Here is a 141,582-nt window from a genome sequence, read left to right on the forward strand (position 1 = left end):
GAGTGCCTTCGTGGTAGGTCCAAGGGATAAAAGGAACAAAATAGAGATTGACCCACCTGAGGAAACCTTCAATGGCCCTGGGACTCTTCGTAGAAATTAAGGGCACACCGGCTCTGGAGTTGTGATCTTGACTGCCATGTACAAGCTGAGGACCTGGAGCCAGCGTTACATCTTTCTGAGCCTGTTTTCTCTTCTGTAAAATGGTAGAGGATATAATATGATGCAAGATGGTAGATGGCGTACTTAGGCTTGCTTAGGTTGGTGTGCTTAGGACATGTTGGTAATTTTTACTCGTTTTCTCTGCATTTTTCTTTCTCCTCCTTGTGATGAAAAAATCCAAGAGGTACTTGTGTACAAAGCTCTGGACTTGGAATATTCCCTCCCGTGGTTGTTATGAATTAAACATATGTATGTGAAGCCAGTGGGTTTTTTAGGAATGGGGAGTGTGACTTAATGGTCTCTACATCCCCAATGACATGTGGAGTCTTTATGCCTGATATATAGCATGTACTCAGGAAAGAAACTGGAGCCTGGGATTTTAGGATAACAGAAATCCAAGGCCGGGATAGGGAGCCTGATAGAGTACAAGGTCTGCTGGGAAGCAGAGTGAGGGAACCAAAGGGAAAAGATAGTGCTTTGGGCCTGGGCCTTGAAACTATAGTATACTTATGTTATAGCCCAGAGCCAAAAATACAGTACAAAGAAGCTTAGCTTTTCTGTCACAATGCTTATGGTTTACCAGACTTCATGAAGCTGCAGTTACTTTGATCATGAGGGACTAATGCTAGTGGATTTGCAGCACCAAATGCATCTCACCATGTGGCTTTTGTAGAAGGGAGCTTTGCAGACGGCTGTGGAGTGATTAAGAGTGCAGGCTCTGATCAAGTGAACAGAATGAGAATTGTCAGGAAGGGGACCAAGTAAAGACATATGCACCTTGATACGATGCCCTGAGATCACTGCATTTCTCCTGTGATATTCCTGCCAAAAGGTGCATAAGCTGAATCTAATCAGGAGAATATATCAAATAAAACTGAACAAAGGGTAAGGACCTGAGTTCAATACCTGGTACCAAAAAACAAAACAAAACAAAACAAAAAAAACTAAATAAAGGCATATTCTACAGCACAACTGGCTTGTAACCTTAGAAAATATCAAGGTTATGAACATCAAAGAAAGAGCTAGAAGTATTAATGCCTGAAGAAGACTACAGAGACAACAACTAAGTGGCAATGCATGGTTCTGCCGTGGATCTTTTTGCAATAAAGGAAATTTTTGGAGCCAGGCACAGTGATGCAAGCCTATGATCTCAACTACTCAGGAGGCTGAGCCAGGAGGATTATAAATTCAAAGTCATCCTTAGGCAACTTAGCAAGACCCTGTCTCAAAATAAAACTAAAGGGATGGAGATGTGGCTCAGTGCTAGGGGACTTGCTTAACATGCACAAGTCCTTCGGTTCAATCCCCAGTACCACAAAAATAAAAAATAAACAGAAATTATCAAAACAGCTGGAAAAATTATCAGGGAACCCACAATAATGATGTGTCTGTGCTACATTCTTGATTTTAATGGTTACCTGTTGGTTATATATACTGTGCTTGTTTATTAGAAATACCAAGGCATTTGGGGGTAGTCGGGCTTCAAACGAGCAGCTTAATCTCACATGATTAAAGAAAACATGTTTCCCCATATATTTATAATGTGTGTGTGTGTGTGTGTGTGTGTTTGGTACCTGGGATCGAACTCGGGTCCTTGTGCTTGCGCAGCAGGCGGTGAGTGTGTGTGTGTTTTAAAATGAATGCTCTGGAATGAAAATTTCAAGGATATATGTCTTATTTTGCTGCTTCCTAGATGCAGGACCTGGGTCAGCTTGCTTCACCTTACTGCATCTCAGTTTTCCCATTTTACAGATGGGAATAATGACAGTACTACTCTAAGACAGTTGTTTTCAAAACACCCCCCAGTACACACACAAAATAATGATAGTTAATGCATGGAAAGCATGATATGGTAAGAACTTAGTAAAAGGTTTCGGTAATTTTCATTTGAAAACCCAGTGTCATACTGTTGTGTGAGAATCTGTCAGGCTAAGAGATCAATGGGTTTTCTGGGTTTGTTTGCCCAACCTGTGGTAAAACAAGGAGCAAAAGAAATCAAAGGTTTAGATTCAGGGTCTCATATCCATCCTGATCTTCCATCACTCAGAAAAACTGTTGCCTTGGGGACATCCAGGCCCATGGGTAGATTCCCAATGAGGTACTTAGACATGTGGCCTTCCCACAAGGGGTTGCCAAACAAGGAGACTCTGACAGGAATCTGGTGGGACCCTAATTGGTCCTTATCTGTCCTTTCAGAGAGGAGCAAAGGGGGAGGTCCAGGCAAAGGGGAAAGGCCAGGTCCATATAGTGAGTTTAAGGACAGAGCCAAGCCTGGAACCCAGGATTTAGACTTTAGGCTGTTGTTCTCTTTGCAATAGCATCCATAGGTTGCCAGATCATGGCTGTTTAACTGGTTGAGCTAATAGTTACAGAGTCATGTTTCTGGGGTCACACAGACCCCTCTGCATGCATCATCTGTTTAATTCTACAACCTTCTAAGATGGTTTTCATTACCAGCCCACTGTCCACATTCCTAACCACTGCCTTATAAAACCTATGGCATGCATTTCCTCTAAAGATTTGGAGGAGAGAAGGGGGACTCTTGTTCTGTTTCAACTTTAAATAGGTTGGTGCCATAGAAACAATCCTTAAGTGGCATTTCAAAGTCGATATATTTAACGTCTAGCGCATGTACTTTTTCTAGGACAGTGACATTATGCAGTTGCACATGGCTCATTCTTATTTTGAAGTTTGTTACAAAAATATATATGGTGTCCTAAACTTGGCAGAATTAAAAATTCAGATCAGCTGGGATTAGCAAATTTGATTCCCCTCTAAATGTTTCTTACAGATAGTTTCTACTTTATCTTTTAAGAACTTGTAAAGCCTCTGTCCTTATATAGAAAGCTAGGATGTGAGCTTCCACAGACATTGGTGTTGTCTGTAAAGCAGCACACAGGTATGATTAGGAGCTACAGCTGCATTCATTCATTCACTTGCTAACAAATATTTAATAAGTACTTATATATTATCTATAATAGTATATAAATTAGGCCCAAACTTAGCATCTTAAAACAGCAATAAATATCTTGCATAACTTCTTTGGATAGCAGTTGGAGAGAGGCTTTGCTAGGTAGTTCTAACTCAGGGTTTACATGGTGCTGCAGTCATCTGGAGACTTGACCAGGGCTGGATGATCCACTTCCAAGGTGTTTCAGTACCAAGAGGGTGCTGGTCACTGGCAGGCCTTGGTTTCCTGCCATGTGAACCTCCTGTGAACATAGGTCTGCTGAGCGTCCTAATGATGTACTGGCTGGCTTCCTTTAGAATGAGTGACCCAAGAGCAAGAAGGAAGAAATCACCAGGTCTTTTACTACCAAGAATCACACACTGCCATTTCTGCAATATATTATTGATTACAATCTGCCTGCCCGATTTAGTAAATAAAAATATAGAATGCCCAATTAAATGGGGATTTCAGGTAAAATGAACAATACTAAGAATTATTTGTTCTCTTACATGACATTCAAATGTAAACATATCCTGTATTTAATTTGGCACTCGTGTCCTGTTGAGTGTGGGAAGGAACAGTGATCCTGTAGAGGTTATGGGTACCAGAAGACAAGACTCACTGGGACCACCTTGAAAGCTCACACCAGGAGCCCATGCACTTCCTTCTACATGCAGACATTTCTGCCTATAAGAAATCTTTCTAGCTTCTCACTGACATGTCTTGCAATTTTTTCTGTGAGAGAAACCAGTGAACCCACAACCTTCGCTGTGAATGGGATGAGTTGAGGTTCCATCTCCTCTTTGGGGGAACCCTGCAGGCCCTGTTCAGTGATGTGCTCAACCCAGCCACTAGAGGTGAATGAAGAAGCCTCTGGATGATAGAAGTCCTGGCCACCATCTATATAGAGAACCACGTAGCTCATTCTAGTTCACCTATAGAACTTGGAGATTTGACAATAAAAGGTTCTCAGTCACTCAACTATGGGCTGGTTGGTTATGCAGAAAGGAATGGAACACAGGTCTGAGACTGGATATCCTTTGCTAACCAATCAGTGGTGACCATGAGCTTCCTGTGTTCATAATTTTCTCAAATGTCCATCCATCCCTTACCTTGGAGGAGCAGTAATTTACTCTTTGAGTGAACTCTCTTAAAGAAGAGACTTAAAATGGAAGATTGCTATGACCTTCGGAGGAATTCATGGCTCAGGCAGGCTGGCAGCTAGTAACGAGACTGGAGATCTATATGTTTGGCAGCAGAGGTCTGTGGCCACCAACCATGACTCTAGCTAGCTAGCCACTGGCAGGATAAAGGTACATCCTGATGAGACAACATGGATGGTCTGGTGCAACCCATCCCTTCCTTCACAATAGTAAAGTAATTATCCTAGTCACCATTTATCAATGCTCCAGTGTGGGGGCTCTAAGCCTTCAATACTTAGTTTTACTCAACTGGATCATATGTTTGCATATCTCGCTGGCTTCCAAACCATTTCATGAGATCAGTAAAGTTCTTATCCATTTATCCCTGTTTTACAAAAAGGAAAGCTGAAGTTTAAAAAAGTGGATTCGTTTGCCCATGGTTGTGCAGTTAGTAACTAGTTTAGCTAGGTTGTGACCCTTGTTTTTTCTGACTCCCAAGCTGATTATGTATAACAGCACCCAAGTGAAGAACAAAACAATGTTTTCATATATGGCTATTTAAAGAGACAGAAGAGGTGATTCATGGTGCCCAAGCTGGACTATGGATGGGCCAGGGGACAAGTGATGGTTAACTTGCTGCCCTAAGGCATCCCCAAGGAAGGCTCTAGAAGATTCTGGTTTCAGTGTGGTCAAGTTGATATGTATGGTTGACTCCTCACCAACACCACTTCCCACTGTACAGAGACACACTCAAGAGTGTTGCCCAGAGGGACATGTGCAGTAATATCCACCATAGCTTTGCTGGTGTGGGGAAATGATAAATGAACAAATGGTGCAGCAAAACGATGGTTTGATGTAGAATACAGGGTGGTGTTTGTTTAGGTGGCATGTGTTCACAAGGAAACCTCTATAGTGCAATTTGTTAAACTACATTTTAGGATAACCTATCAGAGTGATGCATTTTATGAATCTTTAAGACTATATATATATTTCCCCTACACTGGGGATCAAACCTGGGGTCTCAGATATTATAGGGGAGAACTCTACCACTGAGCTATGTCCCCAGAATAAGATCAGATTTAAATATAAAGTCATCTCATAGTGTTGATGGGGGAATTGGTTCCAGGACCGCCCTGGATACCATAATCAGCAGATGTTCAAGTCCCTTACAGAAAATGGTGTAGTATTTGCATAGAACCTACACACATCCTCCTGAATATTTTGAATAATCTCTAGATGACTTATAATACCTAATATAATGGAAAGTCTATGTAAATAGTAAATAGTTATACTGTATTATTTAGGGATTATTGACAAGGGAAAAATCCACATGTTCAATAAAGATGCAATTTTTTTCCAGTTTTTAAAAAATCTCAGTTGAATCTGCAGATGCAGGAGCCATAGAAATGGAGGGCTCCATGCAGGGTATTTTTATGTATGGACATTTTAGGAAAGTCTGGAAGTCTGGAAGCACTAGGGGAGGAAGGAAATGCTAAGAGGATGAACAAAAGGAACCTCCTGCACTCCTACTATAAATTCTTCGGAGTGCTTAATATTTGATAATGTATTCATGTAGTGCTCTTAATCAAAACTCTCTGCAGATGGAATCAGGGAAGAGGAAATGAGGGTGGATTTTGAGTTTCTTTTTTTTCAGAAGACAAGACCCAATTCCACTGCATGGGGGCTAGAAAGAGAGTCTATTCCTTTCTCCCCTCAGACTTCTTGTTTTTGTTTTTAATATTCTCCCAGGAAGTTCTATGAATATTCAGTGTCTTCATGCAAAGGCTTCTCGCAAAAGCAGTGAACTCCTGGAACCAGTCATAAATCTGGAGGGCAGGGTAGTGAGATGCACAACTGTCACTAGATTCTCAAAGGGGGCAAGTGCCACACTTGGTAAACAGAGCAGGAGATCAACAAATAATTGCAGAGTGAGTGAACAAAAAGGGTCTCACATCCTCAAAAGTCTGATTGCCATCCCACTGCAGTCTCACAAGGGGTGAGAAGAGCTGCCCTGCCTGGGGCTCATCACCTCCCAGGCACCTCTGCCAGTGTTGCCTGTTAGCGTTCCCATTAAATCCAGGACGTTTTAGCATTCTGTTTTTTTGGTTTTTTTGGTACCGGGGATCGAACTCGGGTTCTTGCACTTGTGAGGCAGGTGGCGGAACCACTGAGCTAAATCCCCAGCCCCTTAGCATTCTGTTTTACAGATGAAGACAGAGGCTCTGACCACTCAGGTGATAGGTCAGCCTGGCTCCAAAACTCCTGTGCTGAGCCACAGTAAGTCACCACCTTCCCAAAGCCTCTTGTATTATCATGAGGTGTAAGGCAAGACTGCATGGATAAACACCTTAACTCTTAGAAATACAAAGCTCTCTTGGGCCCAGTTGATTCCTTAGCAGGTGGGGCCTATACAGTAAAGAGTTAATGCAGCAAGACTGGACATTTCAAAGAAAGAACTAGCCCTGGACAGGTTCCTGGGAGATAACCTCTAAACCCTCAGAGATCCTCTCTGACAGCAGTGTTTGGATAGCTTAGGGCCCAGGGCCTCAATGGGCCAGACAGTTTGCACTAATTAATGTGATCACGGTGGGAGTCTTGGGCCACATTACAGCACACTGGGCCCTGGAGGGACTGGTGACTACATGTCAGTCATGACTAACCTCTAATAAAAATCATAAACATCAAGGCTTAGTTGAGCTCCTGGCTGGCAATTCTACATTAGTGTTATCACACATTCTTGCAAGGAGGACTAAGCAGGTGGCCTGAGGAACTCCACTGGAAGATAAACCAGGTCTGCCGGACTTTGCTTCATGTGCCTTTTTCCTTTGCCAATTTTGATTTGTATCCCTTCACAGTATATGCCATAACCATAAACCTAATAGCTCCTCTTGAGATGGTTCAGAGGCAACCAGGAAGACAAAAGTCAGGTGCATTCCTGAGCCTTAACTCGGGACCTGTTTCTAATGAATAACACAATGTGTTCTTCCCTGGCCACACCCTCACTCTTTCAAACACTGTAATTGAGCTCAAAAAGCAAGCGCCTCAGCTGGGCATGGTGGTGCAAGCATAATCCCAGCACTCTGGGAGGCTGAGGCAAGAGTACTACAAATTCAAGCCTAGGCTGGGCAACTCAGTAACTGAGACCCTGTCTCAAAAAAGTAAAAAAGGGCTGAGGATGTAGCTGAGTTGGGTTCAGTCCCCAGTACCACAAAACAAAGCAAAAAAAAACACAGGTACATAATGAAAGCAAGGATGCCCTGGCCATCTAGGGCCCTGAATAAACTAGATGAAAAAAATAAAATTCTTGGGATCATTAAAGAGGGACAGAAAACAAACAAACTCCCAGGTCCTTAATCTGTTACTAAAAGCAGGATTTGTGTTAACCTCAGAGGCTGTCTGGGAATTAAGAGCTTGTTATGGTTTAGATCTAGCAAGTCTCCCAAAGGCTCATGTGTTCAGACACTGGGCTTTTGGAAGGTGACTGGATCGTGGGGGGACTCATCAGTGGATCAGTTGGTGGCTTCATAGCTGAATGTGTCTGTTTGGAAGGGGTGGTCACTGGGGGTGGGGGTGTGTGCCCTGGAAGGGCCTATCTCCCTCCCTGGCTCCTCCCTTCTCTTTCTGCTTCCCGGCCAGGACTTGAGCAGCTTTCCTCTGACAGCTTTCCTCTTCCATCATCCCCTTCCTGCCTTGCAGCCAGCTGACTGGATTGAATTCTCTAAAAACCGAGAGTCAAAAGAAACCTCTCCTCCTTTATAGGTTTCAAGTATTTTGTCCCAGCAACAGAGCTGCTTTTGAAAAAAAAAATCTGTAACTCTTCACTTGGCTCTGCAGGTGTTTAAAGGGTAATTAAAACTGGATAGAGCCTGACATCACTGCCTTCATTTTTATTCTTAAAGCTTTGGGTAAGATCCCTGCTCAGCCATGTTACCTAAGGAACATCTGCCTAAAAACAGATAATATAAGGATTATTAGTCCTAAATTTACATACCCTATCTCATCCTACTTCAAGACTGAGGACACCAAGATAAAAAGCTTATAAACTTCCAACTAGAGGTTTTACCCCTTGGAATAGGTACCTAGAAGCCTCTAGTCATCTTCCCTAAAACTGCAGGCACCTGGAATTCCCGCAGAGCCTCTGAAACACTAAGACTCCCCTCTTCCAAAGCAGGAGCAATGGCCTCTTGGGAACCAGATGGCCCTTGAAGCTGTTAAGGTTACTGCAAAACTGGAATTGAGATAATGATCAATCAGACTCTAGGCCACCTCAGTGCCCCATAAAACTGGTCTCTCTCTTTTGTTAATGGACCAGCCTGACCTCATCAGAGCTGTGCCACCTTCAGCACCTCAAGCTGAAGTCCCTTCCCATTTTTTCTTACTTTGCAATTAAAGCTTTGCCTGTGTGTGCTGCTGCTTCAGTTCTAATTTCTGTTATCACTGAAGCAAGGACCCACACTAGCCGGTGACACTCTTGCGTTCTGGGTCCTAGCAAATCACCAAACCTGAGCGTGGCCATGGGGACCCAGACATGAGAGTTCAGCTGTTCTACAGAGAGCTGTTCTCTAGCTTCTACTTGTCACCAATCCACATGAAAAATTCCAAAATAAAACAAAAACAACCCAACTCATGAAAGAAAGGTACAGACAAATGAGCCTCTGTTCAGTTTATTCAAATAATTTCTTTATCTCTGTTAAGCTGAGTAGAATGAGGAGAAATCAAAGAAAGTCTCATATATTAGATTCTTAAATAGATTCTTTGAATTCAAAGTAAGGGTTAACAGGCGAGGCACAGGTTGTGGGCCTTGTCTCAGCAAACAAAGCCACCAAGGCAGTCCTGAAAATTAAGGAGGATGGCAAATCCATTTCTTTAAAAAAGTTCTTGAGGGGAAAAATATGAAATACCTAAGTTTCAAAAACCAGACTACTTTTCACACTCTTCGCTCTCTAGCTGGGAATGTCCAAAGAGAGTTTCAAGGAACATTTTCAATGATTCAGCTTTTGCACACATATGCAAATACATTCCTCATTAGCAGTCCTGTTTTGGCAATTAATAGCAAGCAATATGCTTGGATTAGAGGCCTGATTTCCACTGGAATGTGGCTTCTTCTCTTCTTGGCAAGAAAGCCATTTGCAGAGATCTGAAAGAGGGGATACTGCATTAGGCATGGATTAACAGTTCTGAAATAGAGCTTTCATATTTATGTGTGCTTGTGGAACAGATCGTCTTCATCCATCCCCATAAGCATGCAAGGTTTTATATCTGCATCCCAGATGGACAAATTTAAAAATATTCCTGGGGTTCTTACCCACATCTCAACCTGCATCCATCTGACCTTCAAAGAGCCACTTTAGTTATTTATATGGAGCAAATGGCAGTGGTTATGGGATCAACACCAATAAATTTTTGGAGGAAAGAGAATGATTAGCATTTATTCAAGGCCCACTCTGTGTCAGGGGTTTGCTCATTCACCATGTAGATGGCATCTTACTAAAACAGTAAATCAAGGATAAACCTGGGTTTACAAATGAGAAGGCCCAAGAGTCTAGTAATGCATTTGTAGAAAGTGAGTGAGAGGAATAAGGTTAGGGAGAAACACGGAGAACACTTGTTTTCAAAGAGGGGTCATTTTGGGATTAAACAGAACTTCAGGATCTCAGGATCTTCAGGAACTCACCATGGGAACCCTGAGAATGACAGTAAAAGTAAGATGAGGATACTAAAATCAGGCCAGGCTAGAAGCTCTGCTTCATTTAAAAATTATAGGCAGGACTGAGGGGTAGCTCAGTGGTAGAGCACTGGCATACCATGCACACAAGGCCCTGGATTTCATCCTTAGCACTGAAGAAAAAAAAAAAAAGGAAAGTACAAATCGTTCCTGACCCGTGACTCTCTGAGGGGTTCCCTCAGTTTCCCTAAGCCTGATTCAAGAGGTTGGGGATATGAGCTCACTCACTGGACCCTTAACTCCAGTGCCCAAGTCCACAGCAAGCGGCCAGCACTTTACAGTTTCTGGGTGGTCCCACCTGGGCCAGCTCCCTGTGTCCCGTGAGCAACTTTGGAGGGAGGCACTGAGGAAAACAGAGCCTGAGAGGCATTAAACCTCCAGCTCTTCTATCTTAAAATTCCCAAGTTCAAAATCCCTTTTCTTACCTCTTTTAAAACAGAAGGATAAACATGCACTTAAAAGCAAACTCTGGGGGAGATGACTTCTAGAGCAATTCTGCCATTTGGTGCCTGTCTAGTCTTGGAGAAGTCAAAGGCCTTCTGTGTACTTTGGTTTGCTCCTCTGTAAAATGGCAGGACTGTGTCCCCTGGCTCCCAGGGACACTGAGAATTAAGTGAGGGACACAGGGGAGTACCTGGCCTGGTGCCTTAGGTATTATTCTTAGAACAGGTCTGCCTACAGCTATTATTGGAACATTAATTGCTTTGGGCCAGACCTGATGCTCATTATAGAAGCCGGATTGGCAGGCAGCATTCTGTGCGGTACTGGTACAGAATCCCCTCCAGTGGCCCTTCTGGCCCCCTCCCCCTGTCTGGACAAACCTTCTTATTGGCTCAGCATCAATCCCTGCCCCCATCCTGGATCCAGAGCTAGGAGACTAAGCCTCCATTCTATAAATAGATCCCTCAGCTGTCACCATGGAAACCTCTGATGGGGCTGGGTCAGCCCACCTTGGTGGACACTTCTCCCCAGGCAGGCTTCTGAAGGACAGGCATTCGGAAAGGTGGTGTGCAGGATCAGAAACACCAAGAGCCTCCAGTGAGGTGAGCAGGCCTACCTGGAAATCACGAGCTTCCTACGTGGGAGGTGCTGTTCTGGTTCACCTGGGGAAAGACAAGAGGCGGAGGAAGGGGTTATGGCCAGGTGGTGGATGCAGGGTGCAGCCCTCTGCATTGCATTCATGCCCCACTCATCAAAAGCTGACTGCTCGCAGGCTGGGCACCAGGTGTTTATGTTGAGCACAACGTACCTGCCCTATTCTCCTGGAGCTTACCTTCTAGCTGGGGACAGAGTCTATGAGACTTACACACATGCAAGGTAATGTCAAATCTGGGTGACACAACGGGGTCTCCGTGATCAGGACAGGAGTCTACAAAATGACACGTAAAGTGTAGTGAACTAAATATTTGGTCTTTGTCCTGGATCCTATAACTCCTAAAATCTTTGGGATCTGTGTGATACGAGTATCTTTGTATGCTAAGGAGATGACTAGAGACAGCTTCAGAATGAAAGTGGTCATCAGACGATCAAGGCAGGATTAGGGAGCTGGAACTTTCAGCTACATCCCAAGTTCTTGGGAAGGTAGAGGGGCTGGAGACTGAGTTCATCACTAGTGGCAAGTGATTTCATTACTCATGCATGGGTAAGGGAATCACCATGACAACCCTGAAGTTACAGTCTGGAGGGTTTCCTCATTGGTGAACACAATGAGATGTTGGGGGGTGGGGTCAGAAAGGGTATAGAAGCTCAGTGGTTCCCCCGCCTTGCTCTGTGCACCTCTTCCACCTGACTGTCCCTGAGTTGTATCCTTTATGATAGACAAGTTGTTCTTGAAAATTATCAGACCAGAGGGGGTTATGTGGGCATCCCCTGGACCTGGCATTTGAGTCATAAGGGCCTGAACCTTTAATCTATAGGACTGGACACTGAAGTAACTAGTGGTCAGGACTAAATTGAATTGTGGGACCCCAGGTTGGTGTCTGCTTCATTAAAGAACTGTTTGTTGACGTTGTAATACCCCACGGGCCAAGATCTGGGAGAAGCAACCAGGTCAGTGTTATGGCTTAGATGTAGAATGTCCCCCGAAAGTCTCTTATGTTCAGAGGTTGGGCTTTTGGAAGGTGACTGGATCATGGGGCTGTTGCACTGATGAATTCATAGCTGAATGTGCTGTAAGGGGGAAGGTTCTGGTCAGAAAAGGGAGGTCCCTGAGGGTGTGACCTAGAAGTATGTATCTCCCTCCCTGGCTGCTATGGGTGAGCAGCTGTCCTCAGCTCATGGCCTTCTGCCATGCCGTTTACACCTTGGAGCTAGCTGACTATAGACTAAACTGTGAACCAAAATAAACCTCTCTCTCTTTAAGCTGTGGGCCTGGGTATTGTGTCTAACAACAGGAAGTGACTAAGACAGTAAGCCATGTGAAGATCTGGGTGGAAAAGCCTCCCAGTAAAGGGGACAGCAATGACTTGGGAGGGGGAGGTGGCTTTTTGCATTTGTTGCATTTCTAATGTGTAAGCTGCTGTTTTGCTTGGTTAGCATTTTTCTGACTTTTAGATTTCACGATTACCCCTTTGAATGGCTACATGTCCTGTGGAATGCATGTGCCAGCATTAATTGAAGGCTTCCCTAAGACAGTTTGCAGTTGTCAAGTCCTGAATGCTGTCATGTGCACAGGGAGGACAGTGGAGGAGGGGAGGGTGGAGAGCAGGGCTGTGAGACCATTTCCAGGGCAGTTGTCCTGAGGGGAGCATGTGTGTGATGGGAGGACACGACTATCCTTTCATATTACTCCTTGTAGCAGTAAAGCCAGTCCTAGGTCAGTTCGATGTCTCATATGTGCCAGTGCTGGAGTGGAATGTAAGCTGGTCCAATCCTCTTGTAAGATTTTAGCCTTGTTGTTTTGAGTCTGCAAAATAGTTACACCCTTCCCCTTGCTGACTCCACTCCATAGAAATGCCTTCTAAGGGAACAATTTAACAGAGCCCCGTTAGCTCACAGCAGAGGCAAAATCACAATGGTGCGCATCATTCAGTAGGATGCAAAAACTGGAAATGATTCTAAGGAAGCACTTAACCAATTGTGTCGGGTGCATGGTAGAGAATATTATGTGACCATCTAAAACAGAAATAGCTGGGCTGGGATTTAGCTCAGTGGTTCCGCCACCTTCCTTGCAAGCGGGAAGTCCCGAGTTCGATCCCCGGCACCAAAAAAGATAAAATAAAAAAATAAAACAGAAATAGTAAAACCCAATAGATGGGAAGATATTAAGACAGTAAGACACATCAGCTCACAAAGTGGGGCTGCAATGAATGCAAAAATGCATATGTAGTTTGGGTGTTATGCCTGTAATCCCAGCTTCTTCAGAGGCTGAGACAGGAGGATTGTAAGTTCAAAGCCAGCCTGGCAATTTATGAGAATCTACCTCAAAATAAAAATTTTAAAAAGGGCTGGGGGTATGGCTCAGCGGTAGAACACTTGGCTAGCATGTATAAGGCCCTAGTCCAATCCCCCGTACCACACACACACACACACAAAAGCATATGCAGATAAGACAAAAGAGGCAACATGCAAAAATGAAAACAATTTCAGATTATAAATAACACCCTCATCCCCAACTCCATCTTTTGCTCTTGTTATATCTTTTAGGCTACAGTAAATATTTTAGGGCTCACTAAAGTAGCAAAGATGGATATCATGATAGCAAAAATGGATCTCTGATTCTCACAAAGGGATCATGGACCAATCTCAAAGCAACTGGGAAGTGCTTAAAAGCTGTGCCTCTACCTCACACCCTGGGCTCTTAGACCTCATTAACTTGCTAAATAACGTGGGGACTGACAGAGAGTGTGCCACTCTTTATTTTGCCAAATAAAACAGATGCACAAACTGAAACTACTAATTTTAGCACCACTCCTCCATTTAAAAGGGGGCATTTTTACCAATAAATTATAAACCTATTGATTCTGCAGAAAGATACTATTAGTGACTAATAGGATCCCTTTGTTTTATGGATGACTGAAAACTTTGTTTTGCATTTCTTTTATCCAAAATATTTAGGCATCTAACATTTTCAACCAAAATTCCAAACCTATACTGTGATTTGTACTTGTAATTTGTTAAAATTTCAGAGGTACCTTGTGGCTCAAAAGCCAGGATTTCCTAGGATTTCTGAGTCAGTATGTGCATTCCATGTAATAAAGCGGGTGACAGTGAGAAAAGGATTATATACTAACTAGATGTTTTCACATCTGTATACATTATTTTGTGGTACTGATATTACAGAAAGTTTGGAGTGTCAAACATGTTTCATGCATATTTTTAGACAAATACAAGTCAACTGAAATATGTAGAGACAAAGTATCACATTTTAGCTTGTAAAGAGCTTCTCAACTGTGTTGTGTCATTAAGGTGTATATTCTAATGCCAAACTATAGCTGGAGAAACTAAATTTAATGATTATCAAATAGAAAATAAGTAAATAATTGGGGGCCATTTAGCACCCACAGGAGTTATAATGTGGGAAAAGGAGCAGGGTGTGCTGTGTGTCAAGAAGGCCTGGCCCTACTGATGGTGACGTGACAGTGACATGATGACGTGGACATCCTGGGATCTGCGGGGCCCGGACATATAGATGCATTTGGGAATGCAGAAGCATACTCACATCTATAACCAACATTCGTGTACAACACATTACCCTCATGTTTCTGTTTCTTTAGAGACAAGGATGGAATTATTGCATTTGTTTGTACTTGAGAACAACTGTCTTAAATAAGACTGAATTTGAGGCTAGAGATAGAAAGCGTCACAGAGTGTCCACACAAAGTCCCTGCAACTGCACTCCAGCCCAGGGACGAGGTGAAGGATGGCTAGGACAGAAGGCTGCGGAGACTGGGCCCTAGCTAGCTAGACAGCTGCGTAGAGACCCTCTGGCCCGAGCCCCACCCCCAACCCCACCCAAGTTTTTGATGAAGAAATTGTCAGAATGGAGAAATGAACGCAAGGGCATACATCAAACTAGTGACACAGCCAGGAAGAACAGAATGCAGAATTCTCCTCAGGGTTTCTTACCTGAAAATATCCTTTCAGATTGGCTGGTGTTTTATAGTCCCCTTTCAAGACCTAGGAAACAGAAAAGAAATCTCACTCTGGTGGAAATGACTGAAAAATGAATTTTAGTCCACCTTGACACATCTATCCACCCACTTTTATTCCCCCATTCACATTTATTCATCCATCTATCCATTCACCCCTCAACCCTTAATTCTTCTCCATCATCCACCCATCCACTCATTCATTCATGTAACCACTCACTCAGCAATATATCCTTCTCTCCATCCATCCATCCATCCATCCATCCACCACCCCCACCCTTTTATCCACCCAACATTTAATGAGCTCCTTTTATTCCAAGCATTAGGGGTACTAACAATAACCAGACAATTGAAATTCTTATTCTTGAGCTTCCATTTCAGAGGGTGTGTATGCCAGATGACCTACAAGTAACGGTAAACAAATAAACAAGGGCACATGAAGCCATGGGAAGTGCCATGAAGAAACAAAACAAAGACCGTGGTTAGGCATGACCAAGGGTCTCTTTTGGGTGGTGGTCAGGAAGAGCTTCTTGGAACAGGTAAGCTTAGAACTGAGACTTCAGTGATACCGGAAGCCAACCAGGCTAAGCTCAGAAGGAAAAGCATCCCAGGCAGAGAAGACAGTGTGGGCAAAGGCTCTGAGGTTAGAATCAAAATGCTCCGGGCTTTCCCATGATGTCTTGGCATGGAAGGTATCCTACTGTCTGGTGCTGTCCAAAAGAAATATAATGTGAACCAACTATGTAATCTTAAACAGGTAAAATTAATGCTGATAATGTCTTTTGTTTAATCTGATATACAGAAAAGATGACCATTTCAACTTGTACCCTACATAAAAGTGACCGATGAGAAAACATCATATCCTTTTTTCTGTCCTAAGAGTTCAAAACCTAGCGTGTATTTTATATCTACAGCACCTCTCCAACGGGACTAGTCTCATATGATAGGGTCAACAGCTGTAGACATCTGGTGACTACAGTGATGGCTAGTGTGGTATAGACAAGCTCAGCAACATGACAGCTTCCATCCCTGTGTTTGCTGCAGCCCAGGATCCGTTTCAGGATCACAGTGTCTGCTGTATGTATCCAAATATGCACTTTTCCTAAGGTTACTTTGAATAACAGTAAAACAACTATAAATATGAGGAGTGATCTCAAAATACAGTGAATGTTTACATTTTAAAAATTATTATAGTAAAAGACATATTATTATTAATCTCCCCTCAAAATATTCCCCCTCACTTCCAACACACTTATCCAACCATTTTGAAGCAGTTCTGAAGTTCTTTTTTGTGTGTATCTTCAGTTGTTCTGTTGTGGTTGAACTGATTAAAAACACTTACTTTTCATGGTCTTCTGGATTAGGGGAAGAGCCAGAGGTCATATGGTGCCATATCCAGCAAATAAGGTGAACAAGCACACACTGTAATGTTTTTACGAGCTGGCTTTCCACTGGATGGCACTTGGCAGCAGCACTCATCATGTTTTGATCACACCTCATAAAGACACTCAGGAAAGAGGACTTCCAGAGCTGCCTCAGAAAGTGGCAAGAACAAAGCGCTAAGTGTGTTCAAAGGGAGTGGGAGTATTCTGAGGGAGATTAATGGCAATGTGTCCTTTACTGTAATAAATTTTTATTTAAACATGTACTGCATTTTTAACCAGCCATTGTATCAAGCAGGGTGTCTGGCACCTGCCCAGGTTATCAAACCCACAGGGAAGAAACCTCTTTGGAAAAAAAACCAGGGACATCTTCTATTTTAAACAAACAGAAAAAGTTTCAAAGAGTTGATCTTAACCAGCAGTGCTCATTGGAATTATTTACATTTCATAAAATACACAAAGTCTGGCCTTACTCTAGGAGCTTCTGACCCTCATTCTGGGACACCCCAGGGGCCCTCACCTTTTAAAGGGACCCCTGAGGAGCTGCTGCTGGCGTCAGCCTGCCCCAGCCACCACTGCTGTAAAACACGGGGGGACTGGACTTCAAGATTGTCACCAGACTCTTCTTTTCATCTAGTCTATTATTATTTGGGCAAGTGGTGCCTCATTTGTTTTTCTTTTTTGTGGTGCTAGAAAAGAAAATCTTAAATGGGACTTGTTATTGACAAATGGAGACTCTCTCCTTGAGCCAAGTGGAAGAATTTAAAGGAGAATTGAGGGAGGGATGACTTTCTCCTTCTGTGATTCAATACAAGAACTCTTTACTTTCTAACATCAGCACATGTTCAGAAATGCTGAGCTGAGCCTCAAATCAAGACTCTGGGCCTTAATGACTCACAAGCAAGAAGGGCTCTTCCTCAGGTTAGCTTCCAGGCTCAAGTGCAGTCATGCGTTGCTTAATGACGGATGGGGACACCTCCTGGAAAATGCAACCTCCGGTGACTGCATCATCATTCGGACATCCCAGAGCGTGTCCGAACACCAGAGATGGGACAGCCCACTGCACACCTGTGCACTAATTGTGCCTGCTCTGCTTGGGTGCAACTGGCAGCACAGACAGTCACACCAGCACTGCCACATACACATGTAATGGGCAATGACAGCTTCACCAGTCATTATGACCTGATGGGGACACCATGCCATATGTGGCCCATCACTGACTGCAATGTCAGCAAGCTGAAAGTGTGTGTATTTTAACTAACTTAGGGCCTCTGAGGGAGTCAGAACACAGCATCCAAAGTAAACCACAAGCTGGGACAGAAATATGTAAATAAGGCTGGGACCTTGTCATTTGTTCCTTTACTGAGTGAACTGATCACCATTAACAGTTCAAAACATCTTGTCTAAGTCATTTCCCCTGCAGTCCCAGCGCTTGGGAGACTGAGGCAGGAGGCCTCATGGCCAGCATGGGCTACATAGTGAGACTCTGTCTCAAAAAACAAACAAAAAAAGTTAAAAAGATACTTCCCTTGGCTACCTTAACTAAGGAAAACTTAAAATGTAATTGAAGCTGCTACAGTGCAGAATAGCTGCGACTATAGGCATATCCTATAATTCTAGCTACTCTGGAGGCTGAGGCAGGAGGACTACTTGAGCCCAAGTATTCAAGTCCAGCCCCGGGTAGCACAATGACACTTCCATCTCAAAAGCTCTAAACTCACACTTGTTTGTGAAATCAACATTAAATCTTATGGAGCAAAAAACAAACAAACAAAGGGACCCACAGTTTGTTTATGCTCACTATCAACAGGCTTGAAACAAATCAACAAAGAGCCAGAAAAACAGGAGAAAAGGTAAATAAAGAGAAATAAGATTAAACAAATGCACAAACGGGTCTGCTGTGCCCTGTTACTGAGTGTAAATACAGGCTATCCGTTGCTTTGAGCTTCCTAGCAACCCAAGCCAAAATGGGAACACCAGCAGGCACACAATTCACCATGTCCACGAGATGCTCAGGAGACCGGAGACTAGAGGTTTTCTCAGGGACTCGGAACTCTCGGTCCTAGCAAAGCCCGTGAACATGGCTCTGTGCACGCACTCACCCGGCGTGTGTTGTTGATGACAAAGGGGTCGGGGTTGCCATAATTGGGTGGGTTTGCATACGGGTCATAGCCTAGGCGAGCCAGCATGGGGGCGATCTGGGCCATGTCCCTCACCACATCCCCGGGGATGTGGCCAGTCCACTTGGAGAGTGCTTCCAGGTTCACAGGCTTGATGACCTGGTCTGTGGACCTCTCGATCCTGGGGAGAGAAGAACGGTCTGGTCAGGGCAGGGGCAGAAAAGGCAGGGAGACCCCGTCCCTGACCAGATCCACCACATAGACTGGGAAAGAGCAAGGTGCTTGCCTCACTACCTCCTCTGTACATTGGGGAAAGAGCATGTGGAGAGAGCAGAAGAAAAGTGCTAGCAGCTGGTGCAGAAATCCTGCTTCCTTGACTGCTCTGACCCTTTCCAAACAACTTTCTATGTCTCTGACTACCATGAATATTTTGTCTTTGAAAAAATGATGAAATACAACCAGGTATGGTGGCACATGCCTATAATGCCAGCATTCTGGGAGGCTGAGGCAGGAGGATCGCAAGTTAGAGCCCAGCCTGAGCAACGTAGCAAGACCCTGTTTCAAAATTAAAAATAATAATAATTTTTAAAAAGGGGCTAGGGATGTAGCTCTGTTCAAAGGCCCTGAGTTCAAACCTCAGTACCCCCGACACACCTCAAATCCATAAAGTAATGGTGAGGCTGGAAGTCCCTGCCATCACCAGGTTCCTACAGGTGCTTGGTCTTCATGGTCGGTGGATGCCCTTTCAGTGTTTCCAACAGAAGAGTGGTTCAAGGCCGACTAAGGAGCCAGACTCCCAGGCTCTAAAGCCAGCTTTGCGAGTACAGGCTGTGTGGCCTTGGCAGAGTCACCTTACCTCTCTGAGCCTTGATTTCCTCACACATAAATGGGGACAATGTACTCACCTCACTGGGCTGTTCTGGAAAATAAATAATACAAAGAAAATCCTGAGAAGAGTACATGAATCTCAAGAAGGGATACACTGACTCACACACGAGGAAAAAAAAATCTATGGTTTTGTTTGCTGCTTTCATTTTTATTGATTTTGTGGTACTGAGAGTTGAACTCAGGGCCTTCAACTGAGCTAGATCCCAGCCCTTTTTCATTTGCTTATTTTTTAAAATTTTGAGACAGGTTCACTAAGTCACTAAGCTGGGCTTGAATTTGGATCCTCCTGCTTCAGTCTCCCAGAGTGATAGGATTATAGGCATGTGCCACCATGCCTGGCTACGTTTGCTGCTTTTAAAATAGAAATTATGTGCTATATGTCTTGGTCTACAACTTTTTACACTCCATAGTTCACCCTTTTTCAGTGGTGTTGTACTCCACCATGGTATAAAGGTGCCATAGTGTATTTCCCACTCCCCTGGGGATGGGTGTGAGGCTCGTTCCAATCTTATGCTGTGAAAACAGCACAACATCCTCCTCTATGTGCCTTATGACTCCCGGCAGCAGGCCTGCCCAGCCATCAGAACCTCGAGGATCTTATCAGTTATAACCAAAGGGCCTCATAGGGTGAGGGGTGGGGAACCCACAGAATCAGGCCTACTTCTGGACGCTTCTATCCCACCTAAGAGATCATTTAGGGAAGATCAGAAGCAGAAAGATGTAGCAAAAGGAAGACAGGACTAGGAGTGACAAATAGTAAAGGTGCAAGGGTATGAACTGGTGGGAAGGTAATTCATCTGGTGTCTGTGGACCCCAAATTTAAATGTCAAATCTATCCAATGTGTCAAAAATCTCAAATATGAGCATGGCTTTTGCCACCTTTAACTCTGTAGGACTTTACTGTACAGGATCAACAAGGATGCACCTAGAATACCAAAGGCAGCAATATTCTACACACACCAAAAAACTAGAAATAACCAAAGTGTCCAGTGACAGGGGATGTTTAGTAGAATGCAGAGTTCTGGGTGTCCTGGGCAAGTGGTCCCGTACACAAAGTGAAAAACAGCCACAGTGAACGTGTTCAAGAGGACTGCACTCTGCCCAGATCAGGACCAGTGAGCACTGTAAGAAAACATGAGTGGTGGGACAGAGGTTTTTCAGTCCTGCGTTGCTTCCCAACTCTCTGCAATGAAGATGTAACCATTCGGTAACCTGACTTTCTGTCGTGACCATGCTGTGGCAGACTGGCTGGAGCACCTGTGACCACTCCACTGCCCTGGCACAGCGGCTGCAAGTTCCAGCTCTGCTCAAGGTTGGAGCCTGGCAGGGACCACCCATCATGGGGAAAGGGCCATACCCTGTCCCGGGGAGGTCCACCTTTCTGCTGGGAACTCATGGACACCTAAGTCTGCTCAGGATGGGAACATGGGGCCTGCACAGTCTGTTCCTGTGTTATTCCAGGACTCAGAAGACAGAGGGACATGGCCTCTGCAAGGACAGAGGGCAGAAGTCAGAAGGAGGGGCAGGGGACAGCTGTGTACCATGCCAAGTCACACATTACCATCTTGCTTTTAACATCCCCAATCACTGGACGCTTTGGTTGGACATTGGAGCTTAAGAGCACATACTCTGGAGTCCAGTGGTTCTGGGTGCAAATCTCAGCACCACCGTTTGTTAGCTGTGTGGCCCTGGACCTGTAATTTCTCTCTGGGATTCAGTTTCTTCATCTCTAAAATGGGATCAGAGCCAGGTATGGTGGTACATGTCTATCATCTCAGCTACTAGGGAGACTGAGGCAGGAGGAGTACAAGCTGCAGTCCAGCCTGGGCAACTTAGTGAGATCCTATCTCAAAATAAAATTAAAAAGGGTGGGTATGTAGCTCAGCACTCCCTGAGTCCAATCTCTCCAGTACCACAAATAAAACAAAAACTAAAAGGACATGGGGAACGAAACTAAACATAAGGTGCTATGGGGATTCAAGGCAATAGTTTTGTTGGGGGCATAACCCAGGGCTTGCTGTGTAGCAGGCACTTAATAAATGGTTACAATGGTGAGGTTGACATGTAGTCCAATAAATGCAGCATCAACACTCAAATAAGAACACACAGCACTCACAGCACTGATGATGGCAGTAATGGCATCATGCATTGATCTGTTTGATGCTCACAAGTGTCTATGAGGTAGACAGGGTAGGGTCCCTGTCACAGGTGAGCAATGAAAGCACAGGCAGCTCAGGTAACTTGCCTAAAGTCACATAGCTGGGAGTTGACAGAGTGGGGCTTTGAGCCCAGAGAGCTTGGTCCTAGGGTTTGTGCTCTCTCCTTAACCTTCACCCTCTATGGCTTTACTCCAAAGCACGGTCAGGCCTCACTGATTCTGAGAAGAGGGATTGCTCTCATTGTTCCTGGATACTGACTCTGGGGATCAGAGAGGAAGAGCAGCTTACTCAGTGCCGTGGAGCTAGGGCAGGGGGACCTGGTACCAGGCTGGGGTTCAGAGAGGGGCAGAGACCTTCCCAAGGCCGCCATACTGCTCCCCCGGCAGAGCCAGTTGTCACTCACTTGGACAGAGAGACGCCACCAGGCTTGCCAATGAGGTCTTCGTGGTGCAGGACAGCATCGCTCCAGGCGATGCCCAGGAAGTCCAGGATGACCTGCAGAGAGCGCCGGGGATGCAGCACCAGCTGCTCATAGTACACAGGTAGGCACTTGTCCTTGCCCACCTCCACGCACTGTGCGTACATCACCTCGATGGCCTTGTTCCACTTGGTGAGGCAGTCACGATAGCTGTTGAGATCGAAGCCGGCGATGGTGACCTTGCGTGTGATCATGGAGTGCACAGAGGCCCGGCCGTCTCGCACCATCAGCAGGAACTTGGAGTTGGGGAACAGGCGTGACAGGTAGACGGAGGACTTGAGTGTGAAGGGGTCCTTGTTGCACAGTACACGTGCCGGCTCACCATGCTTGGCAATCACTTCCAGGATGAAGGCCTGCATGGCAGAGTCCATTACCTCGTCTGTCACACCTGCCTCATCCAACCGTAGCTTCTCTTTGCCAGACTTGGACCAGGCCTGGCGCATGGCCAGCACTCGAGGGATGATTCGGGTCTCCTCGCCACAGCGCACCTCAGGGTGTGCATCCAGCATGGCACGCATCAGTGTGGTGCCACTGCGAGGAACGCCACCCACGAAGATGAGTGGCATGGCCTTGCCATAGCGGTACTCCACGTGATTCGTGCCCAGCATCACCAGCTCCTCCTTCTCTGGCTTCATGGCCCACCGGGGGCTCTGTGGCCCCGCCAGCACCGCACGACAATCCAGCACCTCTTGTCCGAACTGCACGGCCAGCACCAGGGCCAGTGCACAGCTGGCTGCCAGCAGCGCCCTGCGCACAGAGAGGCGCATGCCGGGCCAGGGCAGGTCCAGCCTGGGGGCCCACTTCAGCGACAGGTTAGCCTGCAGCCTGCCAGGCTTGCATCTGGGGAGAGAGGAGGACACTTGTGGTCAGGGAGGCCTGTGGCCAGAGAGCCCTTTTAGGACAAGCTGGTAGAGACCACAGTGAGCTGCTAAGTCAAAGGCACAGCATGTTTCATGGGCACTGCTGTGTACACCGTGCTGGGCACTCTGCCTACCTAATTCATGGAACAGCTGTCACCCTGAAGGCTATTACACCCACATGGGACTCTGGGTAAAAAGCTGAGGCTCAAACCCTCTCGTACTTCTCTTGGCTGGAGGCCCCTGGCTGTTTCCTTCACTTGTCCATGCTGGAGCTGTCTCATCAGTGGAAATGTGTGTCATTTTGATAGTAAATGACTGTAACATTTACTATCAACATGAATGTGAGATCATAGCAGTGCATCCACTGGGGCGGAGGGCTTCTCCACTGGGGGGTGGAGGCCAGCAGGTCTTCAGGACAGAGTAAGAGCTGGACTGATTCTAGGGCAGCCCCAGGGGGCCTGCAGGGTATGGAGGGAGGTCAGGCTGGGGTCAGGCCTCTAGGAATCCAGAGCTGTGCAGCAATGGGAAATGCAGGGAGGGGATCACATAGGATGTGCCCGGGGACCCCAAGTCTGCGCTCTTTACCCCTCCCAAGGGCTGCTCATGAAGACCAGACTGCCATGGCAATTCAGACAGGGGCTTGCTTACAAAAGCAAGGGCATATCCAGCCCATCACTCCCTTCCCTGACCTTCCAAGTGGCAGGCCTGCCCCCCTCCCCGGTTCCCCCCAAGGACCCTGACTTTGCAACCTCAGCCCAATGAAGCAGGTGCAGACTTGGGCGCTGGACAGATACTCGCCAACATCAAACCACTCCAGGCCTTCTCTGCCTCACCCCTGCAGGGTCTCTGAGCCTTAGTTTCCCCATCTGCCCTTCCCTCCGTCTTTCAGAATCAAAGACCAGGTAGGCCTGGATTCCAATTCCAGCTCTGCTACTTCCCAGATGCGGGCAAGAATTAACTTCTCTGTACCTCATCTGTAACAGGGAGGGAATTAACTTCTCTGTACCTCATCTGTAACAGGGAGGGTCAACTTCAAAAGGCTGTTGTGAACATCAACAACCCTCTCCACAGAAAACACTGAAACAACGTAATAGGCAATTTGGGGAATCATCTGAACCTTATCCTACTTCTTATTTATCTCCCTTCTATTTTGTTCTTTATTTGTACATATTGATTTTGAGTTTCTCATATAAGAGAAACCATGCAATATTTAATCTTGTGTGTCTTAGTTCACTTAATATTATGTTCTCAAGTTGCATCCATTTACCTACAAATGCCTCAAGTGTATTTTAATATATATGCTAATGTTTCATTTATACTACTAGATTTTCTCAATTGAAAAGAAAGTTTTGCCAGGTATGGTGGTGCACACCTGTAATCCCAGCACTCAGGAGGCTGAGGCAGGAGGATTACTTTGAGTTTGACACCAGTCTGGGCTATGTGTTGAGTTCAAGGTCGGCCTGAACTACATAGTGAGACCTTGTCTCAAAAAAATAAAAAATTTTGTGCTATTATCTGCTTCTTCTTTATAAGAAAGAATCTTTTTTTGTCTATGTCTTGTATTTTGACTAACTACTTTGAAGATAATAATATATAATGTATGGACCAGTGTTGTCTCATTATTCTGTTATGAAATTTTTATTTTTTGATAAAATAAAAAAACATTAGAAAAAAGAAAGAAAATACTGAAGAAGGTGCCCAGCATATAGGCAACATTGGCAAGAATATTAGTAATTTCTACCTTGATCACTGCTCATTCATTTATTCTAACACCAAATAAGTGTCAGGGTTGGGTAGTGGAGCTGAGGGGGCCCACCCTCAGGCTCCTGAGTCTGCTCACACTGTGGACCTGCCCAGGAAGGTGACAGGTTCCCAGGCCTTCTGCAGGAGGCCGAGAGCAGCAGAGGGAGCCGACCATGCCAAGGCCAAGAAGAGAGAACCCAGCATGATCGGGGGGCTGCAAGTGGCTCAGTGAACACAGGAGGCACTGGAGGAGGCCACTGTGGGGGGTTGCTCCTTCCTGGGATGTGAGGTTCAACTGAAACCTTCCCAGGACCTAGTCTGCAGCTGGGACAATGCACCCACCAGGGCAGGGCTGCCTGTGCCCGCTCAGGCTGCAGCAAGTAGAAAATGAACATCAAAGCCGAGGAGCACTGTCTCAGGTCAAAATCCTGAGGGCTCGAGTACTTCCTGGCGGTAGGCTTGGGGAGTCATATCCCCCACCTGAGATACAGCTCCTACAGCTGCAAAATACTGGAGGACCCACTGTCCTCGGCAAGGAAGGAGTGGCTGGCAAAGCAACAGTGATTGTCAGATAAGAGGCAGAAGCCCTCCCCTGTGCACAACAGTCCCATTCAGAGCTGCTGACAGTGCTAGGGGTCACTGATACCCTCGATCCCAGGACTGTGACACAGAAAGGTAATTCTAGGCTATTTTCAGGGGGAGACCAGCTGGATGGGATGTGAAGCCACTCAGAAATCCCTCCAAGGACCCTCAGCTTCTTCAAGTGCTGAAGGAAATTCCAAGACCAAGAGGAAAGTTCTGCCAGTTATTGAGATCACTCCCAATACCTCCCAGGAGCTGTCAATCACACTTTGGCTCAATTGTGAACAATCACCTTTGGGTGAGGAGATAGAGAAGGAGAATTATATAGAATCTAAAAATGCCTTCCCGAAAGGGTAGGTATAGTATGGATGCCTCTGTGTGTGTGTGTGTGTGTGTGCGCGCGTGCGTGCGTGTGTATTCATGAGCCTCTGGGTTGGTGAATTAGAAACTAAACACCAAAAAAAGCCCATAAGAAGGATACATAGAAACAGGAAAATGTTATCCACTTGCCTGTTTTGCAACAGGAAGCAGCTTTCCAAGTCTGCACATCCAGCACCGTAGGCCTGTGTACGCCAAGGCCATGGGCATGCTGTTCAGAGGAAAACAGCTTCACACGGCCCAGTGCAGAAAGACCTGGGTGATGGCTTGCAAAGCCATGGGGATCCTGGCATGAGGATGGTGGGGAGGCCTTGGACTTGGGGTCCTATAGCCTGAGGTTCAAATCCCACCTCTGCCAATTGTCAGCTGGTGACCTGGACAAGAGGCCTCATGCCTCTAAGCTTCCATTGTCCCCACCATAAAAAGGGACAACAAGAACCTGTTCTCTGGGCAGCTGATGTGAGGGTCATGGGCTCTAGGAGGAGGCACTGAGTGGGCAGGGGTGGGCACAGGATGGTTGGGTTCTGGTTGTGCCAGAACCTGCTCTGGGATGCTGGACAAGTCCCCACAGCCTTGGGACGGAGCGTGCTCCCTCTCATCTTCTGAAGAGACAAGTGGAGGCACCTGCTTATCCAGAGCTGCTGGCACTGCCTCTCCTGGCACAGGATTTTTCAGCAGTGGCAGAAGAGGGAGCGCTGGCCAAGAGATGCAATGACCCTGGGCCAGCTGTGCCAAGGGATCTCGGGGCAGCTGGGCTCTACGGCTTCTGTGTGTACTCACCTTCCCTGGGCACTCTCATCTCTAGGCTCCAGCCCACGAGTCTGGTCACCACGGCCTTCCACCAGCAACACCCTGCACAGCAAAGGAGAGATTTTGTCAGCCATGGCGTGAGGCATAGGCCCTTGCAGGACAAAGGCGGGGCTGGCAGGCTCCTGACACTGACAGTCGGGACAGGGGCTCTGGGGAAAGTTGTCCCCTTTTCCTGTAGGAAATGTACTGGCTCAATCTACAAGCAGAGACATATGAGTCAAGAGACAGAGCTGGCCTGGGTCTCAGCCAATCAGGCTTCTCCCCTCCTCTTGGGACCCTGGACTTCAAGAAAAGTAAATACAACAATAAGCATCAACAAATAGGTACTATACCCCTGTCACCACCTGGGATGCTGGATATGGCTGATCAGGTTATACACAGTATAACCCCAGCCTCTGATGAATAAGGTGCTCCTTGGAGTTGGACAATGCCTTGCGATTGGCCTACAGACCACAGTGCCTTGTGTTATTCATATTTCAAAAGAGGAAAGTATGATGATCCCAAATTTACAGATGAGAAAATCCAATACCAAGAGGAAGAACATGGACCCAAAGAAATAATAGAACCAGTTTCCCCATGTGGTTCTGGGAGACTCCAATGCCCAGCTCTTTTTTTTTTTTTTTTTTGGTACTGGGGATCGAACTCGGGTCCTTGCGCTTGTGCAGCAGGCAGCAAAACCACTGAGCTAAATCCCTGGCCCCAGTGCCTAGCTCTTAACCATCATGTTTCAGGACCGAGACTGTTGGGATGGGGGCTGCCACACAGCCAGGACTGGGTGAGGGTGAACACAGGGGTGCCCGTGGGCTTGAGATGGGGGGACATATAGCACTCAATGGTGTGCCTTTCCCATTTAGTGTGGGGAGACCTTTAGTCCACCTTCCCTTAACAGACGGTACAACTGAGGCCTAGGCGCAGCAACCACTGAGTCCCAGGCTCTGCTTCCCTGCCCCCAGTCCAGTCTCCCTGACTATACAGATGGTAACTCCTTGGTGCCTCAGTTTACCTAGTCTGTAAAAAGGGGTCTTGGGAGGCTCAAGCAAGATAACAACAAGCACTTAAAACTATCAGCAATGATTATTATTTGTGACATGATGGAAATAAACTGGTTGTACACTGCATTTCTCTGTCCTCTCTACTTCCTACTCATCACTCCCTGTCTCTATAATTGTTCCTCTTCCTGAAAGCCTAGCCTGATTTGTACATGTAGGACCAGCTGCAGAAGGGGCCTCAGTTATAACCTCAGCAGCCAGCCCCCATCCTGACCCCAGACAACAGAATTCTCAGGCCAGGCTCTCCTGGAGCACAGGCAGCCTCGAGTCCAGGCTGCCCTCTGGGAACCAAGACAAAGAATCTGGGCCACGACCCTTGAAGCTGTGCCTGAGGCAGGCTGGCTCAGGCCCAGGCTGCCAGCCTGCAGCTCCTACACCCATGCCCAGCTTTCCCTCTGGGACCACAGGTCCTCTCAGACTCACAGGACAGGGCTGCTGGGGCCCCTGGACACTCAGAACAATGTGTTCAATATGTAGCCACTAGAAATGTGAAGTTATTTAAATTCAAATTCAGCCAAATTGGATACAATTTCAAATACAGCTTCTGGTTCCCACTGGCCACACTTTGAGCAACCAAAAGCCACATGTGGCCAGGACCTATTTTTCAGGGCAGCAGAGATCTGGAAAGGAGGCTGCCAAACCACGGCTCTCAAACCACATCCAGATCAGGGTCTGTTCCCGTCCAGCCCTAGAGCTGAGGATAGATGGTCCAGCCAGGCCATTCCCAGCCTCGGGTGAAAAATACTTGGAAAAAGAACTGCACCTATAGGGACTATGTACAGACTTTCTTTTTGTGTCATTACTCCCTAAACAACATGGTTTAACAACTATCCACATGGTATTAATATTGTATCAGCTATTAGAAATAATCCAGAGATGATCTAAAGGATACAAGAGGATGCGTGAATACCAAGCCATTTCATAGAAAGGATCTGACCATCCACGGATCTTGGCATCTCTAGGGGGAGGGTCCTGGGGCCCACTTCCCAGATACGGAGGGATGACTGTACATTTTGTCTAGGGAGGCTTGGAGGAAAGGAGGAAGAGGAGAGTCTGATGCAATAACAGCAGCATGAATCATACGTGCACCACAAACCCTGAAATATTTACTGAGTGGACATTTCTAGAAGTTTGCCAACCTCAGTGCCAGAACATTCCCATCGCTACAGAGTTCTCTGGAACAGCACTGCCTTGGAGGGCATGGTCAGGCAGGTGTGGGTCCTCGAGCTCCCTTATGGTGGGAAGAACATCAGTAATAGCGGGGAGCATCTAGTTAGTACCACTGTGTACTTCACGCCAAGCTAAGGGCTGTCCATGCCCAGCCCTGCCTCATTTACCCATACATCAGCCCCATGGACAGGGAGGGTGTTGTGTTCTGCTTTGTGGACCAGAAACGCCCTGGGTGGTGGGCACATGGAACCATGCCACAAAGCAAAATCACCAAATCGGCTGAGCTAGTCAACACACAGAAACCACAGAGAGGAAAAGAGATAAGAGGGAAATAGACTCAAAATGCTATTCGTAGTGTCTAGGGTGGAAGGTGACATTTTTTCTTAGAAACACACTTTCATAATCCCAGCACTCTGGGAGGCTAACCCAGAAGGATCTCAAGTTCAAGCCAAGCCTGAGAAACTTGGGATCCTGTCTCAAAATTTACAAACAAAAAGGGGGCAGGGATTTAGCTCAGTGGTTCTGCTGCCTGCCTCACAAGTGCAAGGTCCTGAGTTCGATCCCTGGTACCAAAAAAAAAATTTTTTTAAAAAAATAGACCAGAGATGTAGCTCAGTGTGAAGGCCCGGAGTTCAATCCCCAGTGCCACAAAAAAGCAAAGACAAAGGACCGCCACCCCACCAACACTTCCATGGGGCTGTCACAGTGTCTTCCCGTATGACAAAATCACAAAGTGTTGGTTTTTCAACTGCATCCCAGCTCCCCCTGCCACTTGCTGTGTGACCTCAGCACATCACACAACCTCTCTGTGAAATGGGGATAATACCCTGAAAGAGGCTCACATGTGGCTACTGAGTATTTTGAAATGGCCAGTTTGAACACTGAACTAGTTCAAGGGAGTGCTGGGAGGGGGAGAACTTAGGACAAACCGGAGCCACCCGGCCCACAGCAAGCACTATCTGGGGGCAGAAGCTCTCAAGGCAGGGATTTTTATCACCTATTGAGAACAAGGAAGTCCCAGCCCGAGACATGATGTGATCAGCAGAAGCCACACTACTAACAGAAGAAAGGCAGTTTCTACTGTGGCTGTCCCCAAGATGCCATCCCTGGTGTGGGGTCAGGTCGCTCCTAAGATGGGGGGAAGAGAGAATAGGAGGCCACTTTGCTAGCTCTTTCAGCTGACTCATGGCTACCCAGAGGGCTCAGGGATGGGAGGGGAGGGAGAGGGCCTAAGAGGTCTCCTCATGCACATCCATTTAGCGCACAATACACCAGGCCTGGTGAGAGCCAGTGGGACACATAAAGGTCAACAAAGGTCATGGCTCTTGCAGAGCTGACATCCTAATGGGGGACACAGAAACCAGCACATGTGCCAACAACATGAGGCATAGATGCTTAGCAGGAAACAACCCCCAGTGAGAAGCAGAGACACCTAGAGGGGATGAAGATGGAGGCAGCGGCACCACAGCACCATTCTGGCTGGAACCCAACACAGCTTTGTAAATCTGCATTCCTCCAAGCTCAGCAGGTCAAGTGCTTCCCAAGAAAAGACCGGAGGGGCTGGGGTGGGGGGCGGACGGACACACAGTCAGCTGAGGAAGTGGGTCACTGCACTTACAAAGTGGCCTTGGAAGGGGGCCCAGGGCCCATGGGCCTCAGCTCAGCCCCACCCAGCAATCAACTCTCCGAGGGAACCAACATTCCGTCACTATGGCCACCACACACCCTCTCAGGCCAGGTTGACACCAGCTCCCACCACAGCAAACCCTCCCTGAGCCTCGGTGCTCTGGTCTCGCAGGGGGAACAATGCCCAAAGCAAAGCACATTGCGAGGAGCTACACAGCTTCCACCCAGACTCATATGGCCAGTGTGAAAAATACTGGGTCACTGTCACAAGCTCACACAGGCACAGGCCAGCAGAGTCTAAGGAGCATGTGGTGCCGGGAGGTGGGGTCAGGATGACGTCTTTCCCCTGTACCTGTTTCCCAAACTTCCTGTGACCTTCATTGTCCCTGTCAGGGGTCAGCAGGCTGCTTTAGCGAGTGGCTCAGAAAGTCACCGTCCATCTCTGCCCCAGCTACTTGATGCAGGCTCAGTAGCACAGGAGACACAGATGATGCACACATGAATGCATGTGGCTGTGTTCTAGCAGGACCGTTTACGGTTTAGGCGGCGAAATGGACTGGTCCTGCAGGTCACAGTTCACCACCTCCCTCATCTACACCAAGAGACGTGAGCATTACATGACCCCAGTGTGACCTGGGTAAGCCCACAAATCCCAACTGCGGTTGGCTGGGGTGGAGGTCAATGTTTTCTAATTTTTTAAAAAAAGTATCACACGCATGTATAGAAAACCACCCAGCACCTTATCTGACACCAGGAACTACCTGAGGGGGAGAGATGTGTGGGTACCTGTAAGTTTTACATAACCCAACCCCAAAGGGCAGGAGCTGTTAGTAGCCCCATTTTACAGAAGGAGAAGCTAAGACTCAGAGAGCCGGACCTCTACGGGAAGTCACACAACTAGTAAGTGGCTGAGCCTGAGCTGGACCCCAGGTCTGTCTAAGGGTAGTGCTCCAGCACCAAACCCCTTTTCCAAATCTCTGCCCCACCCAGTACACAGATGGGGACGCTCTTGGCCCCGCCAGGCAGCTGCTCAGGGCAGTGCCAGCCTCAGAACCCTATCCTTGCCCCCAGGCCCTGGCACAGCCCCTGGCACAGCCCCTGTTCTGGGCCACCTGCACAGAACCACACAGGCCATTGCCTGGCGGACAATGCAAACCGGAAGCAGCCAAGGCAACGTTGCAGGAGGCAGAGCTTCCCGTACCCATATCCCTTTCCGCCACAGGATCCTGTCTCCACTCCTCAGCCAGGAAGTATCTAAGGTGGAGACTGCACATGGAGAAGGAGGATGCACACCCAGCCCGCAGCCACAGGCTCAGCTCTGCTGTTACTACTGATAAAGCCACTGCAGGGGCTACGAGGATTAAATAAACGAACCGATGTAAAGTGCTCAGAACAGCGCTTCTCTGTGTATCATCATTATTCCTCCCCTGTCAGGAGAGCCTTAAAATTCAATGTGCTTCATAACAGCCTGAAATGTAAAAAGGCAGATTCTTGGCACCTGCCCCAGATGCATAAGGTTTCCATCAACGCAGAGCACATACGCTTGTAACAGAGCTGAGAAGTTCCTATAGGCCATTGTAAGAACGTAGTACAACACATTCCTCACATGTGTGTGATGCTGATGGTACTGACAAACCTTCTGGCTCCCAGTTATACAAAAGTGTCACACACATCGCTGTGTACAATACAAAAAGCCTGATAATGACACTAAAGCACTATGCTACTTGTTTATGGAATTACTATGCTATTCATTTTACCATTATTGTAAAGTGAATAATTTCCTTGTAAAACAAAGTTTACTAACGGAGCACGACGGTGCATGTCTATTAATCCCAACACCCTGGGAGGCTGAGGCAGGAGGATCACAAGATGGAGCCTAGCTTGGGTAACTGAGTGACTTAATGAGATCCTGCCTCAAAATTTAAAAAGTACAAAGGACTGGGACTATAGCTCAGTGTAAAGGCTCTGGGTTCAATCCCCAGTACTGTGATGATAATAATAATAATAATAATATAAATAATAAAAATAAAATGATCTGGGGATATAGGTCAGTGGAAAGGCCCTGGGTTCAATCTTCAGTACTGCAAAACAAAAACCAAAAAACCCAAGCTTACTATAAGACAATCTGTTACACTGGCAGCAGCCTCGGCCATCTCGTGTGTGGCTCCTCTCTTGATTGCACCAAAATATGTCCAGTGACTGACCTGCACCGTCTGAGTGCAGGACACTGTAGGATGTTTACACACTGGCAAACTGCACAATGGCACACTTAACAAAACGTGTCCCATCACTAATCAACACGTGACTGTATTCTGATTCAAAAGACACAAGACACGGGTGGGACCTGGGGGTCTGCATTTCAGTCAGTGCTGCCTCCCCTCTGTCCTCTCTGTGAAATACCACCTAGAACACAGAACCTGGCACCCAGGCCTCTTTATTGGGTACCCACCTGAGCTGGGCATAGGGAACACAGTGGGCACATCTGAGGAGGGTCCAGAGTCCACGTCCCAAAGTTGGACAGACCTAGGGTGTAGTTATGGCTCAACCACTTCCCAGCTGTGTGGCCTTGAACCGGTGGCTTCTCCTCTCTGAGCCTCAGTCGCCTCCCCTCCAAAATAAGTGTGAAAACAGCACCTGTCTCTCTGAGCTGCCACAAGGCTAGCACAGAGTGTGAGCTCAGCAGCATGAGCTGCCATTGGCTGCTCTCGTTCATTGGCACAGACACAGCCCAGCCCAAGGGAGTGCACGGGCCATGGGGAGGGCAGCTCAGCAGAAGAGGGAGGGATGGAGGGATGGAGGGAGGGGAAGATGGGTGTGCAGGCGGCTGTGGGAGCGGGGTGCCAAGTCCTGTCCAGAGAACAAGTGACGCCCCACGGACACACACAGACTGATGCACCCCAAGCCCCATCCAGCCCCATCGCTGGCTCCAACAGCAACCTAAGGGGAGAGGACACCTTCTGGCCAGACTGCAGACCAGAACCCCAGAGCTCCCTCGGCTGAATGACATCCAGGTCTAATAGGTTCTCTGGCCTTCTGTGCCATGGGGCCCATTGGCTGTCTATAGACGCCTTCCAACATAACATTTTTAAGTGAAATAAAATAAAATATGGAGGATTAAAAGGAAGCCAATGTAGCAATGTAGCCAATCTGGCAAAGAACACCATATAAAACACGCTGTGATACAGTAACCCATATGGTCCTTTATTAAAGCGATAACTAACACAATCCAGAGGCAGCCAAAGTAACTACTGTAATTTTTTTTTTTTTTTGGTACCGGGGATCGAACTCAGGACCTTGAGCTTGCGAGGCAGGCTGTGGAACCACTGAGCTAAATCCTCGGCCCTAACTACTGTAATTTGCACGCCGGGATGAACAGACTTATCCGCGGCAACTGAGATGTGATGGAAAACTATGTGTGAATTTTATTGGAGACCCAGGTGTGGCTTTTGCTACTGCCTTTTCCCCTTACATCAATACCTGGAAGGAATGGTAAAGGAGGGCCAATAAGGATGTAATATCTTCTCCATCCAAATTCCTGAACTCCCAAAGGCTGCTGGGCCCCAGATTAAGAAGCCCTGCTGAGACCTGGCTCTACTGTGGATGCAAAGACTATGATTGCTGGGCCTGGGAGCTGGGCTCAGCCTCAGAAAGGCAGGGGCTCAGTTTTCTCCCACTCCTGCCCATTTCCAGAGTCAAGAGTGACAGGACTTCCTCCCGGCAAAGCTCAGGGGGAGATTCCGGAGTAGGGTTCAGATGCTCTGGTTTTATTTTAAGAAATAAAAGTAGACTCAAAGGACTACTATCTAGAATATATAAGGAACTGAAAAAAATCAGACCCCCCCAAATTCAAAGACCCAATTCAAAAATGGACATCTGAAATGAACAGACGTTTCTCAGACAAAGAAGTAAAAGCAGCAAATAAATATATGAAAAAATGTTCAACATCACTGGTTATTCAAGAGATGCAAACAACACTGAGATTCCACCTCACCCCAGAAAGAATGGCTGCTATCAAGAAATCAACCAATAACAAATGCTGGCGGGGGTGTGGGGAGAAAGGAACCCTTCTCCATTGTTGGTGGGAGTGCAGACTGGTAGAAACACTGTGGAAATCAGTATAGAGATACCTCAAAGAACTAGGGCTGGAGGTCCCATTTGACCCAGCTATTCCCCTGCTGGGGATCTTCCCCAAAGAATTAAAAGAATCATACCACAGTGATATATGTGCACCCATGTTCATAGCAGCACAGTTTGTAATAGCTAAAGCTTGGAAACAGCCCAAGTGCCCATCAACTGGAAACTGGATAAAGAAGATGTGATTTTTTTGAATAAAACAGAGTACTACTCAGCCATAAAGAATGAGAAACTAGAGACATTTAAGCTAAATGGATGCATAGTGAGGCCATACTCTTAAGTGAAATAAATAGGACACGTGTAAATACTGAATAGTTTCTCTGGTGTGAGAAACTGAAGTGTAAATAAGGATTAAAATGATTAAAAAGAATAATTGATAATTTGAAATAGGAAGAAAAGGTCCAAAGGGGTAGGGGAAGTGGGAGGGGAAGGGGAAAGGAAAGAAGGGAAAGGAAAAATTATGAGAAAAGGAAAAAATGGAAACAAAGTCTTTGTAAATAGGGAAGGGAGGACAGGGAATGGGGAAAAATAAGAACGAAGATACATCATGTACTGGTACAAGCACCCAGTGATTAATGTAAACGTACTGTATACCTAAAATGTACCAATAAAAGAATTTAAGCAAAAAAAAAAAAAAAAAAAAAAGAAAGAAAGAAAGAAAGAAAAGTAGAAAAAAACTCTTGTAAAAGAAACATGCCTGCTCCCCATGCTGGGATCCCATCACCTTGGATATTAAAAGGACATCAGGACTAGGTGTGGTAGCGCATGCCTGTCAAGAATTATAAGTTTGAGCCTAGCCTGGGTAACTTAGTGACTTAGCAAAACTCTGCCTCAAAATAAAATGGGCTAAGGATGTAGTTCAGTGGGAATATGCCCCTGGATCACATCCTCAACACCACCCACACACCCACAAACGCTCGCATGCAAGCACAAAGACATTAGCGACCAGAGGGAGGCTCCACCTCCCAGTCCAACAGTCAGCGAGAGGAGGCACAGGCAGGTGCAGAGAACCCCGTGTGGCATCAGCAGGTTAGGTTTACACATGCTTCTGCTCACTTTCACCCTCTGGGCCTCAGTTTCCTCATCTGTAAAATGGACCTGCTGTGCAGATTAGCTGAGATAGGAGGCCTACATGGAAGAGACACCAGAGGACCTGCCTGGCACACTGCAGCTCTTCCAGAGAGGTGGGTCCTGTGAAAATCTACTCATCAGAAATCAGCAGCCATGGGCAAGGTAGGAGAGACTGGCAGATGCCAGACTATGTTGGACTTGAATGCCAAGTAGGAAGCCTGGGGTCACCCAGGGGTAGCAGGAAACAGCAGTCTGGCTGTCATCGGGGAGAGGACACAGGCTCTCTCTAGTACAGGACGGCTTAGAAAACGAGAGTCAGAGGCCAGGTAGGAGCTGCTGGGGGAGCCAGATGCCATTTCAAGGGAGAAAGAAAGGGGAGAAGGTGGCAAAGGCGCCAGACACTCAGAGAAGGAGAAGGGGGTGTGGAGAGGGCTCCCCACTCTGACCTCACGTGTTGACTCAACTGCTGGATAAACAACTCCCAGCCTGTCCCGGTGGGACCTCTCCGGGTTCATCTGACAAATGGGAGACACCACAGAAGGGAGGGTAAGGGGCTGGCCCAGGAGGGCTGCGATAGCATGACTCCGAGCACAAACCTTACGGGGCATCAAAAACCCCCTCAGAAACCAGGACCAATTATGTTTAATGCAATCTTTCTCAGGAGATTGCAAAAAAAAAATCTATGATGAACAAAAACATCCTATTTTCAAATAGGACAAATAACAGTGCTGTACCTCCCTGTACTGAAGTCTGACACCAAAGGGAAGAGAAATCAGTAATGTCCATCCCGTCCATATTTACAATTTTGATACTGTTCATCATGGATATTTTTGCATGAATTTAGATTTTCTTACAACAGCTTTCAAATACAACTCATGTATTCAATTCACTTTAATCAGTTTTAGTATAATCACAGAGTTTAATAATCCATGGGTGGTTAATACATTTGTAGGGGTAGATTCAGAGCTTTAGTATGGTAACAGCACATCATCCCAAGGAGAAACCTCCTGTCCCTACCCTTAGCTACCAACCCCTAATCCCTCCTCTCTTTCCAGACCCGGGCAACCATTTGTCCCCTTTCTGCCTCTGTGGTTTACATGTCTATGGACTCTGCATACACACGGAATCACCCAGCGCATCATCTCGAATGCCTGCTCCTTCCACTTAGCCGACTGTCTTCAAGGTTCATCTGATAGTTCGAGCTTTTAAAAATTTATGTTAAAATGTTTATGTTGATTTCTTGGCCACCAAAATTCCAGCCCTGCCACCTAGGACGACTCCAGTCACACCCTGGTTTCTGCAGACCACCAGTCTATGGCATGGTTCTGTCCATGCTTTACCCAGGAGCTAGGAGCTCGGACTCCCAGGACTCCCCACCCAGACTATACAGCAGAGGCTTCTGGGAGCCTCTTGGGGAAGCAGGTTCCTTCTAGAGCCATCCTGCCTCCACTTCCCAGAGGAATTCTACTCCACTCTGCAGTGAGCATTTGTTGAGCACTGGCTGTATACATCACACACATTCACTCTGCAGCATTCACAATGACATCAGGGTCTTAAGGGAGGAGAGAGGAGCACTGGACAAGAGTCAGGGGGCTGTGGCACTGGGTTCATCTCTGCTGCTCCCTGGCTGTCCGGCTCAGGGCAAACTTCTCTGAGCCTTGGTTTCCTTATCTGTAAAACAGGGCCTGCCAGGCTGTCTCCAGGAGACAGTGTCAGTCCTCAGTGACTGTCACATAATCAAGGGTGACCACTGACTGCACAGTCACTCTCACCTGGCACTCAGCCCTATTGGAACCTTCTGGCTGCTATGGAAGGGAGGCATATGGGCGTCTGATCTCACAGATGAGGACGGTGAGCTCTTTGTCCAGTGCCACACACTGGGGACAGGAGCAGGACGAGGACTTCAACTGAGGCCAGCAGTGGAAAGCCTGCGAAACTCTAGGGCTTAGATGCCAAGTGGCTTCGCCTTTGCTATGTACGAGGCTCCTCCCTCGAGAGACCCTCGTACAGGTCCCCATGGGTTCAGAAGAGTGGACCCTACAAAGAGCTCCTGGGGGAGGGCAAAGGACAGGAGCACCCACCCTTCTCCGGGGGGTCCCGAGAGGCTGTCACCATGACTCAGCCTGTCTTTGTAACACATGGCAGTCCCCTTTCCATGGAAGTTTTGTCACCCAATCTGTGGCCTCTGAGGAACAGTCAGCCTGGAAGAGCAGAGCAGAGAGAAGCCTGATGCAGCCAGAGATGAAGGTGAATTGGGTTCAAATCTTTGCCACACTGCTAAAGTGTAGGCTTCTCTCTTTCCACCCTGGGAATCGGTTTCCCCACTGTTGACTTCCAGGGGCATGCTGAGTTCTGTCTCATGCCCTGGGATGCACCCACCTCCAGCAGCAGCACCTCCTCTGGTTTGAGGCTGCTGGGACTGCAAGCCACACACCAGCTCAAAGAGTGGAGTAAGGATGGAACCCAGCACCTTGCAGAGAGCAAGAAGAGCACCCTGCCCCTGAGCCACGCCCCAGCCCCATGGTTAACAGGTTAAGAGGCATAGTGTCAGGTCCCACACTTGTACAGTCAGAGTCCTCAGGGCGTCACCTCCCAGCTGCCATGAGGGCAGAGTAAGGCAACACAACCCACTGCTCAGAGGTTGCTGATCCAGGTGACACCCTGGACAGTGCTGCCAGGATGGCCCGCATCACTAACTCTGGGGGCAGGGGCCTTGGATGAGCTCTTCCCCTCTCGGAAGCCCAGTGTCCCCTCTGGGAAATGCAGCCCACTTCCGCAGGCTGTCGAGGGCTCAATGGCTCAGCTGGCTGCAGCAGGCAGCCTGGTGCCCTGCAGGAGCAGAAGCCACTGTACCACCCAATGCCCCTTAGGACCCACAGGGACAGGACTCAGCTGTCCACACTCTCGAGGCTTGGGGGACAGTCCCACTAAGCTCAGATGGCTCCGGCAGATTCCTACAGGCAGGTGCTTCTCCTGCCCAGAGAAACAGGGCCCACAGTTTCTTTGGCCAAGGCTGTATATCTGGCCACCACAGGGCCCTCTGACTGCGAACCAGTCTCCCTTTCATCCTCAGCCAGCAATGGGATCACAGACTTGCCTCAGGGGCATGCAGCATTAGGAGAGCACAGGAGACGAGGCTCACAGCATGGTGGCCCAGGGATAAAGACACGGGTGTAAGGCTCCAGAGGGGTGGGGCTCTGCCCAAGATGGGCCATGAGACTTGGGACCAGTAAGCTTCAACAGCCTCAGTTTTCCCATCTGTAAAATGGGGCTAGGCTGCCTGCCTAAGGTTCACTGTGATGGTTAATGGATCAGGCGCTTAGGGTAGGACTTGGCAGGAGAACCCGGTAAATGCCAGTAATTAATTTTTCATCATCTCTAATTAGGGAGCACTTAGATATTCCATAATTGCCTTGGAAGGGGTTATGGCCTCGAAGAAGAGGGATTCATCATTCTGTAAGATAGCAAGATGTCAAGCGATAAAAAGGTGATCTGATCTCTTTCAGGTACAGATTTATATTGGAAAAAAAACCATCCCTTAAAAAAACACCCTAAAATATAAGCCAGGGCTTCCTATTTTTACTGTCTTCCTTATTTGCAGTGAATATATATCAATGGCGGACACAATCAAAGACTGAAAAAATGAAACTGGAGTGATTTTGAGATTTGCCGTAAAACTCTGGGAACTTGAGCCTGAGGAGAGCCAGCAGTGGCCTTGGGGACAGCTCTGGGCAAGCAAGCCCGGAAGGGAGGGCTGGCCAAGGTCATACAGCAAGGTCATGAGGCAGCCAGGCCTAGCTGGCACCCCAGCACCCAGTCCCAAGCTTCCCGGCACCCATGGCTGTTGGTCCACACCGAGCAAGCCAGGGGACTGCAGATCACAGTGGGACCAGGCGCGAGGTGACCCTGGATCTCTGTGGGCTTGGTTTCTCGGCTGGTAAAATGAACGTCAGACTAGAAGCAGTGTCAAAGGGCTGCTGTGCGGACTAAATAAGATACATATTTGCTTGTGGAGGTTTCACAACCTGCCAGGCGGACAGCAGGTGCTCTAGGTCCTAGATCACTATTTACCACGACTAGTACAGGCTGAGCCCCCTCACCTGAGCACCCCAAACCCCAAACTTTCCTTAGCACTATTACAACACTCAAAAACTTTCAAATTTTGGAGCATTTGGGATTTCAGATATTTGGATTAAGGATGCTAACCAGTAAAGTTTCTGCAAATATTCCAAAACCTGAAAAATTCCAGAAATTAAAAATTCTGAAACACTTCTAATCCCAAGTATCTTGGATGAGGGACACTCAGTTTGCATTTGGAATTCAGCTGTCTTATGCACAGTCCTCTGCTGGACACGCAATGCCAACCATCTCTAGTGGGCACAAAAAAGAAAATTTAGAATTGACTACTAGGGAGCTATGGCAGGTCTTTGAGGAGGAAAGCAGCAGCATGACTTTGAAGTGGCCCAGGTGCGACAGCTAGTGCCCCCCTACAGAAAACATCTCTGCCAAGATCCTCCCTCACAAGCTCCAAACCCTGGCGGCCCTCCCAGTGCTGCTCAGCAAAACCACCATGCAACATTCATAGGCTCCACCCCAGCCTTGCCTGCTCTCACCAAGAAGTCAACAAGCTGGGGGCCTGAGGGAGGGCCCAGAGAGTGGCAGAGGAGAAATTGCCCCTACTTCAGAGTCACAAAGACTGGCGTTCCTCTTCGCTCCTACTTTGCTGGGTGACCTTGGGAAAATCCCTTACACACTCTGAGCCCCAGGTTGCCTACATGCAAAAAGGATGCTCACTGCTTCTGTATGCTTCGGGCTGCTGGAAAAAGGCACCATAATAAAACCACACTGTTTCTCTCCAGCAGCAGCACCCCTCACCCCCCACCCTGAGAGTGCTGAATACTCAAAGCGCTTGCTGTCATCAGACCCTCCTGGCTCTGAGCTGTCCTGCAGCACTTTTCTGTTTTTGTTTGTGGTGATGAGGTTTGAACCCAGGGCCTTCACACTGAGCTACATCTCCAGCCCTATTTACCCAGGCAGGGCTCGAACTTTTGATCCTCCTGCTTCAGCCTCCTGGAGCACGGGGATTCCAGGTGGGTACCCTCATCACGGCTTCACCATTCCCATTTTTAAAATCAACTTCACTCCTCACCTCAAGGGTACATTCCACATTCTAAAAAAAGGATGGGGCAGGGAGGGGGCTCATGCCTCTCTAGAGCAACATTTCCCATCCTGTGCTCTTCCCCCTTTTCTAAGACAGGGCCCCTGCCGGTCGGTTGGGGGAGGTGCCCCCTCACCCTCTTTTCTTAGGTTAGAGCCAAACACATACCCCAGTGCAAACTGCACAGGACCTCGCTCCCTCCCTCCCTCCCTCCCTCCCTTCCCTCCTTCTCGCCTTTCTTTAGGCGACATGCAATCCTATCACATCTGCAGTTCTCAACCAGGGGGTGACTTTTCCCCTTGGGGGACAACTGGCAATATCTGCTGACCATTTGGGTTGTCACAACAAGGATTCACCTGATGGGGGGGAGCCAGGGTTGCTGTGAAACACCCTATGGTACAGGACCCAGACCCTAGCTCACTCACTGGCTCCACATACCCGGATGGGCGTGCCAAGGCTAAGGAGGCCTGGCATATTCTCAGCCAACTGAAACGTGCCTGGCTCATTCTACACTGGGGCTTTCCACATCTGTCTGACCAAACAGGAAATCTGGCTAGGGTCCTACTGTGTGCAGGGCCCTGCTCCAGCACAGAGCCACACTAGGCAGCCACCCAGGTGAAGCACCAGCACTCAGAGGGCTCTGCTAAGCTTGGGGAAGATCCAAATCCAGCAGCTGTCCTGCCACTCTCTGGATCATCCCTGGGCCATGGGACACGTTCATTCAGCCATGGCCTTCCTGCTGGACATTTAAATTGCTTTCATCAGCTGGGCACGACGGTACATGTCTGTAATCCTAACACTCTGGGGGACTGAGGCAGGAGGATAGGAAATTTGAGCCCAGCCTGGGGATGACTTAGCAGGCCCCTGTCTCAAAATAAAAATAAGAATAAAAATAAAAATGGGCTGAGGATGTTGCCCTATCCAAAGGCCCTGGAGTCAATCTTCAGTACTGCAAAAACAAAAAAGAGAAGAGTCGCTTTCATATTTGAAGCAGTGACACACCTGTTACAAAGTGACTTGCCTCTTTGTGACCGTGTGAAGTGTCCTGGGATCTTGCATGGGACTTGCAAGTGGCAGGGCCACCCATCCTGGAGGCAATGGATCTACAAGTTTGTTTCTGGTGCTGGGGATGAAACCAGGCCTTTTCACATGCTAGGTACAGGCTCTACCACTGAGTTACATGCCTCCAGCCCTTTTTAATACTTGTGACAGGGTTGTCCAGGCTGGCCTTGAACTTGCAATCCTCCTGCCTCACTCAGATACTGAGAAGCTAGGATTACAGGTATGCACACATATGCTGGGATGGATCTGCCTTTTAGCCAGGCCCCGGGCATTCATGCACACATTCCAAGGACTTTGTCTTGGCAGTAGGGTGCTTGCCTCAAATGCACAATCCCCCAAAACAAAACTCAGTCTGACCAAAGAAATACCTCTAGACTAGAGCTACCCGAAGGGATGGGTGGCTTGGGGCCAGGTTCCCTCTGCTTTTCCACAGATACTACTGAGCACCCTCCAAAGACACCCCACCCCCAGCAGTCTGCAAGTCCCTCTGGCACCAACTTTGCATCGTCCAATGTTGTCATTTTTGCCAAGCTGACGATTCCTCCCACTTCCAGAAGTGGAGACAGAGGCTGATAGAGGTGTTCAGACAACCAATCGTGCTGACAGCTGGCAACTTTTGATGTATCGCTAGGCTCTGGCTTTCAGGATGTGGGCTGGAAGAAAGGGGATGGCTTATGTAGTAAAGGAAGGAGAGCTCCTGAAGGAGGCGACAGGCCCAGGAGGCTGGATGCATGAGTGCCACCAGCCTGGCTGCCCCTGGACCAGCTCAAGGCCAGTCATGGACAGGGGTGCAGCTAAGCACAGGAAAGACTCCAGGTCATGCAGAGCAGGTGACACCAGGCAGCAGGTAGAATAGGGGAAAGCCCCAGGGCCAAGGAGTGGCTGGACCCCCACCTTTGCCCCCACCAGCTGCATATCTTAACCTCAGCCCCTCTCTTAGAAATCGGCTCACACCACTGGCTGGAGTGAGGACTTACGTGCAGGCCAATTAACAAACACCACCTACTCCAGCCTCACCAAAGCCAGGTGTGGTCCACCTCTAGCATCCTCCCCACTGCTCACAGGAAACCAAAGCTCACAAAAGACCAGTGCATGATGGAACACAAGAGATTTGGCCATGAGAGACGAGGGAGGCCTTTCATCCACACAGTCAGCACTCCTCATCTGCATTCTGCCTCTGTTGAGCTGTGTGGCCCTGGGCAAGATGCTCCACCTCTTTGAGCCTTTGCTTCCTCAGCAGCGAAATGGGGACACAGAGACCAGAGTGCACACAGAACACAACATGTGCACACCCCTTGTTTGGGCTCCATAATTTTACTCTAAAAAACCCAGCCCAGAAACACCTGTTACTTGTGGGTGTCTCTGATCTTTCCCAGTGTCTTAGTTACTTTTTCTCTCGTTGCTGAGACAAAATACCAGACACCCAAGGTTAAAGGGGAAGGGGTTTATTTAGCTCATAGTTTTTAGAGGTTTCAGTCCATAATCAGCTGGCTGCAAGGCAGGGTGGCACATGGCAGAGGTGCAACAGTTCATGGCAGTGGAAAGCAGCAAAAGCAACAAGGGAGACCTTAACAGCATCCTTCTGCCCCTTTTAACCCATCCAGACTACTGGGATTAGGGTGGTGCCAAACCAACCATTGGCATGTAGTGGTTTAGTAACCACATACCCTTAATCCCAGGATCACCCACTTCAGATTCAGCCACTTCTGAAAGAGACTGCATGAAGCTTTGGGGGGACATCTAGACACAAGCCATGACACCCAGGTATTAGGCACAACACTGGTGAGGCCATGCAAAGTTGACAGACACCAGAGATGGAAAGTGACTCACTCCATGTCACACAGCTGCAAAGTACTGGAGAGTAGCAAGAGGTAGGGTAACAAACCTGAGTGGGGTGCAGGCAGCAGCATGTGGAGGTGAGGGCCAGGTGAGGGCCAGGCGAGGGCCAGGCTTGGGCCGGCAGATGTCCACAATAGTGAACACCAGAAGCCAGCGGTGGCTGGTGTCTCTCCTGCAGGCTCTTGACTGTGAGGCCTCCTTAAAGGATGCTCAGCCTGGGCTGGCCCTGCCTCCCCCAAAGGCTCTGGGTTCCCCTGGACTGAAGGTGCTGCCCACACACGATCAGCAGTTAGCACCACCTCTCTGGGCTTCTCTCACAAGTCCCCAAGCACTAAGGTAAGGTCCACCTTCGTGGAAGACAATTTTTCCAGGACTGGTTTGGGGATGATTCAAAGGAGTGGGCAACCCAGATCCCTCGTATGTGTAGTTCACAGTAGGGTCTGAGGGCCTAGGAGAATCTCTGGCTGTACTGGCCTGGAGTTCAGGAGGTGATGCGAGCCTGGGGAGCATCTGTAAATGGGATGCTCACCTCCTGGTGTGCAGCCATGCATATGCCATGCACCATTCTAGGGGTTGGGGACCCCTGTTCCACATCACACAGTGCCCCTACGTTGGACTCACCTCAACCTCCATGGAGTCCCAACCATGTAGGCCCTGCCTAAATTCATCCATGACATTCTACCTCCTTCCCATGGAGCCCCATGAGCCACACGCAGAGTCCTCAGTTTTCTAGTAGCCATGTTAAAGAAGTACATTTAATTTACTAATAGAATTTTAATCCAATATATATAAAACCTTCTTATCCATCAATATAGGTTATTAGGATATTTTGCTTTTTAAAAAATGAAGTACAGAGCCGGGGATTTAGCTCAGTGGTTTCGCCACCTGCTGTGCAAGCGTAAGGACCCGAGTTCGATCCCTGGTACCAAAAAGTAAATAAATAAATAAAGTACAAATCTGAAATCTATGCTTTCAGAAATCTCAGTTTGAAAGCTAAATCTTCAGTGGAAATATCTAATCTATACTTCGATTATCATAAAAGCTGTAGTTGAAAAAGTTCATCCACACACTCAAATTGTTCCACACACATCTAGAAGCTTTCCAAGAACAGAATGGAGTATTTGTCTCAGAATCTGAATAAAGTTAAAACCGCAGCTCCTTAGCCACAGGGGCTGCATTTCAAGGCCTTCCCGGCCACATGAGATTCACGGCTCCCATGAGGGACATGCAGGGCATAGTCCACTCTCTGAGTTTGCCCCATCCTTCCTCACACCGCAGCTGTCTACCTTGCGGGTTCCGGAAGTTGGGCCAGATCATTCCTTGGGGTAGGGACTGTCCTGTGCCTCTAGTCTGTAGGGTTTAGAAAGAGGAACTGAGGTCCACGAAGGTGCAAATCAATTATACCAGAGCACCAAACTCCCGGTTCTTCCTCTTACTGATCAAATGAAGTCCCACATGAAAGAACATATTTGCTAGACATGTCAAACAGGCTATTTATACCTAGAATGTAGTATAAAGTGCCCCGTAAATATCAATAAGCAAAGGACAAGCAACCCAATACACAAATGGGCTAGACTGAAGTGAGGCCTCATAAAAGAGCTCATCTAAATGGTTGACAAGCACAAGAGAAGGGGCTCAGTCTCATTAACCTTCAGGGAAATAAATGAAAAGTACCCAGTGGGATCTGTACATCTGAGCAGTGAAAGCAAGACCTCAGCAAGCGTTGGCAAAACAGGGAGGTGGTGCAAACAGAGCCTTCAAGCTCTGCTGCTGGGACGGCAAAAGCTGTCCCAGTGGAGACGAGAGCTGCACACACACCTTCTCTGCGACCCAACAAGTCCACCCCGAGCTCACACTCATCAGAAGGGCAACCAGCTGCCTCCTACGAGGACATTCTGAATGTTCCCAGCAGCACTGTTCCTAACAGTCCTTCCCTGGAAACTACCCAGACTCCCATTAACAACGGGATGGATAGATAAATACATGCCAGTCAGCCAGGAGTAAGAACAAGTCAGAACTTCACGTAACAGCAGCAGATGCTCAAGCCCTGCCTGAACAGCTCTGCAAGACTCCCATTCACCCTGTCCAGTGTAGGGAACAGGGGAAGAGGACGTTACCAGAACCTCTGCAGTGAGTCCTGGTCTCCTGCGAGCCACGGCAGCACACGGCGAATTACAGGAAAGGTAGGAAAATGAGACTGAGAAGAAGCTGAGCTTTGGGTCTCATCAGTGCTGCTCTGGGCAGCAAAGACAAAGCCCCAGCTTACCACACCTTTTATTCAGTACATCGGGAGAAACAAATGTAACAAATGACTTGCAGAGAGTTCAATAGTTCACATTGGGATAAACAAGGCTTGCAGAGAGTTCAGTACATCTCCGGCAAACAAGATGTTAATCAGTCCAAGAACAATGAGGAACTGAGCAGATGTTTGTTCTCCCAGGATGTTTCTAGTCCTGGAGAATCACAGCATCACTGGATCACTGAAGTCTCAGTTGTGACCCGAGGCCAAACTGGAGTTATTCTGTAGCTGGGCTGTAGGCAAGAGAACTAGGCTAACCAAATGATTAATCCCTAGAATTATGTAGCATTCCTCCCAACAGTCCAGAAGTAAAAAATAAAGAGGGCTGGAGATGTAGCTCAGTGCAAAGACTCTGAGTTCCATCCCGGTGCTGTGCCCCCACAAAAAACTATGTTGAACATAAAAAGCTAACATAAGAGAGACCACAATGCGTGGCTCCCTGTATGTAAAGTACAGAAGCAGGTGATGTTGGGATGGTGGGTACCCTGGAGTGGCCATAGGGTGTCTTGCGGTAGGAAGGGGTATTGATCAAACAGACACTTTTATCTTCAGAAAATTCATCAAGCTACCTCCTTAAGGCACATCCACTTTTCTGTACCTGCATTCAACTTCAATAAAAGTCTGAGATTGCACTCTGAGCTGGGAGGGGTGGCACATTCTTGTAATTCCAGCCACTCAGGAGGCTAAGGCAGGAAGGTCACAACTCAAGACAAGCTTGGGCAATTTAGCAAGCCCTTGTCTCAAAATAAAAACAAAAGGGCTGGGGTGAAGCTCAGTGGTAGGCCGCTTACTTGCCTAGCACATGTGACGCCTTCATCTCCAGCAACACAAATATAAAAAAAGATGGCACTCTGTGAGACGCCAAGGCATGGACTGCTGGCCGGGTGCCCCGCCACCCACTCACACACCGCCCTGGCCACCGGAGAACACATAACTCCCCATTCACTGCCTCAGTCCATGCTCTCTGGCAGCGCTCTCCTGGGGCAGGCTTGGTGCCAGGTCCTGGAAACATCAAGGTGAAGTGAGCCTTGGGCTCCGATCCTGCCACCCACACCCAGCTCCTGGCCCAGGCTCGAAAACTCACAGTCCATAAACCAGCGGGGGCCGGGGCGGCCTGTGATCAGAGGCTGTGGAGGTGCAGCTGCCTGTCCTCTCTCCTGGCACCTGTACCCTAGAAGAAACTTTACAGGATTTCTCTAAATGCACGGCCGATCCAGCCACCTGGTACAGGTGTTAGGAGCTCCTTACACTGTGACTTGTCCCTGTTGTCCCCTCCCTGTGCTCCTGGGCATGAGCCCCTGGAAGCTTCCTGAAGGTCAAGTCCACGGCTGGACTCCGGTGTCCTGGATCTCCTCACACCCCTTGAGGCATGGATCCTAGTCTCCATCCTCCACCTGCACTTGGAGGCAACTCTATCTTTGCTGTTCACATCAAAACCCTCAAAAGTTTTCTTCTCTCACCCCAGCTGGCTCAGCAGCAAACCCACTGACTTCACCTTCCAAAGCCAGAATCCATGCTCTCACCAGCCACACTGTGGGTGGCTGTGTGTTTGGGGCACCCACTTTTTATCCACTCTTGCCTCTTGCCTCGCTATGCCACTCCTTGGTGGCCTTCCCTGATTCTCCCCCATCTCTGTGGCTGATTTCCACGGTGATCTGTGATTTCCAGAGCGATCTATAAAAACAGAAGTCAGGCCACAGTTTGCTTCTGCTCCAAACCCTCCCATGGCTCCTGCTTCACTTTGGAGAAGTAGGTCCTTGCCCACCCTACAAGCTCAACCCTGCCTCTTGCCTTTCTGCCCATGTCCCCCAAGGTCCCTGCCCTGCTCTCTCTCCTGCAGCCACAGTGGCTCCCTTGCTGTTCCTTAAAAATACACACTCACTCTGTCCCCAGAGTCTGTGGCTCCAAATGTCCTTGCTGTGCTGCGTGGACACCCTGTCTCCAAACATCCTCTTGGCTCCCGTGGTCGCCTTTCCTGTCCTTGCTACCTTCTCATCTCTGAGGCTCTTCTGGTCCCCCATTAACCCTGCAGCCTGCTCCCACCGACATGGCACCGCGGGGCCCTTTACACTGCCTGATTTTCAGCGCAGTTCTTCCTACCTTCTAACACTTTCCAGTGGATGAACTGTACCCTGCATTTAATGTCCTTTGCTCCCGAGAGTTGCTGAACAGATTCTCCCTATGCACCCTTGCCCCTGGGCTTCGATCCTGACTGCTCCCAGCCCAGCAGCCCAGAAATCCCAGCTCCCCACCTGTCTGTCACCTGGACCCTTGGCAGCATCTCTGACCCCACACAGACACCTGTGTGCATGATGTGGTCTCGGGGCGCACTTCCTTTCCAGGCTTCCGTGCTAGAACAACCCCAGGGACATCATCCACACTGTCCCCTCCCTGAAACTCCAACCCAGTGACCACCACTTCCTGTCCACTGCACCCACCCACTAGCTCTGACTGAGACCCAGCCACTTCCCTCTGTCACCACAACCCGGAACAACCCACCATGCTCCTGCCTTCCCTGCTGCCCATGTCCACATGGTGGACGCCTCACTCTCTGCCTTCACAATGTTTCTGAGGCTCCCAGATACCTTCAGGATTCACTTCCTTGTGAGGCACACAGGGCCCTCAAGCCCACAATACTGTGCTCTAGCCTAAGGGATTTTCCATCAGCCCCAAGGGGACCAGGAATACAGGTTTTCCTGGCCTCACTCCCAGTCCACTCTGGACTCCAGGTGTGGACACATGACTGAGCCTCTCCTATCACGGCTCTCCAATTCAGGCCACCAGTGCTAGCTCAGATACGAATGCAAGATGGAAAGACTTCCTAGGGTCCTCAGAGGAGAAAATGCATGGGCACAGGGCTGGAAGGGTGGGGCCATCTCTGGCCATTACCTGCAGAGCTTGCCTGAGAGCAAACTCAAACTAGGACGACAGGTCCAAGGGACAGACTGGTGTTACTTGGGCCCCTGGATCCAGCCAAGCCTCAAGCCATCCCTACGCTGGATGTTTTATTTATAGAAACCAATACATTTACTTTTTCTTTTTAATTCTATGGAGGCTGGGTTTCCATCACTATGAACCAAGACTCCAACCTAATACTATCCACAAGCCCTCTCCTCAACCTTACCTCCTTCAGGAAGCCTTCCCTGGACACTCACACTAGATTCGCCCACCTCATGTCTTTCAGACCTCCCCGCCTGCTCTTCCCCATTCTCCACAGGAACCGCTGCTGTCTACCCTCTGCTTCCCACACCTGACTGTGAGTCTCAGGCTGAAGGACTCTGTATTCTTCTGGCCCATTTCCTTTCTTGGATTCCCACACTTAACAGGGAACCTTGTACACCCACAGTCAATGCGTATTTTGGGGGCCAATTTAAGGCCACTTCTCAGATTCTTTTTTTTTTTTTTTTTGGTACCAGGGATCGAACTCGGGTCCTTGCGCTTGCGCAGCAGGTGGTAAAACTACTGAGCTAAATCCCTGGCCCACTTCTCAGATTCTGTCATCTGCACTCTCTCCTGTTTCTTCATTGAGCCCGATCAGTCTTATGTTATTCTTCTTTGCATCATCTAGCAGCTGCTGGATTGATTTCTCATGTTCCCTTATAATTTTGAAGCAATTTTTCTTTTCCTGGTCACTAATTGCAATCTTATCTTCTATATCTGAAATTCTGTCCTCACACTGGCTCATTCTGCTGTGTAGACTTTCAATGGAGTTTTTCATGTCCTGAAAATCTATTTCCATCTGTTTTATGGATTCCATTTGTTTTTTATGTTGGGATTCCATCATGTTCCTGAGCTCCTCTCTAGATTTATTAATCATGTCTTGCACTAGGGGCACAATTTCTCCTGTTATCTGAGAAATTATTTCTGATTTCATTTTTTCCAGATCCCCTTTTGTTGGCAGTTCAGTGGGTCCAGGTGGTTGAGTATCAGAGTGTTCCATCGCATTTCCCTTTGGGGTTGCTGTAGGTGATCTGGAAGTCTGGTTTTGAGACTTATTTACGTGTTTTCTCATTTCGACTGGGCCAGGGGGCTCTTAGCGCCTGCATGGATTACCTCCTCTGAGCTGGGTGAGGTGGGCCGCGAGCAGCGGTAGGGATGGTGACCCAAAAGCCCTTTCCTGTGGGCTGGGAGCAGTGGGACGGCAGCTCAGAAGCCCCTCCCTCTGGGCCGGGAGTGGTGGGAGGGATGGTGGCCTGGAAGCCCCTTCCTCTGGGCCAGGAGCAGTGGGACAGAGCACTTCTCAGATTCTTAAGTTTCCTCTTAACCAGGGAGAGGTGGAAAGAGAATTCTTCCACAGGAAAACAGACCTGAGTCTGAATTCCCCACCTGTTTAGCTTTGTGGCCTTAGGGAAACTGCTCAACCTCTCCACGTCTCACTTTTCTCATCTGTAACACAGAGGAGCGGTTACTAAGTACTCAGAAGACCTTCATTCCACACTGGAGCACGGCAAATGCTCAATCAAGGCCAGTGCTGCCTCCACTTTCTCCCCCTGGGAAGAAACCCTGCCTCTGCCTTTGGTTTCCATCCCACCGCTGGTGTGGGCATCTGTCAACCTGCTGTCCCAGCTACGCTCCAGTCTTCTGGGGTCAGTCACCGTGAGGCTAATGGGTCTGACGCCATGCCTGGGGCACTGCACGGGGGAACAGGATTCCCAGGATTTTCCAGAATTACTGGGGAAATGGCTCTCTGCTAGCAGAGAGTGGAAGACTGGCAGGATATGTACCTAGAGCTATTCTTGGGGAAAGCATGCCTGAGAATAAAGTCACCATGGAAGAAAGCCCCAGCTGAGAGACAAGAGTAAAAGAGACAGTGTGCATCAGAGCACCTGGATACAGCTGTACCTGAAGGTGCCATGCTTTGAATCTTTTCCATTTGAAAAGACACATCTGACACAATAAAGTGTCTTCCTTTTCACTTTAAGGTATTTTGAATTTGGATCTTCTCATCACAGCCTGACTGAGACAGGTACATAGTATGCCAAGTATGTAAATGGCCTTCTCCTAGACCCCATCATATTTTTATAAAAATATCCTTGGACAAAATTGTGAGGAATTTATTTCCACTCTTATCGGAAGGCTCAGGGTGACAGCTAAGGTCAGCTAACCACTCTTACTTCTGCCCCAAGGATATGAATTTGAGTTTCCACACAGGAAGTCGACTCTAAAATAGCTTTACAAAAAGGTGAGCAGTTATGTGAGTTTTTTCGTAGACAGTCTTTGGCTAACTTCCCCTTTGCCTCCCCGACCTGTAGTTTATGACCCTGCTGATTGCATTACCTTCCACTCCTTTGTTGTGGATGTTTTGCAATGGCTGAGGGCCAAAAGGTAGAAAGGCTTGACCAAGAACAAAGCAAATAAATATGTACTGGTTGAAATGTTCCCAAACTAGAAGGCTAACCTTCCTCCTCCTCCTCCTTTTTTTTTTTTTTTTTTTTTTTTTTTTTTGTGGTTCACCTAAGAAGCATTCTCTCATCTGTGTCATTCTGGGCTTATTATTAAGGGGTGGGAAAAAGATTTAGGTTTTTTTAAAAAATCCAATCCTATCCTTTCTATCCTATCCTACAGTGCTGCTGATCAAACTTTAACACTCCCTCTTGGCAAGCAAGTGTTCTAACCACTGAGTAGCTCCCCCAGCCCTTAGGTGGAGGTATTATGAGCACAATTTGCCACACAGTTCAGAGATAGCACTTACTGGGGCACCGGTTTCCTGCCACATTGATCCTCCCCTCTGCTTTTACAAACCGGGAGACACTCCCCTTCCTCACCTGCTCATGGAAGCAGCAAAAGAGGCAGAAATCAAAGGTTTCAAGAGCTGCTCCGAACAAAATCACTTCAAACAAGGGATGGACGGGAGAAGTGGCAGATGGATGTGGATAGCAGCCTTTTTCTAATGGCTCAGGGGCCTGGAGGGGCTGGAGACCTCCTGGAGAAGTATTTCCACACAGAGTTACCTGGTCACCCCAGGAAGCAAAATGCCATGGGAGAGTCCAACTTCTCCGAGCTTCAGTTTCCACATCTGTAACAAGGCTGAGGAACAACACAATCCTAGCTGCCATGACTTCTGGAATGTCTCTGTGGGTCAGATGCCAGAGAACTGTCTATCTGTAATTCCCACCGCAACCCACAGGACAGTCACTAGGATGAGCCCTGGTGCACAGGTGAAGAAACTGAGGACCAGAGAGAGGAGGTGTCCTGGACGGCCAGAGTCTCAGCTTACGCACAAGGGCACCGAAGTTCTAACTCTCGTGTACGTGACCACAGAGCCACCATCTTCCCTCAGCCTGGCTATGAGGTCCCACTGGCATCACACACAGAAATAAGGCTACTCCGAGGCACCACAACTGGCAGGTGACCCATGCCAGTCCTCACTACCCCCTTCTCCTGCAGCACACTAACCAGCAAACTTGCGATTTCAACCCGGGGCCGGGCATGCAGAGTCCACCCACGTCTTAGCTAACATATGGAGGCAGGACTGTGGGTCATGTGCCCAGGAGACTCGTGTGCCAGTGAAGCTCTGACGAGTGAGATCGGTAGGAGGGTGTGGAGTGGCACAGGTGGTGGGATAACAGACAGGATGAAGGCATTTTAACAGGTCCAGTATTAGGGACGGCATCCCTCTAGTGAGAATAGCCAGAGCCCAAGTCCAACAGCGTGGAAAGTGCACTGCAAAATCAGACTCACCAAGGATTCGCTGGGAGCAGAGCTGTGTGCAGAGAAGAGAGAGTCAACAATAACTGAAATAAGATGACCAACAACAGCCAAGACGAGCAAACTCACACATGATGCTTACTTACTCCATGCCTGGGTATATTCTATGCACTTGACAATATTAGCGCATTTATCCTTACAGCTATTCCGGAAAGGTAGCACTGTCATCATTCCATTTCACAGATGAGGAAGCCGAGGCCCATAGGCCGTAAGGACCCACAGCAGGAACGCAGGTGGTAGAGCAGGTCTTGAACCCATTTTGACTGAGTTCAGCGCCAAGGGCTTCACCTCTGGTCTAAGGGATTTATTTCAACGCAGGTTTTCTGACAGCAGCTACAGCAGCTAGGGCAGCACCTGGGAACTTACCAGAAATGTAGATTCTCGGGTCCCATGGACACCGCTAAAATAAGAATTCTGGACACAGCCTACAGCGATGGATCTAAGCCCCACATCCTCCCCCGTGGCTATGAACTGGAGCCCTGTGGGCTGACAGCCTTCTGCCTCCTCAGGACCATGCAGCGACCTCTCCTGGAAGGTACCACAGACCCTGAGGCGCAGAGGTAGAGTCTGCCCCAAGCGACCCCTCCCCCCGCCCCTCAAAGGGCATCACTGGGTCCCGGAAGGGGCTTTTCACACGACCACCACAGAGAGAGGGACCCCACCCCATCAGCTCAACACTGCTCCCAGGGGATGGGAACTCAACTCCATTCACTGTAAAGAGGCTGCAGTGAGCACAAGCAAGTCCTTTCTACTATCGGGGCCTCAGTTTCCCTATCTGTGAAAAGAAGAGGCTAGATCTTCTCTTTATTTTTTTTCTGTACTGGGGATTGAGCCCAGGGTCTCACACTTGCTGGGTAAACACTGTAAACTGAGCTACATCCCCAGTCTTTAATTCTGAGAGTTTAGCTAAGGAGCCCAGGCTGGCTTCAAATCTGAGATCTTCCTGCCTCAGCCTTCTAAGTGGATCCTATTTTTAGTCTTGCCTCTCCCAACTCTTAGCCCACAAATATGCACTGCACACCTACCTACCATGCACTAGAACAGAGAATGAATGCAAAGGACACAGCTCAGTGGCAAGGGTGCCTGACGTGGGGAGGGGTACCCAGAGGTAAAGTGACCCATTCCCCAGAGCCTGATGGCCGAGCTGAGATCTCAAACAAAACCAAAGCCAGGCCTGCATCCTGCTGACACCCAAACTTCCTCTTCCTCCCGCAGCCCTGAGTCAGTGAGTCAAGCAGGGAGGGGTGGGCTCTACAGGGGGCACGGGGAGCTAGAACCACAATGGTGGGCGGGCCAGCCTTCACCTGGGAGAGGCCACACCATCCTTCGCCTGTGCTTGCAGGTGCCTGGCCCTGTCCCAGGTCCCCCAAGGTTGGGATGATTCTCGGACAGGATGTCACTTGGGACCCAAAGGAAGTGGGATGGGTTTCTAATGAGAGCAAGGGCTGCACTGGTGAGTGTGTGAGTGTGAGTGTGTGTGTGTGTGTGTGTGTGTGTGTGTGTGTAGGCATGGGGGGCAGGGAAGGGGAAGTGGTGTGGGTGGAGACAGAGACAGACACAGAGAGACAGAGACAGGGAGACAAAGATAGGAGAGAGACAGATATGGGGGGTGGGGCAGAAACTCCAAAATTGGGAGAGACAGAGACAGGGGGGAGGCAGACACGGGTGGTGTGGATATTGAACCAAGGAGAGACTGGCCAGGAAGATGCAGAGCAAGGAGACAGAGATGGGGAGACAGAGCAGAGACAGATGAGGTGACAGAGATGGGGAAACACATACAGTGGCAGGCAGGGGTGGAGGAGAGGGGAGGTGGGCGCAGGGCAGCGTGGAAGGGGACTCTCCGCTCCCCCACGGTGTCCCCTGCTCCCCAGAGCCCTGTGCCCACATCTGAGCCAACACAGCTGTCCCTACCCACCCTCCACCAAGGCTCTGGGCCTCTGGGGAAGGTGTCGGACACTGAGAACAAGGTCACTGCTGGCCTGGTCCCACAGAGCCCACCACCAGCCCGAATGCCTGCCTGCCCAGCGCCACCTTCCAGACAAGGCTACATCCGGGCCCCTTTGCTCTTATCTATTCTTGTTAAATGGATTCAATATTTTAAAATATATTTGCAAAAGAAACTATACTGTAATCTGTTGGCTTAACTCAAAAACACATCCTTGTTAAAAAGTTACCAGGAATGGGCCGGGGATTTAGCTCAGTGGTTCTGCCACCTGCCTCGCAGGCGAAAGGTCCCGAGTTCGATCCCCAGTACCAAAAAAAAAAAAAAAAGTTACCAAGAAAATGAATGTGAAAGACGTGGTCCCAGACTTCAGTTGGAAGCCACCACAGGCTGCAGGGCCAGAGCAGTGGACTGGAGCTGCTCTCCCTCAACAGAGGAGGCCAGGCCCAGTCAGCACCCACTGGAGAATTTTTCCTGGATGTCCCCAGAGGCTCCAGGGCATAACCCAGGCTCTGGCTGATTGGCACAGGGGCCCTGCTGTTACTTAACTCCTGCTGACCTCAAATTTTAACACCCCACCCTGTGCGCGCGCGCGCGCACACACACACACACACACACACACACACAGTTGTGCCATAAACTCTCCCAAAGCTGCCAGGCTACAGTGTGTCACTCCCAAACCTTTGGCTCTCAGCTTCTCTCCCTCTGAAAATCCTTTCTTGACCTGCTCTACCAGTAAGCTCTTCCAGCTGGCCCTGACTGCCTCCTCTCTGTGTACCCAAATCCCCCCCAGGTGCTTGGCTCCCTGCGTGACCTCAAAGACACCGCCAAGTGCAATGTGCAGAGCTGAGGCATCACCCCAGCCTCTATACCCTGCCAGGCCCCAAACTCTCGGCATGGTCTGCATGGATGTTTGTGTGCTAAATGGCAGAATAGAAGAATGAAGAAATGAAGGCCCCTGAATGCCCTTGGGCAGACCAAAATAAAAAACAAACTCTCTGGGCCCTGTAAATGTTCCAGACAGCAGCTTCTGCCCAGCACGAATCAGATGACCTGGCTCACGTGAGCCTCAGCTGCTCATGGCCCAGTGACCCAGCTCTCAAAGCCTCCACAAAATGGAGACACAGTGTGGCCCATGACAGAGCCAAGCTAAGGAAGACATGGGCAGAACTCAGTAGCCAGCAAGTGTGCACTCATTAGCTGTAATCGTTATTGTTATTATCACTGAAAACTCACCAAACATTTTATAGAACATTTTATAGCTTGAAGAGACCCAAGCGTCGATTAAAGCAAGGGTTAGCAGAATTTTTTGTAGAAGGCCAGACAGTATTTTCAACTTTGTGGACCCCACGGTCTCCTCCTCTTCCCTGCAGGGCATATGCTCCAAGACTCCCTGGAACCACAGACAGGATCAAGCCCTACTTCTACTTTTTCCCCTCTCCATATATACCCATCATAAAATTCAACTTATAAATCAGCCCCAATTAGAGACTGGCAACCACTGATGGTAAAATATATCAGTATGCTATCATAAAAGTTTTACCTTGGGCCAGTAATAAGCAAAACAATGGTGACTTGAACACAGCCCTGTGGGATCCTGCCCGTGGGCTTGACGACTGAGACAGGCACTAAGTGACCAGGCAGGCAGCAAATGGCTAAGTTGTGTCCTGACAGCGTGAGTTTTCATCACATTATGCAGAAGAGTGCAAAATTTAAACTTAGAAATTATTTGTTTCTGGAATTTTCCATTTAATGGTTTCAGACTATGGTTGATACAAAGTAACTGAAACTACCATTACCAAGGGGAGGGGGCTGGACTACTGCTTCCCCTGAACTGTCCCAGCATGAAAGCAGCCACAGATACAATGTAATAAACAAACATGGCTTATTTCAATAAAACTTTATTCATAAAAATAGGTAGGGGCCACACTTGGGCCACTGGAAATACTTGCCATCTAATCCAAAACTCTCAGTGTGTCAAATGTGTTTAGACAAGCAGCATCAAGGTCCCCTGGAAGTGGGTTAAAAACACAATCATAGGCCCCACTCCAAACCTGCTGAAGAGAATGTGGACTTCAACAAGACCTGAGGGGTCTGTGTGCACATTAAGGCTGGAGAGGCCTCAGGGCCCAACTCTCTGCTCCAACATCTCAGGTTAGAGACGTGGTTCACTCTTAACTTGGCTCATGTCTCCATTCGAATGTGGACTCTAAGAAGACCGGGTCCTTGTTGCTACTTAGTTCCTGCACCACAGTCTCTTGCTGAGAATGCATCCTGATTCAACAAGGATTTATAGAACTCCCAGGGTGTCCACAGCTCAGACCCAGGCCAAGGACACTGCAGAGAATGTGTGCACTAATGCAGGGCCTCCCTCAGTGGCTATCTGTGCCGCGATGGGCTGCGGGTGTATGGCTTCCTCAGGCAGCCTCTGAAACTAGGCAGATAGGGTTTGAGACCCACTTCTGTCACATCAGGCCTCTGTGACCTCAGGAAAGGGACTTGACTATGTCCCAGCCTCAATTTCTGGGAAAAGGGGAGGTCAGTAACAAAAGCCCACTCCCAGGGTTAGGGATAAGGTCGGAGCAGCTGTGCCAATGTGGCAAGCTCATGGGGATCAGAGATACACAGGGCTGGGCCGGGGATTTAGCTCAGTGGTTCCAGCGTCTGTCTCGCAAGTGCAAGGACCCAAGTTCGATGCCTGGTATCAAAAAAAAAGAGAGAGAGATACACAGGGCTTTGGCTGGCCCTAAATATCTCAGTGTGAGTTAGGTGGGGACTTGACCCAGGAAAAGAGGAACTCAAGGACTCTGGGAGTGTGGAATGGGGACAAACTCCCTATTTGAGGAGCTTATAATGGCAGGACAGGTATCGGGAGGCCTCAGGCGGCTTCCAATGTCCTAGAAAAGCAAAGCTAAAAGGGTCCTTGGAAAACATCAAAACTAGTGGTTTAAAAAAAAAATTACTTTCAAAGCAACATAAGTGCTTGTTCAAGCAACATCAGGCAGGCCCAAAGTGTCCTCAGAACCTTTGACATCAGCATCAGGTCAGAGGCCCCTGCGATTGGCCAGGCCAGCAGGTGACTATACAGAGAGCGGACAACAGTTACCAGGAGGAAATCTTAGGGGCAGCTCTAGGCCACTGAATTTGGCCTAAGCTCCTGAGTTTCCAAGAGAAGTTAAAAATCAGTTTTTCTGTAGAAATATTTGAATGTTGGCTCAATTAAAAACAAAAATAAAAAAGCCACACAGCCTGTGAACCAAAAACCACACTGTAGGCCAAACCTACCTACTTAGCAGATAAGGAAAGAGGTTTTGGGGGACACACCTTACCCCAGGTCTCACAGTGGCTAGGAGGGTGAGCTGAACTGCTCAGGAGACTGAGGAGCGAGACAGGTCTGGGCAGAAGCCATGCTTGTTCTGTCCATCCAGGAGGGAGTGTGGATACACAGACAAGGAAGGCATGGATGAACATGTAAAAATAACATTTCTAACAACAAGTGACAGTTGCTGAGCAGTTTCTACATGCTGGGCCTTATGATGGGTTATCAAGATGCGAAAGGGCAGGAAATTAGGAGTATAGACTTTGCATTCAAATCTTGACCCTCACTTCCTGGCTTGGTGACCTCTGCCAATCACAACCTCTCTGTGCCTCTGCCTGTTCATCTATCTCATAGAGCTCTGAGGAGAATTAAATGGGTTAAAGTACATAAATCGCCTAGACCAGAGCCTGGTATCTGGCCAGCGCATGGTACTAGCTGTATTTACAACCACTGTCTTTTGACAGGCGGGGAAGCTGAGGGTCACAATGGGCATGCTCACAATCCGAAGAGCCTGTCTGACCCCAGAGCCCCAGCTTCTGCCTGGGCCTAAAATAAGTACTTTACCACCACCCCCTGCCACCCCTCACAGCCCCATGGTAGCCCTTACTTGTACCTCTATTCTGCAAATGAGAAAAGTGAAACACAAGCAAAGCAGCTAGCAGCCCCAGACAGTGGCTACTAAATGGAGCAGCAGGTTCACTGCAGCCTGTGCCCCCTAGCCTCTACCACCCTGCCTGCTGTCTGGTCACAGCAGCAGGCTGGGTCAAAAGTCTGGGGATGCAAGAATTCCCATGACAGACGGGCTGGCAGCCTGCCATCTGAGCAGGCAGGAATAGATGAAGGTCTCCTCCAGGCCAGCAACCCCAGACGTGCCCCAGGGCATGCAAGCATTGCCCTCCCAGGTCCTCCCTGCAATTTCTAGGGCTTGGCCCAGCTCTCTGGCCAGCCATTCTGAATGAATCATTCCCACAAACCCTCCTCAGGCTGCAGCTTGGGGTGGGGGAGACCTAAGAAGGGGCATGGGAGGGACAAACATCCCAGACCTTCTCTGGTATGGCCCCAAACAGGGAGGATGTTTGTCTACAGACATCAAGGGCCCTTGCAGACAGCAGGAAAAGGTGGCAAATAGGAAGACTGCGGGCTGCTGCTACCCAGGGAAACTTCCATGATGCCACATGACAAACGAGAGGCACCCAGGCCCAAGCTTTCAGAAGGGCATACTGTGATCACCAACCCTAGACCGTAAAGAAGCTGAATCTGACCCACCGCTCGTGCCACAAGTTCATGCACAGTGTTACATCGACAATACACTTGGATGGTCTGATGGATCCCAAGATGCTACCACACCCATGGGCTAATGGTCCATGCCCATTTCTCACTGTGGCACCCTGAAGGCAAAGACAGGGGGAGGTCTGTGTGTCCTGGTGCTTACAGTTGGGGCATTTATAACTTAGAATTGCTCAGCTCCAGTCTGAGGGTGGCACTTCTAGCAATAAGCAGAGACTTACTTGGGCCCACCATGTGGCCCATCATATGGCCTCATTCGGCCACCAGTGGAAGTCACCTTCAGAGGGAGCATGGGAGTCCAGGCTTCATTTTGGGGCCATGAGGTGGGCTTTGGGTTGCAGTGTAGGATACTCAGTAAGGGTCTCCTTTGCCTCCATGACCCCTTAACTATCAAGGGGACTCCGGGATGGCCGGAGGTGGGAAGATCTAAGCAGTGTCCACCTTCCCTTCAGGCCTCCTGGTGTGGTGTGAGGTCCCTGGTGTTTCCCTGCCATTCCTGCACCAGCTGGGATCTGGCTGGAGGAATGGAAGGGCACACACATCTCTGGTCACCACACCACAGGCTTTATCTGCTTCCCTCACTGACAGTCGCAGGGGTGTCCCTGGTGACACAAAGGACACCCCTCATTCTGTTAATGAGACACAAGTTAACGGGAACTAGAAAATAATTTACAACCAGCACTGCAAAGCCAGCGATGTCAAGGATTCCAACTGCTTGAGAGGAGAGTAGACTAAAGATTATTGGAAGCCTCCTACCCTGCTGGTGGGAGTGTAACATGATACAGACACTTTGGAAGTTTGCCAGTTCCTCAAAATGTGAAACAGAGTGACCATATGACCCAGCAATTCCACCCCAGGCATGTACCTAAAAGAATTGAAAACGCAGGTATGACTTACGCATAAATGTTCATAATAGTAATATTCATAATAGCCAAAAATACAACTCACATGTCCATCAACAGACAGATGAATAATGTGGTATATCCACATAATGAAGTATCATTCAGTCATAAAAAGTAATTAAGTACTAAAGAAAGAAAAGTAATGATGTACTGATAAATGCTACAAAGGGATAAACTTTGGAAGCACCATCCTGAATGGAAAACACCAATCACAGAAGGCCACACAGTGTATACTCCTATTCATAGGCAAATTCACAGAGACAGAAAGTAGTAGATTAGTAGTTGTGAGGGATCAGGGATGGAGGGGTTGGGATGTGACTGTTAATCAGTACAGTGTTTCTTTTTGGGATGGACAAAATGTTCTAAAATTAGACAATGATCATCGCACAACTCTGAATATCCTAAAACCCACTGAAGTGTATATTTTAAAAGGCCAAATTGTATGGTATGTGAATCATATCCCAATAAAGCTATTGTAAAAACTTATGAGGTTCTTTTTTTTTTTTTTTTGGTACCGGGGATCAAACTCAGGACCTTGTGCTCGTGAGGTAGGTGACAGAACCACTGAGCTAAATCCCTGGCCCTGACTTACGAGATTTTTGAAAACAGGGTGAAACAAAGTCATACACTAAACCAGGCGTGGTGGTGCATGCCTGTAATCCCAGCACTTGGGAGGCTGAGGCGGGGAGATCAGTTCAAGGCCAGCCTATACCACAGGATGAGACCCTGTCTCAAAAAAAAAAAAGAGACATAATAGTACAATTAGGGTTCAGGGGGGTAAAATGGTTCACCCAGTTTTGCAGTCATGGAGACACTAATGCTGGGGAGGGGCAATGACTTGCCAAGCTACTACTAGCTACTATTATCCCTAGTAGACCAGGGCATCACACCCAAGGGTGCCCAAATCCAGGAGCCTGACTGTCAGAACACCCTGCTGAAATCAAAGGAGTACAGGATGGGGGTTGGGGGAGAGGGCCACAGCCCAGCCCAGGAGACAGACATACAAGGGAGTTCATAAGTAGGGAAAAAGTCAGCCATCCTTGAGATTCAAAACAGAAAACACCCAATAGTTGCCAGGGACAGCCAGAGATGGCTTCCAGGTGGTGGTGCTGCCAGAGGTTTCTGAAGGATGAATAGGAGTTTGCCAGTCCTCTTGCTCAACATCCCTACAGGACTTGAAATCAGGAGGCCTGAAGGTGAATTTCAGTTCTGCAATTCTGTCATATTCTAGTTCTGAGTCCTAGGGCCACAAGCACGTGACCTCCCTGAGCCTCAGTTTCCCCATCTGTAGAACGGAAAGGGGGCAAAGTGACAGTCAGTGTCCTCCACTGATTGTACTGAAACCGCTTTCACTCACCTCAGAGAGGATGAGCCTTTGAGTGGGAGGGCCGGACCGTGACCTCTGTCCACATAAATGACTTTGCAGGTCAAGCCTGGCCAGCCTGGGTGACTATGTCCCCTTGCTTTGCGGCCAATTCCGGCTCCAGGCAGGAGGCACTTTCCGCCCGGCTCTCAGTGAGGGAGAGGTTACAGGAGATGGGATCCTCCGGCCAAACTCAGGCCGTCCTCTGCCCCTCCTCGGCTGTGATCTCCGAGTTCACCAGGGCTCCCCCCACCCCGTGCTCTCGGCGTCCACCTCCCCAGACTACGATTTCCGTCCCCCACACCTACACGTCTGCCACGCCTCGTAACTGCACGGCGGCGCTAAGTTAACTTCCACGCGCGCCGGCGGCCGCCCGGGGGTCCCCCGCGCCGGGGCGGGGCTGGGGGCTCCAAAGGCGATGACACGCCGGCCCCCACCCCAACACACACACAACACACACGCGTGAGCGCGCACACACGCTGAGCGTCTCCCTGGTCCCCGCGCACCGCGGAAAGCGCTCGGGGCTCCCGGCGGGAGCGGAGCCTCGGACCGCGCGCCCGCGCCGCCCGCTCCCGGCTCCCAACCTGGACCGCGGGAGCTCGCGGGGCCCGGAGGAACCACGGGGACCAAGGCTTCCCGCAGCCCCGAGGGCACCCGCCTGCGCATCGCGCCCGCGCCCCGAGGCCGCGCCTGCCGGTGTAGCTGAGGTCCCCGCGCCGCCCGGGGCCACCTACCGTGCCGAAGCCAGCGTGCCCAGCCATCCCGGCTCGCCAGCCCCGCCGGGGAGGGGGGCGCCCGCTCGGGGCAGGGCCGGCGCCGTGACGTCGCGGGGCGGGGCGAGAAGCGGGGCGCCTTGCTTCCGCCCACCGCCACGCCCCCTTCGGCCCCCGCCCCGCCCGCCAGTTCCGGAACCTCGTGGTGCTCAGGGGCAAGTTTGGGACTGGCCTAGAAACCCGGAGATTCCAGTCCCACCGCCCTGGAAGTCCGGACCTGCAAGCTGGCTTGCTGTTAGGACGGGCTGCTCACCATCACTCCTTTCTGACAGCCCAGTTCGGTGACAGTGCAGTGCAGTGATCGCCAAAAAGCAGTCAAAGGGTATAAAACTTGACCCAGACGGTGATACTGTTTGTGCAAAAGAAAAAAGAGAAAAGGGCTTCGACGTGTATTCCCTGGTATCCGTGGTTCCATGGAAGGGGCAGTTTTACCCTGACATTCCCTACCTTCATCCTCATCCTGACATTTAGCAGTGTTTGAAGACAGTTGGTTTTTACAACTGGAGGGCCAAGGGGATGCTGGCTTCTAGGGAGTAGAACCCCGGGGACCTACAGTTCACAGGATGTCCTCCAACACTTACACACAAAGAACCAACCAGCCTGCAACGTCAACAATGCAGAGGTCAAGAAAGTGATAAACAGGAATGAAATAAAACTGCAGACTGGGAAGTCTCAGCTCTGTGTCTCTGTCTTCCATCTGCAAGGCGATAGACTTATCTGTGTGTTGTGTGCTTAGGCGGGGAATACAAAAGGAAAGCTGGGAGGAGGAGAAAGGGATCAGTCTTACTTCTTATGATGAACCTTTGTCCTTTTAGCTTCTTTTTAAAAAACTATGTGTGAATATTACCTTTTCAGAATAAATTTCTGTAACCGTTACAACTTCAACAGCAAACACGCACATGTGAAACCAAAGCACACAGTAAGCAGTTTGCCCATGGCCAGTAATTCATTCATGTGTCCAATAAATAGTCTGCCATGTGGAAATGAAATCCACTACCTCCATGGAGCTGGTATTACTGGTCTGGAAGCAATAAAACAATATTATTTAGTGTTTATTGAGTGCAATTATTACAGACTTTCTAGGGCTAATCAGATGGACAAATGTATTGAACACTGGTTGGGTGTTTTATATTGTCTCTTTGTGTAAAGAAATGGAGTTCAAAGGAAGAGGTTTGAAGGGGACTTCTGTTCCATAGCATTGTAGCAACAGCATTTGCTGAGGCTTATGCTAGGTGCCGAGTGGCACCAGGTAATTGAAGGACTAGAACCCGGTGTTCAAATGGGGATAGCTGGACCCTCCAACAAACTTTCACAGTAAAATGAGCCTGTGTAACTGTCCAAGCAGAAGCTCGAAGATAGGAGGCCTTCAGCCTGGGTGTGGGTGGACAAGAGCACCAATAACTCAAAACAGAGGTCTAAGAGCCAGCAGGAAGGAGGGGAATGTGGGGATCTGCATGAAGTACAGAGTGGACAGGATGTGGTGGAGGTGAGAGAAGAGATCAGAGGGACCTGCAGGGCCGGATACAGCGAGGATTCGTGGGCTGGGCAAGGAGTGCGGCTTTTTCTTGCAGGACAGAGAAAGAAGGTGTTCAGCAGGGAAAGGGTGTGGTTGGCTGTGTTTTGTGCAGAGAATGTGCTGGCTGCTTTGTGGAGGAGGAATAGTCAGGGAGACGGGTTTGGAAGTTGTTGAAATAATCCAAGAGAGGTTATGCAACTGGGACAAGGTCATAGAGGAAGTGTTCTGGTTCCAGAGATGTTTGGAAGACAAAATTGGCAGATCTCAGTGCAGGGCTAAGGAAGAGGACTAGAATGGTCCACTGGTTTCTAGATTGAGCCTTCTTCCCCCAGCATCCCAGCTCAGCAAACCTCTCTAGGTCTCAGTGTGACTGTCATCTCCTTGAGGAAGCCTGATTAAGTCTCATGTCATCCTGACAGATTGGACGCTGGACCATATAGCCTGGGGAATTTGATGTGACTTTGAAGGTAAATGAAAGAACTTTGTCTTGTCTGTATCCCCAGCTTGGGAACACCCAGAGTGGGGGCCTCCACTGTCCTCTCTGCACCCTACCTCCCCAGCGTCTAGACAAAGCCTGGCTCTTAGGAGGTCTTCAATCAATACTTCCTGAAAGCAGGAAGGATGGATGTAGCAGAAAACTCTTTTGATTGTAAAGCTCCTTCCAGCTCTGACATTCAAGTCGATGTGGGTGTCGTACCACTGAGTACACTTTATTCAGGTGCCTGCTATGAACTAAGCACCTGGGAAATATCATATTCAAGCTGATAATTTACTCTTTCCAACAACTTTCTGAGAGTTTATGATCTTTATTCCCATTTCACAGATGAGAAAACAGAGGCTCCATCAGGTAATTTGATGTGACCCTGGACAATAGCTAGTGACAGGCACAGCCGGAGCACAGACTTGGTCAGGTCTCTTTTCAGAGCCTTTTCCAGAATACTGGCTGCAGGAGGTGGCTCAGCTGTGAGAAGGAAGCCAGGAAGCCGAGGGAGACAAGTATGTGCCTTTCTCCTCCTTGGATGGATGTGGGATTACTATTCCCAGCCAGGTATTCAAGGACCCCCATGGCACTCTTTGATCCCGGGTGTCTGATCCAGGAAACTGGCTGTCATGGCAACGTGGCTCTAAACAAGATGCTCATCTCTTTAGAACCTCCCCAGGGCAGCCTGGAACCATGTCTTTCTCCTAAAACACAATTGCTGTGTGGCCATCAGCATCTGATGCTGGCATAAAAGTAGTCATCACTTCTGATTGCCTTGGGGGCGGTCCCTGTGCCCACCCCACATGCACAGATTGCTCATGTCTGAAAGAGTGGGTTGCTCGCTAGCACCATGGGTGAGAGATGATGTTCTGTAACCAAAATGCGTGTCTTCCCAAGATCTGCTACTCAAAGATTCAAGAGCTGGGATCTAACATTAAAACACCATGGGTCCCCAGCTTGCTCAGGCATGGAGCTCCATGGCCAGTGTTTAGGGTAGATTCCATGCAGACCCGACTCTGCCACTGAGAAGCCCCTGAGAAGGTGGGCACTGTGGCCACTCGTAAGTACAGTTCCACTGTTTACCTCACCAATACCTTTTTTTTTTTTTTTTTTTAGTTGAGCACCACATGTTAAAACTGGAAGTTTCAGTTTCAAGATAAAAGTATGACTTACCTTCATGTGCTGAAATTCTGTTCCAGGTGCTGGGCAGCTCATGTTTCGAGGTCATGTTGAAACTAGGACCTGTGGCAGGAACATTAGGCTTACAGCTCCTAAGTTATGTGCACCACTGGCCTGTTTATGTGTAATTATTTCATTTGTTTCTTTTCATCTTTACTATTTGTGCTCATAATTTTATATTTTTTATTATGATGTGTTTTGTGTATTATAAATTTGTTAGCAAAATGATAAGTGAAAAATAATGACTTCGTTATTTCCTTTTGGGTTTTGTTTATTTTGGTAAGTGTCTCTATCTCATTTTGGCAATGCCAGTACGCCCATTTTTTCCTATAGTAGCATTTATGAGAAAATGAGAATATCTTTGAGCTGAAAGCAGTCCAGAAGATCTGGACTGTGAATGCAAACAAGTTTTAGGTCTAACTTAACTGGTGAGTTTCTAGTGTATTTTTCTTTTTATAGGACTCACCAGATTGTCACATTGAAAAGAAAACTGTTAGATCTAATTATGTCCAAAATAGTTCTTTTAATAAATATAAAATAAAAATTCTGAATAATTGGAAAGCAGTTGTGTTATATTTTAATGGATAGCACTTACCTCTTTGTTTCTTGGGTTATAAATTGGTGCATTTGCCATTAATAGGACCTTGCAGTTGAAGAAATGTGAAAGCCAAGTTCACATGGCTCCCAAGACTGGTTCCGCTCCACTTCTGGAGAATGTGAGAGCCACACTCACAGACCTGAGGAACTTAGGACAGGAATCTAAGTAGCATGACATTGGAATCAGGGAATCGTAGAAATTAGAGAAAAAGGAGAGACTCTCAGAGAATTGTGGAACTTCAGAGCCACAGAATTCCAGCTCGGGGATCATGGAGCTGGGAGAACACTTGTGCTGCTGTTTTCCAAAAGGGAAGAACAAGACACAGGAAATGGAAGCCATTTGCCCAACATTTTCCAGCTTTGAGAGGAAGAACAGAACTAGCACTTGCACCTCTTGATTCCCCCCGGGAATCCTAGTCCACAGACAATGCTGTCTTCTAGTCCAGAGGGTCCAGGTGGAGAGAAGCAGAGTCAGAAGAAGAGGAAGGGTGAACACATTGGAGAGTGAGACCCAAGGAAGGCTGGTGTGTGTGTGTGTGTGTGCGCGCGCGCGCGCTTCAGCTTTGAAGCTCAGAAAAACCACAGAGGGGCATGTTAGTGATAGGTCTTCCACTACCTCAGCAGCCAATATGTATAGTAGCTGCCCTCTTCCTATGGTGCCTTGCCCCCGCCCCTGTGTGACGTCATGCCAAGATGGTTGCTCCTGGTCTTGGTCTTCGGCACTTTTACCTGACAGTTAGGAGACCCCACTTTTCTTGCCAGCATCATCTCCTGCCATACTTAGCATCCCTTCCCAACCCCCACGTTTGGCTGCACAACCACAGAGCTACTGCTCCCACCTCAACATACCTTGCTGGGGTCCACCACAAGCTCGCTCAACCACCATGCCTTGATGGTGCTGTAGGGCTGGCTAGTACAGTTGGGCAGGTTGGGCACAGCACAAGGATGCCACATTCACCTTATAGACAGACTTCTAGCAATAATTTCTGGCAGAAAATTAGTAAAATGTCTTGAGGGAGAGACATGTTTTTATCATCTGTACAAGGGTGCCATATGGGATAGCAGGGACCCTGTTGTTTGCTCTGCCTAGAATATTATCTTTCCTGTTCTGCACCAAGTAAGCTCCTGCTCCATCCTTCAAGGGTTTCTTTCAGTATTCTCTCCTCCAGGAAGATATCCATAGCAACACCCTCCTCCCTCCCGCTTCCTGCATGGATTAATCGTTAACATCAGTCAGTGATAACCATTGATATGAGAGCCAATAATGCCTGGCTGGTATTTCCATAAGAGACGGTCTGGAACCTGGACCCACAATTAAGTAACACTGAGTAAGATACACAAAAGTAATGTTCTTTTCAATCTTCACTGATCAGATCATGGAGAGAATCAAATCTTAGTAGGAGCAAGCCTGTCTTTCACACTTTTCTCCAAAGCTTGCTGATCAGCTGCTTAGCCAAAGAGCAAGCAGGCTGCCCACTCGGATCCTCCAGCAGCCAGGGGTGTTGCCGAGAATTCAACACTCAGCCTTCTTTAAATTATACTTGATCTGTGTACATGACCACTTCCTGTCTATGGTATATGATACTAATTTTCCACTTTCTGAGTGTTATAAAGTCTTATTTACAAATCAATGCATTTAAGCATAAGACAGCGTGAGTGTATTTACATAAAAATGTAAAGTACACAGCCATTCAGGTGGTAGGCAGATAGGGCAGTCATGAGAGTGTGGCTTGAAGGATGGCAATTTGAAAGCAGAGATTCACTGAAGAGTGCAGGCTCTGGGGTCAGACTGCTTGGGTTTGAATCTAGATTTGCTAGCTGTGCGGCCTTGGGAGAGTCACTTCCCATCTCCGCTTCCATTTCTTCATATGTGAAAGGGGAATCATCGTAATACCAACTTCCTTGAGCAGTCTGAAAGATATGCTAGGGTAATGTATACAAAGGACTTGGCAGGGTTTGCTGGTTTGATTATTGTAACTATTAAGACCAAGGAAGTCACATTGACATGGAGACAGACCACCACAGGGACAGAGGATAAACAATCTTCACCTATGACTAACTAAAAGCATAATTTGCGTTTCCTTCTGAAGCAGTCAGACTTAAAAGCAGAGTTTACAAAGATCTGTAACTCTTTACTTGGGCCTACAGAGGCCCAGTAGGTCACTAAAAGCAGAGAAAGGCATGGCTTTCCTGTTGTATCCTTTATTACTCTAAAACTTTGGATATAGGCATGTTAATCACTTAGGAAAAGTTGGCAAAATCAGGCTTATTAGACCCAAATTTACCTAACCTACCTCACCCCCCTTCAAGATGGATGACACCAGGATAAGAGATTTAGGGGGACTCTCAGATACACTCAGAGGTCTCCATTACCCTAAACCTAGGGTCACCTTGATTCCAGCAGAACCCCGCATGACTAAGACCACCCCAATCATCTCATGGGAACCAAATTGGCCTTCAAGTCCTGAGGATTCCTCTGGAGTTATGAACCTGGACTGAGATAACCGGACCCCAGGTGGCCTCAGCACCCTATAAAACTGGTCTCTGTTCTTTTGCGAATGGGCCAGTCTGATTGTCCTCTTCAGTTTCTGAAATTGAAGCCCATTTCCTATCTTTTGTTGCTTTCCTTTGTTAGGGGGCTGGCTGAATCATTGTCAGAGCTGTGTTCCCCTTCATTTTCTCTTACCTTTTAATTGAAGCTTTTTCTTGCAAATTTGTGCTGAATGCCTCGGTTGGTTTTAATTTTCATCATCAAGGACCCACTCTAGCCCACGACAGCTTCCCAGCAAGGAAGAGGGACCTTGTGGCACACTTCTGTTCACAGTCAGGAGGCATTGTGGCTTTAGGAACTTTTATTTATGGGAAGGATGAGGGTGATGAGGCTGCACAGCGGGTGGGCAAGGGCATGAAGCAATGCATGGGCTCACTTGGGGGGCTCAGCGGCAAGCACGGGGAAGCAGCCCTCACGATGCCACTGCCTGTCATGCAGGCGACGCACAGACTGCATCTGGGGCTGGAAGGCGCCCCAATCGTTCCAGTGCCAGAAGTTGCCAGGCTCCAGGAGGTCCTGGTATCCACGGTAGCCAGGATACTGATAGCCGACCCAGCTGGGAGAAAAGGGAGAAGGACCGGGTAGAGTCAGCCAGCCCTGCTGCTGGACCTCCAACCCTGCCTGGACAGGAAGTCCTCCACCTGTCCCTGCAGGCTCCTGCCATCTCCTACCCCCCGGGGCCAGGCTCAGGTCACAGATTTCTCTGTCCCCGCTTTGCCCTGGCTTTGAAGACAAAGATTTCCTCTCTCTGATAGACCTCAGTTTCTTCTTCTAGCCAGCGGGCGTGGCCACAGTGACCTGTTTTTAAGAGTGTTTGGGGCTGGGGTATAGCTCTGTGGCAAAGCACTTGCCTAGCAGGCCCAACACCCTGGATTCCTTCCCCAGTACTGCCAAAGAGAAGAGGACTTTGGAGGCTGAATGGAAAAGTACACCCGGAGTGCTTACTAAGTGTGTGGTAGGAGGATGAACACATATCCCACTGAAAGAGTTGCTGTGGGGATCAGGGAGGAATGGGGTCAAATAAGTGAAGTAGGGTTGGGGCAAATAAGAGGGTTTTTGAAAATGGGTTCCTGCCTGCACGGTGGCACATGTCTGTGATGCCAGCTCTCTAGGAGGCTGAGGCAAAAGGATTGGAAGTTCAAGTCCAGCCTGGACAATGTAGTAACTTATTAAAACTGTGTCAGGCCGGGGATTTAGCTCAGTGGTTCTGGTGCCTGCCTTGAAAGTCCAAGGACCCGAGTTCGATCCCCAGTACCAAAAAAAAAAAAAGACTGTGTCAAAATAAAAAAACAGCCTGGTATGGTGGCTCACGCCTGTACTGCCAGCACTTGGGAGGCTGAGGCAGGAAGATCATTGCTATTTTGAGGCCGAGGCTACATTGTGAGTTCAAGGCCAGCCTAAACTGCTTAGTGAGACCCTGTCTCCAAAAAAAAGGGTAGGGTTATAGCTCAGTGCAAAGGCCTGGAGTCAATCTCCAGTGGCAAAAATAAAAATAAAAAAAGAAAGGAAAGAAAAAGAAAACTTTCCTTTGTGTATGAGGAGCTGTGTGTGGCCTTTGGGATGCGTGTTGCAGTTCCGATCCTAGCTCTGCCCTGGACCAGCTGGGAGAGTTAGGTAGATGAGTAGCCAACTGTCAGGTGACTGTGCAATGGGGATGCTAGGCACCTGCCTCTTCTGCTGTCTGAGACTCAGTAGCTGATCTTTCACAGTGGTTGGCACAGTGTTCTGTCCCTGGTAAGCACTCAAAACAGTCACTATGGGCAGTGGTTCACTCCTGACTTTTCACTCCCTCTGTTGGCAGCATCCTGCCAGGCCTATCACGGCCCCTGCTCACTCTGCCAAGCCTGGATTAACTTTCAGCCCCACAAACAGCTGGGCCCCAGACACATCCACCCTGCTGGCCTCCCCCAGCATGGAAGCCTTATGTGGCCATCTCTGGCTGGCATCCTCAGATGCTCTATCCCAGGGGAAGTAGCGTCCTTAAAGGCAGGGACTGCACCTTCTTTCTCTCTGGGTCCTACAGCATGCCTAGCACAGTGCCTGGCTGTCTGCCAAGGCTCAGTATACTTCCAGTGGCTTGGACGGTAGGGAGAGACAGGTTTCAGGGAAAGGGAGTGGAGAAAGTAAAAAGCCACACTCCAGAAGTGCTTTAGGAACTCAGAGGAAGTTCGAGGATGGTGGTGTAGAAGGCTAACTCAAGCCCAGGAGACTAGCAGTACCTGGCTGGCTGGAGACAGGAGGAAGGATAAAGTGACTCCCTTTGGCCACCCATCCTTTCTCTGTGTCCTCACAGATATGGGTCATGGGCTGTGTTTGGAAAGCTTCAAATCCTGGGCACTGGGAGAAGACGGGGCCCTTTTAGATGAGGGAGCCTCAATGCTGAGACAGAGAGGGGCCCAGCCTCCTCGTTGACAGCAGGAGGTGAAGGCCTCTCAGAAGCCACTCTGCTCCTTCTCCAGGTGCTCCAGATTTCTCTGCACATTCCTCTTCTCTAGACTCATGCGGACCTATCCATCCACATCACCTCTGACTCCTGACATGGGTCCTTCAGTCCCACCCTGGCTTAGCAGCAACCATTCTCCCCAGCAGCTGGCTTTTTAGAACCAATTGCCAGATTTGTTTACACTGATGCAGAATTCCTCAAGGTATGACTCTCTTCCCTGGAGGGATGAGTCTATGTTGGCAGAATACAGAGACCAGCGCTGGGCACCCTGGGGAGGAGCCCGGTCTTTCCTAGGAACCTGATTGATGGCACATCCTAGAAGGGCACAGCTGCCTGTGAGCTGTCTGTGTCCCAGGAAGGAGCTGGGGACCTGGCAGGAGGGATGCTTACCTTCCACTGGAGACCCTCACACTGCCCATGCAGTCACAGAAGCCATAGACCCAGAGGCTGGGCACGTCATCCTCCTGGATCGCCATGGTGTTGCCCTTGAAATTGGCCCCTTCAAACAGGGAGATCTTGTGCTCCTGGGTGTCCTGGGAAAGGAGAGCTGTGTCAGGAACAGGAAGCAGGAGTGGAACAGAGAGAACAGACTTAGTGGGAAGGAGAGGCTGAGCGGGCTTGGGCCAGGATTGCTGCTGCCTGGCCTGGAAGGGTCCACTGCATCTGGGAAAAAGGGCAGAAGCCCCCAGGTCTTAACACAGTCCCGAGGATGAAGTGAGTTAATCCATACACAGCTCTGGGCACAATGCTTGTCCACCCAGAGTGACCAAAACTGTTTTCATGATGATGATTGTCGGGGACATAGAGGCTCAGAGAGGTCAAGTTTCATAGCCAGTGAAGGGCAGAACCTTTCAGTGAAAGGTTCCCACTCCCCTCAGCCCCATCTGTGTCCCTGTGCTAGCAGCCGTTTAATCTAATGGCCTTTTGTAAGTGCTTCTTACAAACGGAGTAAAGTGACAAACAGATCCGGGGGTCATGAAAGACACCGGTGGAACAGAGCCAGGTTGGAATCTTGCCTCTGACATCTGTCTGTGGGTGCCTTGGGGGACTTTACCCTGCCCCTCTGAACCTCGCTTTTTTCACCTATAGAATGGGGTTACAGTTGCCTCATGCCTGGGATTGTGAGTAATCATTCCTCAGCTCACGGTTGAGGGGTGACTGTGAGAGGTCCAGCTTCGAGTCAGTGCTGGCTTGCGCTGATTTTTTTTCCAGCACTGGGGATGAAAGCCCTGGCCTTGTGTGAGACAGGCAAGTGCTCTGCCACTGAGGTGCATGCCCAGCCCAGAATAGTGTTTTAATGCTGCAAGCCCCCAGGCCTCAAGTTTTAAAGTGGCCTGTTATTTCTGAGGGCAGGGATCACACCTTTTCCAAAGGAATCACAAACTGCTACAGGCTCAGGGATGAAGTGCCCAGGGATGGCCCAGCTAGCGAATCAGAGCAAGGCCAACCCCAAGCATCTCTGGGGTCCACCAGGCTAAGTCTGATTCCCAGCCCTATCACTGAGCAGCTGTGTGACCTTTGCCCTTCATTTTCCACTTCGGAGCCCCAGCTTCCTTGTCCTTAATGTAAGTGTTATGAAAACCTCTGCCCCCTAGGACTGTTGTGGGATTCCATGAAATGCAGGAAAGCACACAGTATACATAGATCTCTCTTTTTGAGGGGGTGGGTACTGGGGATTGAACTTGGGACCTTGTGCTTTTGAGGCAGGCACCGGAACCACTGAATTAAATCCCTGGCCCCCAGCACATAGTATACAGTAGGTGCTTAATGAATGGTTGGTATGATCGCCTACAATTATTCACCACTGAGAAGTAGGGGGCCAGATGTAAGTGCATCTGTCTATGAAAGACTCCAGAAGAAGGTTGTAGATGAAGCAAGAGTCAGCTAATTCTTCCAGAGGGAAGGAAAGTAGATCAGGGAAGGTTCCATGGGAGAAGGGATATTTGACAAGGGCTTTGGAGGTTAAATAGAAGTGTACATGGCAGAGAAGAGAGGGAGGGTGAAGGAAGGCAATGAGTAGAAGAGAAGGTACAGGCAAAGGTTGCCAGGTTTGAAGGTGCATGGTGGGTGTGTTGAAAAGTATGCATCAGTGTGGCCAGGATGTAAGAAGGTAAGTGTGGTGTGAGGGGGGATCCAAACACCAGGCACCTTTGCATGCTGGGAAAAATGCCCTTGGTATGACTGCCAGTTCACACTAACCTCTTAATTAGTAACAGCCTTTACTTCTTACTGCTGAAGTCTTGGGAAGGTTAAGCCAGTCCATGGCTCCTTGCTGCTGGTGGGGCCAAGACCAAACTCCTCACCGTGGCCTGTGACGCCCTGCAGGACCAAGCTTCGGCCGATGCTCCCTCCACTCTTGCACCCCTCTCCCCTCCACTCCCTCTGCTGCAGCCACTCCCCAGTTTGTCCATGCTTTGGGTTCTTTGCATACACTGTTCCCGGAAGGGTTTTCTACCACCCTTCACGTGGCCAGTGGTTCCCAACCTTCCAGAGCTGTCTAAAATATTATAATTCTAATATGTAACCAATAATAATAATTTTTTTGGAGCACTGAGGATTGAATCAATGGCCTGCATACTGAGCTACATGCCCAGCCCTTTTTTATCTTTAATTTTGAGACAGGATCTTGCTAAATTACTAAGTTCCCCAGGTTGGGCTCAAATATGCAATCTTCTTGCATTAGTCAGAGTGCTGGGATTACAGGCATGCACCACCATGCCTAGCACCATTATAAAAATATTAACATGAGATTTTACATCAGTTTTTTCTGTACTTTCAGAACAGGTGTGTATTTCATACTTACAGAGCATCGCCACTTAGAGTAGCCAAAATTCAAATTCATTAGCCACTGAATTCAAATTCAGCCACTTGTAGCTCGTGCCCAGTATATTGGACAGCATAGATCTAGAATAGTGATGGCAAACCTTTTAGAGACCAGGGACCAAACTGCAACCTAGAACCCACTTATTTATCGCAAAGTGCCAACACTGCAATTAAACCTGAACACTGAGATTTTAGTTTAGAAAGAACAGTTCTACATTAACATCTTTTGACTTAAAAGAAAAACACAATAACACGCTTGCCATAGGTTCACCACCACTGTTCTAGGAGTTACCAGAAGTGCTTTAGCTAAGGCATTTCCCTCCAATAAGCTGCCTTAACTTAGATGGTCATAGAGAGGCCATTAGAGGATTGAGAGATAAACCTATGAATTCTTTTTTTTTTTGGAGACAGAGTCTCACTATGTAGCCCAGGCTGACCTTGAACTCATGGTGATCCTCCTGCCTCAGTCTCCCAAGTGCTGGGATCACAGGCATGTGCCACCACACAAAGCAAACCTATGAATTCTTACAAACAGTAATTCAGTCTCAAATTCTGAGAAAAGCACTGGCAATACTCTGGTTGTCTAATCCATTAAGAGAAGCTTGGTGATGTCAAAGCAGCTGCTTGTTGGTACCTGACCCCTTCAAATGGACATTCATAATAATTCCTTATGGATATTCCCATAGTGGGAGACAAATATTGGGTTCCATCAGGGGCTAGCATTGGTGAGTTAGAGGTAGTTGGCTCACGACTCATAATTCTGAAAACATTGAAGCACATGGGGATACCTGCATTTATCTAGACTGATTCTTCTTTATGCTGACTTCAGTATTATGATGCTAATTCAGTGTACTGTCTTATTATCCAGAGGTTCCAGCTGCCTCCTCACAGCCTCCCCTTCTAGCCACTGCGTAAGTTTCAACCTGCATGTTTGGTGATTTGCATGGACATTGGGGTTTTTTGATTTTTGAGACAGGGCCTTGCTATGTAGTTCAGGCTGGGCTGGAATTCACTGTGTAGTCCAGGCTGGCCTCGATCTCGCTGTGATCCTCCTGCCTCGACCTCTTTAGTGGTGGGATTACAGGCGTACGCCACCAGGCCCAGCTTGGATATTGGGTTTTAAAACCACTCCAAGAGGACATAATGTGTACTCAGGAACTTGAAACACCTTGCAAAGAGAGTCAAGGAAGTCCCTGGAATTTCTAGCTCTGACAGCTGGAAGGTGGGTCTGACCTCCATAGCAGAGGGAATGGAGATCACCTGGTTTCTGTTTGTAACTGCCCAGGATCCCCAGCTTGGGCTGGGTACAGATCTAGTGGGTTGGATGCTTGCTGGATCCACGAGCACAAGACCCTCCTGCTCCTTGACAACCCACAGGTCCCCCACCTCCCTGCCCTATTCCCTCTTCCTTTCCCTGGCCCACGGTCAGACGTCAGACTTTGGATCCATCCTGCCTTGCATAACTGACTCCAAAGCACCTGCTCCAGAGCCACTCACCATCCTCACAGGTCGGAAGGACATGAGCCGGTCACTGCGGTAGCTGCTTGACCAGGTGTCCCAGCGAGGGTACTCGCCCTTCTCCAGGACGAACATCTCCCCTCGGAAGCTGGACTGCTCAAAGGCGACCCAGCTGGATGAGAGAAGGACCCGGAGGGGCAGAGGCAGAGAGGAGAAAAAGCATTAGTAGATGCTCCTCTCCCTGCTTGTATTCCTGTCTCCCTTTGCAAAGCAGGCCTGAGGCCAGCACGGTCCAAAGTGGGCCTAACATATCTGGGCTTGCTTCTAGGCTGTGCCCATACCAGCTGTATGACTATGGGCAAGTGGCTTCGCCTCTCTGACCCTTACTTTTCTCATGTGCACTAATACACTTATTTTCTTGAAGTTGGTGAAAGATTACATGAAATAATGTGTATAATTATCTGCAAATGTAGGATTCACACAGGCTGTGAGTACTTCAAGAATCTAGGGCCAAATAACTCAGGCATTTTCTGTTAAGCCTGATTATAGCTAAAGTGTCGTTAACGTTTACTAATCTCTCTTTTTATAATAGTGGAAGAGCAGGCCCCAACTCAGAGCCTTGGGCAGGCAGCAGTATAATACCACTGACTTTGTGTTTACTGTTTTTTATGGAAACATTTGACTTAAAACAAGTGATACTAGCTTTCTGTTTATAAAAAAAGCAATGCAAAGGTTATTTTTAAATATATATATTCAAAATATATACGCTTGAGTTTTAAATGAACAATTTAAAATAAAATCTATTAAATAGCCAATAATTCCAGAGGCACACGGTAAGAGAAAAACTGACACAAGTTTGGTAAAGACTGGCTTGGCATCTAGGAGATACTCAGGGCCAGGTATGGGATGGTGGGAGGGAATGAGTATACTATCTAAATCTCAGATACCTGTATGAATCAATATGATATGATAGTGCAAATGAAAGTGTTTGGTCTTTAACAAGGACAAATTAGGAATCTGAAATCAAATGAGGCTTTTCCTGACATTCCCAATGCAGCTGGATTAAAGATGGAGGTTGGAAGGCCTGGGGGTTCTAGGGAGAAAGGATGGTCCTCATTCTATGGAGGAGAAGGTCAACTAAGGGGCCCTGGGCCTGTGCTGTCCATGAGTTCAGGAGTTCTTAGGAAGCAAGAAAGTGCCAAGGGGACACCCATGTAGCATCATATTCCTAGGGACTATCCTCTCCCCAGAAATGACAGTGATGAGACAGAGTCATGGACTGAGACAAAATGCATCCCAGGAGTCTCAGGCCTTTGTCTGAGGGATGCATCTACCACACTTGAGGGACAGACTTGAAAATGTGGACTTACTGTTTTGAAATAGAGCTGAATCTGCCTCAGTTCTGCCTGGTCTGGAGTCTGGAGGACTGATGGATGGATGGATGGTAGAAGGACAGGTAGATGAATGGATGGATGCGTGGATGGCAGATAGATAGATGGGGAGATGGCTGGGTGGATGGATGTCTGGATGGATGGATGGATGGGGAAGTGGATGGATGATGAATGTATGGGTAGAGAGATGCATGAGTGTGGGGGCGCATCTTGGAAGGTAGAAGAGTGTAGGTGTTAAGCACACAGACTCTGGAAGCCAACAGACCTGACTCACTATTTGCCCTGTGACTTCAGACAGTCACTGAAGCTCACTAAGACTGATTTGGACTTACTACCCTACTCAGCCTTCCCCAAACCTCCTCTGTCTTCTTCAGGAGGTTTTGAGGGCCTGAGACAAGAGGGAGGGATTTGACATATTTCTCTCAATGCCTTTCTCCTCTTCTATGAATCTGTGGAGCTTGCATGTGAGAAGAGGGAAAGAGCAGGACTCTGAATTTACAGACATGGAAACTGAGGTTCAGGGGGGCGAAGTTCCTAGACTAAGTTCTCGCAGTTGTGTCAGGTGTCAGGAGGAGGTCTTCCAGGGCTCAGGCAGCCATGTCTCCCACCCTGTGTTGCAGGTACCTCCCCCCACTTCGCCTCCTCTTCATCCTTTCTCCCTACAGCCCTGCTGGCCTGGACCCAGCCCCAGGCCCTGGACCACAAGTCTGTTTTTACCTGCTTTGTGTGCACATAGAAAGACCAGCTGCATCTGTGTCTCCAAGGAAAAACAGTCTGAGTTTGAGTCACCAGCACCAAAAACAGCATGAAACCCCAGGCTGGCCACATCCGGCAGTTTCTGTTCCCAGCTGGGCTTGGGGACTGTGGGCGGGGCTGAAGTGGTGTTAACCACACCAGGGGTGGGGTGGGACAGGAGGCACAGTGGCCCCTGGACCAGGGTGCCTTGTCTATACTCACAGAGTGATGGCATGTTGGGCACCTGCTATGTGTGGCTGCCCACAAAATGCCAGCTCCATTCTGCATTACCTCCTACAGACCTTGAATAATCCTGTGTGGGTGAGTAGGGACTGTGCTTCTCCCCATTCCAGAGAAGAGGAAACCGAGGCCTGGAGACAGAGCCAGGCAAACAGGGAGTCGGAACTCAACCCAAACTCGTCTGACTTCAAAGCCTCAAGCTCATCCCATCTCTGCGATTTGCCCAAGAGGCCCAGAATGCAGGCTGATCATGTCCCTGGGGGCTTTGTGGGGAGGAAACCAGGGCAAGTTTTGTCCTGGACTGGCCCGGGGCCCTGACCTCTGCTCACAGAGGCCCAAGGGGGACAGCTGGTCTGTCTGAGGGACAAGGACTTCTATTTTCTGTGGGGACCACAAATGCCAAGAGATGTCCAGATTCGGGCCAGTCAGTGAGGACTGGTGCTTAAGAATGCTGGGAATGAAATCAGCCAACCTGAACCAAATTCAGGTTCAGCTGCTTACACTGGGTGACGGTGGCCACCTGTCTGAACCCTGCAGAGCCTCAGTTTCCCCACCTGTTAAATGAGGATAAGAACAGCCCTTTCCTCAAATAGCATGGTGCAATCGCCAGGGGAAGCCCTGATGCCTGATTCCTTCTGCATGCTCTAGGGCCACACGATGCACAGGAGAGGGTCAGCAAATGGACATGTGGCTCTTTGGCTTCTCCCTGCCCTCAGCAATGGGCTAAGATTCCTTCTATACCAGGAGTGGCATTTTCCTGCAGCCTAAAACCATGGCTCATTGTCAGTGTGACCTTCATGAATGGGGCCACTGCCCTGAGCCTCAGTCTCCCCATCTGTGAGATTGGAAGGATGATCATACTTCCCTCTCAGGTTTGTGGTCCGGATTGGGAATAAGAGAGGCACCGCTACACCATCCAGGCAAAGAGAAGGCACCTGCTGAATGCTTTGCTACCATTGTTGAGTTATCATGGCCAGAGGGTTGCCCAGAGCCACACTCACGGTCCACAAGTGACGATGAGGCTGTGCACTCGGTCGAAGCTGTGGTCTCCCAGGTTCGGGCACTCTCTCGAGAACTCCACGCGCCGGCCTTGGAGGTTTTCCTGCTCAGAGACCACCAGCTACAGGAGAGAAGCCCCCAGGAGGCTGCAGAGTGAGGGACACAACCCAGTTCTGTGCCCCTGAGGTCTAAACAAGCTGAACCCAGGTCAGAATTCCTTACGCATTTGTCCCCATCCACACAGGGGTGCGGGTCATATGAGCCACAGTTTGTGGAAGGATCGTGTCTTTCTGCCTCCTGACTACTGAGCTTCAGGGCTGCACCATCCTCAGGAACATAGGGGTGGGTCTCCCTCCCAGGCCTTTCCTGTCTCTGTGCTATTTCTGGAAGACCCTCGCTGCCACACACCCCAGTCCTGGGGCCCTCACTGCTGCACTTGTTCCCTAACTCATGTTCTGGACTAGAAGCCATGGTTCTGCTTTGATTCGAGACTCAGATGTCACCTCCTGGAACCCTTCCCAGATTTCTCCTCCTCCAGCCAGCCCTGTGTTGGGTCTTGACTGTGAGCCCCTACTTGCTCACCCGATTACAGCCTAAGTGACAACATTACAGAGTCTCTTCTGCAGTTTCAGGCTTCTCTTTCTCCCTCTTCCCATTCCTCTCAGTCTTTGTCTCTCTCCGCCCTTCTCCCCTTTCTTCAGCCCCTCTGAAGTAAGGGTTCTCCAGGGTCTGGGCCCCTCTGAGTGTGTGTCTGCAGCCTCAGATATAGGAAATGCTTGGTAGTCTTCTCTGACGACTCAGCCAGCCTCACCCTGCTGAGCCTTGCAATTGGGCTCTTTATCCTCTTGCTGTCCCAAGTCGGGAAAACATGGAGGTTCACTTGAACTGAGGCACCTGCTTGCTCTCTTGGAGCCTCGGGTTTCTTGCTGTAGAAAGGAGGCTCCCATTGCCTACACCAGGCACTTCCACTTCTATGCTGGTCCACTGGAGAGGCTCCTGTGTGAGAGCTGGGGACTGAAACATGATTGTCCCAGCCAACAGGTGCCATGGCCTGCACCTGTTGCCCCAGCTACTTGGGAGGCTGAAGTGGGATGATCCCATGAGCCCAGGAGTCGGACAGCTTGGATAACATAGTGAGACCTCTCTCAAAACAACAAAAGAATGAATACCCCAGGCACACTGTGCCACCACCCAGAGGAGAGATCCTCAGCAGGAGAGTGACGACCTGCTCTGAACCGTCACAGACACAGCAGCCAGAACAAATGACTCCTGAAATGCTCACCTAGATGGAGGCGCATTCAGAATCACGTAGTCAGTGATGGGAAAAAACGCAGAATAAGCACACTCAGCATTTCAATAGGCTAAAAACAAGTCTACTTTTAAAGGAACAGTGTACAGCACCATAGAAATATATAGCAAGCACGTAATGAACACAGGAGGAGAGACTGGCAGTTGTCTGGAAGCTTAGGGTCCAGTAGAGGATTTTTACCAAGTCCTGGGTGTGCTCTCTCCCTTTCTCTTCCCCTGCCCCCCCCCCCCGTACTGAGGATGGCACCCAGAGCCTCATGCATATGAGGCAAGCACTCTACTGAGGAGCTATATCCTCAGCACTTTTTAATTTTTATTTTGAGACAGGGTCTTGCTAATTGGCCAGGCTAGCATTTAACTTGAGATCCTCTTCCTGCCTCAGCCTCCAGAGTAGCTCTAATACAGGTGTGCACTGTCCCACCAAGGTGAGTGCTGGGTTTTATATGGATAGTGTGTTTGCAGGTGCTGGTTGCATTGTTAAAATGACTTCTCAAATAAAACTACAGAAATGAAAGCAGCCCGCCTTGAGTGGACCATGTGGGAACATGCCACGCATGGGGAAGGTGGCCAAGTCTGCACTGAGGGTAAAACCAGACCAAATCAAGACCCTGGGGGCAGGTGCCTTGCTCTCCAGGGCCTTTCCAGCCTGGATGCTCGGAGCAGTTTCCAGGAGGGTGTGAGGCCAGCCTGCTGCCCTGGCCCTGCCTCTGAGACAGGGGGCACCTGCAGCTGAGCCTGCCCACTTCCTCTTCTTTCCCTGCTTCTGGCTTTAACACATCCTCTGCAGGCCTTCTCGAGCTGTCCCTTTATTGCTTGTTCAGTGGCTAAGTGCCGTGTTTTGGTTTCATTTCCCAACTCCGGAAAGGGCTCCTTCATATCAGGTGTGTTGAGACCCCTGACCATTTTCTTGGGCTCCCGACTGGCTGGGCACAGGTGTGTCTGGGAAGGAAGGGAGGGAAAGAAGCCAAGGAGGAGAAAAAGAGGCAGAGGAAGGAAAGGATGGGAAGATGGAGGATCAGGGGAGGAGGAGAGAAATTTGGCAGAAGAGGAGAAGGAAGAGGTGGGAAGGAAAGAGGTAGGGAGAAGCGAGGAGGAGGAGGAAGAAGAAGAGGAGGAAGAGGGAGAGGAGGAGGAGAAGGAGGCGAAGAAGGGAAGGAGGGATGGGGAGGAAAGGGGCCCAGTCAAGCTACCCCACACCCAGATCCTTCCCCGGTAGCTCCTGGGTGGCAGGTCCCCCACCTTGGCGCTGGGTACGGGCACGGATGCTGGGGCCAGGGCAGGGCTGGGCCCCTGGGCTGGTCCTGAGGGTGGGGCCCCCTTGCTCTTGGCATTGGGCCCCGGGTTCACTGCCACTGTGGCTGAGGCCTTTGCAGCCTGAGACATGGTTCCTTCCTGCAGAGCGAGTAGAGAAACCTCTGGCCTTAGTGAATTTAGGGGTGGCACCTGCAAGCTGCACCCCGCTTTCATGCCCCCTTCACCCTGTGTTTCCAAGCTCCTCAAACTCATTTCCTCTCTTTTTCTTTGGAAGTATACGGCTGGAAGTGTTTTTGCTCTATCTCTGCTTCCCAGCCAAGAATTTCCCATCCGAGTCCACTGACCCCTTAGATATCTTCTGCCAGGCCTACTCTGACTGCGCTGTGCCTTCCGCTAGGCTAGTCATGCTTTCCTCCTCCCCTTTTCCCTCATGTGCCTTCCCCAGTCTCCTGCAGCTCTTGACCAACATCTCACTTACTTGTATTTGCAACCTTGGTTTGCCTCATCAGATGTAGAACAGTGAGGAGCCACATTTGGGAGGCCTTAGGCACGCCAGGGACCATCAGGAACCTAACTCCACCCATCTTGCCCTGCCTATAAGCCAGAGGAATGATGGGGTCGCTGTGACCCCTGCCTGAGCCGAGCCTTCTGAGACTGGGGGAGAGAGGTACCCTGCCTGGACCACTCAGCAGGAGGCATCCATTTTCAACTCCAGTTTCCAGCACATGGACCCAGGTGGGTGGGTATCAGATGCTCTGCCTGGCATTTAATCTCGATCTGTTCACCCCTCTCTCCTCAGTGCTTGGCTTGGTGCCTGGCATACAGGAGCATCTCATCTGACATCTGTTCAGAGACTAAACGCTGCATGTCCACACTCTCATACCCAGGTGGCTGCCTCTGGCATCCTCTGGGGACAGGAACGTGGGAGCAAACACAGGCCTGGGCCTCGGGCATGCAGGAGAACCCCTGAGGATGGTTTCAGCTCATATCCAGGACTCTAAAACAAGCACTGTGGCTGTGTAGGCATTGGGTGGAGAGGGCTTTGGTCATTTCCAGTGGTTCCCCACTGCCTTGGGGACATAAACTTCTGAGTGTGTGACAGATGCCTTGATTTTGTCTCCAGAAGAAAATAAATGATCCCAATTTGTAGATAATTGGAGGCCCCCTGACAGCAAAAGTTCCAGGTGATTCCCAACTTTCCCTCTCTAGTTGGGGAGAGTAGATTCTTCCACCAGCCTCCCTGAGCAAGGCTGTGGCCACTCTGGAGTCCTCTGGCACCAAGGCGGGCCAGACATCTGGGCCACATCCGGGGCTTCTGGCCAACCCTGACCCCGTTCTGTGCAACACTGCCATGGGAGTAGTACAGACTCATGCTTCCCTAGACCCGTTTTCACTCTTTCCATCCCTCCTCCTCCTCCTCTTCCTCCTCCTCCTTCCTCTTCTTTCTCTTCTCTCTCTCCCTGCCTGTCTTTCACTGTCTAATTCCATTATTACTTCCCTCTCTCCCTCTTAGTCTTCTGTCTCTTTCTTTTTCTCTCTTTGCCAGTGTCCTGCCCACTGTGTATCTCTGCCTAGCTCTCCCTGTTCATTATCTCTATTTGTTCTCTATTTTTCTTTCTTCCATTGTCTTTTTCTCTCCTTTCTCTGCCCTTCTCTCTTATCTTGTATTCCCTGCCTCTCTACTACATTCCTCTCTCTCTCCCCCTCCCCCTCCCTCTCTCTTTCTCTTTCTCTCTTTCCCCTTCAGCTCTTGGTAACACAGTGGCTTTCTTCTTACCTGGGGACTTGCTACTTCCTCCTGGAGGACAGACTGTGCTCTGGGAACAAGGGGCCGACCCCCCATTTTGTAATCTGGCAGACATCAGGCTCTATAGTGCAGGGCACAAAGGGGGCACTGGCTCAGTAGGCCTGAAAGGCTGGGGACCAGGCCAGCCTCCCTGGTTACTGCCAAGAGCAGCACTTTCCATTGTGAGCTGAGTGCAGGGCAGAAGCCTGGGTCTGCTGGTCACCCTGGGCCTCCTGACCACCCTGACTCCTCTCTCCATGGCCACAGGCAGGGTGGGCTTGAGGGTCCCTGTGGGATCCAACACAGGGTGCTAAAGGGGCACACCCAGTGGGCAGGAGACCTGGGTTTGACTCCTGCCTCTGGCACGAGGCACTGGTGACTTTGATCAAGTCTCTGCCTTCTCTGCCTCTGCATCTGCAGTCAGGGGTGACTTCCAGTGTCCCTGTCAGGTGCTGCACAAAGGTAAGGTGACACTGTGTGCAGGAGAAATGGTCTACAAAGCAGAGGTGGGCTTCCACAGCCCCTTCCTGGTGCTAAGCATGACACCAAATGCTTTGCCCTTGTCACCTCTGACAATCAAGGTGCTGATGAGGAAGGCCAGGGCACGGAGAGGTCAGTGCCTGCCCAGGTAGGCAAGCAGGCTGGCCCTGGGCCCCTGTGCTTTGTCTCACGCCATCTGGTCTTGGCCCTGGCCTGTGGCCCTCATCCTCCTCTTCTGATTTCAGACAGGCCTGGGGTTTCCTCATGCTCAGGTGGGCTCAGCATCCAAGACCTGGGGCCTATTCCTTTGCGCACACTGGGCTCCACCCTTTGCTGACCTGCCCGGAGTCTCTGCCAATTCCCATCATCTGACCCCAGGGACAGAGCTGGTGGCCAGGACTATGGCAGCTGCCTCAGACTCTACTGCATCTTGCTCGCCAATGGTCCCAGCCCCTGGTTCAGGGCCTGGTTACAGCAGGCCTCCTTTAGGATTTGGTGACTAAATGGGCACTACAATGGTCCATAACAGGAAGTGTGGGGGACATGAGGAAACCCAGGTCAGGAGAGAGAAACTGAGGATAGCAGAGAGTGACAGACAAGAGGGTAGACAGACAGAGGAACAGAGGTGGAGAGGGGAGACCAGTGGTGAAGGAGAGAGACAGAGAAGCAGGGTCCAGGTGGGACAGCACAGACTCTACAGAAGAGAGAAGATGTCGGAGCCCATGTGGTCTGATTCCCTCATGCCACAAATGGAGAAACTGAGGCCCAGGAGGACAAGTGACTTTGACCAGGTCCCATGACAGGAATTCACAGTGGAGCTGAGCCAGAGGGACCCAAGAGAATGCTCAGCCAGGTCACCTGCAGGCCAACTCTCCAGGCCCAGGAAGGGTATATGAGGGGCATCTTATGGGTTCCTGCCTTGTCTTTGGGGGCCCATGGTGCCCAGCTCTGCCTTGTGATCCCACTGGCTTGGGGCCAGCTCTGCCTCGGCAGCTCCCTGTTCCTGCCCCCAGCAGCTCCAGCCTCCCCCTTTCATCCTGAGCCAAGGCCCAGGAGGGCGAGGCAGGAAGTGCGGAACAGGACAAGACAGGCCAGCCAGTGGGGCCAGGGCCGGGGCCAAGATGCCTGTGGTGGGGGCCACCCACGGGTCTGGGCCCCAAGGCTTTGCCATCTGGGGCAGTTCCGTGCCCGCCTTGGCAATGAGCCACCCACCAAAGGGTGGGAGCAGGGGTGGGATGGACACCATGCTGGCTGCCTCTGCTCAGAGCATTTGACTGACTTGGGTTCTGTGATCTTCTCTCAGAGGAGCGGCCTCAGGGTTTAGTCCCACTTACAGATGAGAAGCTGAGGCTGCTCCTCCCCTCTTCCAGCCCGGTTCCTCTTCTCACAGATGGGATCAGGACCAATATCTAACTCCCAAAGTCAAGCTCTTAGATACTCTTTGCGAGTGATTATTTAATAATGAGCACTTTTATTATTAGTGATGAGGATGACAAAATGATGGAGATACATAATTGCTTTTTATATCACTGGAACAGTTACAGATGCCAATCATAGTTGTCACATTTATCCTCACAACACCCCAGTCACTCAGGCTAGACCTCGTTACCCTGTTGCACTCACTTATGCTCAGGGAAACTGAGGCTTGGAGAGAGATTAGGGAACATGCTCAAAGCTCCCCAGTCAGCCAGATGGGGGTGCAAACCGGGCTGCCTGGCTTCATCTTTAATCTTTAATTTTCATGGTCACCCTTTATCAGAGTCACACAGGTGATCAAGTTACATTTACCCCTCCTCTCCAAGAAGGGATGGATGTGATCATTTCACAGGCCCCCAAGGGATCAGTTTCCAGGTCATCCAGATGGTATGAGGCTGGGCTGGATCTCACCATGGGTAAATTGGTTCCTAGCTGTGCTCTTTCCTCCTTCATGCCTCTTTAGCCAACCTGAGGTTGAGGTGCAGGGAGCAGAGGTACCCAGGGAATTTCTGCAAGCCCTGGATGTTCAGCAAGTGAATTACAATTTGCAAAGCATGATTGTGACCAACAGCTCTGCTTCTGCCAGTAGAGCCATCTGGACACTTCATTGGCTTTGCAGACCTTGCAGGCTGGGGCCCAGCCCATCTCTCCTAGCTCCTCCCTTTTAGGACCCTTGAGGCTCCAACCCAGATGGGTGACTAGCTCTTCCTTGTCCTCGGACCTCAACACCCCCACACACAACCTCTGGCTTAGATACATTTCCTCCATCTTACTCTGCAAATCCTTCTCACCCTTCAGAGCCCAGCTGAAATGCCACCTCCAGCAGGCAGCCTGCCTGCACTGCTCCAGCTGGAATGGGAATGGGCATGGGAGGGGCAAAGGAATGGGCATGTCACACCACCTCACAACAACCCATGGTATAGTTTGTTTCCATCCCGTTTTACAGGCAGAGACTGAAGGGGAATGACTCGCTCAAGGTCACAGGGCCGGTAGGGATGACTCTGGGCTCCTCATTTGGTGCCCACACTCCTGCTTCAGCCCTGTGGAGCTGACTGAGCCTGACCTTCCACCTCTCACCATCCTCCATGGCTGTCCCCTGGAGGAGACGACCTGCCCTGTCCCCTCCCAGCTAAAGCCAGAGCTGCTGACACCTCGGCCCTGGGGTTGTGGCCAGGGCTGGCTTTTGTTTCTGCCATCTACTTCCTGAGTCGGGGCTTTGCCAGCCAGGGGCCCCTCTCTGCTGCCTCCCTATAAGTGCTTGGCCTTGGTGGGTCCCAGTTCTGCCGTGTTCTCTGGGCCCATCTCGGTAAGTCTCAGGTTTGGAGTGCTGGGCTCAGAGGTTGGAGTGAACATCCTGGGAGGGGAGTGGCCCAGGTCTCCAGTCCTGTGTCATCCCAAATGCCGTCCTCATCCCAACCAGGATCAGGCCCCACACACCCAGACTGGTCCCTGTGAGCCTTAGTTGGGCACAGCACTTCCTGTAGATGGTTGCTGCATCCCCTCAGCTGTGCACCCCGGTCCTTGCCTGCCGGTTGCCCTGGTAGCCACACAAAGTCCCCTGTGGAGAGCAGACTAATCCACACACAGCAGGGCTCAGAGACACCAGGACCCAGTGTGGAGTAAGATATGAGGTGGGGCCAGTGTGGAAGATCCGCTGGCCCCAGATGGGAAGGACAGGAGAGGGACAGGCCAGAGCAGAGATCCAGGATCCTGCCCCTGCCCAAAGCAGCAGGGAGGTGAGTGGATCGGGCGGGAGGGTCTCACCTTCTTCTTCTGTGCAGGAAGTGGCCAGCATGGCACTGCAGTGCACCAAGTCTGCGGGACACTGGAGGGTAGGGAGTGGCCAGGAGGGTGGCCTGGGAGGGGGGTGGACACAGGTCAAACCAAGCCCACAGAATCTTTGTCCCCACCTCCGCTGAATCCCTGCCTTTCCTCGGGGAGGGTTCAGAATGCCCATTTCACAGAGGATCCCACCAAGGCTCAGAATAGGGCAGGGACTTGCCCAGGTGAGCCTGAGTGCAAACTTGAGTCTTCTGGATCCCGAACTTGGACTGCTACATTCTCTGGCAGAGATCATGCTTGTCTCCTGCCCGATTTCTTTGACTCTGCCTGTCTTTGGGGAGAAAAACTTTGAATTTGTCATCAGCCTTAAAAACCTGGAGGATTCAAGTAAAAGTCCAGGCATAGAGAGTGTCTGGAAGAATCCAGAAAGTCTGGCTGCATTCCCACTTGACAGTGGTTGGTGGCGCTAGACTGAGGCCACCTTGCCTCGGCCTAGGCTCTCCCTGCCCCCCATCACCTCCCTTCCCTGCCTGGGTGAGCATCTGGGTTTCCACCCCAGTTTTACCCATCCTGCTCCACCCTGAGCCCTGGGGGGACTCCCACCCCTCACCCCCATCGGATGCTGACACCTGCAGCCTTCACTGCTCTACCTTTCCTCTCTGGCACAGGTGGTGGTGTGGGATGAAGAGGGCTTCCAGGGCCGGTGGTACAAGTTTACAGCTGAGTGCCCCAGTGTGCTGGATCTGGGCTTCAAGACCGTGAGATCTTTGAAAGTGCTGAGTGGAGCGTGAGTGTGTGTGCGTGTGTGTGGCGGGGGGGTAGTCAATGAGATGGGAGTGGGAAGACAGGAAAGGACCTAGGGAGTGGTTCTGGGATTTCCAGATGTTTTCAGCCTCATCTTCCCAGCCTGCTCCATACTTCCCCAGACAGGCTAGTGCTCCCATCTGAGCCCCATTCCCCTTTCTGCAAGAAGCAGAAGCTAAAGGGACAATTACTATGGTGTGCATGCCTGTGCTCTCCTGAAGTGCTGAGGACTGCTGTGTAAGCTTACACAGGTTGTGCACTGTCCAAATGTAGGGGGTGCCATTCACAGAGTCTCTGCCCACTGGATAAGACAAATCCATTGGGTCTAAAAAGATCCCTCTTAGGCATAAACTGAAAGCCAACCTCACTCACTAAAAGTAGAAGGCAAATATACAACTAGAGTTTTTAAAAATGCTATTAATTTTTAGCTGAATACTACTGAGATGCTACACATGATCTCTTTTTTGGAGAATGGAGAGGGTCAGGGTTAGGATTAGGCTGGCAGCCATGGTGGTAAGGAGACAGGAAACTGGACAGAATCAGACCATATATGGCCACAGAGGCAACAAAGGCAAGGTGCACGTGGGGTCAGCCTCCTGGGGTCCTTTCCCCATAGTTGAACCAGAATAAAAGGCCCAGATGGACAACAGGCAGTGGCGTGGGCAGCTCCCTGTAGCTGAGGAGCCACTGCTGTGCTTTAGCTTAGCCCCTCCTGTCCCCTGCTGGGTGTCTGGTGCAAGCCCCACATCTCATGAGACCCAGAGGGCATAGAGGAGAAGATGTGGTGTCTGGGCAGTGCCCCACGACTGCCCTCTCTCGTGGCCCAGCAGGGTCACCAGGAATCCCACAGGCGGCCCTTGGTGAGCCCTGTGTGCCCTGCCTGTGGGGTGGTGTAGCTGCAGGGTGGCTGGGCACTGGTGTAGGGCACAGGTCCCCTACCTCTAGGGCACACCCGGCGTTCACGGGCTGTGGGGTCTCGACAGCACCTGTGCCCAGCATTCCTGATGCTCTGGGCCTGGCCCACCTTTGTTGGAGGCTCTCCTGTGCACTGTAGGACGAGATTCCAATCCATGGCCTGGTAAGGAACTGGTGGTACAGCAGGAAGTGAGCGGCAGGCGCGGGAGCAAAGCTTTACTTGTGTTTACTGACACTCCCTAAGGCTCCCATCACCGCCTGAGCTCCTCTCTTGTTAGACCAGTGATGCATTAGATTCGCACAGGGGCTCAAACCCTACTGTGAACTGCACACACCAGGGAGCTCGGTGGGTGGCTGACTCCTTTGACTCATCTGGAAGCCATTCTCCGAATTCTGTGCCCACTACCCCGACTGTAGAAAAGCTCTTCCATGAAACCGGTCCCTGGTGCCAAAAGGGTCAGGGACTCCTGCTGTAAGATGCTCAGCAACATCCCCGCCTCCTGTGGATTGAAGGACAGGTGTAGTTCTTCCCCTGAGTGACAGCCACAAATATCTCCAGGCCTTGCCACGTGTCCCCTGCAGCTGTCACAGTCACCCTAGGGAGAGCACCGGCCTGGGACCCAGGGCTGGATGGGGGGGGGGTCTTACCTCTCCACCTGGCCTCCCTCCATCTGCAGGTGGGTGGGCTTCGAGCACACCGGCTTCCAAGGGCAGCAGTACGTGCTGGAGAGGGGTGACTACCCGTGCTGGGATGCCTGGAGCGGGAACACGGCCTATCCCACAGAGAGGCTTACCTCCTTCCGCCCTGTGGCCTGCAGGGTAGTCCTGCCACCTGGACCACTGGAGACCTGAGCCCCACTAGGGGGCGCTGGGCCATCAGACATCTAGAGTTCAAGTTCTCATGTCCCCTCTTCAAGCCATGTGCCAACACAGACAATCTTGTTCCATGCAGCTCACAACCCCTGATGTCTGCAAAGCAACCCTAAAAAGCAGGTGTGGTTAGTTCCACTTTATAGACGTGGAAACAGGGGCTCACACGCTGTGCGCCACTTCTAAGCTCAGACACCTGGTAATTCTTTTTACCAACCACACAATGCCTCTGTTTATCATCAGACCCTGTTGTTGGACATCCAGGTTCATTCCCCACTCTCTTGTCTGTTATGAGGTACATACTTGTAGTTTATTTGTTCCACGATTACTTTCTTTGTGGAAAATTCTGAAAGGGAAGATGATAAACCTCCTATAAGTTTCTAGTACCTGCTGTCTTAATGCCCTTTTGAGATGCTTGCCAAGGAGGCTGATTTAGAGACAAGGGCAGGACCGAGGGGGCCGTGGATACCCAGAGGTCTGCTTTTGGGTACCCAGCAGGGCCCCAGGTGGTCTGACTCTGTCTCCTATCTGTGTCTATAGAATCACCGAGACTCCAGGCTGACCATCTTTGAGCAGGAGAACTTTCTGGGCAGGAAAGGAAAGCTGAGTGATGACTACCCGTCCCTGCAGGCCATGGGCTCCTTCCATGTCCACACTGGGGCATAAGTGGGCCCAAGGCTCTGCCTGGCAGGGCAAAGACAGGGTGTTGGAAAGGATAGTCCATGACCTGTGAAAACTGTGCTGTGGGCTGATGCCCACACTTCAGAGGACATGGAGGCATGTGGGGGTCTCAGGCAGAATTTATGGGACTGGGGGTAATGGAAACCCAGACTAAACTTGTTTAAGCCTAAATGATATTTAGTGACCCCTATAATTAGCTTCAGTTGTGGCTGGTTCCAGGTGCTTTCCCCCTCTGTTGCTCCGCTTGCTTCAGTGTGCTATATTCTTAGATTCACTCTTCCCATTTAAAGACAAAGATGGCAGCTTTCTCTTTACATTCTAGCCCCAGGGAGAGAGACCCTTCCTCAATGATTCCATCAGAGATTCCAGGAAAGGTGCTCATTGATCCAACAAGAGTTGTGTGCTCCATTCTGAACTAATCTCCATGCCCAAAGGAATGGAATGCTCTGATTGGATAGACCTGGTCACATGCACATTGCTGCTTTCATCTCTTAACCTTAAGAGGTTAAGGTCACCCACCACCTTAACCTAGAGGGGGAAGGATGACAGGATCTTTGGCCAGAAGAGGGGAGGGAAGGTCGATGTCCAGCCATAAAGCCATAAAGACACCAGTGTGGAGCCAGCACCTTGCTCAGTCCAACAGCAGAGAGGAGACTAAATCCAGCTTCCAGGTCAGGATCATTCCCTCTTCCCCCATGAGGGAGCAGATGAAGGCCCAGATGTGGGATTCCCGTTTAGGGGGACATCAGAGCCACCTTCTCAGATGCCCTTTGGCCCCTGGTAGGCAATGATGAAGGTGGGAGTTAAGGTATTTTTTTTTCCTTTAGTTTTCTGAGGAATCACCAAAGAATCTCACTACTTCAGAATAAGATGTCCCTGTGATTCTTGAGTCTGTCTCCCTCTTTTACAGACAGGAAAATGAGGAGTCAAAGTCTAAACAGCAATCTTTGTCCCAGATAATATCGAGATGACATATTCAAACAATAGATCTTTTCTTGGGAGTGGCTCTGGGTAAGGGAGCCGAGGAAAGTTCCTTCCTCCCTTTAAAGATTCATTCATTGGTCTAATATTCACGGGCTCCTCCTCACATCTATCAGGAGAGGAGGCATTAGGCACTAGAGGTGGAGCTGAACAAACCACAGTTGTCCCTGCAGCAGGAGCTCCTGGCAGGGGAGGCTCACATTTCATAAATAACTTTAACATTATTGAATTCAGTGAGTGCTACAAAGGTACAATCAGGGATGTGGTCTGATCTTTGGATGGGTCAAATGACCCTGATAAAGTCATGATTGCATTGGGACCCAAAGCACACATACAACTCAGCCATATGAAGAACTGGTGAGAAGGGGAGCATCTCGGAACTTTGATGGAAAACTGCGTGCTCAAAGGCCCTGTGGTTGGGGAGAGAGCTCACATAGTCCAGGCAATGGAATGAAGCTGGGGTGGCTGGGCTGTCCTGGTGGATGCACTGGTGCCTCTGCAGGGTAACCCTCTGTCTCTTCCCGTTTCCAGCTGGGTGTGCTCCCAGTTCCCTGGCTACCGAGGTTTTCAGTATGTGCTGGAGAGTGATCACCACTCGGGTGACTACAAGCGCTTCTGGGAGTGGGGATCTCACGCCCAGACCTTCCAGGTGCAGAGCGTGTGCAGAATCCAGCAGTGAGCTTGAAGGAAGAGCTCATGTGTGTGCGTCCCTGCCAACATAGCTCTGGCGGCTGCGATGTGCTCTGTTCTTCTGCCACCCTCGTGTCCCCTCAGAGCCCAGCCCCCGTGGTGCTGCTGATAATGATGATGATAATAATAATAAAGAGAAGGCCCAGTGTTAGCTGTGCTTTTAATGTTGCTAATGTTCCCAACTAGTTTCTCTTTTTTTTCTTCTTCTTTTGACTCATGGGTTATTTAAAAGGGTGTTATCCAAATCCCTAGTACTTTGAGATTTTCTAGATCTCTTATTTTTATTGATTTGCAAAACTCCACTGTGGCCAGAGAATGTGGTCTATAAGATTTTACTCTCTGAAGTAAATTGAAACTTATTTTGTGGTCTAGTATACAGTACATTGTTGATGGGGTGGAAGGTAAAGTTGAAAAGTATTTATATTTTGGAGTTATAGGGTATAGTGTTCTGTAAACATCAATTTATGAAGTTAGTTGATAGTGTTGGTGTATGTATATTCAGTACTAGAGATCAAACCCAGAGCCTTGCACATGCTAGGCAAATGCTTTATAACTGAGCTACACCTCCTACCCCTTTTATTTTATTTTGAGACAATCTTGCTAAATTCCCCAGGCTTGCTTTGAATTTGTGATCTTCCTGCCTCAGCCTCCCGAGTAGTTGGGATTACAGGCATATTCACTGTGCCTAGCCTAAAAAAAATTTTTTTTATCAGTTATGCTGAGAGGACTGTTTGTATTTCCTACTATGATTTGGATTTATCTTTTTAAAAATCATTTTTGCTGCCTATTTTTTTCTTCAGGAATTTTGAAGCTCTATTCTTAGGTGTACATATATTGATGATTGCTGCTTTACTGATAACTTGTTCTTAGCTTGCTGATTTTAAAGCCAAGCAGAGAGAAAGCTGGTTCTGTCTCAGCTTAATTTCTGATGTCTCTTTCCTTTCTTCCCATTTCTCTGTCACATATACTCTTCAGGAGTCCCTCATTTAACACCTGCCACCTTCCAAAGAAATCTATAAAACAGAGAAATAAATTCACACCCCGAGTGGAGTTGTCTGTGTGTCCATCTCAAGTTAGTTGCCTGTGTGTCATTCTCTTTTCCTGTCTGCCTGTCTCTCTCACCTGCTTGCTCTTGGTTCCTTATTGCATTGGCTACCTAAACCTCTCTCACTCGCCCTCTGGCTCTCCACTCTGGCCCCATCTTTCTTGGCGGATCTCTGTCCCTCATGGAATTTTCCAGATCAAGGTCAGCGTTTCTGACAACATCCATTATTACCCTTAAAGACCAGTTTTAGACCTTCTGTTCCTAATAATCTCTCCCTGTTGTGAAGTTTTAATACTACAGATACAATGTATAATATATCTGTGCAAATACGAAATGTAGATCTGGACTTCGTACAGAGGAAGATTTTATTTTTTGCTCCTGAAGAACCAATTTTCACCTCTTGGGGGCACTATTGCCTTCTTTGGGAAGGTATAATTTTGTCTCATTTTTTTTTCAAGGTGCTCAGAAATGGAAACCCAGGAGGAGGTAAGAATCTGCCTAAGGCCATACAGCAAGATAAAGGCTGCTGGGGATTTAGTCAGTGGTTCCAGTGCCTGCCTCACAAGTACAAGGTCCTGAATTCGATTGCTGGTACCGAAAGAAAGAAAGAAAGAAAGAAAGAAAGAAAGAAAGAAAGAAAGAAAGAAAGAAAGAAAGAAAGAAGGCAAAAACAGGATTAGAATGCAGACTCTTTCATTCATTCTTCTGTCTGTCCGTCCATCCATCTACCCATCCATCCGTCCAATGTCTTTTATGTAGGAAACACGATTCCAGGGTCTGAGGCTGTAATCAAGCAAAACAGACAAAAGTATCCCTGTGTGAGACTCATGTTCTAGCTGCTGGCTAGAACCACTGGCTCCATGGTTCTCAGTCAGGGTTTTTCAAAGATTCTTTCCTGTTGTTTCTTGAAGGGGAAAAAATTAAAATAGCTTTTGTGTCTCCTGCAGGACTTCCCAGAGCCTTCAGTTGAACATGTCTTGTGACTCACTGGAAGGGAGACTATTCAGAATCTCTCAAACTTACCTACACAACCATCACTCCTTTTTTAGTGTGACAGGGCATCTGGCATGATGAGTGACTTGTAGAGCATAGGATGGGAGCTGCTGTGTTAATGGTGACAGTCATTACAGGCTAGTGTGAATTGTTTTCCTGAAGAACTTTAGGAAATGGGCTGTAGAAGTGTAGTGTTGTGTGTGGGGAGCGGTACTGTCCAGGAAGTGGTCACTTGGTCCATCCTAGCAGTGGGCAGTAGGAAGACGTAGGGTGAGGGCAGTGTAGAGAGGGCCTTGGGTGAGCTGTGGAACTGTGAGACTATGCTGAGGCCCCGGATGGGACCGGGCTGGCCACCGCCTTCTAGGCAGACGCCCCTCACTCTGAGCCCCTGAGACCCCACAGCCTGGAGCAGCAGCACCAGCTTAGCACCCTGGGCTCGCAGCTGTAACCTCAGTGTCCTCTGCTGACTGGGGGACATGGGACTCGTGCCTCAGCTTGTGAAAGATGAGAGGATGTGGCGGACTTGCCCAGGCAGGGTGACACAGGCATTAGGCTCCTTCTCAGTGTGGAAAGCTATTCCCGATCTCCCCCAGCCTCCTCTCCTCGGTCACCAACAGGGATGCAATGATGCGCATGATAGATGCTGTTTGTCCCTTTCACGTGTGATATAATTTATCCTCACAGCAGCTTCTTGACATCGTTATTATTCTCTTAAAACCTATCAGAAACTCAAGGCTCAGAGAGGTCAAGCAACTTGTCTAAGACCACCCACCCTGTAAGAACATTAAGTCCACTAGGGGTTGCACAAGATTTTTGGGGTGAATTAAAGAGTTAGTGGGTACAAGTGAGGTTAACAAATAGTATTGTTCTGTTTCAAAAGAGTTAAGAAAGCAGCCCCTCACACTTTAGTATGAATAACTGTAGCTTCTTGTCTATATAGGGAATCCTCAGATCCCTGGGGAAAAGGCAGGGGAAATTTGGTGAAGGAAAGAAGGGAAAAGAGAAGAAAGAAGGAAGGGAAGGAGAGAGGGAGGAAGGAAGGAAATTAGGATTTGATGGTGGCTCTTTGAAGAGGCAGCTCCAGCCAGAACCAAGAGTGGGCCTAGCAACCCTAACAAACGGGACCCCAGATGGGGGATGATGCTGGAGTGACAGGCAGTAAAGAGACAATTTGTCAGGGGTGATCTTGGGAGGGAAGGAAAGAAAGCGTGAAATTATTTTTCATATCTTGCCAGGAGACCAATTTTCCTGGGTTGTGAAGGAAAAGACTTAAATTATTGATGCTATTTGTTCCAAAGTAAGTGGGGGCTGGGACACCCATCACCTGGAGCACTGTGCGCACTCAGGAGGCCTGGCCACGGGCTCAGGCCTGGGGACCCTACCCCAGCAGACTCTGGGCCCACAAAGGGGCAGGGCCTTGTTCCTGACCACACAAGCCGTGCACACTGCTGCTCCTGGCAGCCTCAGTGCTCAGTGCCCACTTGGGCCCAGAGAAGACCACATCCTGGATGTGCACCTGGACGGTGTTCCTGATCCTCTGCAGCTTTGCCACATCGAGCCTCAGTTTCCACTTTGGAGAGGTTATTGTGAAGGCCCGGGAAGCAGACATCTGGGAAACACTGGGAAAATAAGAGGCTCCCAAAGGTGAGGTGGCTCTGATTCTCCCCTGGGTCCTCTCCAGCCCCTCCATCCAATTGTGTGGCTCTTGGTCTTGTCCTTAGGAGGCCACTGATTCCCCCATCCCGTGTTGCTGCCCCACAGGGCACCCCTGGAGGCAAAACCCAGGGACAGGGCCTGGAGTGGGACAGCCTTCGGAGAGAAAGGAAGGAAACACTTGGTAGAGGGAAAGTGGGGTGCGCACGCGTGTGTGTATGCGCGCGCGCGTGTGTGTGTGTGAAGATCTTACACATCTTGGGTATGTTTAGGAGGGTAAAAAGGGAGGGAGGAAGGGAGGGAGAGAGGGAGAGGGGGAGAGGGAAGAAAGAGAGAGAGAGAATCAGCCAGCTTTTCCTGGCACACCCAGGAGGGCTGTGGGAACACAAACTTGTTATCAAACCCAAGGGGTGATGATTACAGGAAGAGCCCTTTGTGGAGCTCGAAGGACTCCATGCCTGGCGCAGGGCCAGGTCCTCACATCCATTATGTCGTGGAGCCAGCAGCCAGTGGGTCACCCTCCCCCAGGAGGGACAGGAGCAAGTGAGCCCCACCTGTGGGGCATGGGCAGTGACTCCCCCACTTCCTGGGGCTTCTGTCTTATGGGTGCTGTCTTGGAGTGTGAGGCCCTTCCCCCTCCTCCTGCCAGCTTGCAGGGGCACCCCGCACCTTCTGCTGGCCTGAGGCATCTGGGGGGCAGGTCCTCGGTTGTGACAGCTCCTCCCCCAGTGGCCTTCTGTGGTTTTCAACCTGCTGGGACCTGCAGAAGCTTTGTGGGGAGGAGCCTGTTTGTGTAAAGACTCACCCCAGGCGGGGTTGAGCTGCCCCAATTCTGGAGGTGAGGGCAGGCCCTGGGTCTGGCCTGCAGTGGTCACCATGGTTGGGTTGGGGAAGGGTGGGCATGAGGTCCCAGCTAAACCAGGAAGAGGCCAGCTGTCTAGGTGCCGGGCGTGTGAGGTTAACAGGGGCTCTGCTTGGTCCTGTCCCCAGAGCCGGCCCCAAACGAAAGCCCACGCAGGGGAGAGGCAGAGGGCAGACGGAGACACTGTGTCCAGACTCATGCACTGTTTAGGGTGTGAGCCCCAAGGGCCCTCTCAGTGCCTGCTGTGTCTGGAGATGTTTGAAGATGGATTTCTGTCCTTCATGCTTAAACTTGTCCTGACTTTTGGGCCCCAAACCCACAGCAAGAAGCAGAAAGGGGCTCACTACTGTCCTTTCCACTGCTAGATTCCCCCCACAGCCTAGACATGCTGCTCCCTTCCCCATCAGAGTGTCCCTGGCCTTAGTGACCTGACTGTGACCATTCTCCCCAAGCTCCTCCTCCTCTCCCCTCAGTAAGCGTTGCGAAGCACCCCTTGCTCAGATGGGAAGACTGAGGCCGAGAGGCACAGAAGGCAGGAAGCAGAGCTGGGGGTTCCAACCCCTGAATCTCCTAGGCTCTTCCTTTCTGCCCCCTGCAGAGATGCTCCTAATTTCACCAGGTGAGAGGCTGATTTCTGTGTTGAGCTTCCACAAAGGCTCAGGCACTAACTCTGAGCACCCTGCGCCCTCCTGCCATCTGGCTCCATCTTCCTGTGGGATGCGGAGAAGGCCACTCTGAGACCTACCCCATACTGACACCTGGTGGCCAGACCCAAAAACATACCCATGGAGGCAGTGGGAAGATAGGGGGTGGTCTTGGGGTGGGTGATGGAGGCTGAGGACCCAGCATGGAGAGCTAGCTCCTAGGAGGTCAGGAATCCGAGACGAGAGGAGCCCTGAGCCGCCTCTTTCAACTCCAGCCATCTATGTGTCTCTGTGCATCTACTTTTTATTTTCTCTTGGAAGATGTTGGACACTTACGAAACAAATTGCTTTCTCTCTTTGCAATGGCACCAGGAGCCTCAGAAGCAATGTACAGTTCACTCCTAGCAATGGCATGAAACTGACCAACAGGAACTTCTAAGAGGACCTTAATCTTTCAATATTCCTTTGCCTAAGCCTTATCTATCTATCTATCTATCTATCATGTATCTATCATCTATCTCCTTTTCTGGTTATGTTGAGACCCCACCACCACCAGGTACTGGGGATCAAACCCAAGGCCTTTGAACTGAGCTACATCTCCAGCCATTTTAATTTTTCATTTTGAGACAGGGTTTCCCTAAGTTGCCCAGGCTGAGTTTAGCTTGTGATCCTCCTGCCTCAATCTCCCAGAGGGCTGGGATCACAGGTGTGCACCATCATGTCTGGCTGAGAGCATCTTTTTATGTTGTTCTGTTTTGCGGTGCTAGGGATTGAACTCATGGCCTCATGCATGCTAAGTTGGCACCCTACATTGAGCTGCATCCCCAGCCTGAAAGATCTTTATAGCCACCTCTGCTTTCCTCTTCTTTGGTTGGGAGAGAAAGGAACTGCAGGGCAGTTCTCAGAAAGAGCTAGCTTCCCTCTGGCAGCCATGCACCACCTCCCACCCAGTAAATGGGCACAAGACCCCCTGCAGAGTTTTATGTAGATTCGAGGAGATGCTCAACTGTGATTAGTGTCTCCTCTGTGTCCTCTCTCCCCATCCCTAGGGCTCTCTGCTGTTTGCCTAGGGCAGGGAAGGATGCAAAGGGCACCAAGAGCCCTGATCCCTGTCCCCACCCCACCTTGTGCTCTGCAAACCCACCAGCTTCCTGGAGCTCAGCCCCTGCCTGGAGCACTTTGGCTCCAGAACTCCCCGGCTCCTGCAGGCACCATGGTGTTCCCAGCTCATCTGCAGATAGCCCAGATGCATCTCATAAATAAAGAATGCGCTGTTCTGCAGAGCAGCTGCAGCAGGGCCATGCGGGGGTGGCAGGCTGGAGTCCACAGAGCCATAGAGACAGGGAGGATGGTGCAGGAAGTGCTGGCTGGCACCGGGGGTGATGAGAGTCTGGGAAATGTGGTGGAGCTGGGCTGGGGAGGGGGATCCGCGAAGCCAGGATCTGGAAGGAGACTGTTGGGGCTGTCTCAGTCTGGTTAGCCTCAGTTTCCCTATCTGTAGAAGGGATGGTTCGAATCCCTGCACCACTGAGCTGAGATATCCACAGCCTTTACAGCACTTATCCCTGAAGCTGGAATACAGTAAACTGTTTTCCCCCTGTTGCTTTCCTTGGTGTCTTTTCAAAGAGCTCTGCATGGTTTGCACCATGGGGAGCAGTGAGGGTGTGTGTGTGTATGTGTGTGTGTGTGTGGGGGGGCTGCCTCTGCATCTCAGGAGAGGCAGGGATCAAGACAGAAGACACCATCACCACCCTACATGTCCCTGAGAGTGCACTGCCTATCTGCAGCCATTCCAGGGTAGCCACTGGAGATGTGGAGTGGTTCTAAAAAGGACCTAAAAGCTGTCTTAGTCACTTTCCTGTACTGTGACAAAACATCTGGGAAAGACAAAGGAGGAAAGCTTTATTTGGCTCATGGTTTGAGAGGTTTCAGTCTATGGCAAGCCAGCTCCATTGGTCTCAGGACTGTGGCAAGAGAGAAACATCATGGTGGGAGACTGTGGCAGAGGAAGGCTGCTCACCTTATGGAAGTGAAGAAGGAGGGACAGTGAGAGAAAGAGAGAGAGAGAGAGCAGGAGGAGGAGGAGGAGGAGAAGAAAGAAGAAAAAGGTGACTAGCTATAGTCCTCAAGATTACACTTCCATGACGACCTTCCCTTCAATTAGGCGCCACCTCCTAAGTCTCCCCCACCTCCTCATAATGGCGTCAGATTATGAATCCATGAATGCAGACCCAATCCAGTCCCCTTCCAAAAGCCCCACCTCTGAACACGTGAGTCTTCTTGGGGACATCTTAAATTCAAACCATAATGACAGTGTTTGGAAAGCACACGGAGCTAGGGACCGCAGAGACCCTGGATGACAGTCCATGCAGCCAGCTGGAGCGGAGCCTTGGGCAGGCACTCTCCTCCTCCCAACCTCTGCCTAGGTGTACAGTGGTTTCTGAGCCACAGCTTCACGATGTCATCATTCTCTGACGGCACATAGTGAGGTCTTTGTGTGTGACACAGACCTTTCACTATCTACCCCCTGGCCCTGTGAAGGGGGAAACAGATCAGGCGTCTCTCTGGGGAGTCTCAGCTGTGTGTGTACTCAACAGAGTGGATGGATGTGGGATTCAGCTTTGAAATCAGCCCTAAAGGAGAAGGTCCACGTGGATTCTGGAAGATTCGAGGATGTGCACCTAGAAGAATTGATTTCCACCCAGAAGTCAGAGAAGGTTCCCTGGAGATTCTGAGGCCAGGTCAGGTGGTCGGGGTGGGAATGGCATGAGAATAAACCAGGGAGCCAGCGGGCAGCGGGGTCAGGGTCTTGCTGTTTATCCCAAGGCCAGGGGGCTGTGGACAGGGGAGGATGAGGTTTTCTGCATTTCCAGGATAATCTGGCTCCTGCATGGGGAACAGATTGGAGGGGGCCTGGTGACGGGGGCAGAGGGTGACTGGGTGGGGTGGGGAAGGATTTTCAGAAAAGGTTCAGAAGCTACAGTGATGGCGGAAAGAGCCTGGGGGTGAGGGAGACAGCCCCCCCCCATCAGCATCTGCTGTGCGGTAGAAAAGCTGAGAATCATCTGCCGCCTGAGAGCTGTGGGCCAGAGGGGAGGGCGCTGGGAGGCAGCTGGCGGCCTGGCCTGCGCCTTTCTCTGCAGCACAGTGGCGTGAGCAGGGCGGGCGCGGCACCTGCTGGGCGGCGAGCAGGTGCGGTGTCTGGAGGGATCTGTTTGCAGACGGATAACGAGAGGGATTGGGCGAGGGCATTGTGCGCTCTGCCGCCCTGCTCCGTTGTCTGGACACAAAGATGCAGACAAAGACGCGGAGCGACCCAGGCTGCAGCCCAAACGCAGCAGTGCACTCTGGAGAGGAGCGGAGAGATCCAGACCCGAACCAAGAGCCCCAGACAGACTGGAGGCCCATGCTCACCTCTGCGCCTCACTCTGGACGGGATAACATAAGAGGGTGGGGGAACCCCGTGATTCCCAAACTTGATCCATCTGGTGGTCATAGATGTCATAGAAACAGGTGATAGATGTCATAAAGTGGAAGATCCGCTTTGAGGTCCTGAGGCTGGGGCAGAGGTCTGAGGATAAAAGGTCACCGAGAATGTACTGTAGGGCTGATGGACACGAACCTGTGTCACTGTCACTCCAACAGCGTCTAACAGCAGTGGTGGCACCATGGACAGGACACATTACATGTGTGCTCTGCACACAGTGCTGGCACCTGGGTTGTTTCTAGGGCCCCTGGGAATAAGTTTCGGTGACTAAGAGCTCGAGGCCTTGTGGGGTGCTTCCTACTGCTGGTTGTGGCCAGCCATGCGTTTGTACTCACATCACTTAATTCTCTGAGAACTCTGCAAGAGGGGGGTGTGCTATCCCCATTTTACAGATGAGAACATTGAGTCCAAAGTGTGCAGTTTCTCATCCAGAGTCCCATGATGAATCAGAGGTAGAGGTGGGATTCAAGCTCGGGTTCTGTCTGGCTGCAGCCCTGGCTGACAGGGAGGCAAAGGAAGGAAACAAGACAGAGGGTCTGGCAGTCCCTGAGGGACTTCTGCACCTCTCCTGACCCCTCTGGGGCCGCTGTTTGCTCCTAGCTGGTGTGCTGATGGATGAGGCCATGTCCATGGGAACTGGGAGCCTGCTGGGATGCAGGCGAGTCACCCACAGCCCCGTGCTAGAGGCACTCAGAGTCCCGCGCAGCCCAGGAACATGGGTGCCTGGTGACAGTGGCTGGCACTGAGGTGGAGTCAGGGAAAGGGCAGGTGTTCCTTTTAAAGGGCATGGACCTGAGCACAGCCTGGCCTGTCAGAAATAACTGGAGAGAATGTGTGTCAGGCAGATCAGTTGCTCCCCAAATGTGTCCACCACGTCCTGGTCCCAGGGGCCTGTGAGCAGGGCTTGTTACAGGGCAGGGGAATGAGAGCTGCTGATCAGAGGACATGGAGGGGGCGCCTTGGGTTGTGAAGGTCACCCTCAGAACCGCAAAGGGCTGTGACAGGGCAGAGGGAGGCAGAAGAGCCGGTCCAGGGGAGAAGTGCACAGAAAGAAGGGTGAAAGGACGTGAGCCGAGAAGGCGGAGAAAGAAGCAGGGAGCTCGGGAATGCCACAGCTCTGAGGAGCTAGAGCCCTGCTGCCACTTTGACTTCAGCCCAGTGAGACCCATGCAAGTCTTTGTAACTCCAGAAACGAGAGAGAATAGGTCGGTACCTTGTAAGCTGCCAAATATGCATTAATTTGTTACAGCAGCCATAGGGAATGAATGCACCCCCTGGTGCTTGCTTTACTCTCTCCTTTTAACAGCTCACCTTGAGTGTCCACCCCACCTCTCAGTTCAGGGACACGAGGGCCATGGCAAGTGGGCTGGGACCTGGCTCCAGACCTGGGCTAAAGCACGGGGCTGGGAGCCACATGGCTGTGAACTGGCAGGGCCTTCTTGTGAATGAAGCTGCCCAGGGGGCAGTAAAGCCAACATAGGGCATAGACAGGCTCCTGGTGGTGTCATCTGAGCTCTGCTGTGGTCTGGGTGTGTCCTCCAAAGATTCCCATGCTGGGAGCTTGGTCCCCAGTGTGGCGGTCTGAGAGGTGGTGAGTCCTTTAACAGATGCACCTGGTTAAAGGTGACTAGGTCGCTGGAGCACGACCCTTGGAAGGGATTATTGTAGTTCTTGTGGAACCCTGGTTATTTCCCAGGAATGTGAGTTGTTACACAAAGATCCAGCCTGACCCCTGAATGTCTCTCGCCATGATGACATCTGCTGTGATATGATGTATGAGCAGGCTGCTTGATCTTGGGCTTTCAGTCTCCAAAAACATGATCTACATAAACAATCTATTTTCTTTATACACTGCCAGGCCTTGGGTATTTTCTTACAATAACAGAAAACAGACTAATGCAAGTGCCCAGGAAACTATGTGGAATCTTAGACTTGTTTCTGCTACTCAAGACCAATAAGGTCCTGAAAAAAAATAGTGTTGATGCAGTTGTACTTATTCTTATAATTTTAAAGTTTCAAGACCTACTATAGTGCCTGATGCTTGGCAGGCCCTTTTTTGATCTCGAGTAGTTGTGTCACTAATATATGTTCCCACAAGTCTCCCGAACTTCCTCTATTGTGGCAACCGTCATAGTTGCAAACTGACTTATGCCTTTCCCTTGGACAAGGGCTCTAGAGGCAAAGGCTCTGTCACATTTGTCACAGGTTAGGGTGGCATGTAATGGGAGCCAGATTCTCACACCAGGAGCCCCTGAATCTCTCGGATTTGGGTTTGGCTCTGCAAGGTGTAAGGGGCAGTGGAGATTGGGCAGTGAATGCGTGATGGGAACCCGGACAATCGGTGGTTTCCTGAACACTCATCGCTCCCAGCCAGACTGTACACGTGAGCCCCTGCTGAGGGCTTCCTCTGGCCGAAGGTGCAGACCTGGGTTGTGTCTGGGGCATCCTGGAGGTAGCCAGGGTTGGAGGTGTAGGAGCAGCCTTCAGCCATGACAGATGAAAGTTGAGGGCATGAGTGCTCCAGGTTGGATGAGTCAGGTGTGTCTCACAGTCTCCAGGAAACCTCAGCAGGGTGGAGTCCTGGTTGCCCACGGAGCTTGTCCATAGCTGTAGATGGCACTGAGGTCCCCTTACCCAAATTCCTATGTAGGGGCCTTCACTGATGGGGCCTGTGAAGAGGTAAATAAAGTTCAATGGGGCCCAAAAGGTGAGAACCTAATGCAATAGCACTGGTGTCCTTCTAAGAAGAGGAAGAAACACCAGGGGTGTGCTTGCACAGAAGCAAGGCCATCTGAGGACACAGTGAGAAGGTGCTGTCTGCAAACCAAGGAGAGAGGACTCAGGAGAGGCCAGCTCTGCCTGCACCTTGCTCTTGGATTTCCAGACCCAGAACTGAGAAAATCTGCTGGTTAAGCCACTTGGGCTTTTTTTTTTTTTAAAAAAAAAACAAAACAAAAAACCAAACAGTAGCCCTAGCAAATGAGTACAATCATTATAGTCTCTTCTGGTTTTCTTCTCTTTCCTGCCTTTCTCCCACCCCCCATCAGTGCTTCCTGGAATCACCTCCCAGACAAACTCCTTGCACTGAGACCCTTATCTCAGGGTCTGCATCTGAGAGAACCCATGCTAACAGCTCCTTCGGTCCCTTATCCATAGGGCTGCTGGACGCCACACATTTAGGCAACTTTGGGGGCAGGATAGAGATAAAATGTAGGGGACCTCTAAATCCAGTTGTCGGTGGCAATGACCCTGAGGCTATTATGTTCCTTCTAAACAGAGGCAGAGATGAATCATTGCTGTGATGCCTAGGGCAGGGCAATGGATGCCCTCTGAATGACCCAAGCATGGCAGTGGTTTGTTGTCCAGGTGGCTGGGGAGGCTTGTCCCTTCCCAGGGAAGGATGGCTCAAGAGTGAATGCAAAGAGGTCTGCAGACATTCCTAGTGCAGCTTTTGGAGTCAGACAATGCTGGGTTCCCAGAGCAGCTTCATCACTGTTTAGCTGGCTGACCTTGGGGAAGCTGCTTCTGCTCTCTGAGACTTACTTTCCTCCTATGTCAGAGATGAAGAGTACTGGTGGATAAAGCACTGAGGACAGTGTCAGTGGGCCAAATTCAAAGCCTCTGAATGTGATTTAGGAGAAGGGGAAATTTTGTAGCTGCAGGGAATTGTTGAAAGGCATGTTACCCTGGACATCTCTCTAGGAATGAAGAGAGGAAGGACCCAGGTTCTTCTTTCCTGGACATATTGCCAGGGTCAGAATCCCCCTCTGGAAGTCTTGGGCTGCTGGGTAGTAAGACCATCTAATCTGCAGACCCTTGAAGTCATGGTGCCTCATGGGAATAGGGGAGGGGACAGGTCCAGATGAAAGACACAAACTTGATTTTGAAGTGCACCTTTTAAAAGGTCTGATGGTGTCTCTTTTCGCTGCCATGGCAACCAACTCTCCATAAGTGGTTCAGGTCATTTTCAAGAAAGGCAAAAAAGGGAACATTAGCAAATCTCTTTGAGGGGTGCTTCTTTATCTGCTCACAGGCTCCTGGGGCTCAAGTTAGCATCACCCCTAAAATCTTCTGCAAGACTGGAGCTCTTGGTCAGTTGTGGCAAGAATGACATGTATGATCTTGGGCTGTGCTCTACTTTGTCCCAGGTCTATTCATAAGATAAGGTCAGGGTCAGAGTTAAGTAGATGGGGAGCTGAGGAGGATGCTAGCTATAGCTACCACACTAGATCTGACTCCCAAAGGAGGTCTTGACCCTGCCCCAAGCATAAGGCCAATAAACCTTCCCGGGAGAATGGAGAATACAGGGAAGGTTTTGCTCACTCTGAAGGTTCTCAAGAGATGGACAAATGGAAGGCAAAAGACCAACTAGCCCCCCACCCCAGGAGAAATATTTTGATTTGTCCCATGATGAAGAAATATGTCATGTTAGAGAACTGGGGACAGAGAACAGCCAGGCAAGCCCAAGCTGGATTCGACACAAATAGGTCTGTCCCCACCTTGCACTGCTCAATTTATGGCTTACTCTAAGTCCCTTGGAGTTAGACATGGTATGTTCACAGGGGCCCAGTGTCATCCTTCCCTGTTGGCCACCTCTGCCTACCTCACGAAGATATCTCTGGAGCCAAAGATGCTTGGAAATACAATCATGGACTCATTACCAGACGTGTTCAACAAGCCCCAGGGAATAGGAGAAGTATGGCAAACTTGGTGGTAGACAAGTGCCTTGACTTTTTTTTCCAAATGGATATTGGAAATGATGGATTGATACACAAGAGGATTTAGGCAGATTATGAAGTAGGTGGCTTAGGACAATTTAGAAGACAAAGTAGCGATTTCTCACATCCTCTGTGCTCTCTGAGAATGTATCATGGCAAGTTCCATCCCCTTTGCTGTCCAGGGAGATGAGCCTGTTGAGGAGGGAAACTACATACCTGGGGAAGACCACAACTAGGTTGTGTCCTCTGGGTGACCTGTGGCCACACCGTGCTGTGCTTCTTCTCTGGCTGTTCCACATGGGTCTCCCCCTCCTGGCAGGACTGTTTGCTCTGCAGGGAGGAGGCTGTCTCTGAGGGCTTCCTGGGACCCTCAGGCTTCCTGCACTGGTCTTGGGCTGGACACATTAGATATGTGCTATAGATTTGTGGAATTGGGTTTGGATGTTCTGAAATCCAGTCTGGGGGAGGAGGCCATGGTATAGACCAGTGATGGTGAACCTTTTAGAGTTTTCACAGCTGGCTGTAGCAGCTGTGCCGTGGATGTGTCACCACAGTATGGACCACGGCTAGTAAATTTGGCACTTGAAAGGAAGGGTTCAAATCCTACCTGGGGCCCTTATAGTGGGCATGAGCACCTGCCATCACTGTCACCACCTCTTAATCTGAGCAATAAAGATGACAAAGGACAGACACAAAAGCATGAAAATGAAAGGTGACCTATTAATAAAAATACGTTCTGAGCCTTTACTAAGTGCCGGGTTCTGTGCAAAGTGTCCTCCGTCATGGAACCCACACAATCTTGTGATATGGATTCCATTATCATCTACTTAAATCAGACAGCAGAGGCTCAGGAAGGGTGTGTAGGCCGCCTAAGGTCACATCTGGTCACCAGCATGGACAGAGCTAAACTTGGCAGTTGGGACAGTCAGGTTCTAGAGGTCAAGAGCACGTTCTAGCACAGTGGTTTTCCAGCTCGTACGTGCATCAGAATCCCCTGCTGGGCTTTTAAAAACAGACCTCTGGGACTCATCCCAGAATTTGGTTCAGTAGCATCAGGGCGGGGCAGGGTCCAAGAATTTGAATTTCTAGTTTTTAAGCGATGCAAATGGTCTGATTAGTGATTGGTGAAACAGCCACGTAAGGCCACTTTCTCACCTCTCTGAACTAGAAAACAGAAGGTAACTTAGGAGGAGGCTGCTAAAATAAGCGACCAGACCTATACATGTTAGGACTAATGGCGTGTGTAGAGGCGCATATCGGGACTTGAAGTCACAGATCTGGGTTCAAATCTTGACTCCACCTAACCATGTCCGCATCTGGCAGGGCTTCTTGAGAAGCTACACCGAAGCCTTGCGGGTTAAGAACCTGGTGTTCCAGGACGAGTCTCTTCTACTCTGGGGTTCAGGCTTCTTCCCCGAGGTACGCGGCCGCGCGGTTCCCACCTGCGCGCGCGCCTCTCAAGCCCTGACTCTCCGAGGCCAGTCCAGCCGGCAAGCGTTGTCATGGCAGCGCCGCGGGCGGGGATGCTGGAGGCTGAGCGCACAGCCCAGCTCGCCCCTTTGTGCCGCGGGGGCGCCGGTGCGCTCCCCCCACTCCCGGCTGCACTGGCTTTCCGGGCCGGACTACGGGGCGGGCGTGAGCGAGTAGTGTGGGGTCGCAGGGTTCAGGGAGGCGGGAGGAGGGCAGAGGAGAGGGCCGGGGTGGGGCGCCTCTGCCCGCCGCCAGCCGCTCCCGCATTAAAATTTCATGGGCGCTGCAGCAGCTACAAAGACGACGCCGGCTGCGCTGGGGACCAGAGGGAGGGAGGCTGCGGACGAGTGCGGGGAGGAGTTTGCGAGGGGAGGCGCTTGCGGGGGCTCCCCCAGTTCTGCGCTGGGAGCCGGGGCACAAAGAGCCCTCCGCACTCCAGCCGCAGGACCGCGGACCCCAGGTGAGCCACGGCCCCGTGCTCACAGCCCCGGCTCGCCGGTAGCCTTGTCCCCGCTCGGGAGCAGCCCATTGCTCCGAGGTTGGCGACGACGGTAGGTCCCAGTGTCCCAGGGCAGGGCTCAGGAAAGCGCCCCGCATCGCCCAGCCCGCAATTGTCAAAAGCAGTCAAGACTCTGGCCCGGACGGTAACGGGTGTGGGGAAGGGGCAGGGAAGGGAGGCCGGGAGGCCGGGAGTCCAGTGCGGGGCGGGGGGGGGCTTGCAGTCCTGACCTGAGGGGGAACAAAGACCCTTCCCTTCCCCCACTACCAGACAGACGTGAGGGTGGGGAGCCCGGACCTTCCTCGGCCCACCAGGTTAGCCGCTAACCGACCAAGCCAGGGACTGAGCCCAAAAGGTCCTGAACTGGAGGGTGGGGTCCTGGTGCTCCCCTCCCCCATACACAGGACCCCCCCCCCCCCGCGCGTCGGTCCTTCACTTCTGGGACTCAAACCCCAGATGTTCTGCGTCCAGTGTGGTTCCCAGAGGCCGGAGTCCAGAAACCACCCCTGTGGAGAAGAACGACGTTGTTTACGGTGAAGGTAATTCATCAGCCCAGGCAGCGGTTTCTCTACCACAACAGTCCCACGAGGCGGTAAGAACCCCATTTAACCGTGAGGAGATGGAGATCCGGAGAGGGTTAGCGACCCAGCCAAGGTCCCACAGCCGGCGATTCTGAGTGCAGACGCGACCGACTCCGAAGCCCTTGTTGCATATCTAGAAGACCCTGGGAAGACCCCGGAGCCACCAGTTCGGATCCCCCGCCCCCGCCTCTCCCCAGCTCTAGTACACTCGCTAGAAAGGCTGGGTGGGGATTTAGAGGGAAAGGGCTAACCCTCAACTCTCCTCCCGAGGAGGGCCCTGCGCTAGAGACGTCTGTTCTCCGACAGTGCAGGTGGACGCCCAGGGTCCGCCCCCCCCGCCCCGCCCCGCCCCGCCCCCAGGCTGCTGCCCGGAGGCTGCCGCGTGCCCGGGGTTGCTGGCGCTCACACCCCACTGCGGGGCGGCGGCGCCAAGAACGCCCCACCTGCTGAGGGAGGGGTGGGCCAGAGGGAGGCCAGGGAGGGGCCGCGGCTTTGTTTTTCTCCGTGCCAGCCTCGGCCAGAGTGCAGCCCAGGGCGGGGGACCGGGTCCGGGCCCAGCGCCTTGCGTTTCTAAGCGCATTCTGGTTTGGGAGCACCTGGGCGCGTCGCGGTCGCCAGGGGAGGCGGGAGACGAAGGGTAGGGATGAGTAATTCCACTTGACAGACAGGGAAACCTGAGCTCCGCTGTTCGCAGACTCGCGGGGGGCGTTGCTCCGTACGCAGATGTACGGGCCACGTGGCCTTGGGGGATGCGTCAGCAGATTTGGGGTGGGGCTGGGCCTCTGGAGGTTTACTCCACCCCCCCACCCCCCCATACCTTGGCAGGTGGTCAGACTCTGCTGCGGGCACAGCACCCCCTCTCCCCAGGGGAGAGCTGCTGCAGCCTGGGCAAGCCATTTCCTGGGGGCGCTTTGCCACCCCCTAATTCTGGGTGACGTGGAGCTCATCCATCCCGAGTGCGGTTGATTTCTTGTGGAAAGGTTTTACGTCCCCCCCCCCCGCCCCCCGCCTGCCTGCTTGTTTTATCATTTCATGACTTTTGCCATAAGACTGGTTTTGATGTTTTTACTCTGCGTCTTTCTTATTGCAATGTGACCCTTGACAAAAGGCACCTCAAGTCTTCAGAGTCCCAAAGAGGAATCAGAGGGCTTTACCACCAACTTCAGGAGAATAACTTTTTATGCTTGCATTAAAAAATGAGAGTTATAAAATTTTTGGTTTTTTAAAAAAACACTTTTAATACAATGCATGATAATTGTAGAAGATTGGGAAACGCCAAAAATAAGAAAACTATTTTTATGTTTCCCTGTGGTATAATTTTATTACTGAAAATTATAATTGAAATTATACTATATATATCCTGCTTTAAAACGTTCTATCAGGAGTTGGGTGTGGTAGTGGATAGCTGTAATCCCATTACTCTGGGAGGCTGAGGCAGGAGGATCACAAGTTTGAATCCTGTCTGGGCAACTTAGTGACTTAGTGCAACCCTGCCTCAAAATTTAAAAAGGTCAAAAACGGTGAGGATGTAGGTCAGTGCCAAAGCCCTAGGTTCAATCCCCAGTACTGGGATGGGGGAGAGAAGAGTTTTATAAATTTTGGTGATTTTTAATGTATTTATTAAGATGCATTATAATTGTAGAAAATTTGGAAAGGCAAAAATAAAAGAAGACCTTACTTTTATATACTCCCTCTGGTATATATATATATATTTTTTTTGGTACCGGGGATTGAACTCAGGACCTTGCGCTTGAGAGGCAGGTGGTGGAACCACTGAGCTAAATCCCCGGCCCTCTGGTATATATTCATTACTAAAATGTTCATTGAAATTATTCCATATGTGTCCTGTTTTATAAAATTATATCAGCTGTATCTCTGTGTTGTTCTGACCTTTGCAGAAATCCATGTAACAGATCTTAGCGCTTCCTGGAGGAGATGAATATGATGGGATAGTCAGTTTCCTATGGCTGCATCTGCCAATTGCTTCCTTTTCTCCCCTGCATTTTCATTTCAAGTTCTCTTTTTCCGACGTGACTGTGCTCCCTCCTGGGACAGGGCTGTGCTCCTATGAATGCATTTATCAGGCACAGCAGCTTGGTGAAGAGAGAAGGGCGGGGGAGGGTCACGAAGCTGTGTGCCAGTTTCAGGAAGGAGGACATTTTCCTTCCCTGAGCCTCAGTCTCCCCATCTGCACCATGGGAAGCATGACTCCGGTGTTTGAGGCCAGCTTCGGCTGAGCACCAGTGTGTGTAAGGAACCTGACCCGTAGGTGCTGAGAGAGGTGGCTGCTGCCCTGTGTACCTGTGGTGGGCTAGCCTAGTTCCAGTCCAGACACCTGAGTGGCGATACTCTGCTAGCTGCTGTTTCCCCTCTGCTGTGGGCGTGGCCTCTGGTGATCCTGGACTGTTTGCTCTGCATGTTTCTGGGGCATTGAGTCCTTTGTGCCGGCTTAATGGGCTGGTGAATAACTTAGAGGCTTGGTCTTTGTCCTGGGGACCCCTCCCCTGCCTCTAAGGCCCAGCTCATCTGTCACTGGAGCTCTGCAGAACAATAGCTAAAGATTCTCTGAGGCAGAGGCTCAGTCTGGGCTAGGGTGACATCTGTCTCTCCATCCCTGTCCGCGCTGATGGGATGGGAGGAGGCAGGTGTCTCCTCTCCCTCATGGTGCCAGGTGGGCCCCTGTGGAAGGGACTGGGTGCATCTGGGAAGGGAGGGAGGGGCTGGGTGGTTGTGGCCCAGGGACGGAGTAAGTGTGAATGGGAACCAACCCAGGTACTTCTGAGGCCCTGTCTACAAAGGTTCTTGCTGGGTGCCACCTCATGGACACCTCAGGGTACGGCTGCCAGGTAGGCACCACAGGTGAGCCGCTGAGGCTCAGAGCAGTGAAGTGACTAGCTCAGGGTCACACAGCAATTAGCTGTAGAATCAGGAATTGAACCTGGATCTAGTCTGACTCTGAAACATGTTTATAACTCCTAGTCTGGGGCACCTCTTTCCTAAAAGGAAACTTAATCAGTTGCCTCAAGACCATGAAAGCAACTGGAATAAACTGAGAAGAGCTGGTTTAGCAATCTGGGGACAGTTCCCTCATGGTATGGGAAGGCTGGTGGCCACCAAGTTTGGGGTTTATATACACCTCTTTTGAGTCTTCTCATTTAGTCCCCACTTTCATATTGGAACTAAGTGTTCCCTCCCTTTGGAGTCCACAAGGCCTGTGAATCTTGATTGCACAGTTTTCTTGCTGGGTGGCCTCCGAGCAAGCCACTTTCCTGTGAGCCTCAGTTTCTGCCTCTGTAAAATGGGTCTAATAAAACCCAAGTCATTGGTCTCATGTTGATAAAGGTGACCGCAGTTAGTGTCTGTTCTCAATAAACGTTAGCTCAGCTTCCTTTTCCTCCTTTTTGTTCTTCCTTCCTATCTTCAGGGGCTCTCTTATTTGGAGGAGAATTGAATTTCACATCTCCTCTTTTGGGGATGCAGAGTTTGAATTTGTGAGAAGTAGCACTTTGTTCTCCTCTGTGGAAGAATCCCTGGTTTCTCAGCAGGTCCCCTGGAAGGCTCATTGTTCTTGGGAGCTCCTCACCTCTGCGGCACCAAAGCATCTGATGCCATTTAGGCCAGTGTCTCTTGTAGGCCTCAGCTCGCTGAGCAGACCTTATATCCCAGAGTCAGGGAGAAAGACAAAAACCTAGAGAGATCCTAAAAGGCAGCCTATGAATGCTTTTCTGGTTGCTGTTCTTGCTACCAGGAATACTGTGTGCTGTTTAAGGGAAAAGAGAACATCCCATGCACAGTGTTAATTTGCAACGTGGGCAGTAGCAACAACAACAACAGAGCAGAATTCAAGCTAGTAGGGAATACTTAGCATCTTAATTAATCCTCATAGTAGCCTCGTGAGGTAGGCACTGTCATTATCCCTATTTTGTGGATAAGAAGACTGAGGCTCAGAGTGGCAGTGGATTTGCTCAAGGTCGTAAAGCTAGCTGGTAGAATCCATGCTATGGAGCCCAGGTCCTTTCCAATTCATTAGGATGTTTGGGCTTGACACTGGCCTAACCAGAATCCCTCCTGGCTTCCTGTTTCCTTGTGACCTGCATCCGAGGAGATCCGCTTTGGGAAGTGCTGTGATTTGAGACAGATGCTTGCCATCCTTCTCCAGCGTGCGCATTTTTATGTATTTATTCCCTCACTCCTGTCGCTTTCTCTCCATGACAGCTGGAGGGATGTCCCTGCTTAGCCATTGCTTCCAGACAAGTTCATATGGCCGAAGTGTCATCTGAGAGGTACCCGAGGTCATGCTCCTTCTCCTCTGTGTACACCAGGACGTAGAGGCCAGCTTCATGCTATGCCATCAGGTTCACCTCGAAGTCCAACATGCTGAGCCCTCCTGGATATCAGAGGTAGGAGAGATTCCAGAGGGCCATCTGGTTCCAATCCCTCAAGGACAGCTTCCCTGAGTTTGGCTTGAAGCAGGGGTCTGTGTGGCCTAGTGAGAGCTGAGATGCAGGGAGCATGGAACTCCTTTTGATCTGGCACTTCTCAGGTCTGGCCCATTTCATCACATATAAACAAGTGCTGAATAAGGAACCTCATGGAGGTATCATTTGCATACAAGAAAATGCACCCATTTTAAGTATACATTTCAATGGTTTGTGACAAACCTATATACCATCATCACAAGCAAGCTGTAGAATGTTTCTGTCACACTAAAGTGTTCCCCTGGGTCCTCCCCTGTCAATCCACTGTCAGGGCCAGCTTCCAGGAAACCATTGATCTGCTTTCTGTGACTATGGATAGCTTTATTTTTCTAAAGTTCTATATATAGAATTTTCTGTGTATGGCTTTTTAATGTGCAGCATGTTTTTGAGGTTCATCCTTGTCCATGAACCAGTAATTCAATCTTTTTTGGGGGAGGGGGGTTCAGCTTCATTGAGACATAGTTTACACCCCATTGCCAGGGTACAGTTCAGTGGTTTTTGGTAAATTTACCAGGTTGTGCAACCATATGTATGTAGAACATTCAGTTGCTCCAATCAGATCCTTCATACCACTGTTAATCCCTGGCCCACTGCTCATCGACTTCCCACCTAGATTTTTCTCCTGTGGACATTTTATATAAATGGAATCACACAAATGAGTTCTTTTACACCTATGTTCTTTTACTTAGCATGTTTTTGAGGTTTGTCCATGTCATAGTATGTATCAACAGTTCACTTCTTTTTATTGTTGAGTAGATTTCATTGCATGGATATGACACAATCTGCTGATCCCATGGGGGATTTTAGTTGGCTCTGTGCTTCCTAGTTGGGGTACATGTACTGAGGGGCAGGGATTCGCCAGGATAAACATCATCCATATTTCTGGACTAAAAGTATCACACAAAGATGTACTCGTGGTTGAAGTCATTGATGAAAAAAAAAAAAAAAAAGAAAAGAAAGAGGAAAACCTACTATGTGCCAGACACTAGCTAAGCTTTCCAAATAATTAACTTTGAGTCACACATTCAGTATGTGGAACTGGGGAACCACAGTCTTAACAGGATTTGGTTGACCTAAAGTCCACATCTTAGTTTCTACTCTTTAAGCAGCATTAGCTTAATCCAGGAGCTAAAGTCCCTTGACACTGCATTGCCTTAATAACACCCAGGATTCTGATTACACAGGCCCAGGGGAAGGGGTCAAAAAATTCTCCACTGAGCAGCCCAGGGTCTGTTGGCAGAGTTGCAACAAGTTCCTGGGACAGAGAAGCGAGAAGGAAATTTCCAGGTTCTTCAAGGCAGTCCTGGCCACACAGGAAAGCAGCCTTGCAGATAAGTATTCAAATTTACCTGCCCGTGGCCCATCAGCCTGTCCTCAGCCAGGGCTCCTTGGCCTCAGCACTGTTCCCTGTGGGACACATTCTTTTTAGTGCAAGGCTCCAAGTGTGTCTCTAGCTTTAGCCAGGTACTGACAGCAAGCTCTGACAGTTATGTTGAGAGGGTGGGTCCCTGACTGCCTGGCTCCGATCTGCAGGCTGATGAAGATGGCACAGCTGACCAAAAGCAAACCTGGGTTAGGATTCAGGGGCATCCTCTGGCCTTCTCCAGACTGGTGTCATAGGCTGGTCTCAAAAGAGTTCTATCCCACCCTCTTCTGGGGTCCCCTAGTCTCCTCAAGTACCCGGGGTATCAGGAAAGGGATGGGAAGGGTGAGGCTGGGCGGACAGGTCCCTCTTGTTTTCCACCTAGTGCCTCAAATGACAGTCACTATTAGGCACTGGAAGGATCCCAGGGCCCAGAGATAGGGATGACACAGATTTCCTAGGGCCACAGTATGGCAAGTGCAGGGCTGGGACAGAACTGCAGATTCCTGCCTCTGTCCAATGCTCTTACTTAGCAGTCCCCAAGCTGCCTTGTTTGGCCTACTTCTTCTGGGTCACACTCTGCTCTTGGGGAGCAGGGAGGTTGCTGGGGCTACCGGGCCTCCGTATCCCTGGGCTGGGGTGGGGACCTGGGTGTGGTTCTCTCCTGCGGCCTGGGTGGCTCTTCTATCTTCCAGGATGGCCCTGTGTGGGGTCTCTGTGCAGAAGGAGCTGGGAGCTGGGCTTGGGCCACCAACATGTTGGCTGGAGGCTGCAGGTAAGCTTGGGCAGGGAGTGGTGGTGGTGGTGGGGTTGGTGAGCTTCCTCTCATGGGAGTAGGTTGTCTTTCCTCCTGTGCCCCCTACTCTGGCCTGGGCCTGGCCAGATCTTTCTGCTCAGGAGAAGACCCAGCATCCAGGTGGCCAGAGGCTGCTCTGTGTGGTCGTGGTGTGGATGGGAATGAATCCAGACCACGGGAGATAGACTTTCGGTAGAGGTTTTAGCAGAGTCCTCCATCGCCCAGAAAAAGAGCAAGCATCTTCCTTACAGTGGACACTGGGATCCAGAGGTGAACACCAGACACGCAGTCCCCTTGTCTTGGCTCTTCATGTAGAAACATACGTCCCCACAGTTCGGCGAGGAGGTGAGCTCCCCGTGCTGGGAAGTATGTGGGTGTGCTGGGATGGTGTGTATAGAGGTTCTTCTGGTGAGAATGTTGGAAAGAGAAACCAAGTCACCCATAACTCTGAAGGTCCCTTCCTCCCACCCCGACCCTTTCCCCGTCTGCCCATAACCTTGGGGCTTGCTTTGGGATGCCTTCACAGCTTTCATCACCTCCTCCTTACTCTTAAGTTTCTTCTAAAAGATTTTCCTGTGCAGAGCCCTGGCTTCTGCCCTGTGTGGCTGTTGGAGCATGGGAGACAGGCTGGGGGTCTCAGCTGCACGTGTACCACAGACAGGGCTGGGTGGAGGAGGTGGGAAGCTGGGACTGAGGCCTTGGCCTTACCGTCCGTGCGGTGCCTCCCCAGGTCACATTGCCCCCTGCACAGCCCCAGGATTCCTGACTTGCTCTGCTCTGGGGAGCTGGGTGAATGGATTCTGGCTGCAGGAACCTGGAGCAGCCTTCGGTGGCCCCACCTCTGAAGACATCATCCTTCCCAGCGCTTGTGGGAGTCTTCTGAAAAGAGCTGCTCTGGGCAGATTCCTGGGCTGGTGTGAGCTCCAGGAGTGTGGAGAGGCCGAAGCTCTCCACCTGCTCCTCCTGCTGGGCCCAAGCGTCTGAGGCTGGAGGCTGCTTCCTTACCCCGTACAGACTGCATGCCTCCTCTGGGTCCCCTGTGACCACAGCTCTGCCTGGGCAAGCCCTTTCCTGGGTACACCCCCTAGCGCCGGGTCGCAACAAAGATGAAGTTGGGGAGGGACTGCCAGTGCAGGGTAGACTTGGCTTCTGGGGGACCCAGCAGAGTCTTCTATCTTTTGTCATTTTGGGGGGCTTCCTGGGTGAGGCTTCTCCATGTCTCTTTTTCCCTGATGGCTCCAGAGGCAGGTGGTCAGGGCCTCGGAGGATCTAGGGCCTTTCCCCAGTGGTGTCCAGATCTAGGCGGTAATGGTGGGGCATGGGGCAGGGCACTGTCTTAAAAAGAAAAGGGGTAGACAGGAGGATGCTGGGGCCAGGGAGGCTCACTAGACACAAACTGACAGCCTTGGTCTCACTCCTGCCATCCAAAGAGAATCCACACCCCCCAAAGCTGGGAGGCCCACCTGAACCCAAGCTCAGGACAGGTGCTAAGCAGTCAGCTCCTTAGTCCTCATGTGTGCTCCTGGATTCTGTCTTTGGGAGCAGAGGCCAGCAGGACAGGTCCATGTGCACCCCTCCCATACGCAGTTTCCCCGTACACCGACCCTTTCATCCCTCCACAGAGGGGACAGTCCCACTGCTTCAGAAGATTAGTTTGTGGCTTTCCTAAGACCAGTTTAAAAGCCAGAAGTCCTTTCCCTGGGGAAGGGGAGGTAGTGGGTGTTCATCAGCTCAGCAGAATACTGTTACAGCAGAATACTGAGGACAGACTGCAGGGCTTCAGTGCCCAGGATCTATTTCTCATGCTTCAGGAGACCAGAAAGTCCAAGACCCAGGTGCTAGGGTTGGCTTCTGGTGAGGCCCCTGCAGATGGCACCTTCTACTGTGTCCGTACATGGCCTTTTCTCTGTGGCGCTTTGGTGACTGTCTATATAAGGACACCAGTCCTGTGGTACCAGGGACCCAGGCTCATGACCTCATTTAACTTCAGTCACATCCTGGAAGGTCCTGTGTCCACATACAGCCCCAGGCGGGGTTAGAGATCCAGCCTGTGCACTTTGGGGAACACAGTTCAGTCGGTGGCAGGGCAGTCACCGCAAACACGGAAAGCTGGTGCTGTGACCCCTCCAGAACCCCAGCCTACAGGAAGAGGAAGAACAAGTGAATGGAAAATAGAGCAGGGGGTGGCAGATGTGGGCCCAGGGTGGGTCAAGGTTCCTCTGGGGATTGCAGAACTGGCTGAAGCCTGTGCAGAGATCCCAGTCCAGAAAGAGCCTGCACTTTGAAGCCAGGTCAGGTCTCAGGTGCGCCCTCTGCTGTACAGCTCTGGGAAGCTCCCCCTGCCACCATGAACCTTCACTCCCCCTGAAACGGGGACCAGTCACAGGGGTCCTGGTGAGCAGGTGCAGGGAGCATCTAGAGAGGTAATGTGCCTGGCACAGTGCTGGTGCTTAGTCGGTGCTCAGTAAACACTTCCACCTAACTGGGAGTTTAGATTTAACTCCGTTTTGGCACCTTCTGAGCCAGAGGTGTTTCTGACTAGCCCTTCCCCTGGCTGCTGTCTTAACAGCCCTTTCTAATGAGGTTAGGGAAGAGGTCAATTCTACTCATCAGAATTGAGCGCCTACTTGGAGTTCACTCATGTACCGGCCACTTGGGGAAAATAAGTGCAGATCCAGCCATGGTTCAAACCTTTAGTATTACACAGCCACAGCAAGTGGGAGGAAGCCAGCTCACATGGAGAACTGGAGAACGGGGGCAATGCCTAGAGCAGTCTGGAGAGGCTTTCTAGCAAGGCTGAGCCAACAAGGGCCTTGGAGGGTGGGAAAGCTGTGGCTTAGCCCAGAGCTTCTAGGGAGAAACCAGATCAAGATTCTCAAAGTAAGGTCAGGTAGCGAAGGACTTATCAGAGCCTTTGAAATGCTCATGGGGAGTTCAAATACTCAGGGGCAGGATAGAGGGTGATGTGTGTCTTGGCTTTTCTGGTCCCAGAATCCTTTTCTCACCGAGCATCACTTAGAACCGTGGGAGATGCAAGGCTGGGTTTTCTGTAGGGAGCGTTTGTTGGTGAGAGAAGGTGGTGTGACTAGGTGCTGTGTGGCATTGGCTGGAAAGGAAGCAGACCAGGGAGGGAGGGAGGAGAGTCTAAACCTGGCTCCACACCGGGCCAGCTCTACGCAGTTTGTGGGAAGGAGGGGAGGGCAGGCTAGTCGTGATGGGTGTCATGTCCACCAGGCATGGAGGCTCTGGGGATCACGTGTGTGTGTGTGTGTGTGTGTGTGTGTGTGTGTGTGTGTACATGCATGCCTGAGTGAAAGGACCCAGCCCTCTGGGATGGGCCTGACCAGAACCAGGCAGGGGGTTTCCACCCAGGAAAAGCAGCATCCCTCTCTAGGGGACCCGAAGTGTTTGTGGGGGAGGCAGGGCTCTGAGACCCACACCAAGATCAGAAGTATAAGGCAGGGCCCAAGTGGCCAGGCTAAGTTCTGGCCAGACTGAGGGGCGCAGAGGTGGATCCCCTGCCCTGGTCAGGCTCCACACTTGGGGTGCAGATGGAGCTGGTGGACAGGAGGTCCCAAGCCCCAGCTGGGGGCCGGGCAGCGTTGCATGGTGTGATTAACCTACTAACCCAGGGCTCGGCCGGGACGCTGTGGCGTGTGACGAGGCGCCTAGCCTTCAGCCAACCGACTAACCCACTAACCAGGCCCAAGCATGCCCTACTAACCCCCCCGCAGCCAGACCCTACTAACTGCAGCTCATGGGCCTTCGCAGCGGCTGTGCCGTGGGGGCAGACAAGGGTCCGGAGGGCCCGGCCTGGGCTGGGATCTCTGTGCAGATGCTCACTGCAGACGGGGCACGCGCATGACTTAGCAATCGGCCACTTCCAGTGGGGGGACTCTCAGCAAGTCACCTCTTTTCTGTACCCGTTTCCTAGGTGGAGACAGGGAGTACTGATTCTTACCTCACTGGCTGCAGTGAGAATTCTCACCCTCATGAAGGTCTTGGCGGACACTTTAAAAAAGAGAAGGGATGGGTGGGGGCAGAAACTCAGCTGGCAGCAGCCGCCACCCGCCCCTAGTCTTCCTGGGTATTCTGCACACAGACCCTTCTGCCTGGGGCCAGACACTTGCTTTGAATCCCTAACTGTGTCTCCTCCACATTCTTCCTCCCTGTCAGCTTTCTTTTCCGTAGGCGGCTCTCTTGTCCGATTACTAACTTGTCTAACCTGGGGGCACCTCACCTGCGCCCCGCCATCCCTTAACACACTAATGGGCCTGCGTGCGTTCTTCCTTCTCTCCTAGCGACTCCTGTGTGTGTCTGCCAAGGCACCCCCATCGCTGGTGCTGTGCTGACTTACTAACCCAGCCCTACTAACTCTATTTTCTCTTCTTACTAACCCAGCCCTGCCGAGCTCTGGGTCCCTCTGGGGGCTGGTCCCTCTCCTTTTGGCAAGCAGAAGTCCCTGGGCTGGCCCTGCAGACCGACATCCCAGATTGGCTGCTTGTGAGATCAGAGACCACTGGGCCAGGTCTAAGGCAGGGGACGGCCTTATTAACAACACCCAGAGGAGGAGGAGGTGGCTCTGCGGATGCGGCAGGCTGGACTCTGAGCATGACCTCGCTCCTCTGTGCACAAGGCTGGTTGCCACTGGGAGTGGGCAGGGCCAGGGCATCCTCTGGGGTGTGAGTGTGGAGGCCAGTGGGTCTACAGTGGCAGTTCTGGGCTTTCCCCAGCCAGAGGAGCAGAAAAAAGGGGCTGTGCTTCCTTCCCTGGAAGGAATGTTCTTCACTGGAAAGGGGTAGAGACAGAAGCCATTCTGGAAAGAAAGTCAAATGGGGCGTGTCCCCAGAAGGAACTTGGTTTAGGGACCCTACCCCACACCGGAAGTCAGTCTGCAGAGCCTTTCCCAAGTAGGAAGTCAATAAAGAGGTCTTTCCTACACTGAAAAATCATTGAGGAGAGCATTTAGTACACAAGAAACCAGCTACAGAGGCATTCTCCATGCTTGAAGCTGAGAAAAGGGGCTTCTGACTCCTGAAGTCAGTGAAAGGGGCTTTCCCTTAGCGCTAGGCACTGAGAAAGGATGGCCAATAAATCAGTGAGAAGGCCCTTTCCCATACAGGAAGTTGCCTAGAGGGGTTTCTACATCAAGAGGTGGAATAGGCCCGAAACTCGTGCCGGAAGTAGATGGGGGCCTTAGACCCTCTCACACCCAGAAGCTAGGGGTTGTCTGTACCTGTGTCGCAAAGGCAGTGAGGAAGGCACCTGTACAAGAGCTGGGGGGTCGCCGGGAAGAGGAAGTGGGGAGCAGGACACGCATCCCAGGGGCCCACAGGCTGGCCAGGAAGTCACCCCTCACTCCCCATCCTGTCCACGCCCCTGCCCCTGCCCGGCCAGCCTCCCCCAGAGCCCGCCAGTCGCTAAGCCAGGGCCACACCTGGGGGTGACTTCATGCCTCACCTCCAGTAGGCACCTTGGCCTCTCTGGGCTAATCTCTGGCTCCCTTGCACTAATTTTTGCTCTACCCAGCTAATCCCTGCCTCGCCCTGGCTGCCCCAGGGGGCTGGCCATTAACAGCCAACCCCACCCATCTGGGGACTCCAGGCTCCCCGCCTGGCTTTGGCAGGCTCTTAATTAACCTCTCCTTCCCCTCGACTAACTCCTGTCTTCCTGGTCTGTTCCTTTCAGCAGAAACTAATGGCTTGTGGATTTCTTTCTGACTAACAACAGGTGTAACAGTCCTTGTCACTATTATTATTAACAGCTTGGTTGGCAGCATGGCTGGGGAGGGTTTGGAATCTGACTAACAGGGAGAGGTGTAGCTAGTGATGTCAGACTTGCTGGATGCTCTCGGTCAGAGCAGTCAGATGTCAGTAATGGTCATAGATCTTAAAAAGAGGTGCCAAGGGTAGGGTGTGGCCCAGGCCTAATGGAGGGCTGGTCCCTGCTGAGGTGATGTCTGACCGAGAGTCAGACTTCCAAAGTTTTGACCAATAGACATAGCCTCTTCTTTGCATTTGCTTTGGCTCTTTTAAACAATAATCTCATAGTCCACACAAGCTGATGTAATTTATGAACCTTTACATGCCTGTCTGGTGTGTGCAGAGAATATGACATTATGTGTAGAATCACCAGCCATCAGGTCAGGGCCCAGAGTCCCTGTTTTGGGTATGTCAGAGTTTTGGTAACCCTAGAACAGATAGAAATATTCAGGAGTATAAATCTGTCAGCCCTTTACATCTTAGTGTAACGTAGCTTGGCTTCTTCTAATTTCTAACTCTTCTAATGTAAGTCTTTAATGCAGTCTAGTTGCATTGAGGATCTCTTTACTGCTGGAGGAAGTCTTGCTGGCAGCAGAGCGGAGGAGCCCTATGGAGTGGCCAGGGGGTGCCAGGGTGCGCTAAGAGGTGGCACAGGGTGAGGGGGTAATGGGAAGGGTGACTTGTTCTGCTGGCTCAGCTGGGTAGTCGGAGTCTATGGGAGAGCACAGATCAGGGTCTGGAGGACTGGATTGCTCAGGAGGAGTTTCAGTGGCTGGCTGGGAGGCCTCATGGATAGTAGTTTGAGTCAGGGCGTGCTGTGAGAGCCCTCTCTGCCATGGCCACGGGCTCAGAGCTGACCACGCAGAGCTGGCAGTGTGATCTGAAGTGTGGTCCAGACGCCTGAGCTACAGAGGAAAGAAGAGAGGAGAGCACCCCCTGGAGGAGTCTGGAGAAAGGGCAGGGTGGAAGACCCTGAGCCTGGGAAGCAGCTGCCTGCTCCCCTCTAGAGGCCGCCGGGTCCCATGTCACTCAAACACTCATTCAATACTCCCATATTGGAACTCCTGTGTATTCAAGTAGTAAGATTTGAGGCTGTTGGGGACCCCCGTGTGCCCAGCACTGCTCTGGGCCTGTCATCAGAGTGCTTGTACAGATTGGTAGGCATGGGGCGCCGTGTGGGGATCTCACACTGGCTGGTGGCTAGGGGCTTTCACTGAGCTTGGGGCCCGGGTGCAGAGGTAGGATGGGATCAGGGGCTCCTCAGTGTAGCATGCAGGGTGGGCTTGCTGAAGAGGGGCAGTGTAAGCGGAACCCTGGATGTTGGTAGGTGGATGGAGTGAGTTCCGGACAGTGGGAATGGCAGATGCAGTCCTCTGGGGGTTGCAGAGGATTCAAAGAGAGTCTGGAAGGTCCCTGGGGAAGGTGGCAAGAGAGAGATGGTGACATGGACAAGCACTGGGCCTTGTGGCCAGGGAACTTGGACGTGGTGCCTTGGGGAGCTGTGTGGATGTGGCCTGAGAAAGGCAGAGGTGGGAATGGGGCTTCAGTCTTCCAAGGCCATTTGTTTGTTCCAGCCCAGTTGGAACTCTGGAGCTTGTAATGAGTTATGGCTACATTTCATACAGCTGATTGTATAGAAATTTTGGAAACCAGCAGGACCCTCCAGTCGCTGGAGATAAACAGGGTCTGCATCACTTGGCCCAGGTAGAGGTAACTCTGCAATGACTGGGAAGCACAGAGGACCAAGGTGACAGTGAGGACTTGGAAGAGGAGTTGTCTTGAAAATGTGACATAGCCCCTGGAGAAGATCTGGGGAGACATGGCCTTGGGCTGCCAGTCCAGAGAAGGGGCAGTTATCTTGTGTGACTGCAGGAGGAGATGCAAGTATCCACGAGGTGATCCTGCCCCAGAGAACCGAAAATGTATTGGGGGGGACATTCTGTCCCTGAAGGCAGGATGATTGGGCCTCGGCCAATATTGACAGTGGTGATAATTGTGAGATTCTAGGAGTGAGAGTGTGTGTGTGTGTGTGTGTGTGTGTGTGTATGTGTGTCCCTCCTTGACTTAATGCTAGAAGAAGCTGAGCCCTGGTGGTCACTTTGTCTTGACCTCTCCCATGCCTTCACCTGCTGAGGTTCATCCCCTATGTCCTCAAGTGCAGCAACATCAGGCTGCTGGTGTCCTGGCGTGGGGGGTGCTGAGCAGAGAGAGGTGGGGGGAATGCTGGGGCAGGACATCAGCTCCCTTCCCAACACAGGACCCATGGGCCCTCTCGAGAGTCAGAAAAGATGTCTGTTCCATGTCGTTGGCTTCCAGGGAATGGTGGATGTGCATGGAAATTCTGCTGTTGATTACAAAGCTGGTTCTGACATGGATCCAGCAGTGGAGCGTCACTTGGCTTTTTGTTTTTAACCTATAAATGTAGCTGCTTTTGTGTAAAGTACCATTTTGATATTAAAAATCAATTCATACCCCAAAAATCACTGTGGCTGGTGAGGTGGAAGGGATGGGTGGTTTGGTGGAGAAGGGACAGCTGGTGTCGCTGAGTCAGTCTTTCTTTGGGACTGTGACCTTGGGGCTTATAACATGGAGTGTTTATTTGTAGTTTTAACTGTGGTGAGATAAACATCACATAAAATTTACCACCTTGCCCATATTTAAGTGGACAGTTCAGAGGCACTGTATTAAGGACATTCACATTGTTGTGCTGCCATCAGCTCCACTAGTATTTTTTGGGGGGGCTTACTATGGATTGAACCCAAGGCCTTTCTTTGCCTTGAGCTATATCCCCAGCCATTTTACTTTTTTATTTTAAGATAGGGTCTCTCTAAGTCACTAAATTTCCCAGATTGGGTTTGAACTCATGATCCTCCTGCCTCAGCCTCAGAGTGCTGGGGTTACAGATGTGCACCACTAGGACCAGCTCAATCGTTTTTTAAAATAATACTGCTTTGTGCCTATGGCAAAGCTGCAAAGAAAACCCAAGTTCTTACTGATTGATCACTTACCTCTTCTTGGGATCTTGGATGTGGTATCTTTAGGCTGTTTAACCCTAATTCTCAGGAGGCTGAGGCAGGAGGATTGCTGCCAGTTTGAGGCCAGTCTGAACTACATAGCAAGGCCCTGTCAAAAAAAAAAAAAAAAAAAGGAACTGGGGTCTAGACAGCTAGGGCCAGTCTTCCAGAGTGTTTTAAGAGCTTTAAAGTCGGTCCTCAGATTGCAATTCCTGCAGGAAACTGCAGTTTGAAGCCCTGTTTTGCCAGGTCCATGATCTGCTCTGGGAAATGGACACAGCACTGCCACCTGGTGGGGCTGCTGTGGGCCAGGGCCTGAGTCCCCACGGAGGCTGGCTGCCCTGAAGCCTCACTCAGTGTTAGCACCAGGCAGGGAATAGGAGGAGCCCTGGGTGCCAGTGGAGCCAACAGAGGGAGGTGAGGAAAGGGTGAGGGTGCTGAGGGAGGGCTTCCTGGAAGAGGTGACACTTGAGGGAGCCAGGAAGGATGGGAGAAGGCAATCTTAGCAGGAAGGAAATAACCGTGTTGAAGCAGGGCATTTTGGAGAGGCTGTGGCAACAGCCATGGGGCCAGTTCTAGACAGGATATGGGGCAGGCAGGGGGTATTCCAGGAAGGGTACAGCTTGAGCGCCAGGCTGGAGGCTGCCCCACGAGTGGTAAGAACTGGGAATGTCTGAGGGCGGGCAGAGGGCCTTCCATGTGGTGCAGGGTAGGCGGGGAGAGGCTGGTGCCAGCTCAGGACACTGGGAGTGGGGGAAAGGACCCTGGGGTCAGGACAGAAACTGAGCCAGCAGTGCCCAGGACAGTACTCAGGCCAAACCTGCACATACTTGCCCAGCACCTCTGGCCCTGTGCAGCCAGAAGAGGCCCCACTCCTGTTCTTGGGTCTCTTTCTACCACTGCCGAGCCTGGGCGATCTTGGGGCACCCCTTCTTACCTCTGGGCTCCAGCATCTTCTGAAAAGAACCACCCCCATTGAGGGTCTCTTTAAGTCCCCTGTGCCCCCAAAGGACGAGATGCATGGTTGACAATGGGTTCTCCTGCTTCCATCAGCTCCCAGCTGCCCACTGGGGTCCAGCTCCTTCATTCCTCTCCGATCACCTGGAACTGACTGGACTGAGTGCTTCCCTTTGCCCTGGTTGTGTGTCCCTCTGCTTTCTACATGGCTGATGTCTTGTGGCCCTCAGGCCTCAGCTGAACATCACCCCCTGGGAGGAGCCTCTCTTGACCACCCCAGCCATAACCCTCTGTCACTGCAGTTCTCAAATCCTGGGGTCTCGGGTCCCCCTCTCACTCTTACTATACGGCAAATGGCCACTTAGGGATGCATGGCTGCCATCCACTTGCAAAGGTCACCGACTTCTTTTTCATTCATTCAGCAAAATGTTGCCGACCCCAACTCTGTGTTAACGAGGGTGCTAGCTGCCAGGGACCCAGCCAGGAAACAAACAGGCATTGCCTCTGTGGGCTCACAGCCCAGAGAGACTTTAAATGAACAACTAGGTGCAGACAGGAGTCAGGAACAGGAGAGGAACTGGCATAGCGCATCTCCCATATTGGAAATCAAAACCAAGACTTTTAGAATGTTTATTAATTCATGGAAAAACAACCATAACAGTAATAAACCTCATTGCTTACCAACGTAAACAACACATGCTTTATGAAAAATAGCTACTTTACAAAACAAAACAAAACAAAACAAATTAGAGAAGACATCTTTACTCTTTTTGGTAAATCTCTTTAATGGATGGCTAAGTAGAAGACAAATTCTGTTAGATTCTGATATCTGCTGCATTCAATCTGTTGCAATGTCCCCTGTCACGTGGCTCCCGGGGGCAGCGTTCCCAAGCCACAGGCTAGTGGCTCAGTGGCCCAGCGAGAGCTCTAATTCATAGGCTCAACCAGGAGATGGCGCCATTGTACCAAAACCGCTGCGGCTGATTCTTGGGGCTTGGAAATTGGTCTTGTTTCTCTCAGAGGTGTCTGGGGATGCGCTATAGAGACACCTGGGAGTTTCAGGGCATTGGGAAGGGTCTAGCATGGGTGTGTGTTGGAGAGATGAGTAAGGGGCTGGGGCGAATGCAGCTAGAACAGAAACTCTGAAAACGCTCTGCTTATTTCTGTGAGGGCTTCTGGGGTTTTTTGTGTGTTTGGTTTTTTTGGTATTGAGGATCGAACTCGGGACCTTGAGCTTGCGACACAGGTGGCAGCACCACTGAGCTAAATTCCCGGCCCCAAGGGCTTCTGTTCTTGACAGAAGTGGACAAGCGACAGGCCCTCCCCGAGCCTCAGCGTTCTCTGCAAAATGGGCAGACCCAGTTTGGCTTGCATTCCGCCATGCTGCTCCTGGCAAGGGTCACTTGGTGCCAGTAACACTGCATTCCCGACACCTGGAGGACCTGCAGGTGAGGCGGGCTCATCCTCTCCCCTCCCGCCTCCCAGCCCCCAGGTGCCCCAGGGCTTGACATAAAGGGGCCCTTGTTGTTTCCTGAGGGCTTGCTGGATGCCAGACCCTGTGTTAAGCGGGGAGGATTGATTCGTGAAGTTCAAACGACGGTTTGAGTTTCATCACCTCCATGTTACGGGAGGGATGGGAAGGTCCAAGGAGGGGAAGATGTTACCCGGAGACACCAGGGGGAGGACCAGGAAAGCTAGCTCAAGGTGGCTGCCATGCCCACGGGTCGATGCCCTCACATGCAGCCTCCATCTTTCCCATAAGGTTGAGCCTGGGCCTGGAGGGGCCTTAGAGTTAACGAGGTTCCATCCCCAGACTGGGAAAACCAAAGCCAAACATGTCTCTCCCTGGTGCTCTTTCCCGAGCGCAGGCAATCAGAGCACAGGGGGAGATTTTGTATTTACTTGCTCCTTCACTGCCTCCCCTGACGTTGAGGTCCCCAAGCCGGGGATCTGCCTGCTTCCTGGCTCTAACCGGCACCCACTGCCATGTGAGCCCCAGGACTTTGGGCTCAGCAATGTCCTGTGGGGTGAACGAGATAGAAGCCAGTGAGCCTCCCAAGTGGGAGGTGCCCAGGCAGCCGAGGGAGAGCCACCCCTCCCTGGCTGTGTGACAGAGGGCTGGTGGCTTTGCCTTCCAGAGCCTCGGTTTCTTCATCCAAAAAATGGGAGTGACGCTATGTTCCTGTCAAAGACATTGTCAAAGAGGTCTCGTGAGTGTCTTTATGAAGTGTGATCAGAAACACGGTGAGTGCTGCTGCCCAATACCATCCAACAGAAAGGCAGGCTCATGGAAACAGTATGCCCCTGCTCATCCACCTCATTCATGGGGCCTGGCCCCATGCAAATTCTGCCTCTTCCCCAAAGTCGAAATGATCACCAAGGGAAAGTTCTGAATCAATTCTGGGCATGGAGGCAGCTGAGACAGCACAATGAAAGACACTCATAAAGAGCACTTCCAGAGCCGCTTCAGAAAGTGGCAAGAATGGTGGGGCGAGTGTGTTGGAAGTTAGGGGAAGTATTTTGAAGGAGATTAATGCCAACCTGCCTTTTATTGTGATACATTTTAAAAAATTTAAACATTCACTGTATTAGTTGATCAGACCATGTGTGCCTTATAATAGAATCTGGGAAGGCAGAATGGCCTGAGGGTCAGATGGGGTGGGATGGGCTGTAACTCAGTGGTAGAGCGCTTGCATAGTGTGTGCAGGGCCCTGGGCTCCATCCCCAGCACCAAAACCAAACCAAGTCCCCCCACCCCCACACCAGGGGTCATCTGGACCACATCACTGAGCCAGCTGGCATCTGGCACGCAGCTCTATCCTCTTTCCCTTGAACCTGCCAGCACATGCATATCCCTGAAGCCACAGCTGCCGTGGCTGGGTCCTCATGGACATCTTCTGCCAACTGTGCCTGATAAACAGCCCCTCCGGTGCAAAGCACCCACAGCAAGGATGAAGCTAGGGACAGAGCCCCTGTGGGAGCTGGTGAGGCCTCTACTGTGGGAAAGGGGCTTCTTCCCAGATAAGCCTTGGGATGTGAGGAGTGAATGGAAGCCTCTGGCAGGCCCAGGACAGTAGCCTGGAAGCACAGGGCCGCTGGTTTTTCCAGCAATGGGGACTCCAGGGAGCTCATTCCAAACACCACCTTCTGGCACCAGGGTCAGGCCTCTAAAGTTTCCCAGGTCCTCAGGCTGCCAGGGATTTGGGTCCTTTACCCAGCAAAGCACCCTTGGGTCTGGGCGGGGTCTTTTGCAGATGCTGGGGTGGGAAGGATGCAATGTCAAGTACAGGCTCAGCTGCTGCATCTCCTGAGACAATCACGTCAGCTGTCTGAACCTGTGTGTGTCCATGTATAAAATGGGGTTGGCGCTGAGTCCCCTTCATGGACTGGTGGCAAGGGTGGAGGACCCCAGGGGAGTGAAGTTCCAGGTGGGGGAAATGGTACCTATTATTATTTCTATAGCTTCCAAAAGTACTGAAGTATTTTCCAAAAATAGCTGCAACAATCCCCCTCCTTCACGAGCCTCTTCCCCTTGAATGTGTCAGATATGTGGCTTTGGGGGACATGATTGTGATGGTTAATCCTGACTGTCAGTGTGACTATATTAAGAGATGCCTGGAGAGGTAACTGGATCATAGGGGCACAAACCTCATCAAGAGGTTAACCCTGGCTGAGCTCATCGCTGACGGGCTCTTAGGAAAAAGGCCCTGGCTGAAAAAAGTGGGTCACTGAGGGTTGTGACTTTGAGGGTTACATCTTTTCTTGGGCTCTTCCTTGTTCTCTTTGCTACCAGATTGGCATGAGGCGCCAGCTTTCTTCCACCACACCTATGTACCATGATGTTTCTGACTTGGAGCCAGCTGACCATGAACTGAACCCTCTGAAACCATGAGGCAAAATAAAGGTTTCCCTAAGTTGTGTACACCTGGTATTTTATCCTACCAATGGGAAAGTGATGCTACATGACTTCCAAGGCTAGGAGATAGATGGAGGGACACTCACTGTTAGGACACAGCCACCCTGCTGTAAGAAAGCTCCAGTGGCTGCAAACAGGGCAGGTAGAGAGGAGCAGAGGTTCCCCAACTCCTCTCATCTGCAGCCCTGGCTGAGCTCCCAGTCTGTGGCTGGCACCAACTTGGCAGTGTCCAGATCAAATCATCTCAAAGGTAGATCCACAGCTCTAATTGAGCTACCCAAAGACAGACACTGCTGTCTGGAGTAGATACGAACTGTCCCTGTTGAGCCCTGTCCACACTGAAGGTTCATGAACATTGTGTGATTTTAAACTTCCAAGGCCACAGAGAGGTTCACTAGGCTGTAGTGGACAATGAGTACGTTTCCTCTAAGAAACCCCCATGCTTCTCTTTCAGCCATGTACAGCATCTTCCCCCTGGTCTGCTCCCCTGCAGGCATCCTGTCTCAGGGACAGCCCACAGTCTCAGCCCGGGAACCATCTTTGCTGCCCTTTCCCCTGCTATAGCTTCTGGCCAAGTCCTGTCGTACCACCTCCTGAACAGCTCTTGATTCTACCTGTTTGGCCCCATTGCCCTGCCAGTGTCCTGGTCTAAGCTACCGATGTGTCTGTCTTGGACGGCTGTGATGGGTCCTTACAGGGCTTCCCATTTCCTGTGCAGAATAGGAGTCTCCCAAGGATCAATTTCCTCTGCTCTGAGGGCTGGCCTCAGCTTGTGACCTTTCTTGGTGTCTTCCTGGACTCAGCCTGGGAGCAGACGCTGGGGTGGGTGCTCACTGCCCTGGTCTTTAGACAGGAAGGCCCCACTTCCTTCTGAGCTCATGCCATGTGCCAGGCTCTGTGGCAGGCAGGAGAGCAGAAGCTCATTTTGTCCTCATGGGGCACACAGGGCAGTGGGGGAGACAGATGTTCACCATGGAAACTACTCTGTGAGGTGGGACATAGGACAAAGTGACCTGAGGGTGACCCAAGGATGGGTGAATGGGGGCCCACATCCCATTCTAAGAAGAGCAGGTGGATGGAGGTGGTCAGGAAGGTGAGGGAGGTGGCACTTGGGCTGTTGAAGGGGAGTCAGCCATTTGGCAGGTGGCACTGGGATTGGGATGTCTCCAAGGGCCCAGGTGCCAAAGGCTTAGTCCTCAGGGTGGCACTGTTGGGAGGTGGTCGTGCCTTTGGGAGGTAGGGGGTAGAGGGAGGTTGCAGGTCATGGTGCACCCTGGAAGGGGATTGTGGGGTGCTGCCTCTTGCTCTTTGTCTCTGTTTGCTTCCCTGGCACCATGATGTAAGCAGCTTACCCCACTGTGCATCCCTGCCCTGATATTCTGCCCCTCCACAGGCCCAACCTGTGCAGCGTGGTCAATCAACCATGGACTGAGACCTCCAAAGCTGTGAGCCAGAGTGAACTTTTTCTCTTTTTAAACTGGTGATCTCAGGTATTTTGTCACAGTAACAGAAAGTTGTCTTACACATGACATTGGGAGGATGAGTACGTCGTGGGGGAGGGGGGGAACAGCCAGGGCAAGGCCTGGAATTGGGAATGAGCATGGTGTGACAGAGTAACAGGGGTGAGGCTGGAGTCCAAGAAGCTGCAGGATGTGAGGATGGAGGGGTGAGTGGCCTGGGTCATTCAGTGCCTGTTCAACCACCATAACCAGGGGTATTTGGAATCTGGTTCTGCCCCAGGTGTATTTGGAATCCGCTGGGGGCTTTGCACTACAGGATGGCATAGCTTTAGACCTTGGCCTCCAGCTGCTGAGAAGAGAATGGGCTGGAGGGGGAGATGGGAGTGAAAGCCCAGGCAGGAGGTGTGGAGGAGTGGGGTGAGAAACTGCATTTATCACAGGCACCCAACTCCTGTGCGGGGCCCTGCTGTCCGGTGCTGGCAGTTGCCAGCCACGTCTGTCTGTTATTCCTGAAACGGCCTTGTCTTCTTGCCTCCCTCCGGGACCCACATCAACATCCTGAGAGCTTGGTGGGTACCTTGCTAGCACTGTCTTTCCCTCCTTCCTTCCTTCCTTCCTTCCTTCTTTCTTCACTATGCTGGGAATTGAACCCAGGCCTTCACACTGGGCTTTCTCCCCAGTCCTTGTTTGGGTGGAGGTTTGAAACAGGGTCTCACTAAGTCCCCTAGACTGGCCTTGAACTTGTGATGATCCTTCTACTCAGCTTCCTGAGTGCTGGGATTACTCATCCTTCCTGAATGCATGCACCACCACACCTGGCCTCCTTCTTTGATTTTTCATTTTGAGAAAGGGTCTCACTAAGCCACTAAGTTGCACAGGTTGAGTTTGAACTTGTGACCCTCCTGCCTCAGCCTCCCGAGTGCTGGGGTTACAGGTGTGCGCCACCACACTTGGTCCATTGTTATCCTAAAAGCTGTGATTTGCATCACCTGTCACCCAGATCTCCTAATCACACCTTTGCTCCTGACCCACTGTCTGAACCCTGTGGAAGGGCTACCTTCCCCAGCCAGGTGGCCACAGTGCTGTAGTCTGTGAAGACTGGACTTGAATTCTTTTTTTCTTTCCCCCCAGGTACCAGGGATCGAACTCAGGACCTTGTGCTTGCCAGGCAGGTGCAGCGCCACTGAGGTAAATCCTGGTCCTGGACTTGCATTCTTATCTGGATGTATTGGCTGTATGACCTCTGGCAAGTCCTTTGCATCTCCAAGCCTCAATTTCCTCATTTGTGCAGTCTTCGTCTTCATAGCATTGCTGTGTTGGTCTAGCAAGATGATGGCCAGCAAAGAATTTCTGCATTATAAAGGGCCATTTGGATTTGAGAAAACAACTAAAGTGATTTATACATTGGTTTTCCCAACCAGGTTACTAGCCCCTTGAGGGGCAGAGAAAGACACCCAATGTCTCTGTGGTGGGGCCAGAACCACTGCTGTGTACACCATTGGTGCCAATTACAAGTGACCTTTTAGCCAGGCATGGTAGTGCACAGCTGTGTTTCTAGCACTTGAGGAAGCTGAGGCAGGAGGATTGCAAAATCAAGCCTGGACAACTTAGCGGCTTAGTAAGACCCTGCCTCAAAAAAAGGGACCTTTTATGGGGCAAAGTGTTCTTCAAAGTCAACTTGGCTTGGGTTTGGCTGACCCCCACTCTCCTTGTTTCCCACCACACCCTGGACAATCTGCTGGGCTAGGTCCCCAAGCAATAAATCATGACTTTCCTGGTGCAGCTTTTCCTGACCAGGCCGCTGCGTCTCGAAATAAGGATCCCTGATGATGTCTGAATTTCTGGGATGAGGAAGACTCGTTAAAATCACACCCCCATGAGTCAGAGTCTCAGAGTGGTGGCCCAGGACTCTGTCTTTTTAGTGACCCACCTACCAAATGATTCTTGGCCTTGGTGGTTTAAGGACCCTTGCATCACAGAGTGAGTTTCTGTGCAGAGGAGCTGCATCTGACACAGTGCCACCTTCCCAGGTGCCCTGCGTGAAGCTCAGGCCCAGGCAATGCGTGTTGAGGGAGTGAATGAGGTTTTAGCAGGGATGTGGGGAGAGCGATTTTATCTCTCAGAGGGTCCTTCCCACTCAGGGACATGAAATTGCACTGCATTTTCTGTCCCTGGGAAACTTCCACAGAAAGAATCCCTGCTCCCATGGAATTATCTGCTCATTAATACACAGTATTGTAAAAGTGATCTATAATTAGATGCTAACCAAGTTTGCTGTAGAATTGGGTGGGCGAGGTCAGCAAGGTAAGGCGGGAGCCAGCTGATTGCTATGATCAATCAATAACCTATTTATTTCCCAACATTTCTATTAACCTCTGCCAGCCAATCACAGTTTCAATTTGAAAGGCTGGGGTCTGCTTTGCTGACTGGACAAGTCTGATTGAAAGCAGGCCCCTGACATGACCCCAAGGGCGAAATCCAATTAAAATCATTTTCACTTGTAGATTAATATTTTTAGCATGTTCTACATCCTGGGATTCATCATTCTTGGCAATAACTAATGTCTTGTGACATGAGCAGGTGGATTGGCACTGACATCAATAATAATTGTGATTAATTAGCTTGTCAGGTCCTAGGATGGCTTTGGGTGGCACATGATGTGGCTTCGGGGAACTTCTCCCACCAAGCACTGGTTATGTGATGTCGCAGTCCTACTGCTTGTAATGGTCTTTTCTGAATGGTAATGAGGTTTGTCCACCTATAAGCCTGAAACTCTCTTGAAATTGTGAGCTCCTCGAGGGCAGCTATTATGTCTCATTCCCTTCAGCAAGTCACTGTTTGTAATACTGTGTTCCTCTTCTCTGAAGATCAGCCCTTGTTTTTTTTTTCCACTGTTTTTTTTTTCATCCATTTAGTTTCAGTAAAAGCTGCCATATTGTGTGTGTGTGTGTGTGTGTGTGTGTGGGTGGGTGGGTGTGTTTTGTACCAGGGATCGAACTCAGTTCCTTGTGCTTGAGAGGCAGGTGGCAGAACCACTGAGCTAAAAGCTGCCATATTGAAGCAACACGGTCCCACCCCCTGGACACTGCTGATTGGACAAAAGGTAGAGGCCAACCCAAGGTGGGCCAATGAAAGCCTCATTGTCTTACCTTTGGAAGCTATTGGTTGGAAAAGGGCTAGGGCTCAACCCTAACTGGGTCAATGAATATGCTCTTCAGGAATTTGAATTTAAGCTTATAGGAAAGGGAACAGTAAAGGCCCAGTCTGTGTATTTAGGTGAGCTGTTAGCTGTTACTATCTGTTTTGTGGCCTGGGAAGGAGTTATAAATAAAAATGATGCTGAAGCTGGGCATGGTGGTAAATGCTTGTAATCTCAGCAGTCTGGGAAGCTGAGGCAGGACCACAAGTTCAAGCCTAGCCTGGTCAAATTAGTGATTCAGTGAGATTCTGCCTCAGAAGAAAAAAAAAGCTGGTGATGTAGCTCACTGTAAAGTTCTTGGGGTTAACCCCCAGTACTGGAGGAAAAAGTGATGCTGACAGAAGAGAAAGGAGAAAGAACACTGTAGACTTCTGGGCAGTCCTATTTCCTGTTCTTTTCAGAGAATTGGCTTCTAGCTCCTTGTTCTCTGAGTCACCCTTGCCTTTTTGTAAGAGTTGTTCTTTCTCTCACTTCCCTTGCTTGAGTTCATTTGAACGAGTCTTTGATTTTCAACCAAAAGTGTTCCAACAAGTTCACAATCCAAGAGTTGTTGGGGTCACACTACAGCCTGGTGGAAAACCCAACCTCTTTCTGTTGACCTTAACACAAAACGCTTTGGAGGGAGGAAAGGAAAAATGAAGAAGGAATAACTTCTTTTGTTGAAGACCTGCCAGGCGCTTTGGAATTCCCTTTAATTTACTATTCCCTTTACTATTCTGGGAGGTAGGTTTTATTTTATTTGTTTATAGATGAGGCAACTGAGGTTCAGAAACATTAAATAATTTGTTGTAGTAGTCCACAAGAATAATTCGCTTTACTGCAGTAAAATACCCAAGGCAGCCAACTTTAGAGAGAAGAAAGGTGTATTTAGCTTACTGCTTTGGAGTTCAACATCCAAGATTGGGCAGCCCTTTGGGTTGGGCTCTGTTGAGTATGGCAGAGGGCGAGGCATTGTGGCTGGAGCATGTGTAGGAAGGAGGAAGTGGTCATGCCCCAGACAGGAGCAGAGAGGGCCCAGCTCAGTCCTTCTATGACAACCTCCTGTGAAACTTCATGAGGGGGCATCAGAAGTTTCAAGGGGTCCCATGTGAACTGTTTTCCTAGAGCACATCCCCTGGTGACCTGGGGAGCCCCACAAGACCCTTTCTCCTAAAGGTTCCAATACCTTCCAATAGCATCACTTGGGGACCTTTACCATGCAAACATTTGGAGCACACTGGACATCCAGTCCAAAGCACTGTCCAGAGGAAGTGGGTTGAGTTGAGCGGCCAACAGCAGATTGCTCCCTGGGGAATTGATGACAATGGGGAAGTACACATGCTTAGGACTGTGTATCTAGACAATGTATGTGAAAGTGTGCATCCGCAGGTGCCAAGAGTTATATTCAGGAGCCAGAGAAGCCCAAGAAATTCCTCTAGTCCTAAATTGCAGTCTCCTAATCAATTTAGCTGATGGTCAAAACTCAGCCTTTTGGCACTGCATTTTCCTAACCCTAACCTCCAGGGATTTGGATTCCATAGGACTGTGGTATGTTTGAGATGCTTCCTGGAGGCTTCTGATGAGTAGCTAGATTTAGGATTCACAAGGCACGGTGCCACATGAAAGGCACTGAGAAATCTTGCAATAAAGACACCTGTGTAATTTCATTAACCCACAGTTTATCAAGACTACTTCTTGAACACAACCCCCGCCCGGTCTCTTTCCCTCTTCCTAACATGTTTCTGCAAAGTCTGCTGCTCAGAGTCTGTCAACATCTCCCTTGTAATAATTCTACACTAGTACTTCAGTGGTTTTTTTTTATGCCTTTCCTGTCACTTTCCTCTGGCCACTGGGTTGCTGTGCCCCTCAGGGCAGGAATAATATCTGCCCTAGCACTGTCCCCACAGAGTCCTGGTAAATGGGTGAGCCTCTTAAAGTCATCTCTGAACACGGAACGTGTCCCTCCCAGCAGCAATGTGGAGGAGGGATGGGGGGGAAGATGAAGTCTCAGACATGGGGATTTCCCTTTATTGTCCTACTCGTATCTCCGAGTTTCCCCCTGCAGCAGGTCATAGCTGGAAAGGAGCTGTCTCTGCCTCCCTCCTCGGAGCTGTTTCTCCTCTGTTCTGGGGTTTGCCTCTAAACAGCTGGGTTCCCTGTGCGAGCCCAGTGGAGCGATTTGATTAGGACAAGGCGTTTCCACTTCTCAGCTTCCCCTCCTTTCAGCCACCGAGGATTGATGAGAGTGTGGAAGTGGGCTTCTCTGTAGCAGCCAGGCCCTTGTGTTGTGCTTGGGTTGAATTCAGCAGCATAAACCATTCACAGAGGTCTTTTCCACCCAGGAGCACTGGGATCCCACTAATCTTCAGATTAAACAAGCAGAGCATGAAGGGTGCTGTGTTGATGCCAAAGGTTCGAGGGCATCTGAGAGTTGGGAGGTGGGCCCACTCACTTTTGGGCAATTGCAGGGTAGCAAGACCCGCAGGCATCTGCTGGGAGCTGTGGAGAGGGGGCCTGGTCACAGTTGGGTTGGCCCAATCCACCCATCTCCACGCGGTGCACAGGGAGCCGGGTGGGGCACTTTAAACACGTGGTCTCATTGCATCTGCATGGTGTTTCAGTTATCATCTCCTATTACAGCTGGGGAAACTGAGGTAAAGAGAGGCTAAACAATGCACCTACAAGGGCCTAGAAGCAATGCATGGAGAGAGTGCAGTGTGAGAAGAGTCTGATGAAAGAACTGTTCACTAAGCTGAGGACAGTGCATTTGTTTTCCATGGCTGCAGGACGGATGCCCACAAACTCAGTGGCCTGGAACCACACCCATCTCGTAGCTCTTATGGACCCTCAGGCCAGTAGTCCAGGCATGGTGTCTGTACGCTTTCTGCCCAGGGTCTCAGGAGGTGTCACTGGAGCTCTGATCTCCTCTGAGGTCATGGATTTTCTTCTACAGTCATGGGAGTTGTTAGTGGAATTTGCTTTATGTGGCTGCAGGACTGAAGTCCCTGTGTTCTTCCTGGCTGTTTTTCAGGGACTGCTCTCAGCCCTGGAGATCACTCTCGGTCCTTGCCTGGGTTCTCCTCCAACAGCAGCTTATGATATGGATGTTTGCTCCTTTGACCTAGTGGGTGGCTCTCTCTCACCCTTCAAGATTTTGATTTAAGGATCACCTGATTAGGGTAGACCCACCCAGGCTGACCTTTCTTTTGGTTAACTCAAAGTCAGTTGACTAGGAACCCAATCACGCTGTGCAATCCCATCATATTCACAGGTCCAGACCACACTCAAGCGGTAGGGATTAGGCAGGATGTAGTCACTGGGGGGAAGAATCTTGGAGACTAGCTGAGCACTTCGCCTAGCAAAGGCAGAATGTAGGAAACCAGCAGGAGTTCCCTGAGGGACTGGTGATGGGAATTGACTACCATTCCCAGCTGGGCAGAGATCAGGAGCCAGGAGGCAGAGCAGGTGCCTGGAGAAGGCACTTTTTGTTGAGGGATACAGCTAGTCCAGGCAACTTAAGGGGGGACTGAGGGAAATGAGCACTCCAACCTTAGCGTCCTCTTCCTGCTTCTTCTCCTGCTCATGAAGGCTACGGGGCATCCCCTCTGGTCCATGCTCAAGGTGGAGGAAATCACCTTTAATCAGAAGCAAGGAGCTCTGACCCCTTCAGGCTTCCAGGGGTGGTCAAGTCCGTGGTCTCCAGGGCCAGGCTGCCTGCATTTCAATCTTGGTTCAGCCACTTACCAGCTATGTGAACTTGGGGGGTGCCCATCTTTACCATGGACCCTTGGGGTCCACATTTGCAAAATGGGATGATAACACCTGCTAGCTGGATCCTTGGGAGGACTCAGGCCAATGAAGGGAGTGCTATGGAAAGGTGGCAAACCACCCTTTTCTTCCTGATTTACAGGGGATCTGCTGTGGACCAGGTTCTCCAAAAGGCCCTGGGGATATGGAGGTGACCAGGATAGGCTAAGTCCTTGCTCTCAGACATTACAAATTTGTTAATGGTGATCCAAAGAGTCAGCGTGCAGAATAAATCAGGGTAATAGTGGAAGGTAGTGATGGGATAGATCTTATGTTATTATTTTAAGTGTAACCAACAAATGAGAATTACATATAGTTAAAGTGTACAACTCGGTGCCTGGATGTATGGAAACAGTGTGAACTGACCATAACTATGAAGTTAATCAACACATCTCTCACCTCACAGAGTTACCTTCTTCATTCACTTATTTATTTTTGGTGGGGACACTTAAAATCGAACCTCTCTGTGAATTTTAAGTATTCCCTACAATATTATTAACTGAAATCACCATGCTGTTCATTAGGTCTCTGGAATTTATTCATCTTGCATTGCTGAAACTTTGTACTTTTGACCAACATTTTTCCCAGCCCTGGGCAACTGCCATGCTACCCTCTGCTCTCATGTGTTTGACTGTTTTAGAGGCCACCTACAAGTGGGATTGTGCAGTATTTGTCTTTGTGTGTCAGGAAGATTCTAGTTTGGAAGAGGAAAAAAAACCAAGGGAGGCCACTCTGAGAAGGTAGTTTGGGCAGAGGCCTGTGTATTAGCTATCCATGCTGTGTAACAAATTCAAAACACCCTTAAGCAATGGATGTTCATTACCTCTCAGCTTCTGTGGGTTGGGATCCCAGGCACAGTGTTAGTGTTGCTGGCTTCTCTGCTGCAAGGTCTCATGTGAAGCCTGGAGGTGAGGAGTGGGCTGGGACTGCAGCCTGGGGAAGGATCCTCTTCCAAGTACTTGAGGTTGGTGGCACAACGTGGCTCCTGTGAGACCAAGGGCCTCAGTTTCTTGCTGGATGTCAGACTGCAGCTACCCTCAGGGACTCCCTGGGCATTGGCTGGCGGCCACCTCCAGTTTCTTCCTACACAGCTCCCCCGCAACATGCCTGCCTCCTTCATCAAGGCCAGCAGGGACAGCGTTGCAGCTTTATAGAATGTGATCATCCAAGTGGCCTCCAGTCACCTCTATGTGTTCTACTGGTTAGAAGCAAGTTACAGGCCTGCCCATATGCAAGGGGTGGAGACACCCCTTGATAGGGAGCCACAGGAGCATTTTCCAATTTATTTATTTATTTTCCTAGATTTTTAATAGCTGTGGTAAAATATGCCTAACGTAAAAGTTACCATTTTAAAGTAGATAAGTCAGTGGCCTTTAGTACATTTATGAGCTCCCGTTAACTAGCACCAATTCCTGTTACTCCCAAAGAAAGTCACATGCCCATTAGCAGTATTCTTCCACCCCAGCCCTGGGTACCCATCAGTCTGTGTCCTGCCCCTGTGATGTAGACTATGATGGGTCTTTTCTGGAAATGGGATCATATATAGGTGCCTGGTTTTCCACTCATCATGTAGCAAAGCACCTCCATGTTGTGGTAGGTATCAGCACACCATTCCTTTTTTTTTTGGTACCAGGGATCAAACTTGGGTCCTTGTGCTTGCGAGGCAGGCGGTGGAACCACTGAGCTAAATCTCCGGCCCAGCACATCATTCCTTTGCATGACTTTATGGGTCATATTTGCACCATTGGGATAAACTATTTTAACATCACAACTTAAAGGAAGAGAAGTTTATTTTGGCTCATGGTTGCACAGGGTTCAGTTCATGGTGGGTGGGCTCCAAGTCAGAAATATCATGGTGGAAAGGCATGGTGGAGAAAAGCTGCTCACCTCATCGGAGCCAGGAGCAGAGGAGGGGAAGAGCCATAGAGACAGAGAAGGGGCTATGGACAAGCATACACCCTTCCAGGTCACTACCCAAGTGACCTGCTTCCTCTTAAGTCCCCATCCCCTTAACAGCACCAGCAGCTGTGACTCATCCATGGGTTAATCCACTGATGAGGTTAGTACTCCATGATCCAATCATCTTCTAAAAGCCCCAACTCTGAACACATGAGCCTTTTGAGAGCCATCCTTGATCCAAACCATAACAATGGCTGAAAGCTCTTCCATTGTGGTTGGAGCACATTTTATTTATACAGCCATTCATCCAAGGATATCTGGGTTGCTACGATCATTTTTTGGCTGCTGTGAATAAGACTGCCATGAATATTGGTGTGTAGGTATGTTTGAAAACCTGTGTTCAATTCTTTTGGGAATGTCCCTGTACATGGGTTGAACTGCTGGGTTGTATGGCAACCGAAGGCTGATCTTGTCAAGGACTGTCAACTGGTTTCCAAAGCAGCTGTACTGTTTCGAGTCCCCACCAGTAGTATGAGAGGCTCCACTAGCTCCTCATCCTCGCCAATACCTGTTATTGTCCATATTTTCTTACAGCCTTTCATATGAATGGGAAGTGCAATCTCACTCTAGTGTGTGCATGTGCATGTGCACAGTACTGGGGACTGCGATATACCACTACTGAGCTATACCCCCAGCTCTTTTTATTTTTTACTTTGGAATATGGTCTCACTAAGTTGCCCAGGATGCCCCAACTTGTGATCCTCCTGCCTCAGCTTAATTGACATTTCCCTGATGACCAATGGCACTGAGCGTCTTTTCATGCTCTTGTGGGTCATTCCTACAAACCTTAGAAAAAGGCCTGTTCTCTGCCCATTACAAACAACTGGGCTGTTTGTCTTTTAGTAGTAGAGTTACAAGAGTTCTTCGCGTCGATTTGTTTTTATTGAGCTATTATCACAATTGCTGCTGTGCCCCAGTGGGGCCCTGTTGAATCCCCAGGCTCTGCTGTGTGCCTCCTGCAGAGAAGGAGGACTACACGTGCCCCTTCCCTGGAGGAACCCACTCATCTGCTGGTCTTCGTTAGCTTCCCTCCAGAGAGTGGAGCCAATATTCCCTTCTCTCACAGGCCTCAGCCCGCCTGGAAACCACTCTGGAAACTCCCCAGGGCCTCTTCCCTAAATGCTTCCTGGGGCTTCAGGCCGGCTTTGTGGGGAGCTCTGCAGCTGGGGAAGAGAAGACTCTCAGGGGGCTGCGTGGGTACCAGCCCTTCCCTGCTCTCCTCCCATCCCTGGTGGGCTAGAGACCCCAGTACCTTGGGCTGAGCCCAGGGTTCAGCCCCCACTGGGCCTCTGTGCTGTCCCATCTCTAGGTGAGGATGTCCTGTGTGAGGAATCACAGAGTCCCATGTGGTTTTGGTCTTGGCCAAAGTCACCAGGAGTCCCTGGGCCTAATCTTTGAACCAGGCCTGCATCCCTGTTAGAAGGAGCTTCTGGAATCTTCTAGATCCAGGACACTGTGATGATTAATAAGATGTTTCATTCAGGATTTTACTGCCCCAAGTAAGCCCTCTGACCTCTCCAATTGCATTAGGTGACTGCCCAGTTACATGGGGTTACCTGTCACCAGTATAACTATTTGGCTGTGATGACTTTTTTCTTGCTTGCTTTTATTGTGTTGTCAGAACCTTGAGGGTACAAATGGGCCAGTTAGTTCCTGTGCAGAGTTCTCTGAAAGTTTTCCCATTGCTCTAGGGTGAAGACTAAATTGTTACTTTGGCCTCAGCTCCCTGGATGTGTTTGCATTGTCTCTTTCCTCATGATCATTTTGCCTGGCACTCCCCTTGATGTCTGAATTTTGGCCACAAGGGTAACCTTAGGGTCCTTCATGTTTCCCACCACAGGGACTTTACACATGACACCTTCATTGCCTGCATGTCCTTTCTTCCCTCCTCATCTTTTTCACTCCTGCTTCAGATTTCAGTGCAAGCTCCACTTTCTCAGGGAAGCCTTGATTTCTCTCCAGATTAGCTCAAATGCCCATTTTCAGCTCTTTGGCTACCTCCTTTGTATTAATGAGTACTTTGTCTCTTTCATTTTTGGACAGGCCACTGCCTCCCCTGTAGAGTTCCCTGAGAGCAGGTGCTACACCTGTTTGTGTTTCACTGTAGCCCTAGTGCCTAACCCAGTTCCTGGAACACAGTTGGAACTAAAAAAAATCCATGTCTGATGGCAAATGAATTTGTGCTCTTGGTGTCTGGAGCAGGGCCTAGTACTGAGGAGGCATCAAACATCTGGTTCCACTTTGCTGAATGAGGCATGGCGGATCCCACCTCAGCTTCTAGGTGGCATTAACAGCAGGTGCACTGCGGATGGACAGACTTGTGGCTTCTCTTTTTTTCTCTGAAATTGGGCCAGTCCTTTCCTTCTCAAAGCCTGTGTCTTGCTCCATCAAGAAGGGATTGTCACTAGGGACTACTGAAGGGACTTCAGGGCTGATGCTTTATTTAGTAATTCCCTCTGTTCACTGCAGTCCTTTGCTGCTACCCTGGCAGAAATCTGCTCCCCTAATATGCTCATGGACCAGACCAAAGTAGGTGATCACAGGGATTGTCATATTGGAGGCTGATCAGAACTTCAATCACCTGACCAAGGGTACAGTGGCAGGATAACAGAAGATAAGACAAGATCTTAATGCATAAATGGGGGGGCCCAGGACAGTCAAAGCTCTTATCTGGCTAAGACACAATCTCCTGGAGCTTGCCACTATTTATTGAACATGCAGCTTCTAGAAGGGGTAAGGGATGGTGCGGGGAACAGTGAAGTGTAGAGCACTGACATGAGCAGGTTTCTAGCAACAAAAGAATGAAACATTCTAGCAAGAACAGCTCATAGATTAATGGAAATTTTGTTTTTTTCCTATAGATTAATTTTTGCCTCTGTAGGAGTTTTCTGTATGAGTCATGCTGCCCTTAGCTGCACTATTGTCTTGCCATCGAAGACGTCACTGCGTCATGGATCATTGAGGCCTCTGCTATAACTAGTGGTGTGGGGTGTTGTTCCTTTCCCACACACCAACTGCTGGCTCTTCAGGCAAGACATTGTGGGCTAGTAGGCAAACTCAGACTTTTAATATGAAGGGCAAGTTTACGAATTGTAGCTTGCTCAGGGTGGTGTCCATCATTACCAGTCAGACAAAGTAGGCAAGCCTTTTCTGCATCTGCCCCAGAGCCTGGTCTGCTGCTGGCACCACTGCCTCCCCTCAGCCTACCACCACCTGTGGCACTTGATGAACAGTGGCGCTGGGCTGAGCTTCGTTGTGCTTTGAGTGACTGGGGAGAGTGACCACAAATCTGAATGGCCCTGATGTAATTTCTACCTCCAGGAGCCTGTGTC

The 141,582-nt window shown here is 50.1% G+C and overlaps 3 protein-coding genes and 2 long non-coding RNA genes across 8 annotated transcripts; 3 read left to right on the top strand and 2 right to left on the bottom strand.

Moving 5' to 3' along the window:
• Window positions 1–8,899: 8,899 nt before the first annotated feature.
• Tpst2 (tyrosylprotein sulfotransferase 2) lies at window positions 8,900–62,218 on the bottom strand. 2 transcript variants are annotated; one of them, XM_004843356.4, is made up of 7 exons: window positions 62,130–62,218; window positions 26,437–26,508; window positions 22,019–22,933; window positions 18,551–18,749; window positions 15,044–15,094; window positions 11,034–11,079; window positions 8,900–9,388 (listed from the first exon to the last, which is right to left on the bottom strand). In XM_004843356.4, the coding sequence occupies exons 3-6, from the start codon at window positions 22,858–22,860 to the stop codon at window positions 11,041–11,043; spliced, it is 1,131 nt and encodes a 376-aa protein (XP_004843413.1). In that variant the 5' UTR covers window positions 22,861–22,933; window positions 26,437–26,508; window positions 62,130–62,218; the 3' UTR covers window positions 8,900–9,388; window positions 11,034–11,040. The 2 variants fall into 2 exon arrangements, with proteins under 2 accessions (XP_004843413.1, XP_087054440.1); XM_087198314.1 differs by lacking the exon at window positions 62,130–62,218 and adding an exon at window positions 42,235–42,390.
• Window positions 62,219–68,785: 6,567 nt separating this feature from the next.
• Window positions 68,786–81,272, bottom strand: Crybb1 (crystallin beta B1). Its single transcript, XM_004843357.2, has 5 exons — window positions 81,087–81,272; window positions 78,584–78,702; window positions 75,256–75,388; window positions 71,326–71,468; window positions 68,786–69,048 (listed from the first exon to the last, which is right to left on the bottom strand). The coding sequence occupies exons 1-5, from the start codon at window positions 81,270–81,272 to the stop codon at window positions 68,865–68,867; spliced, it is 765 nt and encodes a 254-aa protein (XP_004843414.1). The 3' UTR covers window positions 68,786–68,864.
• Window positions 81,273–86,678: 5,406 nt separating this feature from the next.
• Window positions 86,679–91,640, top strand: Cryba4 (crystallin beta A4). 2 transcript variants are annotated; one of them, XM_021257031.2, is made up of 6 exons: window positions 86,679–86,717; window positions 87,336–87,454; window positions 89,064–89,205; window positions 89,797–89,904; window positions 91,167–91,180; window positions 91,450–91,640. In XM_021257031.2, exons 1-6 carry the CDS (start codon window positions 86,679–86,681, stop codon window positions 91,595–91,597), a joined length of 570 nt encoding a protein of 189 aa, XP_021112690.1. In that variant the 3' UTR covers window positions 91,598–91,640. The 2 variants fall into 2 exon arrangements, with proteins under 2 accessions (XP_021112690.1, XP_004843415.1); XM_004843358.2 differs by lacking the exon at window positions 91,167–91,180 and having other exon boundaries at window positions 89,797–89,918.
• Window positions 91,641–106,584: 14,944 nt separating this feature from the next.
• LOC101718642 (uncharacterized) lies at window positions 106,585–113,464 on the top strand. 2 transcript variants are annotated; one of them, XR_002394428.2, is made up of 4 exons: window positions 106,585–106,940; window positions 107,451–107,571; window positions 111,776–111,960; window positions 113,279–113,464. It is a non-coding gene; the product is annotated as an uncharacterized LOC101718642 (long non-coding RNA). The 2 variants fall into 2 exon arrangements; XR_002394426.2 differs by having other exon boundaries at window positions 106,586–106,940; window positions 113,223–113,341.
• A 24-nt stretch (window positions 113,465–113,488) lies between these two features.
• Window positions 113,489–122,439, top strand: LOC147821939 (uncharacterized). The gene is made up of 3 exons (XR_015446313.1): window positions 113,489–114,176; window positions 114,449–114,542; window positions 114,928–122,439. It is a non-coding gene; the product is annotated as an uncharacterized LOC147821939 (long non-coding RNA).
• Window positions 122,440–141,582: the final 19,143 nt, after the last annotated feature.

Source organism: Heterocephalus glaber, unplaced genomic scaffold (genome assembly GCF_053883595.1).
Source record: "Heterocephalus glaber isolate CG9 unplaced genomic scaffold, H.glaber_assembly_v1.0 deba00001687, whole genome shotgun sequence".
Taxonomy (NCBI): Eukaryota; Metazoa; Chordata; class Mammalia; order Rodentia; family Bathyergidae; genus Heterocephalus; species Heterocephalus glaber.

Coding starts and splice junctions, on each gene's coding strand:
- Crybb1 (XM_004843357.2), bottom strand. CDS start 81,272: ATGTCTCAGGCTGCAAAGGCCTCAGCCACAGTGGCAGTGAACCCGGGG. Junction 78,703..81,086: donor GCTACCGGGGAAGGATCTGG/GTGTGGGGTAGC, acceptor TCTCTCCTGTAG/CTGGTGGTCTCTGAGCAGGA. Junction 71,469..75,255: donor CCTTCCGACCTGTGAGGATG/GTGAGTGGCTCT, acceptor CTCCTTTCCCAG/GACACCCAGGAGCACAAGAT.
- Tpst2 (XM_087198314.1), bottom strand. CDS start 42,257: ATGACAACATTGGACGATGCAAA. Junction 22,934..26,436: donor GATGAGAGTGCCCAGGGAAG/GTGAGTACACAC, acceptor CTCTCTCCCCAG/ATGCAAGCCTGGCAGGCTGC. Junction 11,080..15,043: donor ATCTGAAAGGATATTTTCAG/GTAAGAAACCCT, acceptor GTCTTTCCCCAG/GTGAACCAGAACAGCACCTC.
- Cryba4 (XM_004843358.2), top strand. CDS start 86,679: ATGGCACTGCAGTGCACCAAGTCTGCGGGACACTGGAGG. Junction 86,718..87,335: donor AGTCTGCGGGACACTGGAGG/GTAGGGAGTGGC, acceptor TCTCTGGCACAG/GTGGTGGTGTGGGATGAAGA. Junction 87,455..89,063: donor TTGAAAGTGCTGAGTGGAGC/GTGAGTGTGTGT, acceptor CTCCATCTGCAG/GTGGGTGGGCTTCGAGCACA.